A 144,179-nucleotide genomic window follows, 5' to 3' on the forward strand; every position below is an offset into this window, starting at 1 on the left:
AACCACGGCGCTGCAAGTTTGCTTCAGAGACTTTCCTTTCCTTCCCACTTCTCCGCCCTTAAACTGGCTCTCTTAACTACTACACGCAGAGACAAAGCAACAGCGCGAGCATTAGATCCTATATATGAGATGAATGTTTAAAATTATTATTAGGGTTATAATTATATTCGAGTGCTGATTGCCGTGTTATAGTTTGTTAACGAAGCTTCCCCTCAAGTCTAAATATTGTAAGGCAGTTTGCCGTGTGCGTATCATGGAGACGCATGCTTATATCGCCTTCCGTTTCTCTACCACGGTTGCGCTTTAAAACCACGGCACTGCAATATTGCTTTCCTCCCCTTCCTTCTTCTCCGCCCTTAAACTGGCTCTCTTAACTACTACACGCGGAGACAAAGCAACAGCGCGCGCATTAGATCCCATAGATGAGATGAATATTTACAATTATTATTAGGGTTATAATTATATTCGAGTGCTGATTGCCGTGCTATCGTTTGTTAACGAAGCTTTCCGTCAAGTCAAAATATTTTAAGGCAGTTTGTCGTGTGCGTATCATGGCCACGCACGCTTATATCGCCTTCCGTTTCTCTACCACGGGTGCGCTTTAAAACCACGGCGCTGCAATATTGGTTTCCTCTCCTTCCTTCTTCTCCGCCCTTAAACTGGCCCTCTTAACTACTACACGCAGAGACAAAGCAACAGCGCGCGCATGCGATCCCATAGATGAGATGAATACATATATATAGAAATGTATAAGTCATAGCTCTCGTAGTATAGCCTTCTGAGCCGTTTCCTTTTTTTTCTTTTCTTTTTTCCTTGAAAGAAGTCCTATTAGGGTTATTATAATTACAGGAAGGTATTTCGCCCTCGTCAGCAGCAGTCCTTGAGATAGTTATTCTGGCGGCTAGCTTCCCACGCTATGCGTGCCGCCATCGCACCTGGTTAAGCTTCTCCTAGACGCTAGAGTTATACTATGTCCGCGCAACCTTGAGCGATCGGAAAGCGCGTTTTCCTCCTCATGGCCGGCGGGGACGGGAGGCTTTGTTCCGGCCGCAAAGCCCTCCACGTCTCAGTAAGGTGCCTGGTGGTGGTCTCGTACGGACGATGCCCTCTCGGTGAGCGCAAGTTTCCCCTCATCTTTTAAGAGGTTCAATACTTACAAGCATTTGTCTCGCAAACCATATTTATTTCAAGGAAATTTTCCACGTCTCAATAATTTCTCTCGTCGTATTCGAGTGCTGATTGCCGTGTTATAGTTTGTTAACGAAGCTTTTCCTCAAGTGTAAATGTTTTGAGGCAGTTTTCCTAGTCTCTAAAGCCGCTCGAGTTCGCTCTTCTCCTCGGGCAGCCATTTTTCCAAGAAAGTATGCCTTCAAAACCGACTATCGCGGACAACATGAGTCCCTTTCCACGTAAGTGTGAGGCTCGGAGCAGGAGCTGTGGCGCTTGAAAGTAGCCTGGGGCCTGACGAACCAACCGACTGAGCTATCTTTCTTTTTTTTCTTTATTGCCGGTCGTTGGCCCGGATAAAAATTACACATTCACAAATAATCAAAAGGCACACTCACAATATATTGAAAACGACCGCAGAACTTGTGCGGCTGCGCTTGTGCTAAAATTCCCTTATCGCCAATAATAATTCCACTCGTGGCAACCACTCTGGGATGCACTCCAGCAACTTTTGTTGCTCTACAAAGTTCCGTATGCTTTCTTTGAAATACTGGCGAGCCGCTCTTGCATCGAGATCGGCATGCCTTACCGCAATTCTACATTTCCAAATGCTATGCAGGGCCATAAGCATGATCACATCGAATGGGGTACCATCATCACTTTCTATTGGCAAGTAGCGAATCCCATACGCATCTAGGGGGAAATCCTTTTTGATTGTGCGCTGGAGCACATCCCAGAGGAAAACGGCATCCCAACAATGCAGAAAAACATGTTCAATTGTCTCCTCCTGCCTGCAAATTGTACAATGAGTGCCCCAAGGAACAAAGAAACCTCTTTCAGCCAGCCACGGTTTGACAGTCAGCGTTCCGGAGTGCAATTCAAAAAAGAACGTCTTAGCGCCTGACGGTACTAGCATCACCTTAACGCGCGTCAGAACATTGTGCCCATGGCTAGCTCTGTAGAGAGACCGATATAAAGGCACGGGAAGAACAACATCACACAGGTCCCTGTACAGTTTTTTCCGGTTAACGTCACTCAAATATTGAAGTGAAAAACGCGCTGACAAAAACCTGCATGAAGCCACAACTTCACGTAGAAAACCATAAACACCCCCTGGCAAACTGCCCGCTGAGACAACCATTTCGGGCAAGTGTTTGCCCAGGCGAAGTTGGCAGACAGTGTATAAAAACGGGTTTTTTTGCGTCCCTGAAGAAAAAAAAAAACGATTGACTACCTGTCTCAAAAACAAATGTGACAATCCAAGTCCTCCATTTCGAACTCGAAGAAACAAATTGGTGCGACTTGATCTCTCCCAAGACGATGCCCACACAAACACTGCGAACACCCGGTGAATTTTTTGGATGTTTACCCTTGAGCAATGCAAGACTTGGAGGATGTACCAAAGTTTGCTCACTAAAAATATGTTGCAAATTGTGGCTCTGGAAAACATAGACCGATTCCAGCCATTCCATTTGTTTACTGTGTCCCGCAGCTTATCCACTTCACTCCTCCAGTACGACTCACTATCTTTGTAGCACTGAAGGGGAACACCCAAGTATTTCACCGGAGTCGTAACGAAACTCATGTTGGCAAAAGTGTCTGGGGCCGCCCGCCAATCCCCGTGCCAGAATCCCAGGCACTTACCCCAGTTTACCGCGCTGCCGCTCACAGCACAAAAACTTTTAACACATTTGACAGCCTGTGTTATACTGTCCAAATCAGTGCAAAACACAGCAATATCGTCTGCATAAGCCAACAGGCGGACTTCAACCTCGTGCAGTTTAAACCCGCGGACACAGTCATTTTCCATGACACTCAAACAAAACGACTCTATATACAAGCAAAATAACAGCGGCGAGAGAGGGCAGTCCTGACGCACCGACCGCTTAACTTGGATTCGCGCTCCCAACGCCTTGTCGACAATGAGCCGCGTCGAGCAGTCCCGGTACGCCATGGCAACCCCCTCTCTAATTTCTCTACCCAAATTCACATAATCTAGAATGCACAAAAGAATGTCATGAGGCACCCGGTCAAACGCTTTCTCGAAATCAATTTGGAGCATTGCCACTCGTGCACCCATGGCATCGCAACATTCGAGGATACTGCGTGCTACGTGTATATTTGAGAAGATAGTTCGGCCTTTAATGCCACACGTTTGATGCGGCCCCACAAGCTTCGCAATGACAGTCTGCAACCTCTTTGCTAAGATTTTCATCATTATCTTATAGTCTCCGTTAGTGAGACAAATTGGGCGGTAAGAAGTTACTCTTCGCAATGCAACGGGATCTTCTGACTTGGGTATAAGAATAGTGTGGGAAGATGAGAAGGACGGGGGTAGTACTTTGAGCTGGAATGCTTCGTTATATGCATCCGCTAAGGCTGGTGAGATCGCACTTTTGAAATATTTATAAAAGGCTGAGGTTAGACCATCAGGGCCAGGGGACTTCCCCGGATGCATACTTTCAATAGCACTTTTCACTTCCTCTTCCGAAATTGGTTCCTCCAATGTTTCTTTCGTACTTTCATCTAGCCTTGGCATCAACGACAAAAAGTCCTTTTTAAAACGATCAATGTCGACTGCGCAGTAAGTGAATAAACCACTGTAGTGCTCGAAAAAAGCATGCTCGATATCTTCTGCTGCGTCGCTAACTTTTCCGCAATATTCGATTTCCGCTATCTGATTGCGGCGCGCATGCCACTTTTCTGAGCCTAACGCTCTTTTCGACGGTACATCTCCCATTATCAGCCTTTCAGCCCTTGCCCGCACCAAAGCACCGCGGTATCTTTCGATATCGAACTGTTCTATTGTATGTTTCTGTGCGCGAATATCGTCCATGAACATGCCGGGTATCCTACATTCCTCACTGATCAATTTTTCTAAATTCCTGCGCATCTGTTTTTCTTCTGCTCCCTTTTCTCTGCATATAGCGCTCGCACGCTCTAAAGCCTTGATTTTAACCGCCTGCTTGAAGTTCTCCCATTTTTCACCAGATGTCGTGTTATCAACAGCATTCATTTCTTCAACTTGCTTCGTTACATCCGCTGTAAACATTTCGTCGCTTAGTAATTTCGAATTAAATTTCCATAGTTGCCACTCGAAGCCCTTTTTCTTTTCTTTCGTGCTTGCTACTAAAAAGCTTACCAAACAGTGATCACTGAATGAAAGTGCGCTCACGTGGTACTCCTTACAAAGGGGTATCAAATCAAGGCTCACATACACTCTGTCAAGACGGGCGTGGCTGGCTGCCTGAAAGTGGGTGTACTGCGTAGTCCTCCCACCACCGAGACACTCAGCAACGTCTTCCAAACCATCGTCCCTTATCATATCGCTTAGGGCAATGGTGCTTGCATCCTTGTACGGTCGGGCGCTGGTTTTATCACGGGCTGAAAGAACACAGTTAAAATCACCGGCAATAATGAGGAGCTTATTACACTGGGTATACTGTTTTAGCTGATCGAAAAATCTGCGTCTTTCCTCAGCGACAGTCGGCGCGTACAAACAAATAACACGCCATTCCAATGACGATAATAAAAAATCGCAGACAATAAGCCGACCTGACGGGCATGACGTCACAGCTTCTACTTTTGCTCCAAGACTATGTCGGATGAACAAAGCGCACCCGGAAGAAGTTCCCACAGCATGGCTCACTATAACACAGTATCGAGCTAAGAATTGACGCACCATGCCCCCGGTTTCGTCGTCGCCCTCAACTTTCGTCTCCTGTACTGCTAGAATGTCCAGGTCATGTTCGCTAACTAGTCGATAGAGTTGACTTTGCTTCCTCCTTGAGGCAAGCCCACGTACGTTTAAAGTGGCCACACGAAATGACCTATCCATAGACATCATTGCGAGGCGGTGAGAACCCGGGGGCATGACGCTCACCTCACTACTGCGCTTTTTTTCCTGGGTGTCTTGTCACGGTGCAGTCCTCAGGGAGGCAAAGGCGGCGTTGCCGCCGTCTTGCGCTCCGTCGAAGTGTTCGGCCGAAGCCGATGGGAAAGTCGCCGCACGGGAGTCGTTTTCGCAGGTGGCTCGTCCATTGCGAGGGCGCTGGGCCCCTTCTCCTTTTCGCCTGCTTCGTGGGGCCGCTTTGCGGTCGCACTGGCACTGTCGCTATCGATGCCTGTCATCGGCACTGCCTCGGGAGTAGTCTTTACAGCTCCGCCGGAAAAAGTGTGGCCGGTACTACTTGGAGCAGCTTTCCTACTCCGGTCCTCCACAGCTTCATGCAGAAGCCCGGCTTCGGGCTTCCCTGGAGCTTCAAGGAGGGCGTCCTGTGGAGTGTTCGGGGTACCCTCTCGAGTAGTCGGGTTTCGGCACACTCCTGCTGTTTCCTCGGAGTCTGCCTCATCCATAAGGTGGTCCAATGCATCGTTTGCCTGGACTGGTCCGGTCACGCTGGCGTACGTCTTTGGGCAATCCGCGTCCTCATGGCCGAAGCGGCGACAACGACTGCAGCGAGGTACTTTGCAGTCCCGACGTATGTGCCCGGTGCTCTTGCAGCGCAGACAGAGCGGAGCGCGGCCTGGAACAACGACGAGAGTCAGCTCTCCGGCTATCCTGAGCTGGTGTGGAATGTCGTCGACTTTGACGTCGCCATGCAATTGCAGTCCAACTGAGCGAGTCGTCGAGCCCTTTTCAGTGACGCCTTGCACACGCCACTTCTCCCGCGTCACCTCCAACACTTTCCCGTAGGGTGTCAGGGCCACACGAATGTCTTCGTCGGTCACGCCGTGCAGCAACCAGTGTAGCTTTAAGCGAACCTCTCGGTTGTTCGGATTGATGAGCAAACATGGGCAATGTTTTACCTTCACGTTGACAGCGGTGAGCAATTTCTGAGCGGCGTCGGCACTCGTCATTGTTACAGCCCACACGTGGTTCATCTGATACGCCCCCAACGCCAAAACGTCGGGGAGCGCACCTAGATTGGCCAAAGTGTCCCGGTAGTCTTCGACACGGTAGGGCCGAGCTCTTGGGTCGCCGTGCATGAAAACGGTGTTCGCGACGATGCGTCCGGATGGCAGATTGGGCAGAATAACCTGATAATCTTCGGCAGTAGAAGCAAAAAACCTGTTACCGCGGCCCGCCTGGGCCGCCGAAACCGCTCCATGGGAGCAAGCCATCCCGCGTCCGTATCGCTTGAAAGCCGGAGGTGGAATCACTGAGCTATCTTTCCGGGCAACATCGAAGGGTCACGAGTTCAAATCACCCATCACCTGTTATGTTCCTTTTTTTTTCGCCCCTTTTTCTTTCTTTTTTTTTCTTTCTTTTAATGTCTTTTCCTTTATTTTATCACTGTACGGGAACCCTCCTAAAATAAAAAAAAAGAAAGATATATATCTTCATATAGGTATGGCCTCACATGTGCAGGTCATAAATACCAGGTTCTCACGCCGAGTGCCATCCATGCGGTATAACCGAGCTCAGATTGGTCCACCTTGACTGATCAAATAGGGCACCACTGTAGGTTAAATGAGGCGTACAACTCCTGCGGGACCCGCCGTGGTTGCTCAGTGGTTATGGTGTTAGACTGCTGAGCACGAGGTCGCGGGATCGGACCCCGACCACGGCGGCCGCATTTCGATGGGGGCGAAATGCGAAAACACCCGTGTACTTAGAATTAGGTGCACGTTAAAGAACCCCAGGTGGTCGAAATTTTCGGAGTCCTCCACTACGGCGTGCATAATCAGAAAGTGGTTTTGTCACGTAAAACCCCATAAATTAATTGTTAATTTAACTCCTGCGGGGACGGTAGAGCATCCGTCTCCAGTGCAAGAGGACCGTGATTCAAATCCCGGTGCCGCGCAATTCTCCACCGGAAAATACAAAAAAAAACCGTGTGTTGAGAAAATTGCACAAACAGGCCTGGAGTGCGGCCTGATCCCGGTGACCAGAACCGGTAACGCACTCTCTCACCAGAGCAGGATTGGCCACCCTGGTGCAGTACTTGGCCACAACCTCCTATATGAATACAACAATCGAACCCCGGCCCTCAGTCCCCAGCAGCCGCGAAGCAACTGACCACGGCGGTGGTCGGATCTGTGACGCTGCAGAGGGTGCTAAGAATACCTGGCTCCGGACAGGCCGCCATGGGAATCTGAACTTGGCAACGTTTAACGTTAGAACGCTATCTAGTGAGGCGAGTCTAGCAGTGTTATTGGAGGAATTAGAGGGTAGTAAATGGGATATAATAGGGCTCAGTGAGGTTAGGAGGACAAAAGAAGCATATACAGTGCTAAAAAGCGGGCATGTACTGTGTTACCGGGGCTTAGCGGAGAGACGAGAACTAGGAGTCGGATTCCTGATTAATAAGGAAATAGCTGGTAACATACAGGAATTCTATAGCATTAACGAGAGGGTGGCAGGTCTTGTTGTGAAACTTAATAAGAGGTACAAATTGAAGGTGGTACAAGTCTACGCCCCTACATGCAGTCATGATGACCAGGAAGTCGAAAGCTTTTATGAAGACGTAGAATCGGCGATGGGTAAAGTCAAAACAAAATACACTATACTTATGGGCGACTTCAATGCCAGGGTAGGCAAGAAGCAGGCTGGAGACAAGTCAGTGCATGGGGGAATATGGCATAGGCTCTAGGAATAGCAGAGGAGAATTATTAGTAGAGTTTGCAGAACAGAATAATATGCGGATAATGAATACCTTTTTCCGCAAGCGGGTTAGTCGAAAGTGGACGTGGAGGAGCCCGAATGGTGAGACTAGAATTTAAATCGACTTCATACTCTGCGCGAACCCTGGCATCATTCAAGACGTAGACGTGCTCGGCAAGGTACGCTGCAGTGACCACAGGATGGTAAGAACTCGAATTAGCCTAAACTTGAGGAGGGAACGAAAGAAACTGGTACACAAGAAGCCAATCAATGAGTTAGCGGTAAGAGGGAAACTAGAGGAATTCCGGATCAAGCTACAGAACAGGTATTCGGCTTTAACTCAGGAAGAGGACCTTAGTGTTGAAGCAATGAACGACAATCTCATGGGCATCATTAAGGAGTGCGCAATAGAAGTCGGTGGTAACGCCGTTAGACAGGAAACCAGTAAGCTATCGCAGGAGACGAAAGATCTGATCAAGAAACGCCAATGTATGAAAGCCTCTAATCCTACAGCTAGAATAGAACTGGCAGAACTTTCTAAGTTAATCAACAAGCGTAAGACAGCGGACATCAGGAACTATAATATGGATAGAATTGAACAGGCTCTCAGGAATGGAGGAAGCCTAAAAACAGTGAAGAAGAAACTAGGAATAGGCAAGAATCAGATGTGTGCGTTAAGAGACAAAGCCGGCAATATCGTTACTAATATGGATGAGATTGTTCAAGTGGCTGAGGAGTTCTATAGAGATTTATACAGTACCAGTGGCACCCACGACGATAGTGGAAGAGAGAAGAGCCTAGAGGAATTCGAAATCCCACAGGTAACGCCAGAAGAAGTAAAGAAAGCCTTAGGAGCTATGCAAAGGGGGAAGGCAGCTGGGGAGGATCAGGTAACAGCAGATTTGTTGAAGGATGGTGGTCAGATTGTTCTAGAGAAACTGGCCACCCTGTATACGCAGTGCCTCATAACCTCGAGCGTACCGGAATCTTGGAAGAACGCTAACATAATCCTAATCCATAAGAAAGGGGACGCCAAAGACTTGAAAAATTATAGACCGATCAGCTTACTGTCCGTTGCCTACAAAGTATTTACTAAGGTAATCGCAAATAGGATCAGGAACACCTTAGACTTCTGTCAACCAAAGGACCAGGCAGGATTCCGTAAAGGCTACTCAACAGTAGACAATATCGACACTATCAATCAAGTGATAGAGAAATGTGCAGAATATAACCAACCCTTATATATAGCTTTCATTGATTACGAGAAAGCGTTTGATTCAGTCGAAACCTCAGCAGTCATGGAGGCATTACGGAATCAGGGTGTAGATGAGCCATATGTAAAAATACTGGAAGATATCTATAGCGGCTCCACAGCCACCGTAGTCCTCCACAAAGAAAGCAACAAAATCCCTATAAAGAAAGGCGTCAGACAGGGAGATACGATATCTCCAATGCTATTCACAGCATGTTTACAGGGGGTATTCAGAGGCCTGGAGTGGGAAGAATTGGGGATAAAAGTTGATGGAGAATACCTTAGCAACTTGCGATTCGCTGATGATATTGCCTTGCTTAGTAACTCAGGAGACCAATTGCAATGCATGCTCACTGACCTGGAGAGGCAAAGCAGAAGGGTGGGTCTGAAAATTAATCTGCAGAAAACTAAAGTATTGTTTAACAGTCTCGGAAGAGAACAGCAGTTTACGATAGGTAGCGAAGCACTGGAAGTGGTAAGGGAATACATCTACTTAGGGCAGGTAGTGACCACGGATCCGGATCATGAGACTGAAATAACCAGAAGAATAAGAATGGGTTGGGGTGCGTTTGGCAGGCATTCTCAAATCATGAACAGCAGGTTGCCACTATCCCTCAAGAGAAAAGTTTAAAACAGCTGTGTCTTACCAGTACTCACGTATGGGGCCGAAACCTGGAGGCTTACGAAAAGGGTTCTGCTGAAATTGAGGACGACGCAACGAGCTATGGAAAGAAGAATGATGAGTGTAACTTTAAGGGATAAGAAAAGAGCAGATTGGGTGAGGGAACAAACGCGGGCAAATGACATCTTAGTTGAAATCAAGAAAAAGAAATGGGCATGGGCCGGACATGTAATGAGGAGGGAAGATAAACGATGGTCATTAAGGGTTACGGACTGGATTCCAAGGGAAGGGAAGCGATGCAGGGGGCGGCAGAAAGTTAGGTGCGTGGATGAGATTAAGAAGTTTGCAGGGACAACATGGCCACAATTAGTACATGACCGGGGTAGCTGGAGAAGTATGGGAGAGGCTTTTGCCCTGCAGTGGGCTTAATTAGGCTGATGATGATGATGATGATGATGAACCAACCTATATTATGTAGCTCACACTTTTACAGAAGAATCTACATGTCTTTCTCATTCATTTCCTGCTCCCTCTGGTTGTAATATGTAATTATAATAAAGCTACATATGATATATAAATTGCTTTCATTTACGTAATTTATTGTAGACTTTGTTGAATATATTATTGAGTGTGAACACAAGATCACTGTCATCTTTGTCAATGAGAAGATGCAGCGGCAGGAATAGTAAAAATTTTAATGTGATGCTTATTTCTTATTTATACCCGCAGACCTTTTTCTCAAGTTTTTCTAGCCAGTAAAAATATCGAATTAGTGGTAAAGCTTATATATGCTTTGAAAACAACCCAAGGCTCGTATCTTACGAAGGTGATACTAGAGCTTTAGTTTAGCTTTAGCTTATTAGCGTGGTTAAAGGAGGCATGACACGGCAACCCAGCAATTTGCAGTTTTCCGCGAGAAAATTTAGTACAACGTCAATTATGCCTATAGACGTGTAAGAACTGGGCTGCCCGTATAGAAGCATATTTCTCTCCACAATATGAGCTAGAACTCGCCGGCTCTAAGTCGCGCTCTCTGGCGCCCACCGCCATATTGCCAAGTCATGTGTGACGTCATGTTGCTGCATGGAACAGAGCCATCCACTGCTACAAAATCAGCCACCGTACCACGCGAGGTCGTAGCTTAGCTGTCGTTTGTTGGCGCATTTGCGTATCGCGTGCCACGCCTTCGACACCGCCAACTTCGTGCGAAGCATGGAGGAAGGAAAGCGTAAGTATGGTGGCTAGAGTGGGAGGTGTCGGCATCGGAGCGCCCGAGAGGCAGCATTTGTTCAGGACGATGCGGCGGCGCTGCTGTCGGCTCCGAGATGCCTCCCGTACGCTGGCTACGGTCCGCAGCGGTTATTTATAGTTCCGCTGTGAAGTGCTGTCTCGCTCCGCGGCTTCTTGGGGCGCAATACGCGTATCGGAAAATCATTTTAAAGGCTAGGCGACTTTGTCATTGCAGCTGGCCTAACGTACTATGTACAAAATTTTGGTCATTTTATCGCCGTGCTTTAGCTTCGCGCTCAGTGGAACACTTGTGAAACTCATAATTGCACCGAACAGAGAAAGCTTCCGCAGTAGGCGGTTGTTTGCGGTTTGCCAGTGCCGCTTTTACATTTTAGGGGACTATTATGTGGTGTCGTATGCAGTTCTGTCTGTCGTGACTTTATTAGTGCCTTGAGCAACAGGCGCTTGTCCTAATCTTCTACTGGATGGTGCGCGCCTCAGCACTTGAATGAATCATGATTATTTCAAGTTTATTTAATTTTGCAATGAAAGGTAGAACTGTAGGCACCAATGGTCAAAACTCAGCGTAATGACAGCGCTAAGGGAAATTTGGTCGCCAATATTAGAAACCTGCAAAGAACTAAGTACGTGTATTTAGTACCGCCCAGATAATGCCAAAAATGCCTTACAAAAAAAAGAATATTTATTATTAATAAAATAATACACACAACTCTATATACATAATAATAATAATAATAATAATAATAATACTTTATTGATGACTTGAGAATCATTATAGTGGAAGAAATCGGGCCTGCCAAAGCCACAGTGGGCTTGAACGGCAGTGCCTGACAGACAGCGACAGAGCCATCAGAAACACATTAGACAACAGTGAGATAAAAAACACAAATGACAGGCTTCACATCACGCATTAAAGTGTCTAAGAGCCTTTCTAAGACCATATTTCGTTTTCACATCTTGTATGCTTTGAGGGAGTAAATTAAACATTGCTGGGACATAATAGTTACGGAGTCTTCGACCATATCTCGTCTTACAGCGGGGTGTAACGTAAGGATTCTTTGGTCTCAGGGAACGAACAGGCACATAAGGAATTTTATACTGACTTATCCAAAAATGCTTTAAGATAACAGTTTCTAGCAGCAAAGAATTGAAATCAGGTAAGGACAAAGTTTTGAACACATCAGATTTGGGGGAGACATCATAGGCAACATGCTTCAGAATGCCACGAAGGACGGAGTTGACCCGGTTTACCAAATGTTGAGCGCCATGACCATATGTAGATATCCCGTACCGGATCACACTGTAGCATAAGGCATGTGCTACAAGCTTTCGGACAGACAATGGCATGTAAAATTTTATATTATACAAAACACAAGACACTGCGCGAAGTTTTTGACAAATATATGCGAAATGAGAGTTCCAGGATAAATCACTGTCAAAAAACACGCCAAGGTATTTAATTGAACAAGCGTATTGCACTGGGGCACACGAACAGGGATTGCAATGTGATGTGTGCAAATATAATGGGGACGATAGGGTAACTTGCTTGACAGGGATGTGGAAACAGATTAGTTGAGTTTTGGACGCATTGATATGGACTACATTATTCTGAAACCAGTCCATCACTTTTGTTGTTGCCATTTGTAAAGAAGAGATGGCGTCAGTGTAACTTCGAGCGTGTGAAACAAGGACAGTGTCATCAGCATACTGATATATTTTGACGTTCACAACATTAGATAAATCGTTAAAATATAAATTAAATAATAGCGGACTTAAAATTGAACCTTGGGGGACGCCAGCTTTAATTTCGGTCAGGTTGCTACGAAATTTTCCAATAGACACAAGTTGGTGCCTATGAGATAAGAAGTTTTTCAGAAGCCGCAAAAACGCACCCCGAAAGCCTAGCAAAGAAAGTTTGGTTAGCAGTATACTATGGCAGACGCTGTCAAACGCTTTGCGGACGTCTAGAAACAATGCACAAGCAATCTGATTGTGTTCAAACGCAGAGTTTAGTGTATCGGAAAAATCTTCAAGCAGCAACTGCGTACCCCGATTCGGCACAAAACCATACTGGCTAGGAGATAACACACCATGATTGCTTAAAAAGCTGCTCATTGTCGTGAGCAGATGTTTTTCCAATATCTGCCCAATGCATGAAAGGATTGAAATAGGCCGGTAGTTTTCGATATTGTTACGTGGGCCACTTTTAAAAAGAGGAATGACCAGCGCATTTTTCAGATTATCGGGAATGATACCAGTGGTAATAATATTGTTTAAAATGAGTAGTAGCACATCTTTTATTGCTTCGAAAGTTCTGCGCAGCTCTAATATTGAAATACCATCAATTCCTGGAGACTTATTTGGTTTTAGACTGAAAAGGATTGATTTGAGGTCATGTTCCGAAAACATGGGAAGAAGGGCGGATTCTGAAATACTAGTCTGCAATGTGCAAATATCTGGATGAGGTCTCGCTACACCAGACACTTTTGAAAAAAATGAGTTAAAATCATTAGCGTGGCAGTACCATTTGAAGAAAAACGAGACATCAGATCAACATGGCGATTAGCGTTTACATCACCACCTCTAAGATTGTTAATTAGGGATCATGTTTTCCTGCTGTCACAACGAGCGTCCGTAAACTTCGCTCGTAAGTTATTACGTTTTGCAAGACGTACCATAGCATTGACCTTATATCGAAGCTCTTTGAACCGAAGCCGCAAAACAGTACAATTAGGACTTCTCTTTGAACCCATAACAAGTCTTTTGCCTGTATTGCCGCGAGTATTTCTGTCGACATCCATTTTTGGTCCAATTTACGTTGTTTTATTTTACAGAGCCGTGTAGCTGCAAGCCGGAAATCGGTGAACAGTGTTACAAAGTTGTGATAGGCGTCGCCTGGAGGAACAGTCATCAAAAAGTTATACCAGTCGTGATTCATTACAAATTTTTCGAAAGCCAAGGGGTCAACAATTGAGATTTGTTTGATTTCGTTTGGAGCGACCAAGTTGGTAGTGTCATCTGTTAGTGAGCAGCAGACCATGTAATGATCAGCGAGTTTCGTTGTAATAACGGCAGATTTGACACTTAAGTTATGTGCACGTATATTTATATGATCTATGCAAGATGTGACAAGATGACCAGCAAGGAATTCTTCGCGTGTAGGTTCACAGATCGTGTTTTGCAAGCCCCATTTGGAAATGACGTCCAAATAATTGCCAACTGTCGTTGCTGAAGGGCGTAGCGTATCTATGTTGACATCCCCAATTAGGCAAACATGGTCCATTAACAACATCGAGGCCAGGGCAACATCAAGTTCATCCAGGAATATACGACCGTTGCAACACGGTGGGCGATAAACCGCAAGCAGAATTAGTGACAAGGAAGGTGCGCAAAGACGCACTGCCACAATTTCAGCTTGGGAAAACGAGAAAGTCAGCTCAGTTGTCGCCCATGTGTCCCGGATGAAAACTGCCACGCCTCCTCCCCTTTTAATTGGCCTAGTGTATGAAAAAACTTGGTATCCAATAATCTGATACTGATTGATGCAGTCGGACGGAATGTTAATCTCGGTAAGCACGATCACATCGAAATAGGAGTTCAAAGGAGTAATTAAGGCCTGAAAATGGTCCCAATGTTTTCTAATACTGCGAATGTTGACGTGAACAGCACGGAAGGCTCAACAATTAGGATTTGGAAAGAAACTAAGAACCTCGTTTAGATTAGTACATGTCTTGAAGGCAACTTTGTTCATGCTCATGCAATACTCTCGAGATCAGATGCCTTATTGATATACAGAATAGGTGCATCTTCATCCCTCTTAGCCAGTATCCTGCCGTTTTTGGTCCAAACGAATTGGAATTTTGTGTCTTTGCCCTTCTGCCTTGCCAGCCGATACAGCTCCCGTTGGGCACGCGAAAGATTATCGTTGAAGTAAAGCCGCGGAAAGGTACTATCTTGAGCAAGTTCACGTAGAATTCCTCGTGCAGAGAGCCATTGCTGTTTGGCTGAAACAGTGTGCATTTGCACAAGGACTACAGGAATGGCATTGCTGCGTGCGGGAAGTCGGTGAAAGGCAGAAACATCGGTCAGTTTGAATTCAGAAATGTTTAGCTTCGCCGCCAATCCTGACAAGAAGGAAGGCAAATCCTCGTTGGGGTTATATTGCAGGCCATGAATCTCAAAATTGCAGCGCCGGCTGTATTGCTCTAATTCGCTAAGTTCAGAGCCAACCTTCTCAAGCAGCTCAGCCTGGGCAACAATCTTAGAGGAGAGTGTATCTACTTGCGTGACAAGCTCGCCGACTGCTATCTGGTTCGCAGTTACAGTGGATGACACCGATTCATATTTAACAGCAAGGGAATCAGCGACCCCTGTATCAGCAGAACAGTTTCTGCAGTTTTTTCTCCGATAGCTTTGAAGGTCAGTAGTTCTTCCACTCGACTAGCCAACATTTCGACTGTAGTCGTCAGCTGGTCCAGTTTATCGTTTACAGTCAAAAGTTGCTGTTCTAGTACTCCATCATCCGATTTATTGCCCATTGCAGGTTGCTTGACGGCTTGCGTCTTGCCTGCAAGGCATACCCAAGATCCCCGTTTTGCTGCCGACATTTTCGAAAAGGTTGATTCAGCGACCGTCGAGCAGTTTTTACCCAGGTGGAAAGCTTCATTACAAACAGAGCACGTCAGAAACTTATCGTCTCGCGGCAATGGCTCAGCACAAGCGGTACAATCAGGCATTGTGGTGCAGTCGGCGGCAGAGAGCAAAATAGAAAAACGAACGCGGGTAGGTGGTCGTTTGAACTCACCTGTCGACAGCAAAATAACAGTTCAATACATGGTACAGCCTTGCCGCCGACTGCGACGGGAGTCAGCGAGAGCAGTCCTTTTGAAGACGGTAGTCAGACTTGATTGGGCTGCCGAGATCAGGTGACCAAGGCGATGGGAGCGACGTAGGGCGACAGGGAACGAAGCCGATGTTGGTCCTTTGGTATCTTGATGCGAGAATCGGTGAACCAGGCAGCCAACACGCGTCGATGCGTGTTCCCTGATAGCCGGATCGGTAGCCTTGAGTGCGTGCGCAACCGGACAGCCTGTCGACAGCAAAATAACAGTTCAATACATGGTACAGCCTTGCCGCCGACTGCGACGGGACTCAGCGAGAGCAGTCCTTTTGTAGACGGTAGTCAGACTTGATTGGGCTGCCGAGATCAGGTGACCAAGGCGATGGGAGCGACGTAGGGCGACAGGGAACGAAGCCGATGTTGGTCCTTTGGTACCTTGATGCGAGAATCGGTGAACCAGGCAGCCAACACGCGTCGATGCGTGTTCCCTGATAGCCGGATCGGTAGCCTTGAGTGCGTGCGCAACCGGACAGCCTGTCGACAGCAAAATAACAGTTCAATACATGGTACAGCCTTGCCGCCGACTGCCAAAATGGTTGGCAGTCGGCGGGACTGCCATGGTTGTTAGCTCTTAAGCAAACAATATGACACGAAGTGAAGCGCAAATCCAATATATAATGGAGGTATATACCCAGAAACGGTGAAAAAAGTGCAGGTGCAAACAATAATAATTTGTCGGGTGGGAAGTTCTGTTCAGATATGCAGATATTTCTGGGCGTACAATGTGATGTGAACAATTCCTGCATTACATGCATATACAAATGCTTTATGTTGGTCCTGCTGATGTAAACTTTGCAGTTATGCAGTTATGTTGTGCACCTCAGCCTGAGGTACTTCATTTTTTCTCGCTTCCCTTGCTTCGATGCGTTCTCTCCTGCGACAAGGACGTGAAACCTCGTTATGACAAAAAGCCGTATCACTTGGTTGGTGATTTCTACGCTATGTTGCGCACAGCCAACCATATCCAGCTTATTTATTGACAGGCAGGAAATAAGGTCCATGACGCTGTCAGCCTTCAACTTGTTAAAGCTGACACAATGCATGAAGGCATCTTCCATCGCAGCAACCAATCTTTTAGTGCCTGAGATTGGTAAAGTAGGCCACCTCTATCCACGTGGTTGGTGAGGCACGACTCTTCCGGAAGCAAGCGCGAGTCTTTTGCTTGAAGCAACAGCTAGAGAACACTCATCGCACTTTGTTCTCATTAGCATTTTCCTGCTCACATACTCGCTAACGTAGTAGGTTATGCGAGAGTCGTAATTTGATTCCACCATTTCACGATGATCTGGCATCGCACCACAATGCTTTACCATATCGTGAACTTTATTTAGGTGGCCCACATCCAGGAGATCATCCAGCTTACTCTGCATACCGACCAAATTTTCGCAGTGGCGTGGGTCAAGTAGGCTACTCAGAACTCCTTGTGACAAGCAAACACAAGCGGGGCAGGCGAAGCTAACTTCACGACACGCGCTTAGAGCCGGAGAGATTGCTCAAACACAACCTCGCGCTAGGCATCTCGGAGACGACGAGCGCGCCACCTGTCGTTGTCATTAAAAAATGCCGCACCGCCATACGCGGCGCAGCCAAGCCGATGCTGACACCTCCCCCTCTAACCGCGTGCGTCTATTTGTCGTACAAAAATCCATCACGTGACCTAATCCTAGGTGCCTAAAGACAGCACCGTTTAGGGATTTTTAAGAAGGCGCGATGCTGGTGCCGAGCCGCCGAGCGGCGCCGTGGCGTGTTCGTCCTCGGCGTGATCGTTCTCTGCACCGCGCGTTGTTCAACATTGCTCATGTGATTGTACAGTACGTGCGTTGCTTGTGTGTTGGTTGTAGGTTCTGTGCTACTTGGCGGAAAGCCGTGAGTAGTGGCGGAGTGGCAGTGCGGCTTTGGCCTCGGTGAGCCCTGGCAGTACAGAATCTGCGTTGTGTGATCCGTGCTTTCTTGAGAACCCGGCGATGGTGACAATTGAAATACCGAAGTGGCCTAGCGCCTCGGCAGCGAAGTTTTGCGAACCGCGATGTGGCGTCGCCGTGTCCGACTTTGTTTAACGGACATCGATGGATGTGCTGCTTGCTGCAAGTCATGCAAATGCAACTGCGTCGACCGCCCACTGTTCAGCGCTGAATGTGTGTTTGGTGTGCTGTGCTTGAAACGAGTGGTGCAGCCGTGCAGCGGGGGTGGCGGAGGAGCAGAGTGGCTTAGGGGCTCCGTTTGCGCGTTCACAGACATGTGCTCCCGTCTTGGTCTCATTAGCGGCTGTCGCGGGATTGTGGTGTGCTAGCTCCTTGCCTAGTATGAAGTTTACGACGCTAACACACAGCATGTTCACGTTCTTCCGCGCTATATGTCATTTGCATGACGGCCGAGTTGAAAACGAGACGTGTCTGTGTTCTTTGCGTTTTGTAAATTACCTTCTATTGTGGAAGTTCTGGGAGTCTTATTACGCAAGGAGTGCGAACGTAAACATAAACACATATGTGTCTGAAATTTTGAATTACCCATAATACCTTTTACGACTGATAAGTGGGCTACACGGCCTGTGTGAATCAGCTACCGTATGTTGCGACGCTCTTCCGTGTGGCGGACTGATGCATGGTGCGCGTTTATTTCTGTACCGTTGTAAAAACCATTTATTTATTGACTCAATACAAATGTACGGCTTCTTCGCAGCAGTACATTTTAGTTAGGCCGTGAAGCATACTAAAAGTGGGAGGGGGCCGCTATCAGCCAGCATAGTATGTCCACTTAGGCGACCTGAGAGGCGGCGGGTGCGTGTATAATTAAAGAACTCTTATTATGTCCAGTGACAGTGGCCCCTTTTCACTTTTAGTATGCTTCACCGCAGTACATTGCTTAGGCTTCAGCGCGAAATATTAGTCTTTTACGAGAAAGATAATCGTAAAAAGCCTGATTATGCAACATTTCTTTTGTAGCTTGCTACACCGCAATACAGGGGTGTGAATAAGCATCGTGCAGTAAAGCATACTAAGAGTGGAAAGGGCACATAGGTTTACACTGTGCTCATTATTTTCAATTGTGACATAATTTGCAAGTGCATCTGTGCTCGTGGTAAGCTTCATAGACAATTCTTTGTACATTACAAATTCATATTGCAGGGAAGCTTACTAAAGCTCATTCGCCATTATGGTACATGTTATTCACCTTCAATGCAGAAGCACAATGCGGATTCTTGCCACTGCTTTTGGCTGGACTGCACATGCTATTTGAGAATTGATTCATTTCGTTGATTCATTCTTTGTTAAGCGCGAGACCTAGGAATTGGTAGCCCAAATATAGATTTGAGAAAACCAAAACGAATTCAGCAGTAAGAAGCTAAAGGGTTGTTTTGGTGTAGACCAGTGGCCAAGTCCGGATATGAAAGAGGAGGAAGAAAAGCCGAGTCTTTCCACTTCAACACTGGGAGGCACAACTCCTACAAATAATTACGACTCTTACTTATTCGACTTTTTTAAGGAGATTACCGACTTGCATTGGCAAGTGTTTACTTCAACAAACACTGCATGATGTAAGCTTCCTGCGCATATTTCACCAGCTACTGCATCATTGTTTCACATTATGAGTGAAACTGCAATTTTCCTTATGGCACAACTTGCCCAATTTTGTGTTTTGCAGTAGGATGTTAGCAGCGCTATTAAGGCACTTAAATACTTATGAATAGTAGTAGAGAGAAAAAAATAAAAGAAAGCAGTGGCTTTTTGTGCGTAGACTATGCATACACCTGGTGCTCTTAGTCATTTTTGCCCTATCCGCTAAACCATTCTAAACAAGAAAAGTTTATACATAATTAGTTTATACACAGACCACAACTAAACCACAGGTATCATTGGTAAGCAAAGTATATTTATTCGGTGACATTTTCTGCAGCCCTGCTATTGGGCTTTCCTTCCTTTTCAGCTGTGCAGGTTCATTAAGAAGTGATGAGACAGTTTGACAATTTTAATCGTTGAAAGACTTAGTGAAACCTTTTCCGGGTTGTTTTTTTCTTCTTTTCAGACTCTGCACATTGCATTTTAAGGCGTGTTTTCTCTGTTTGTTGCTTTTTCTTTATGGGTAGGGCATGTCAACATTTTTACACCATGTCAAGTATGTGGTGCTATAGATTGTTCTTAGATGGAGTCTTGCCCTTTCATTCTGTACAATATGATGTCGGTTTTTTGTGTCCAAGGCTGTTTTACATTTGAGTGTGATTGTAGCATTTTGCTGTTTTGCCTCTGTCACCCAAGCTTGAAAGATTGCTACCCACTTCTGGTGGCATGACACATATGACATATGCAATATAAGGCCACCATAAATGTAATAAATAGAAGTTAATTCAAGAATAGTGCCTTTGCATGGTGGTGCAGCCATAAATTGTGGCTATAAGGTACCAGCGGTGCAGGTAGCACTGCTTGTGCAGAATATAGTGCAACTCTACTACTTTCAAACATCATTGTTATTTGCATTTGTATAGCTCCAGTTCTTGTGAACAACACACACCTGGTGGAAGAGTAGCTTGAACCTGCAGTTGGGGCCAATGAATAGCCAAATTTCTGCCTGTTTTCATGTTATTAGCATGTTAGTAAAGGCAGTCATTTTTATAGTGACCTATTTGCCCAGTGTAGAAGCTGCTGCAAGGTGTCAGGATCTTGTACATATCTTCAGCTTTGCAGGGGACACAGCATGTGGCAGATAGTTTGTCACAGGCCATGTCTTTGGGGCAAGTTGAGTTGACCCACTTGCAGAGGGAGAACCAAGCTTGTTGGATATGATGTAAACCGCCTGTACACTCAGTGCCCTTCTTTTTGTGTGACATATGTGGTTATAGCGACCCTTGTTTTATGCACTTCTTGTCCGGCAGCAGTCTTTTCCATTTGAAACACTCACATAGCTTTCAGCAAATTGGACAGGAATAACACTGAAAAACCAGCAGATGTTAATCATTGCACTTATCATGCGAAGCTTCGTACAGTATGATGAGGGCGCAAATAAATGAGGGTGTTCCTCAAGGCCTTGTAGCATATGTCACGAGTTTGGAGCAACATGATGTATAGCACTTTTTTGATCGCATGCTATAGGTTTAGCAGGTGTGGCCATGGTTGAAGTTCAGTGCAAGGTCAAGAAAACAGATATCTATGAGCAGCACCCTGGTAAAGGAGACTCTGGGAAAACTAGTGGGAAGACTGTTGAACATATGGTTGACCCACTTGCTGGCTCCATCAGGCAAAGTATGATAAAGAGAAGGAAGTCATCAACACATCAGAAGGTTTTTACATATAAACACTGTGCTAAGGTCATAACATGCCAACAAGTCTTAGTGCGAAGCTGTGCACGACCAACTACATATGCCATCTGTTCGGACATTGCTTATTGCATTGCTTATTGTAACTAACCAGGATGGCGTGGACAAAAAAAGAACAGCAGCTCCATTAATTTGGTTTCACTGGTATCAACAGTGTTTTGCAAGTGTACATTGCCATACTCCCCAATGCCTTCTTGGGTGACATCAGCAAGGACCAGCTTGAGGCAAGGGGTAATAGACGTCTTTACAAGCTAAAAATGCATGCATGCATGGAGAGCACATTGTGTCCAAAAAGTAGGCACTTCACAGGGGCACGGGAGAAGGAACAGATTATTAACAGTGGGCAAAGACAAGCTACTAAACACCCAACACTGCTGCCATGAAATGACCTCTGAAACAATCCCTCTTAAAGAGGAAATCATCTTTGTGTATCCATAAAGAGGGCAGATGGGCAAAGCCCCTTCAGTAATGCTGCCAGCTTCAAAAGCCCACTTTGCACGTCCTGAAGACTTCCTTCTTACGACTTTGCTGGGTGCAAGCATTCTGCTGTCCAAAAGCTGTCATTGAGAGCACTGTTGGTTTGGTGGCAATACAGTTCAGAAGCAATTGCAACAAACCTCCCTTCCTAGTCGGCTTGGATGCTCATGGTGCTTATGAAGCAGCACCACGAGGCAAGCAAGGTGAACGGATGCGTCCAAGCCCTTGTTCCTTTATCGCACTGTTCTGTTAGTAACAACCATGAGACTTGAAACCAACAAGCTCAAGTTCGGCACTCGCGTGGTTACTGCGGAGGATCCATAAAAAGCACAAAAACAGAAAACTCAAGGGAAAGCATAAAGCACCATTTAACCCTTAGTATTGCAGCAGCCCACTCCCTTCTTTTATTTTGCCTGGTCGTGCTACACCCTTTTACTATAGATAGGCATGAACTTAGGTGATGTCCCCAATCAGTGTCCAATTTTTATATATACACTATGTGCTGGTTCAAAGAGGCTCGAAACACTGCAATAGAAGCTTCAAGTAGAAAAGGTGCCTGGAAGAAAAAAAGAAAGATGTGCTGCAACCATCTCGGTAACATCTTGTCCCCTAAATAAAAATTGTGCTTCCATATCAACTTGAGCCCTCCAGTTTACAGTAAAGTATCAGTGCACTTATGAACAACTAATCAATTCTCGAAGAGCATGTGCAGTCGAGCCAAATCATGCGCATGAATTCACATTGTGCTCCTTCATTGAAAGTGAATAAGATTACAAAATGGTGAATGTGCTTTAGTAAGCTTCCCTGCAATATGAATTTGTAATGTACAAAGGATTGTCAATGAAGCTTACCACGAGCACAGATGCACTTAAAAATTGTCACAATTAAAAATAATGAGCGCAGTGTAAACCTATATGCCCTTTCCACTCTGCGTATGCTTTACTGCACGATGCTTATTTACACCCCTGTATTGCGGTGTAGCAAGCTACGAAAGAAACGTTGCATAATCAGGCTTTTTACGATTATCTTTCTCGCAAAACACTAATATTTCGCGGTGAAGCGTACTAAAAGTGAAAAGGGGACACTGTCACTGGACATAATAAGAGTTCTTTAATTATACACTCGCGCACACGCCGCCTCTCAGGTCGCCTAAGTGGACATACTATGCTGGCTGATAGCGGTCCCCTCCCACTTTTAGTATGCTTCACCGCCTAACTAAAATGTATTGCGGCGAAGAAGCCGTACATTTGTATTGAGGGAATAAACAAATGGTTTTTACAACAGTACAGAAATAAACGCGCACCATGGATCAGTCTACCACACGGAAGAACGTCGTAACATACGGTAGCTAATTCACACAGGCCGTGTAGCCCACTTATCAGTCGTAAAAGGTATTATGGGTAATTCAAAATTTCAGACACATATGTGTTTATGTTTACGTTCGCACTCCTTGCGTAATAAGACTCCCAGAACTTCCACAATAGAACGTAATTTACAAAACGCAAAGAACACAGACACGTCTCGTTTTCAACTCGGCCGTCATGCAAATGACATATAGCGCGGAAGAACGTGAACATGCTGTGTGTTAGCGTCGTAAACTTCATACTAGGCAAGGAGCTAGCACACCACAATCCCGCGACAGCCGCTAATGAGACCAAGACGGGAGCACATGTCTGTGAACGCGCAAACGGAGCCCCTAAGCCGCTCTGCTCCTCCGCCACCCGCGCTGCACGGCTGCACCTTTCGTTTCAAGCACAGTACACCAAACACACATTCAGCGCTGAACAGTGGGCGGTCGACGCAGTTGCATTTACATGACTTGCAGCGAGCAGCACAGCACATCCCTCGATGTCCGTTAAGCAAGCGATGTCCGTTCGCAGAACTTTGCTGCCGAGGCGCTAGGCCACTTCGATATTTCAATTGTCGCCACCGCCGGGTTCTCAAGAAAGCACAGGTCACACAACGCTGATTCTGTACTGCCAGAGCTCACCGAGGCCAAATCCGCACTGCCGCACCGCCACAACTCACGGCTTTCCGCCAAGTAACACAGAACCTACAACCAACGCACAAGCAACGCACGTACAATCACATGAGCAATGCTGAACAACGCGCGGTGCAGAGACCGATCATGCCGAGGACGAACACGCCAACGCGTCGCTCGGCGCCAGCATCGCGTCTTCTCAAAAATCCCTAAACGATGCTGTCTCTAGGCGCCTAGGATCAGATCACGTGAGGGATTTTTGTACGACAAATAGACGCACGCCCTCTAACCACCATAGCGTAGGAGAGGCCCCGGCCAGCACGAGCACATTATAATTGAATTTATCCGCTCTTTCTGCGCATGCGCGAGGAGCAATGAATGCCAGAAAGAAATATGGGGACTTTTGGTCCTTCAGATTTCTCTTCGCCTAGGTACTACCGAGAAGAAAGTTGTTAGCTCCGTTCGTACCAGCGTTGCCATCTGGTGAAATCGGCCACCAGATTTCGGAAATCTGGTGAAAATGTAGAGCTCCTGGTGGCCAGGCCAACAAACTACTACACCAGACAAAATCTGGGGATATCTGGGGAAAACCACTCTACCGAAATTACCGTCTACCCGCGCTGCTCATCCGAACATTTAACACTAGGTAGCGCCTGCGGGCGCCACGATTCTAAGGCCTATATTTGTATTTGTTTATTCCTCATGAAATCCCTGTGTTGCTGTGCTACTGCTAGGGTACAGTGAACTATATAAAGCTTACTGTAGCTAAGGTTTGTGCTAGCGTGTGATGGGGCTAGCGCTAGGTTTCAAGGCACGTATAGTTATAAGTCGTTTCAATAGACTGCACCGGCTGTTCTAGTGGAGGAATGAATTTACCGTGGGAAGCACGGGAAGAGCAACGCCGGGCCACCGGCAATGCGTCAAGTGGCCAGCCGAAACACGTGCTGACGCTCCGCTCGTTTCGCTGTCACAAAAACCTGTTGCGCAGGCCGTCTTCGACGGGAAACTTCCTGAGGATTCTGCAACATTCTGGGCTAGAATTTTCAAGTTTAAAAATGCCATGGGGAAAAAACCCTACCAGGATTTTGCATTGTATGCACTGGCATGCCTTTCTTGCCCAGTGTCGAATGCAGTGGTGGAGCGAGTCTTCAGCCAGGTCATGTGTGTTAAGACGAAGTACAGGAACAAGATGTCGCTGAAAACTTTGGATTCCATTGCACGAATTCGCACAACGTTGGCCTCCAGAGAGGGGTGATGCGTGAAGTTCACTATCACAGACGATATGCTAAGCAGGTTTCGTTCAGGCGTCTACGATGCTCCAAGGGATAATTAAAGGCTTCTCATCGTGATTTTATATAAATAATAAGATGAGTGCTTGACGAATGTTAATTCTTGGTCATTTTTGTGCATTTAAAAGCAATTTTATTTTCTGGTGAAATCTGGGGAAATTTTAGCGAGTTTCTGGTGTCGTGCCGACTTTCCAATCTGGCAACGCTGGTTCGTACCTAGCCGAGCGGGCAACACGATCGACAGAATGCGTGGCCGGCAAGGCGAAGAAGCCGTGTCCAAGGTGAGTTTGTTGCTATTTTGTAGTGACGGTAGCATACTAAATTTTTAAATGTCGCAGGGGGATACGTTTGGAAGTGAGGTGTCTTCTCGGATGCCTTTAGTGGCAAAGCATTACTTCGTGCCGATGCATCGTTCATTAGTGTTGTTTAGCAAGGTGAGCGTACCGCACACTTCAGGAGATTCGCGGGAACGGAAACAGTTTGTGAATTCAACTGCCGTGCCAATGAATTAGTTCTTAATGTAACTGAGCATACAACGCACTTGGAGATTCGTGGGAATGGAACATTTTGTACTATGTATGTATGTATGTACTATGTATGTACTATGTAAAGTACTAAAGCTTGCGTCGCCGTGCAATCTGAGCCGTAAATCGTTGTGAAAACTGTACAGCCACGTGCACTGGCAAAACACTACGCCCTTCGAATGAATACGGAACAAATGTATGTTAAAGAAGAATGGTCGTCATGCGATTTCATAGCAGTAGACCCTTGTGAAAGCTGTACAGTATTAACACTGATATTGGCTACGTGGTGCAGATTCGATGCGATTCTGAGGTGCTTGTGCTTTTAAAGAAGGAGCGTGTATTACTAATATGATCAAGTAAAACTCATGCTTGCGCTAGTTGGTTCATGCTTGAATGAGAAGGCAAGGCGCAAAAGACAAGGACTGAAGAAGGACGCAAACGACAGGACCGGCGCCTTAATTAGTATGCGCCGGCCCTGTCGTTTGTGTCTTTCTTCAGTCCTTGTTTTTCGCGTCTTGTCTTAATTCATTCAAGTATTACTAATCCCGGCTGTTACGATATCTAGCTCATACACGGGGAGCTCTATGTGGGCGAAACAAGGGCTCAGATCGCTACAACCGCATGCGAAATAGCTCTGAATTAAGGCCTGCCAGTACACTTGTTCGGCGTATCCGTGCTTGTACTGCGACAGGAGACGTGACAGCAGGTGCGCACGTATCCAAACTATATGATTTATCAAATCAGGTTGCCGTCTTGTAGTTTTAGAAATTTTCCCCTGGTCTTAAGTCTTTTCTGAATCTTGAAGAGATGGCTGATTGCACAAACCACGTAGCCAATATCAGTGTTACTGTACAGCTTTCACAAGGATCTACTGCTATGAAATTGCATGACGACCATTTTCTTTGGCATACATTTCTTCCTTATTCATCCGCGCAGGGCACAGTGTTTTGCCAGTGTGGCTGTACAGCTCTCATAACGATCTACGGCTCAGAATGCATGCCGACGCAAGTTTTAGTAATTTCACATAAAGAGGAATCTCCAAGTGTGTTGTATGCTCAGTTACATTACGAACTAAAGCATCGGCACGGCAGTTGAACTCAAAAACTGTTTCCGTTCCCGCGATTCCCCTGAAGTGTGTGGTATGCTCAACGACACTGATGAACAATGTACCGGCGCGAAGTAATGCTTTGCCATTAAAGTCATCCGAGAAAACGCCTCACGTCCAAACGTATCCCCCTGCGACTATCAAAATTTAATATGCAACCGTCGCAAAAGAAAAAAAAGCAATAAAGCAACAAACTCGCATCGGCATGGCAGTCGAATTCATAAACTGTTTCCGTTCCCGCGAATCTCCTGAAGTGTGCGGTATGCTGACCTTGCTCAACGACACTAATGAACAATGCATCGGCACGATGTAATGCTTTGCCACTAAAGTCATCCGAGAAGGTACGTCACTTCCAAACGTATCCCCCTGCGACTATAAAAAATTTAGTATGCTACCGTCGCAACAAAATAGCAACAAATTCACCTTGGACACGGCTTCGCCTTGCCGGCCACGCATTCTGTCGATCGTGTTGCCAGCTCGGCTAGGGACGAACGGAGCTAACAACTTTCTTCTCTGTAGTACCTAGGCGAAGAGAAATATCAAGGGCCTGAATTCCCACATTTCTCTCTCGCGACCACTGCTCCTCCCGCATGCGCAGAAAGAGCGGAGAAATCCAATTATAATGTGCTCGTCCGGCCAGCGGGCTTCGATTTTCCACTTCTGGCTACTCGCGGGTTGCCAGAGCCAGCCAGAGCGTCTTCGTTTTTCTCGGGTTGCTCCGCCCACCGCGTCACGCACTTCCGCCAGGCGTTCGTTTTGCTCGGGCTGGATGGTTCTGGCTACCTGCCGGCTGCCAGAACCTGCCAGGACGATTTTGGTCTGGCTGCTCTCTGGACGTTCTCTGGCTAGGAGACGACAAAAAGAGGTGATGGGCGCTCGACGCTATCTTTGCGGGGACTTCACGGGATTGCAACGCGGGCGCTTGAGGACTTAAATTTACCTCGCTCAGCCAACTGTATACGGTCATCTTCGGATTTCCTTACTTGTAGCGTTATCGTTTTATGTGCTAACGCTCCGTTCCGCATTGCGAAGCGGTGTGATACGAGCAGTGGTGAACCGTTTGAAGCTTTTCTGTGTGTATGTGTCCCCTGAAGGCATCTTCGCGGCGGTGATCAGTGCGCCGCGCTCTCATGCGGGCATGTTATCTGCATCGTGTTCCACGCAAGTTGTAGACGCTCATTCACACATTGCGGTACGTTTTGGGTCTTTCTCTGGTGGAGTTCCTTTTTCACATATTTCGCGTATGAGATATCCCCCTTTTCTGCAGTTAGCGAAGGCTTTGCAGCTAACCCGTGTTCGCTCCGTCTCTCCGTCGTATGCTTGGGTGGCAGCTCAAAACCGATATGTGTTCGAACTGCAGGCCGTTGATCTAAGAATGCACTGATTGAGTAATAGGCACACGTACATTAGACACACGTACATTGACTTAGTGCTCTCATGATCATGACCAATGTTGTTTCTCGTGTGAAACGTTTCGCTGGTCACAGGCGGCGTGCATTTTCATGCGCCAGCCGCGTCCCCAGCTCCTTAGGGTCGAAATGAGAATCACCATCAGCCACAACAAACATTCTGAAATCGAAGCTAGCCCAAGCAGGACGGCACGAAATTTTATGCGTATGAGACGTACCCGATATCCTGCTATTTCATGTCTCGTGAAGTGATGATACAACGCCAACTCATCAATGTCGCCGGTGGGCGACGTGATCGCTGCGAGCAGGGATCCTCGAGCCATCGCTTTCGAGAATACAATCGCGCGATTTCGCGTCTTGTCATCGGACGCGTCGATCGGCGGCCATCTGTTGCGCTGCGAAAGGTGAGGTTGGCCCAGTCCACGTCCGGCGCCGAGTCGCGCGAGAGTGATCGTATCCTCGAATGCAACTATATATTTTCAAGCTGGCAACGCATAAATAGGCCGACTACGCAGAGCGCGCGTCAGCCTCGCCGGGCGCTGCCATGCTGGTGGCATGTTTACATTTGGCCAGCTGTACCGGCGTTCGATCTTGCAAACTTCGGGCAGGTTCGGGTTGTCTTGGCATCCCAGCCCACGTGACTTCCTATCAGAACCGGAATTAGCTGGCTGCCAGCGGGCTGCCAGAACTCCGGAAATCACGGAGGAAGGAAACTCAGGAGAGGCCCTGACGTCGTTCTTTATGAAGCTAAAGTGAAGCCGGAAGATGGCGTTGCTCATGGCGTTGCTCCGCCTATCGGGCCAGCTCTCCTCTCTTGTTTACATTTCTCGCGAAACCGCGCCGCGCTGCGCGCAACCGTGCTGCTCGGACGCGCGCGCTCCGCAGCAATACTAAACAATCGTTAGCACGTTAGCATGATTCCGCCAAAGAGGGCAATATTTCCCGCGGATATTCCTTCGTCTGTTGCCATTGCCGTGGTGCGGTACGGCAATGGCAACGCGCATGCAACGTACAGCGTTGCTTGCGCGCTCATTTCACCAACTTTAGTTCCTCGTGTCCCACCTGGCCACAGCAAAATCCGGGAGAGCACGGTCCAGCTAACGCAGCCGAACAAAACACGGAGACCAACGCGAACCTGCCCGCACAGCGCCTTTGCCACGGTACGAAACCTACGGAGGAACACGTGTAAGCGCACAGAACCAAAACAAAGCCGCCATTGTGGCCCGAAAGGCGTGGCCGCCACGGCAAAGAAATAAAAAATTAGCAAAAAGAGGAGAACCTACTACGTCATTTCCTCCACATTTTTCTCCTAGCGCGCGGAGGGGGTAAGGCCTCTGTTCAGTTTCCTTCCTCCATGCCGAAAATCGAAGAGGCCCACGGGATGTGTTGGAAAAAGTGGGGCAGAAGTCACGTGCTGTTTATCGCAAAGGAGCACTGGGATAGGTACCCCAAATGTCAACGTTGCCATAGCAACCGCGCTCCTGAGGCTCTCGCCGCCGCACTCGGCCTCTGAAAAGTGAGGCAAGATTTTCCAGCCCGTGTCTTTCTCGCAGCACATTTTCTTCGCGAGACAAGCTGACTGGAGCGTGGTGTGTAAGCTTGAAAGTTGTGCTTAGGGCTTATGAGTGTGAGTGTCAGCCAGCAGCAGAGACGCTCAAGTGATCGCGGTGTGGTTCTTCGTCGTCTTCTTCAACGCGCCACAGAAAAGCACAGGAGCGCGTCTGCCTCACTGAAACTATTACAGAAATCTCTTAGGCGTTCTGACGCGCGTCGGCAGCACACACTTCCGGCGCCTCGTAGCAATGAAAGTCCAAAGCTCGCGCCTAAATGCACCGGCGAGCTAATTGAAGGCGAAAAGGGAGACGGCACACCAACATGACTGCATTTCCGGCTTCAAAAACGTGGCGTCAGGGCCTCTCCTATTTTGTTTCTTTCCTCCATGGTGTGAAGCAAGCGACGTGTTTGAGCAGCAGAAGCCATTATGGCGTCGTACGCGCTGGGCCATGTTTACTTCCACCCCATCGCCACCAGTTTAAGTGACGAAGCCGGGGTAGAAAACGGTGTTCAACAGAGATGATGGCAATGGTGGTGCGCGAAACAGTGGTGATGCTCTTCCGCACTCGTGAGCACTATGGTTTCATTGCATAATATTTCACGTGGACAGCGCTGCCTAGCCATCCGTTCACGTGAGACGAAGTCTGGCGCTACATCGCACAATCTAAATGGTTATGCGCGTAGATTGTTTGCTGGCACGAATTCTGTGCATGCATATCTCTCGGAACCGGTCAATAAAACTAAAGCTTCCTTAAGTTGCCGTGCATTCTCGCCAATTTCTTTTTGCCGCCGTAGTTGCGTTGCCGCAAATGTAAACAAATGCCCGGGAGCATGCGTCCGCGCTACAAGGATTTTGCCTGATGTTCGCTTTGGCTGAACATTTATTTCAACTTGCTTTCTTGCCCCCGATATCAGTAAAAATATAGCAAGGCTTGGCTGGGGCAATGCCTGCTGGCAGCTTCAATGAATATTGCTGCGGAACAGCCGCCACAGTGTAGCTGCACTGAGGAGGACGAAAACGACGTGTGTGCCGGCTTGATATAGCGTCGCCATTTTGGCCTACGTGAGCTTCCCTGTAAATAAATTGTAAATAGTATTCGGCTTCAGCTTCACGTAACATTAATTTGGTGGAGTTGGACTTCCTCCGTACCCGTCATGGAGCTTCGCAGCGGTCGCAACGGCGACAATGCACCTTCGGCTCCTGCTGGCGGCACTTCATCTACGCAAGCGTCTCCACCTGCAGCTCCGAGCTACGTCGCCGTTTTCCCACCTCGGGATCCTGGTGTTTTCAACGGAGTCGGCAGTCCTGATGTTGACGACTGGCTCCGCTTATACGAACGTGTCAGCACCAGTCACAGGTGGGATACGACTATTATGCTTGCCAACGTACTTTTCTACCTCGACGGAGCTCCATTGGCGTGGTTCCAAACTCACGAAGAGGAGATCTCGAGCTGGGATCTCTTCAAAGACAAGCTACGCGACCTTTTTGGCAATCCGTTTGGTCGACAAGTCAATGCCAAGAAAGCCCTTGCCACACGTGTACAGACGTCGACCGAGTCCTACGTGTCGTACATTCTCGACGTCTTGGCACTTTGTGCCAAGGCTGACCCGAACATGACTGAGGACGATAAGGTTAATCACGTCCTCGAAGGCATTGCTGACGACGCCTTCAATTTGCTGGTGTTTACGAAAGTCACCAGCATCGATACCATCCTCAAGGAGTGCCGCCGTCTCGAGCATACTAAAAGCCGCCGGGTATCCCAGCACATCACGCGACTTCCCAACACAGCTGCTACGTCATCCTGTGACGACCTCTTTCACCAGCCGTCGCGATGTGACAGCTTGACCCGCATCATTCGTCGTGAGGTCGCAGCGGCACAACCGGCGGCCCCTTCATTCCCGTTACCTGATCATTACCAGATTAAGAAGTTTGCAGGGACGACATGGCCACAATTAGCACATGACCAGAGTTGTTGGAGAACTATGGGAGAGGCCTTTGCCCTGCAGTGGGCGTAACCAGGCTGATGATGATGATGATGATGATGATGATGATGATGATGATCATTCTCCGGTGACAATCTCCTTGATCCAGGCCGTCGTCCGTCAAGAGTTGTCCAACGTCGGCCTGTAATCCATTCGTTCCGTACGCTAGGAACCTTTGTTTCCACGCACGTCCCCACCGCGCTCTTTTTACTCCTCTTATGGACAGCGCAACCCTTCCGAATGGCGAACCGTGGACGACAAGCCGATCTGTTTTAACTGCCGACGCATTGGACATGTCGCTCGCCACTGCCGCAGCCGCTGGACTTCTCCGACGCGCTATTATCCTGATTACCCCCCTCGCCCCTCTAGCGCATCCTTTTCCTTCGCCCCTTCTATGCCCGCTCCATCATCTGACCCTGCGACACATTTGACACGACCCCGCTACTCCCGCTCGCTTCTCCCTCCCGCCGCCAATCTCGCTCGTCCCCGTCACGCCGTGCTCCTTCTCCGACCTACTCGCCGCACCCCCGACCGGAAAACTAGACAGTGCAGCTTCTGGAGGTGAAGTTGCATTGATGACATTGGCACGAAATCCTCGCTTCACCTTACCCACGAACAAGAATCTTTTGGACGTTCTCGTCGACAATGTTCCTCTGTGCGCGTTGATTGACACCGGGGCGCATGTGTCCATTATGAGTGCTGCTCTTCGCCGTCGGCTCAAAGTTCTGACGCCTGCCCCGAACCGAGTTGTACAAGTCGCCGACGGAGGGACTGTCGCTATTGTTGGCATGTGGTCTGCCCGACTCACCATTGCTGAGAGACACACCGTCGTTCTTTTCACCGTCATCGAGCATTGCCCTCACGAACTCATTCTCGGTGTGGATTTTATTGCCAATCATTCTGCCCTCATTGACTGTTAGGCCGGCTCACTTCGCCTTGACTTGCCTCTCCTTGCCGACTCTGTGGACCTGCCTCCAAGCCTACTCCAAGCCGAATTTTATTCGCCTACCGCCTCACTCTGTGGCACACGTCGATTTGTTGTCCTCACCAGCTGTACCTGACGGCAATTACGTGGCCGCACCAATTCCGGCTGTTATACTTACACATGGTGTTACCGTGCCGCGCACTGTGCTGAAAATTACTGGCAACCGCACCTACCTTCCACTTGTCAATTTCGCGCTAACAGCGCAAGTTCTGCCTCAGGGGATCTCCATGGCTATAATTAGCGCTTTGCAGGATGATGCGGTCGAGCCATTCACAGTGGAAGATCGTTACAGCTCAGCCCATACCGTTACGTCATCGCACGGTACTGACGTCGACATTAAGAAGATGGTTTCCTCTGACCTTACCCCTGCTCAAGCTGAAGCTCTTTGCTGCGTTCTTGAAGGCTATCGCGACATTTTTGACTTTGGCAATAGATCCTTAGGTCAAACGTCCGTCGTGACCCATCGCATAAACACTGGCGATGCGAACCCTATTCACCGACGTCCATATCGCGTTTCTGCGTCGGAACGAGCTGTTATCCAACAGGAAGTCAAAAAGATGCTTGCAAAGGACATTATCGAGCCTTCCTGTAGTGCCTGGGCATCTCCCGTCGTACTCGTCAAAAAGAAGGATGGAACGTGGCGCTTTTGTGTACATTATCGCCACCTGAACAAAATCACAAAAAAGGACGTGTACCCTTTGCCACGTATTGATGACGCTCTAGACTGCCTGTACGGTGCCACCTATTTTTCTTCTATCGACTTACGGGCCGGCTACTGGCAGATATCCGTCGATGACATGGACCGAGAGAAGACTGCATTTGTTACCCCTGACGGCCTTTATCAGTTCAAGGTGATGCCTTTCGGTCTCTGTAACGCGCCCGCCACCTTCGAACTAATGATGGACTCTTTGCTTCAGGGGTTCAAGTGGTCCACCTGTTTGTGCTATCTGGACGACGTCATCGTTTATTCGCCCACATTCGACACGCATCTAGACCATCTTTCAGCGATTCTTGACGTGTTCCGCCGCGCCGGTCTCCAGTTGAACTCGTCAAAACGTTATTTCGCTCGCCGCCAAATCGCCGTCCTTAGACACCTCGTAGACGCCAGAGGCGTGCGACCCGATCCGGGCAAAATTCGCGCCGTTACAAATTTTCCTGTTCCGAAGTCTACGAAGGACGTTCGTAGTTTCGTAGGGCTGTGCTCTTATTTCCGACGCTTTGTGAAGGATTTTGCGACCATTGCACGTCCCCTTACCGACCTCTTGAAGAAAGACGCCCCTTTTTCTTGCGGTCCTGACCATGCCGCATCTTTTTCGCAGCTGACTACTCTCCTTACCACGCCTGCAATTTTGGCCCACTTTGACCCGTCTGCCTGAACGGAAGTTCGAACTGATGCCAGTGGTCACGGCATAGGAGCAGTGTTAGCACAACGCCAGCGTGGACATGATCGCGTTATAGCCTATGCCAGCCGACTTCTATCAACTGCCAAGCGCAATTATTCAATCACAGAGCGCGAGTGCCTCGCTCTTGTGTGGGCTGTTGTGAAATTTCGTCCATACTTGTACGGACGCCCCTTCTGTGTCATCACTGATCACCACGCTCTCTGCTGGCTACCCTCGCTCAAGGACCCCACAGGACGACTCGCTCGCTGGGCGTTACGCCTGCAAGAATTTACCTTCTCTGTGGTATATAAGACGGGACGCTTGCACCAGGATGCCGATTGTTTGTCCCGCTACCCCGTCGACGAACCGGCTGATGCGGACGCCATCGCTTGCGTTTTCTCTGTGTCCCAGTTGCTTCAAATCGGCAGCGAGCAACGGCGCGATCCTTCATTACGAGCCCTCATCGACCGTCCGGAGTCAACTCCTGGCGAGGCCTCTCTCCGGATGTTTCTCCTTAAGGAGGGAGCATTATACCGCCGCAATTTTGATCCACACGGCCTTGACCTTCTGCTCGTTATTCCATCGCACCTGCGTTCGACTGTTATCCAGCAACTTCACGATGCTCCCTTGGCTGGACACTTGGGCGTCTAGCGCACATACGACCGTGTACGCCGTCGATTCTTTTGGCCGGGTCTCGCCCGCTCCGTGCGGCGCTACGTTGCCGCTTGTGAGCCCTGTCAGCGCCTCAAGAAGTCCTCCACACCTCCAGCAGGATGTCTCCAGCCGATCAACATCCCACCCGAACCCTTTTTCCGTGTTGGTCTAGACCTTCTTGGACCATTTCCTCTCTCCGGCTCCGGAAATAAATGGGCCGCCGTCGCTACCGATTATGCTACGCGGTACGCAATCACCAGAGCCCTCCCGACAAGTTGCGCTACTGACGTTGCGGACTTTCTGCTCTATGACATCATTTTAGTGCACGGTGCTCCGCGCCAATTACTCACTGACCATGGCCGCAGCTTTCTGTCGGCAGTCGTCGAAGACATCCTCCGCTCCTGCTCGACAAAGCACAAGTTCAGCACGTCCTACCACCCACAGACCAACGGCCTCACGGAGCGCCTCAACCGGACCATCACCGACATGCTTTCGAAGTACGTTGCGACCAGCCACAACGACTGGAATCTTCACTTACCATATGTGGCGTTCGCGTACAATTCATCGCGTCAGGACACCGCCGGCTATTCACCATTCTATCTCCTATATGGCCGAGAACCCGTGTTGCCCTTGGACACTTTGCTGCCCTCGGCCACACGTTCCGCCACTGAATACGCCCGCGACGCGATCGCACACGCCGACCACGCGCGCCAGCTCGCTCGCACCCGTCTCGAGGCCACACAGGAGCATCAGAGATGCTTCTATGATTGCCACTATCGTGACGTGCACTTTTCTCCGGGTTCTCTGCTGCTTCTATGGTCACCCGTTCGACGTGTGGGCCTTTCCGAAAAGCTGCTGTCGCGCTACACTGGCCCTTACCGTGTGGTAGAAGTGACCGATGTCACATATGAAATTATCCCCGCCGATCTCTCAGCGTCATCATCAGCTGCAAGTGACATCGTTCACGTGGCAAGACTAAAACCATACCACATACCTTTCACCGCGAATGTGTAGATTAAGCACCGGGACGGTGCTTCTACAGCCGGGGGTGATGCTATGGAACAGCTGCCACAGTGTGGCTGCACTGAGGAGGACGAAGATGACGTGCGTGCCGGCTTGATATAGCGTCGCCATTTTGGCCTCCGTGAGCTTCCCTGTAAATAAATTGTAAATAGTATTCGGCTTCAGCTTCACGTAACAATATCAATAGAACGTCTCCAAGAGCATACTCGCTGTAAAGCTCACTCGACCGAGTCACCATTTTTTGACCAGTGTAGACAGATCATCATCCCCCATTTTATGGCCACTGCAGGACGAATCCCTGCGATCTCCAATAACCCCTGTCCTGTGCCAACCGATTCCAACTAGCCCCCGCAAATTTCCTAATTTCATCGCCCCACCTAGTTTTCTGCCATCCTCGACTGCGCTTCCCTTCTCTTCGTATCGATTCTGTGACCCTAATGGCCCAACTGCTATCTCACGTGCGCATTACATGACCTGTCCAGCTCCTATTTTTTCTCCTAATGTCAATTGCATTATCGGCTATGCCCGTTTGCTCTCTCATCCAAACCGCTTTCTTTCTGTTTAAAGTTGCGCCTAGCATTCTTCATTCAGTCGCTCTTTGCGCGGTCGTTAACTTCTTCTCAAGCTTCTTTGTCAGTCTCCAAATCTCTGCCCCATATGTCAGCAGCGGTAAAATGCACTGATTGTATACCTTCCTCTTCAATGATAACGGTAAGCTTCCAATTAGGAGCTCACGATGTCTGCCGTATGCGATCCAACCCACTTTTATTCTTCTACAAATTTCTTTCTCATGACCAGGGTTTTCTGTGTTTAATTGACCTAGGTGAACGCACTCCTTCACAAACTCTAAGGGCTGACTTGCGATCCTGAACTCCTGTTCCCTTGCCCGCTTATTCATCATTATCTTTGTCTTCTGAATATTAATCTTAAATCTCTGTTAACGTCCTCAATCATTTGTTGTAACTTGTCTGAAGTAACTTGTCTGAAGAACAATATCCTCGGCAAACGGAAGGTTGCTGAGGTATTCGCCGTCGATCCTTATTTCTAAGCCTTCCCACTTTGATAGCTTGAATACTTCTTCGAAGCACGGAGTGAATAGCATTGGAGAAATTGTGTCTGCTTGTCTGGCTATTTTCTTTATAGGTATCTTCCTACTTTTCCTCTGTAGAATTAAGTTGGATGTGGAATCTCTGTAGATATTTTCCAAGGTATTTACGTAAGCGGCCTGTACTCCTTGATTACGCAATGCCTCTATGACTGCTGGTATTTCTGCTGAATCAAATGCCTTTTCGTAATCTATGAAAGCCATATAAAGAGGCTGATTGTACTCTGCAGATTTCTCGATTACCTGATTCATGACATGAATGCGATCCATTGTAGACTATTCCTTTCTGACACCTGCCTGTTCTCTTGGCTGACTAAAGTCCAGTGCTACCATTATTCTGTTGGAGAATATCTTGGTAAATATTCCTTTCTAGTCTCGCCATTCGAGTTCCTCCACGTCCACTTTCTTTTATCCCGCTTGCGGAAGTAGGTATTCATTATCCGCAAATTATTCAGTTTTGCAAAATCTACTAATAACCCTCCCCTGCTATTCTTAGAACCTATGCCATATTCCTCCACTGACTTGTCTCCAGCCTGCTTCTTGCCTACCTTTGCACTGAAGTTACCCATCAGTATGGTGTATTTTGTTTTGACTTTACCTATCGCCGATTCCACATCTTCATAGAAGCTTTCTACTTCCTGGTCATCATGACTGGATGTAGGGGCGTAGACCTGTACGACCTTCAATTTGTACCTCTTCTGAAGTTTCACAAGACACCCTCTCATTAATGCTATAGAATTCCTGTATGTTACCAGCTACATCCTTATTAATCAGTAATCCGACTCCTAGTTCTCGTCTCTCCGCTAAGCGCCGGTAGCACAGGACGTGCCCGCTTTTTAGCACTGTATATGCTTAATTTGCCCTCCTAACCTCACTTAGCCCTATTATATCCCACTTAATGCCCGCTGTTTCCTCCAATAGCACTGCTATACTCGCCTCACTAGATAACGTTCCAGCGTTCAACGTTGCCAGGTTCAGATTCAAATGGCGGTCTCTCCGGATCCAGAGATTCTTAGCACCCTCTGCTGCGTCACAGGTCTGACCGCCGCCGTGGTCAGTTGCTTCGCAGCTGCTGGGGACTGAGGGCCGGGGTTTGATTGTTGTATTCATATAGGAGGTGGTGGCCAAGTACTGCACCAGGGTGGTCAATCCTTCTCTGGTGAGGGACTGCATTACCGGTTCTAGTCACCGGGATCAGACCGCACTCCAGGCCTCTTTATGCAATTTTATCAACACGCGGGTGTTTTTTAAAGCTGGTGGAAAATGCCGCGGCACCGGGATTTGAACCACGGTTCTCTTGCACGCGATGTGGATGCTCTACCTCTACGCCATCGCTGCGGCTCTTGAGAATTGAGCGTGCTCTCAGGAAAGGAGGAAGCCTAAAAGCAGTGAAGAAACTAGGAATAGGCAAGAATCAGGTGTATTCGTTAAGAGAAAAAGCCGGCAATATCCTTACTAATATGGATAATATGGTTCAAGTGGCTATGGGCTTCTATAGAGATTTATACAGTACCAGTGGCACCCACGAGGATAATGGAAGAAGGAATAGTCTAGAGAAATTTGACATCCCACAAGTAACACCGGAAGAAGTAAAGGAAGCCTTGGGAGCTATGCAAAGGGTAAGGCAGCTGGGGAGGATCAGGTAACAGCAGATTTGTTGAAGGATGGTGGGCAGATTGTTCTAGAAAAACTAGCCACCCTGTATACGCAATGCCTCATGACCTCGAACGTACTGGAATCTTCGAAGAACGCCAACATAATCTTAATCCATAAGAAAGGGGATGCCAAAGACTCGACAAATTATAGACTGATCAGCTTACTGTCCGTTGCCTTCAAAGTATTTACTAAGGTAATCGCAAATAGAATGAGGAACACCTTAGAATTCTGTCAACCAAAGGACTAGGCAGGATTTCGTAAAGGCTACTCAACAATACACCATATTCACGCTATCAATCAGGTGCTAGAGAAATGTGTGGATTATAACCAACCCTTATATATAGCTTTCATTGATTACGAGAAAGCGTTTGATTCAGTCGAAACCTCAGCAGTCATGCAGGCATTACAGAATCAGGGTGTAGACAAGCCGTATGTAAATATACTGAAAGATATTTATAGCGGCTCCGCAGCCACCGTAGTTCTCCATAGCGAAAGCAACAATATCCCAATAAACAAGGGCGTCAGGCAGGGAGATACGATCTCTCCATTGCTATTCACAGCGTGTTGACAGGAGGTATTCAGAGACCTGGATTGGGAAGAAATGAATTAAGAGTTCATGGAGAATACCGTAGTAACTTGCGATTCGCTGATGATATTGCCTTGCTTAGTAATTCAGGAGACCAATTGCAATGCATGCTCACTGACCTGGAGAGGCAAAGCAGAAGGTTGGTTGTAAAAATTAATCTGCAGAAAACTAAAGTAATGTTTAACAGTCTCGGAAGAGAACAGCAGATTACGATAGGTAGCGAGGCACTGGAAGTGGTAAGGGAATACATCTACGTAGGGCAGGTAGTGACCGCGGATCCGGGTCATGAGACTGAAATAATCAGAAGAATAAGAATTGGCTGGGGTGCGTTTGGCAGGCATTCTCATCTCATGAACAGCAGCTTTCCACTATCCCTCAAGAGAAAAGTGTATAACAGCTGTGTCTTACCAGTACTCACGTAAGGGGCAGAAACCTGGAGGCTTACGAAAAGGGTTCTACTTAAATTGAGGACGACACAACGAACTATGGAAAGAAGAATGATGGGTGTAACGTTAAGGGATAAGAAAATAGTAGATTGGGTGAGAGAATAAACGCGAGTTAATGACATCTTAGTTGAAATCAAGCAAAAGAAATGGGCCTGGGCAGGACATGTTTTGAGGAGGGAAGATAATCTGGTGATTAAGGGTTACGGACTAGATTCCAAGGGAAGGGAAGCATAGCAGGAGGCGGCAGAAAGTTAGGTGGGCGGATGAGATTAAGTTTGCAGTGACGACATGGCCACAATTAATACATGACCGAGGTAGTTGGAGAAGTATGGGAGAGGCCTTAGCCTTGCAGCGGGCGTAACCAGGATGATGATGATGATGATGATGATGATGATGATGAACTTTACAGTCAATGGAATAATCCAGATTTTCTATCTGGATGATTATATTACAACGGTGGAAATCCAAGGAGGCTGGACAGCCCGCGCGACTTTTAACACTTCTGCACAGACCGAACCAACAGGTTTTACTGATGACAGAAGAAAGTCCTCTCCGACATGGTAGCCGCCTTTCCGATGACAGTATCTGCAAGGACTTCGCTGGGTTCAGGCTAAAAAAGAGAACTCCTGCTCCATGAAGCACATTCCCAGGAGCAAATGGTCCAATTTAGGGCTAATGTTTCAAATGAATTCATGCTGTTTGGGGCAGAGAGCCACAACTTTAAGTGCTGTGGCATTTACTTTAGTTGTGATGCTTGCATCTCTCAGGCACACATTGCACTTTGAGAATAGCTGCAATAATCTGCTCTCAAAAACAATACATATTAATTTATCCTGTGGGTGCGAGAGACTAAGCTAGGTCACATATAAAGCTCTTGAAAAGGCAAAAATAAAGTTTAAACATCAACTTTAGCCCAACAAATGCCATGCTAAACTAATCTTTAAAAGAAGCCTTCCGAGCACAGTCAGTTCCTTAAACATCAAATTATGTGCAGAAGAACCAACATAACACTTTCAACCCTTTATTCCCCTAATTCAAACATTGAACAATGTACTTCTTATGTCCATATGGTGGCACCCTCACTACTCACATTCATGTCTGACGAGTGTAAAGCATGATGGACTCGAATATTGCTATCGACTCTGCTCCATCCATCGAGACGGCCACAACGTGATCCTGCGGTCACAGGACTGTTTCTGTGGCCACTGATCATTCCTTTTTATCATTCCTCTGATAGCAAAAAGTAATTTAGGAGTGCCGCGTACACGTAGCTTTAGGATTATTAAAAACTCAGACAGCTTGGCAGGCAAGAGCAAAAGGCGCAAACAGGGCTTCAGAGACTGCTGGCTCAAAAAGAATAAGTCCAAGTGGCTCGTGCCGGTATCCGAGGATCCCTTCAGGGCTTTTTGACAATTTTGTAAATGTTCTGTCAAGACGAAGAAAGCGGGCATCGACAAGCACGCCACGTCACAAAACACCTGGCATGTGCGCCACACAATGGATTTCAGCAGCCTGCTATAACTGATGTCATGCCACGTGTAAAGCAGAGTCCTGTACAGCAACCAGAAACCACCCTTGCTCACTTTGCTGCTGAACAGTGCGCGATGAAAACCATGGAACACTTGGGAGAAGGTAGCAAGCGGATTTTTCAGGATAGCCAGGTCGCGTCTAAGATGAAGATTCACCGCACAAAGCGTGCTAATCTTATAAAAAAATGTCCTTGGACCGCATCTTTAAAAATCGTTGCGGGAACATATTTTTAAGCAAAAGTACAGCGTTCGACCGATATTATTGTCGTCAAGGTCATCGGCATCGTCATCAGGTATTTTTCCCAGTCAAACAGTGAGGTCATTTCGACTTTCATTACCCTGCAAGAACTCGAACATTGCAATTCTGAAGACATTGCCTCAGCACTTTTAGAAGGGCGGTGGTTTAAGGGTTCGAACCCTACAAACCTTGTTGGCATGGGAGTAGACAATGCAAGCCTCATGGCCGCCGTGAATAGGGGCGTGTACATTCGACTAAGAAACAAAATTATTTATCTTCTTATGGTGCCATGCGCTTGCCATTCTCTTCAGCTTGCAGTTCCACATGCGTTGGTTACATTGCTGCAAAACACGAACTTTCTGGGGAGGAAAACAAACCGATGGTTCGCTCACTCCTCAACAAAGGAACTCGAATACCAAAACTTATACTGCGAAATAAATGATGGAGTGACTTCGCTTACTATACCGCTAGACTGTGACACACGCTGGTTGTCAATACACACGACAGCAAATCGCACACTTGCCCAATGGACTGAACTGAAGGAAATGTTTGAAAAAACACAGAGAGAAATAAAATGCTGCACGGCAATGATGCCTAATTAAATGTACAGCGACCCCAAAAAACAAATGCTAAGTAGGGTTGCAAGACTGGGTTTTAGCGGAAGTTCAGCGTGTCAACAAAACCTTTTAAGCGGAAAAACAAGACCCGATGAAATTGTTCAAAGATCTCATCCTTATGAAGTCGACAGCTACAAAATATCTTTGCCAACTTCCCGATACGATGTGTTAACGCTGAATATCGACGAGCATCTCGACCCAAATCCGTACTTTGGTCACCGGTTTAAAACAGCACTCCGGCACGAATGCTTGCCGCGCGATGATTAAAAGGAGCTCCGCCTTCGCTCTTGACGTTTCATTACGGAACTGTTCAACCAGCTGCGCCAACAGCTCCCAGAAAACGTTTAGTGCTTGCAAAAGGCTTCTCTCTCTTTTTTAGAGCACGCACTGAAAGCAATGCAAGCGCCACTTATGGAATTGGCGTCACAGTTCCTCTCCGCGGAAGCCATGTCCGCTTGCAAAACGCTGTGGAGGAATTTGAGGCACTTAAAATGGTGCTCTATGAATACAACCGATGGTTTCTGGGCAGAAGTCGGTTCCTATAGGGACATGAAGGATAAAAAGCCCTTTGCCGAGCTGGCCACGCTCGCCATAACAGTGCTCTCGTTGCCTCAGTCAAACGCAGGATTAGAAAGATGCTTTAGCGATATGAGAATGGTCATGAGCAAGTGTCGTAATAGGTTGGACATTGACAGACTAAATCCGCTATTAGGTGTGCGGGACGGGCTTCGCGAGCACAAGAAATGCCACGAATATAGCTTGCTAGGTGACGTAGTGGCGAAATTCGCCCCCATGGCACCGCAATCAAAGCCAGAGGATGATGCTCTGCAAGCTGCAGATATTATGCAAGAGTTGTGTGTCCCACAGGACTGATTGCCTTTATGTACTACCCTATACTTCTACTGCCGGTGAGGCTGTATAATTAGGAATTTAGAGGCTGAGCGCTTCCTACGTTTCTTTAATATTATAATGATCTACATATAATGCTACTATAAGGATATTATAATGCCCTGCTTATGGTAAGTTTCCTGTTTATTGTGCTGCATATATTGTGCTCATGTGGAGTAATTGTTTAGCTCTTCTCAAGTTCGCAAACAGATTTTTGTTACTCGACCTTGGCATGTTATCGGTAAATTTTATGTAATAGAGTGCTTTTTTTATCGCCAATATATATTGTACTTTGTGTATCAAATGTTATTTTATATTGTTTCTTTCATTACAAATGTGCAATTTCTTTGGGATATGTCCGTCCGAACATCTGATGGAATGTTGCAATTTAGACGCATGGAAAAGCTTTGCAATCCTTACGAACCGCGTGGCCTTCGTCTACGTCATCGTTTTGTTTGCCTGGTGCGGGAGATGTCGCACTGCTTTGTTTTCTGTTGTATTCTATTTTGCTTATCAACACGTGAAGCAGAGAAATATGTATTTTTCGTGTTTTCTTCAGCAAGTGTGTTGTTAAGTTTTGTTTGAATCAGTGTTCTTAGCGATCGTATTCTGGTGAACCTCTTTTTCCGACGTTCACGGCTTTCGCATGTCTGCATGTATATAGTTTCATAGAAGGATTTTTATGAACTATATCGATACCCAAAAAGCTTTCAAGTGATTTTGTGATAATATTGTATTGATCAATCTGAACTTGGCGTTAGTTTATTAATGTCAGCCTTCTGGTTAGGGTGTCTTCTAGCACGGTAATTTTTGTATGGGATGAATCAACCAGACCACTTACCATCCTCCATGCTACTACCTGGTAATTAAATGTAGTTTCCAAACATGGCAGAAAAATACAATGTATAAATGCTTGGCATAGGGCTACATAATATGCACCAAAAATCCTATATTTTGTTAAAGTCCTCAGTGTCGACGAGTATATTTTTTGTTTCTTTTATTTTTAGCCGTTGCACGTCCAGCTAAGAATTTCAGTTTTGACTTCATACGCCTTTGGATACGCCCATGAAGTATACGTAGCTCATTTTTTACACGTTCACTGAGCACTGATGCATTCGCACATCGTCCTTTGTGAGCGTGCAAGCCTTGACACTTTCTGAAAACGACGTCTGCCCTAAATTATTGGGCAGACTCCCCCGGCGACTCGCACTTCCTTTGCTCTCCGCCGTCAAGCTTCTCACTTTACGGTACGATTCAAACGGTCGCAAGTGGTCGTTCGTCGTCCCTCGCCACCCATGCGCAGATGTGTGCTCCGCTTTCCATGAAGACCAACAATGCGCTCACGCTGGCCTCTTCAAAACGTGCACCAGGCTCCGCTTGCGCTTTAATTGACGTGGAATGTACAGTTTTCTGCAGAAGTACTTCTGCTCATGTTCAGAATGCCAACGCCGCAAGTCTCCTGCTCACCGTCTTTGAGGTACCTTGCAGCCAATCCCGTGCCCCTCTCGATCATTCAAAGGCGTCGGCATCGACCTCTACGGCCCTCTACACTACATACCTGCTGGGAATCGCTGGATTGTTGTTGCCGTAGATCACCTTACGCGTTGTGCAGAAACAGCTGCCATACAAACCACCACAGCCCGCGACGTTGCGTCCTTCCTCTTGCAACACTTCTTACTTCGCCACCGCCGCATTGTGCAGACCGGGAACTTCTCAGTGACACAGGACGTGTCTTGCTTCACGAGGTAGTTAACGCGCTCTTTACTGCATGCCGTACTGTCCACCGTACCACTACTGCCTATCACCCGCAGAATAACGGCGTGACTGAGCGATTCAATCGCACTTTGGGCGACATGCTATCCATGTACATTGCGTCCGACCACACCAACTGGGACCTAGTTTTACCATATGTGACCTGTACATACAATACCGCCTCACAGGCCACGACAGGCTTTTCCCCATTCTTCCTCGTATATGGCCGTGAACCGTCCAGCACCTTCGACACGATTCTCCCCTGACCCACCTGAGTGCAGGCAATTGTCTGAAACTTCCAGATACGCCGACAAATGCCGCCAACTATATATATATAGTCCGATCTTTTATGACTGAAGACCAACGGCAGCAAACGTTCCGTCACGATGACGACCGAGCCACCAGCTCATATCAGCCGGACTCTTTGGCTCTGGATACCTTCCACCACACCCACTCTATCCTCTAAACTCGTAGCCAAGTACCAAGGTCCCTACCACGTCGTGCAACAGACGTCTCCTATCAATTACCTTGTCGAGCCTCACACGCTGTCCGCTGACTTAAGCCGCCGTGGAAGTGAGACGCTGCGCGTGCAGTGACTGAAACATTTACCTCGGTCGTCCTCTCCTCCTCTCGATTCGCCAGGATGATGCCCTCTTCTCCGGGGGGGGGGGGGGGGGGGGGGGAGTTGTAGCGAAGAAGACAGGCGTGTGCTTCAGGCGCATCGTCAACGCCTCGCTCGAGAACAGAGCTCGCGCGCTCGGTGCCCGACGCTTGATCAACGGACCTGCCTGTGTATCGTGCAACGTTCTGGCTTGTTAATTAAACAGCCTTACAGTACAAATAGTTCAATATAGCGGTCAGTTTGGCATGTTGGTAAACGTTCATGATGGTATCCGTTTTTGGTAGCGCTTTTTCGATCGTTAATATCTCAAACGCTGTATGCAGTAATTGCCTAAGCGTTTCCATTTGAGAATATCCCACAAAGCGTTCTGGTCCACCTTGTCATGCACTCTTAAAATTTTCACACCCTTATGGGTGTAATGCGGGTGTATTTATCTTTTCACCTTTGTAAACACCCTTGAAACACCCTTTTTTAACGGAAAAGGGTGCTCAACAAGAAAACACCCTTGAAACACCCCAATCTTTCTAATTTACACCCTAATTTTAAGGGAGCAAGTGAACAAGCTTAATGTATATGATAAATCAACATTGCCAGTTGACGCGTTAATATTGGCTATACATGAAACGCGCGCTACCTGCGCTTGAATCAGGTAGCTGGAATGATTAGATCGGGGCGTCTAGGCAGCAGCGCACTGACTCCGAACAGCGGTCAAAAATGAAGTTTCCCACGAATGTTGATATCGAACGGATGACACTAACGCGCAGACTTTGCATAGCCAGATGTCTGCAAAAGGCTTCATATGATCAATGGCAGAATATTTACAATGCTATCACTGAATACTTAAAGGTGTGCAACCAGTTAGACTGGGAATGGTTAGGAGTGAGGGCTAACGGTAAATAGCTCACAAACTTACGGTTTGTAGATGACATTGGCATACTCAGCAACGCTGCAGACTATTTGCAACCAACGCTTGAGGACCTTGGCGAAGAAAGTGTAAGAGTCTGATTGAAAGTCAGAATGCAGAAGAGAAAAGTAATGTTCCGCAGCCTGGCGAGAGAACGAATGTCATGGTCGGCAGTCAGCCTCTAGAACATACGCAGAAATACGTTTATTGAGGTTAATTACTCGTAGGGGCCTCTGATCAAGGAAATTAACAAAAATAAAAAATAGCTGGAGAGCTTACGGCAGGAATTACTAAATCATGACAAAGGAGCTTACTGCTAATCATTGCTTTCTACCGCTACTAACGTATGGGGCCGAAACTTGGAAGTTACCAAAGAAGCTTGGGAAGACGTTGAGGACCACGCAACGAGCGATGGGATGAAAACTATTAGGCATGACGATAATAGACTGGAAGACAGCGATGTGGATTAGAGAGCGAACAGGGATAGCTGATATTCTGGTTGACATTAAGATGAAGAAGTCGTGCTGGGCAGACATTGCAATGCGTAAGAGAGAACTGCTGGTCTATTGGAGTTGCAGAATGGGTGCTAAGGGAAGGGAAGCACAGTCGAGGACGGCAGAGAATAATGTGGACGTGATGGAATTAGGAAACTCGAAGACACGTGGAACCAGTTAGCACAAGACAGGGGTATTGGAGATCGCTGGAGAAACTTTCGTCCTGCGATGGACATCAAAATAAGCTGATGATGATGATGATGTGACGACATCCATGCCAGCTTCGCGGCATGTCATTCTTGTTATGTCATGCCTGCGTGTCATGCACGTTCTGATAGCTCGATTTGCGTCGATTGCGGGGGGGGGGGGGGGCAATAGTGGCGTAGCCAAGTGGGGCACGCCGGGCACTTGTAACGCTCACTAACAGTAAATTTTTTGCTGCTATGCCAATGGCCCCGCTTCTTACCCCTCCACGGTCAATTGGGACCCCCCCCCCCCCCCCTCACACAAAATATTTTCTGGCTGCGCCACTGTGGGGAGGTGGGGGGTGTAAGATTGCTCTAGAACCCTCCCCCTTACCTGACAAGGGAAATGGGGGAGGGGAGGGCAGCTGCCGCCGGGCTGCATACCTTAGGCAGCCATTTCCTTTTGGACGGGAATGCTGCTCTAATGTCATTACACAGTAGGATTCATGGCGGTTCGAGGTCATGCGACAATAAAAAAAAAAAAAACACATACAGCCATCAGCAAGTCTCAGCTTGAGCAGATCTTTGGGAGCTGGGCAAGACTCTCATAAAAAGAAAAGCTTGGCACCCCTCTTACATGCATGGAAAACTCTGGGTCACCGCGGACTGCAGCATTTCCGATAAAAGAAATCACACAGGAACTCCTCTGGGATTTGTCTGAGTATGCGTAAGCATTGTGACTCTTCCTCATCTACACGCAGTCCATGTCGTTATCGATGTTATGAGACTTGATCCGACGAGTATATATATATATATATATATATATATATATATATATATATATATATATATATATATATATATATACAAGCGACAGCACTGCGGCGACACGAGCTGCTGTGGTCGGCGGCGCCAAGTGAATGGCGCAAGCAAAGTACTGCAGGTGGCGGGGCCAGGTGTGCTTGTGACGTTCCGTTCGTTTTGAGCCGTTATCGCTCTTTAGCGCTTCTCATCCGCGTCGAACCATTATCAACCGTTCTCCGGCAGCGGCTGCTTGTGGCACGGCCGCGCGAACCGTATCTTGAAAGCAAACTGCAATGTGGACAGAGTGTGCCCACTGCTGAAAACTTCACGCGCTGTGTTCTCACCGTTTACTTCGCTTTGAAAACAGACGCGCGTACACCTATCTTGAAAGCGATCTGCGAAAAGCGCATAGTGCGGTATGAGCTGAGAGCTTCGTGAGCGCTGTGTTCTCGCCGCATCGGTCGCGTTGAAGCGAGAGCTAGCACGACGGTGAATTCACTCGCTGCTGCGGGTTCTATTTTGAAAGATATCGTGCGGTACGGACTGACGGACGGATGGTTTTTCTTGTTGGGTAAGTATAGAAATGCTTACGTTATAAAAGAAATCGCAGGGTTCGCGAATTTCGCGATAACAACCAACACCAACCTACTCCCCCGCCCCCCGCTGAGCGATGCCGTCTTGCCAACAGACACGGTATCACTGATTTATTTCCATTTCTGCTGTACTTGATCAATCTAATCTGACAACTGTATTTGCTCTTTAATGTTCTCCATTTACTGTGTATTCAGCTTGGCTGCCAGAAAATGCTTGAATTTTTTTCAGTATCCAACTGACTAAATATTTCACTAACGGCCGTGTGTGAAACACGCAAGATGACAAAACTGATAGCAAAATGATGAGATGGTTTCTTTTACAGAGTTTGGAGTCGACTTTTGGTGAGGATGTCGATCGACCTTGGGTCTGGTGACAGCACACCCGACATGGCCAAAGTGCAGCCTATCAGTTGAGTGCCCTCGAATGGGCCATCAACATCGGAAAACGAAGCAGAGCCAGGTAGGGGAAATTTTTACTTTGGAACAGAATACTGACAGCTGCCTCTTCTTTAAAGAACTAAATAGCGTATTTACAAACCAATCCTTTCTCTTTGTGCAGCCTACATAGAATTGTTTTTTGCTTGTTATACAGATCTTCAAAAAGCAGTTCTTCTGAACCCTTTTTGCATGCACAAATAAATAAAGAAGAGTGCACTTTCTGAAAAAATTCATGCACTGAAATGTGCGTTCGACACACACAGAGATGCAAAATAACCAACAACCTTAAAGCTGTAAAAAAAAAAACAGGTTTGGAAGATGTTCTAACATCCTAACCCGCCTTGGCATACGGAACTAAATATAACAGCAACGGAGGTGCATGCAGAGAAGTGTTTGTAATTGTTTGTAAGATATGGACATTGCCTAACAAATTGGTTTTATTTACTCGGAGCTTCTTGGTGCAATGGCAGTGCAGTAAAAGCTCAAGATGATGTCCTGCTCCTAATAAAGCACCTTTAGATGTTAATATTAAATTAAGGGCTTTTACATTCCAAAGTCACAACCTGAAGTTTTGGGAACCTGGCCTTCTTTAATGTACACGTGAATCTAAGTGCCCATAAGCGTTATTGCATTTTACCCCCATTGGAGGGCAGCTGCAATGGCCTACATTGAAGCTGTGAAAAGCATGACTGAGCAGCATGGCATCATAGTAACTGGACTATAACACCAGGTCAGGATGAGAAATACTGCTTAGAACTACCAACTTCTTGGCTCACAAGCACTTTGCACTAAGTTAAAGGAGTATGGAGTACTGACAACGACCGTTTATGCACCAATTTATTTTTAGACTGTAAACTTTATTATTAGAGTGCGAAGCTTCAATTAGTCAAAACCAGCCTAAATTACAGAACCAGCTCAACACGCGCACCATCTTTAGCTGGATTTGGACATGAAAATGGAGTCAATTCTTGTCGCCGAAAATGGAGGTGGCAGTCACACTATTTCATGCATTTTGCCTAAAACATAGTCAATAATAATTAATCAAGTGCTAAAATATTATTTTCAAAAATTTTTTTCAAGCATGAAAGGAGGAGCCAAATGGTGTTCAGGTGCACGAGTGGTTAGTTGCACGGAACTTCTTGCATGCATTCACAGGCTTCTTTCAAGCTTGAAAAAAAATTGTATTGCACCTATTGAGCAGTAGAAAGCTGGATTGGGAATTTTTCAGGATGCTCTACAATTTTCGCACTGGCACTTTTGTTTTGAATATAATATTTCAGCAGTTATATAATCGGTAATAACTAATTACCTAATTAGGAAAAATGCAAAAATTGGTTTCACTTGCTCAAAATGATGGCAGACGACATTACTTTGGTTCTGTCCAGCTACGTGGCACTTGTACATATTTAAAGCTTGCACAAGTCACACAGACCACCTGGTACTTACAAGGCATATATAGAAGCGGCTAAGTCGTGTGAGCCAGCCATGTGTAGCGAATCATGAGAAAGCCATGTTTCTTTGACTTAAGGGCATGATAAGATTTACATGCTCGACACCTTGTATCAGTGTGTTCTAAGCCTGTTCGTAGTTTAGCTGCTACATAAACAATATTTCTCCACGTTAAGCTCATACGCATCTTTCAAGTATATTGCCTCGTGTGTCCAAAATAAACCATCCTCGCGCTTCCTTCATTATGTCTTCATCTGTTGCTGCGCTAAATTTTTAACATGCAACTGCAGAAATTTTCATCTAGTTTTCATATTTCCTCGTTGTTCGGTGGCTTTATTTCAGAACAAGTTGCTTTGTTTAAACCCTGTTGCACACAGCAGCACACAGCATTTCTGTCTAGAGTGGGATTTTTTTTCTTTCAGATTGACATTAATACACCTTGCCTGGGCAATGTGAGCCTTTCTACGTAACACGGCCCTGCAATAATGTCTTATATTGCATTCCAGCATCATAAAAAAGCTGATTACTTACCAGATGAGAATGTGTATAAGTGTTGGAAGTAAAAGAACTGGAAGAAGCCAGCAGGTAATGAGGCCAAGGAAAGCATACAGGAACATGTTTTCAGTTTTTTTATATGAAGTATAGAAATGATAAATTCAAGGGAAATGAAAGTGGATGAAAAGACATCCACCTGTGTGTGGGGAACGGACCCATAACGTTCACATTACGCATGTGATATACTAACCACTGTGGTACTACGGCCGCGTTCGAGCGTCGACTATCTCTGAGGGGCCATTGTGGACGGTTTAATGCTGCCCTGGTAGCACAGTGGTTAGTGCATCGCATGCCTAATGCAAAGGCTGTAGGTTCGGACGGACGGAAAAAACTTTAATGGAAAAAGGACCTGCGAGGTTGCCAGCCCGGGCTCAGGCCACCCGGGCATTGTGTGCGGTGAGGCATAGCCTTTCCACCGCTGCCCGGGCCCGCTGGATAGCCCATAATTGGTCGTGTAGTTCTGAACTAGTCAGAGCGCTTAGCCATCGCTCCTCGAGAAGGTCCGGTTCTATGTTGTCCTCTACGTATACTGAACTGATCTGTGTGCACTTCCACAAGATGTGTGCCATGTCTGCGTGTTCGTGTTTGCAGAGCTTGCAGCTTGCGTCTGGATATTGTGTTGAATTTATTCTGTTTAAGTGTACTGGGTTTCGGAACGTTCTGGTTTGCAATCTTCTCCAATCTGTTTCTTGAGACCTGTCGAGTTGTTTGTGGGGTTGTGGGTATGCTTCTCTTTGTTTCGTGTAGTGGCTGGTTGTTTTTTTTTTTTGACAATTTTGATTTCCCTTTATCATTTCTACATTTAAATAGAAAATTACAAAGAAGTTTCCACGTGCCTACCCTGGCATCTTCCAGCTGTGATTAAGAAAAATTTTGACCCTCAGCATCCTTTCTTCTCGTTTGGAAGGACAGGAGCTTCATCTTAAAAATAATGAATTCACCTTCTACAGCTTCTCAATGTGGTCTCAAATCTTATGACAGCATATGTATTACTAAGTGAAGTTTTTGTTAAGATGTTGATACAGCATGCGACCTAATTAGTAGCCTTTGTGTACAGAGATATGATTAGTCTAATAAATAGGAGGATATTAAGAAGCACTTCTAACATGGTCTGGTCATGTGTTTAAAAAAACTAATTTAGCATGATTTCAGGCATAACTGTTGCCCCTGAAAAATATTTGGATCATCTGCATTGACATTGTTTTTAGAGAGCACCAAAACTGCTTTGATTGAAGTAGCCTCGTGGAACATGAAGCATCGCTTCTTGCTGAGTCAAGGAAATATCTGCATATCTGAGGTGCAGGTGCATGTGAGGTGCAAAGGCTGCTAATAGGAAAATTACTTCACTAGCCTTCCAGAGATTGCTTCAGTAGTCTATGCTACTCGATCATAACCAATTTACCAGAGTGAACTTTCATCACAGTTGGCTTTGCAATGTTTATGCAAAATATCACAATTGCCTACTAGACATGTGACTGCATTAAACCTAGAAGTAATGACCAGTAAGATTCATGGGGCAGCAAAACTTAGTTTATTACTCCAGAACAATATGCCAGGCACTTCGGTTATTTCTGCCATAGAGTTTCTTACATTAATTACTAGAGGGAACTCTGGCGCTGCAGTCGTACCACCATGGGAATGATGGGAAGCACATGGATTTGTCTGATATTCGTGCTTGTGAATTAAGACGTTCTTGTGACTTCGTATATTATATGCTATATAAATCTTATTGTCGTAAACTTCAGCGCAGCCTGTACTCTTCGAAGTGCAGAAGACACCGCCAACACGCATAATTGATATTGATTGCAACGATTGAGCTTGTCCAGGTGACCAAATGAAACGAGCCAAGCGTCTCAAGGCACTGGTATGCCCGCGATAAATTCATCAGGGCGTTGCACTCGCTTGTCGTTACATCCCTCCGTGGCTTAATGGTTTCAATATCAGACTTCTGTTCTAGAGTTCCTGTGTTTGAATCCTGTCGTCGGATGATTTTAATGTTTATTTATTTATTACACAGTATATTGTTGAAAATGAGTGGTTTACAAAGTCACAAAGCCCTTTGAAGCGAAACAGACGAAGTTCAGGCAAATCTATGTACTTCCCATCATTCCCATGCTGGTACGACCGTTCTTGTTACATCTCCTGTAGACACTAGCGTCAGAGTTGCCTCTAGTAATTATTGTATGAAACTCTATGATTTCTGCACCTCGCTCGTGCAGAAGCCGCACCACACCTGCTGCGTAAACATGCACTACCTTTCCACCAAGGGCAGGGAATGCTGTGAACTCGCCCTCTACAAAGCCTGCACTAAGTAAAACAAATCACAACGTGCAGTTGCTGCCATGTTGAACTGGTGGAACGAGTAGTGAAATGCAGCACCTCCTGAACTAGTTCAGAAAGTGCAGGTTAATCGAGTGGAGATTATCAGTAACAGAAGTTGAGTGATTCTGCATTACATTCACAAAATATACTTCATGATACCTTTCCATTTATTTCTTCAGTTATTAAGAATCCCTTTTGCATTGTTGGACAAAACTACAGAATGCCAACATATTTTCCAGCATTCACTGGTAGCAAACATGTCAAAACTGGATTCTGGATTGCTGCTTTGCCCGTAAACCCCCAAGTTAATTCCGGAAAAATGTACCGAATTTTCCAAATTTTTTTATGTACTCATTTTTTCGGTGTCATTCTCATTCTAAACTATATTAGTTCATTGGTCTCTGGTTAGAAATAACAAAAAAATGAAAGCTGCTCTTGAGGGCAGCTTTCCCTCAATGCCGACTGTAACTCATCTTTGAAAGTCAGAGCAGCATAACATCGGGCAGAAAGAGTGCGACTCGTCATTGGCGATATTGGTACTACCTCCAGTCACTAGTACAGCTCGGGATGAAGGTTTAAAGGTTGCGACTTCGTTGTGGCTCAATTTTAATTCTGCAGCTGTTACACTTGGGTGTAGCGTGTGTATGTACGTGTACATGCATTAAAATGACTTCATGCTAGAGCAAAGCAACTGTAGTACAGAGAGGCATCAGTCATTGGTCGTCATTTCTGGTGGAATAATAATGCACCTGCCGCTCTGTCCAATGTAAATCTTCCCGCACTTGAGAGGAATCTGATAAACTATGCCAGCGTTACAAGGCACAAGAAGGGACACATGTCTATTAGATAACCGTTGGACCATTATATAACCGTTGGACCATTAGGGTCACGGAATCGGTTCCAAGAGGAGGGAAGCGCGCTAGAGGACGGCAGAAGACTAGGTGGTGCGACGAAATTAGGAAATTTGCGGGTGCTAGTTGTAACCGGTTGGTGCAGGGCAGGGGTAATTGGAGATCGCAGGGAGAGGCCTTCGTCCTGCAGTGGGCATAACATAAGCTGCTGCTGCTGATGATGATGATGATAAATAAACCAAATCAAATTTTATCGCAATTGGACTTTACATGGAACATCACGATGATGGAAACACCAACGTCGACAGCGCAAGCGTCGATATAATTGCTATCGCGGAATATAAAACGTTCTTCCACACGTACAGTCCACTGAATGAGTCGTCCACACAGCGTAGACATAGAGTGCATGTAGATGTTTAATCAAAAAAGAGCATTTATATTCTGTTGAAGCGTAAGGGTCAGGTGTGTCAGCAAATTACAAAAGAGAAATGTTAAAACATCATAGCAGGGCATGCGTTGAGGCTTTTTAGTTGTTCCCATTAGCGGTGACTGCTTGGAATACGGAACTCGAGCGCCAGGCCACCTGTTCGACCCAGAAGTCCCTGACGACGGACGGCAGCAGCTTGGTGAGCACCGCGGCCGCTATGCTGCCAGCATCCGAGGCACCGTGCAGCAACACGTATGTTCCCTCCAGCCAGGTGAGCCACACGTCCACCGGAACCAGCCCGTTTTCCGTCACCTCGAATAGGACGTTGAGTGTAACATAACTAGAGGTTGTCGACACCTCGCCCGAGTGACCAGAGCAGTACCTGCGTTGGCGTCGAAGATTTCCCAGTTTTATTAAATATTATTACTAGTTTCATTAAAATACTTATTTGGACAGCTTTTAACTCCTTTCACACTTGCCAAATAGAGACAGCCGTACAGTATACAGCTAACAGACTTTCAAGAAAACAAACATGCAGGAGAAGGGAAAAGGGACTGTACACTGTTACTATAAAAATTATTGTGTATGATAAGTAATTTTTTTTATCAACTTCATACGCTTAATGGAACAAAAGCGAAATAAAATCCTAGGACAACTTACTGCCACAGACATTGGAATACACATCCTCTGCTTGACGACTGTGATAAATTGAGCTGTAATTGTGCCTGCGTTTAGTTTCCCGGCTCTTTACGTGGACATGTTTCTGACATACTGCAGGGAGTGTCAGCGCCATTCGTGGACATGATAGAGCACGTGGAACGTCCACAAAATCGTACGCCTAGTGAAATACTTGATCATACAAACAGGCAATTGGCCAATGAACTCTCATAAAGTGTATAGTATATTCGCCTAAGGAACCAATTATTCAGGAGTCCAAACCCTCAATTTCTGTGTCAATACTAAGTCTACAAACTGTTAAATACATAATACACATGAAACTTGAATTTAGCAGATTTTCTTTTTAGACGTTGTGGTAGTTTAACTTGTGATAAGGTTTATATCTTCAATAGAGCGAAATAAAGGGAACGAGAAAGACTATTTGCCTTGGCAGGCGCCAAACGCGGTATGTGTCAGTGACATCTAGGCTCTGCATATACACAACCTTTTTAAGGTGCCTACGGTGTTCTACCAGATGAGCTAAGGCGATATCTCTGGCTCAAGCGGTAGAGCACAGTGCTCATCATGCGAAGGTTATGAGTTTGGTCCCCACTGCCGAAAATTCATGTCTTCATCTACTTTCATGTCCCTTAGCTTTATTATGACTGTAAATGTTATTTGAAATATTACCTTCGTCGAATTATCTCTTTATTTACCTCAATGCTCTTCGTTTCCATTCCTTCATGTATTCCGTGGCTTAATAAGTTGTTCGCTTCATAGAATTATTAAAAAATAGCAACCGTTGGCTTCCCCTGATCTTAATCGAAGCCAATTGTTTTTCATAAACAAGAAAGTAAATTGCATCGGCCGGTTCAAGGATTTTGATAAGCATAAATCTCAGCCCTCCTTTTCGCATATTGCTATGTTTCGCTCTTCCTGGACATGGCAGTGCAAGCCGGTAGTCTACGCTAGACCACGGGTAATACATCCGACAAGGAAGCGAAATAATTAAAGCATACTCGGGCATCAAAATAAGACAATCTTGGGTTTTACGAGCGGAAAAAAAAAAACAGAGTGTGGATAAGTTTTCACCGTCGGAGTTCTAGAACCGCGCACCGGAAATGTGGTTGCGCCTGCTTAGGCTTTGAAACGAATGGCAGTGGACCAATATAGAAAAAAACTTCCTTTCATGAACGGAGACATTGTGCCCAGCACTAATTGAGCGAATATGTTTTGGCCTTCCCACCAATATATACGGGAAATGGCACCTTGTCAGCTAGAACCCTCGATGCCCGAGTAACTCTGCTAGCTCACTGAATCAGTAGTTTCTATTCAAGGGCTGCCGCCACGGCACGCAAGTCGCCCGAGGTGCGAGTGCTTCAATAGCGACCTTCCCTGGACGAAGAAAAACATTGATGGAAGAGTTGCTGACCCTACCGCTGCAATAACGCCTCGTTGATCCTCATCGCATGGTGGAACTCGCTATGAAGTCTCGCTCCTGTTCACAAGCAGTGTCGTTGAACATTGATCCGGACAGAAGGCAATGTATCGGTTGAAAAAAAAATTATGAGCTCGTTAGAAGTTGTTTTGGGGACTAAATACGTGCGATGAAGCAATCTCAGCGAAAGCAAAATCAACGTGAATAGACGCTCTCCAGCGAGCTGCAACAAAGCGCCAGGCGTCAACTCGGCGGACATGCAAACAGTGGAAGCGACGGGCCAAGGTAGATACTAGCACGAGAGGCATCTCTCTTTTCCTATCGCCTAAGGTGTTGGCCATATGCTGGACAAAAGCCAACCGGATAAATGTTGCACACTGCCTCGCTGTTTCCAAAAGAACTGTCATTGTGTGCAGCAAGGTCACGTCTTGACGACGTACGTACCTCCACGGTGCCACGAAACGCAGCGCTCCCTGCGTGCTCACGGGGACTTCGAGCATCGGCTTGCCCTTTCGGCAAAAGGGCCGCGGGGCGCCACGCATCGCCAGTGTGGACAGTCCCAGCAGAGTGGTGTTGCCAATGTGAAGCCCCGGCAGCAGCTCGCCGCCTTCCGATTTCGGGATTTCGTAGGACATCGGCAGCCGCTGCAGGAACGCGTCCACCGCTTGCTCCAGGTCCACGCCGGGGAATGTGCACTCGCCTGGAAGGCAACGCGAGAATATTCCTCAGCCGGTTTTCACACGTGAGCGCGCGAGAAAGTTTGCATGCTGTGTTGTGATCTTCTGCACATTCTGTACAGTCTGGACCTCCACGGAGCCTTCAATAGTGTTTCACATTCCGCTATCCTCCGAGAGCTTAATCTCATTGGGGTTGGCGGAAAGACGTAGGACTACATATGTGCCTTCTTATCCAACCGTACCGCAACGATACACATAGGCTCAGAGCAACCCCTTTCGTATGCTTTAGGTAGCTACGGCACGCCCCAAGGCTCAATGCTGTCCCCTTTTCTTTTTAATCTTTCTATTATGCCGATGGCGCAAGCATTGCGGTCTATTCCCGATCTCAAGTTTTCACTCTACGCCGATGACATCACTCTTTGGACGACTGGTGGCTCCTATGGAGAGATTCAAGACACTATATACAGGCCGTAGCAGACGCCGTCGTGGCTCATGCCGGGGCTATGAATCTCACATGCTCCCCTCAAAAATCCGAGCTACTTCTTCGCCATCCCACCGGGGGGCCGGAAAACACCTGTCTAGTATACAGGTCATCCTAAACCACATCCCCGTTACTAGATTGGACAGGCTCCGGGTGCTCGGTTTACACATTCAAAGCAACCGGTTCAACACATATACCCTACATACACTCCACACCACAGTCGATCACACCCTGCGCCTTCTAGGGCGTTTCCAATAAACATGGCGGACTAAAGGAGGCCGAACTTCTCCGCTTGATCCAGGCCTTCGTTATCAGTAACATTACATTCGCAGCACCATATCTACATTTCCTTAAATCAGAATCAGATAAGATCAACTCTTTTACGCGGAGAGAGAGAAGAAACTTTATTAATGAATGGTCCGGCAGTTTCGTTGTGGTGGCCTCAGGTGGCGGCTCGAAGTCCTTGGACTCGGGCGGCATCTTTGGCTTGCCGGACGGCCCAGAGCTGGTCTGCCAACTCTGAACTTTTGAGAGCCGCCTCCCAGCGGCGGCGACGCCGATGGAGAAGGTCCCCGGCGGCCCCCGCAGCCGGGGCGGCGTCGCGAAGGAGCGAGCTTGAGGCTTCCCGTACTGTGGTAACGGCCGCGACTACGGACGCGTCGCGAACGGAGGTGCTCTCATTACCGTGGTTGCCGGCACATTCCGAGAGTATGTGTCGCAGCGTTGCTCTCTGTCCACAAGCTTTACAGGCATCGGTTGGATATAAACCCGGGTAGCAGTGATGTAGGGCGGCGGGGCTAGGGTAGGTGTGTTTCTGGAGCGAGCGTAAAGTTACGGCCTCATTCCTGTTTAACTTGTCGTGTGGTGGCGGGAATGTGCGTCTTTGAAGTCTGTAGTGTTGGGTGAGGTCTCTGAACGTGGTCAGGCGATCGCCCCACGCCCATTGTGATTCTTGTTGCCGCATTTCTGTTGTAGTGTCCCGATCAGGCAGATCCGATGCCCCGCTCTCGGGCGCGGGGGCGGCGATCACATAATCTGCGGCGGCTCGGCATGTGAGACCTCGAGCCGTGGCGTGGGCCGCCTCGTTGCCCGCGAGCGGGACATCGGTGTGTGCCGGGGTCCAGAGGAGGAAGACCGTAGAATTTTGGGGTTGCGAGAGCGATGACGAGTCGCCGCCGTCACAAATTTGGAGTATGCGGACCGCTTCCCGCGATACGCGGCCGCGCGCGAAGCCGCGGATTGCCGCCTGCGAGTCGCTGATCACGATCGCAGCGCTAGGCACCGTGGCCAGTGCTAGGGCTATTGCGGCTTCTTCGGCCGCCTCCGTGTGTCCCGTGGCGCTCGCGAGGCACTTACCCGTGCGGTCTACAACCGTGATCACGTGTGCGCTTCCCTCTCCTTCATATCGCGCAGCGTCTACGTACACTGCCTCGCTGCTGTTGCCAAACTTCTTCTGAAGGTCTCTTGCTCGTTTGTTGCGTCTCGCGGCGTGGTGCGTCGGGTGCATGTTTTTGGGAAGCGGCGGGATGATCAAGCGGTCGTGGACCGAGGCCTGAACCGCCATTTTTTCTCAATGCTGAGTGTGGTACGCGATGTCGAGTGACTCGAGGATGCATCGACCTGCCTTTGAATTAGATAATCGTTCGTATTGCGCCATGTCGTGCGCCTCGATTAACTCGTCAAGTGAGTTGTGAAGCCCGAGCTCCAGAAACTTCTCGGTGCTCGCGTTGAGTGGAACGCCGACCGCCCTCTTAAAAGCCTTTCGTATCATGCATTTGACCTTGTTTTTTTCGCACCTTATCCACTTAAGGTAGGGTGCAACATACGTTATGCGGCTTATCGCGTACGCCTGCACGAGACGGATCGCGCAGTCTTCACGCATACCATTGCGTCTATTCGTGATGCGACGCAAGAGTCGGATCGTGTCATCTACCGAACGACGAAGTCTTCGCACCGTCTCTCCGTTATGGCCATTTGCCTGCAGGTGTAACCCCAGGATTCTAATTTTGTCTACGTGCGGTACGGGAGTACCATCTGCCAATATAATACGTATTTTGGAGTATTCCCGTTCTTCGTCGCGCATGGTTTTACGACCTCTCCTTGTGGGTTTGTAGATTAACAGTTCGGACTTGGTAGCGGAGCACTCCAGGCCCGTTCCACGCAAGTAATTCTGGACCGCATCTACTCCTGCCTGTAGCGTTCGCTCGACGTGACCGTCACATCCTCCCCCAGGAACCCAGAGGGTGATGTCATCCGCGTATGGACTGTGATGCAATCCTTCTACTTCTGTTAATTTCTCGGGTAGCCCGAGTAGAACTAAATTGAAGAGTAAGGGTGATATGACGAATCCTAGCGGCGCGCCGGACGGACCCGTCTCAAATTCCGGCGATTCCTCGTCGCTAACGATGATGCATGCACGCCTGCACGCGAGGAAATCTCTAACGTAATTATACGTTCTTTGGCCTAGTCCTAATGTTCTAATTGTTTTTAAGATTGCTTCGTGTTTAACGTTGTCAAAGGCCTTTTTAATATCTAGGCCGAGGATTGCCTTAGTGGAGCTGGTAGTGTCGTCTACGATCTGGTGTTTAAGCTGAAGCAATACGTCCTGTGAGGAGAGGTTGCGGCGGAATACTAGCATGGTGTGCGGGAATGCGTCACGGTCTTCGAGAAAGTCGGTCACGCGGGTGAGAACTGCGTGTATCATGACTTTGCCGACACAAGACGTAAGCGAAATCGGTCTTAGATTATCGAGCGTAACTTTCTTCCCGGGTTTTGGAATCATGATAACGCGGGCCCGCTTCCACGCTTCGGGAAGGGAGCCCCCTCGCCAGCACTCGACGTAGGTCGCGAGGCGGGAGATCGACTCGCCGTCTAGGTTACGGAGAGTCTTATTGGTAACCTGGTCCGGGCCGGGCGCCGATTGGGTGTTTAGTTCGAACAGGACTATACGAATTTCTGCTTCGCTAAATTCCGCGTCCAATTTATCGTTTGCGGCGCCGTCGTATTCGGCATTTTGGATGCGGCCTTAACGATCACGTATCACGATCACGATCAAGTAACGATCACGTATTGCGTCGAAGAAGTTATCACAAAATACATAAATTCGCTCTGGGGGTCCGCATACGTACCTCCACTGAAAGGCTAATGCTTACTGGAACTTTCAACACACTTACTGAACTCATAGAAGCCCACCTCACATCCCAATATAGCAGACTTTCTAACACCGCAACAGGTCGCCACATTCTACAAACTCTTTCTGTCACTCCGGCACCCATCTTCAAGACTAAATACACCATTCCACATCACATACACGAAAACCTCTGCATCCACCCACTTCCTAAAAACATGCATCCTGTGCACCACAAACAGCGCAGGAGGCAGCGAGCAAAGGCTCTCCAAAAACAATTCTCCACCTTAAAAGACGTGCTCTATGTTGATGCCGCCGAATATGGGAACAGAAATCATTACGCAATATCAGTCATCAACTCTCACGGCCAGGTCGCTGCGGCCGCCTCCATTCCTGACTCTTCCTCGGAGGAGGCGGAGGAAGCGGCCATAGTCCTGGCCCTCACAATACCAAATTGATCAGTTATCGTTAGCGACTCCAAAGCAGCCATACATAACTTCTGAGCGGGTAGGGTCTCTAAGCCAGCCCTTTCTCTCCTCTTGGCCCATCCTTTCCATCAAACTGTGGCACTAATCTGGACTCCCGCGCATGCGGGCCTTGCCAGAAACGAGGCGGCTCATGCCAGTGCCCGAGGATTTACAGTCCGGGCTCAGGCATCATATATGTCGGACCTCGCCACGGAGGAGGCGCCGTTTACAGCGCGGGATCGACTTATTACCTACCACGACATCTGCAAGCACTACCGATTAGACCGTTTAACCTTTCCGCCACTCATGGGCAAATCCCCGCGTAGGTGTGAAGTTTTGTGGCGACAGCTGCAGACTCGCACCTTTCCGTCCCCTTACCTCCTCCACCACATTTACCTTTCTCCCTCTTGTAAATTCTGTGCCTCTCCCAAAGCAAACTTAAACCACATCATATGGCAGTGCCCTAAACACCCCCTTCCCCCTTTCCTCAAGCCATTACTATCTAGTGAGGAGCACTAGGAGGCTGCCTTGCGCAGCTCCAGGCCCGATTTTCAGGAGGCCATCCTGAAGTGGGCCGAGAGGATAAAGGAGGCCTACTTCAAGTAGTTCCTCTCCCCACCCTCTATTACATTGCCCCCTTCCCTTTAAAGAGGGATAAATAAAGTTTTTCATCATCATCATCATCTATACATTACACCCTCCGGCTTCGTGTGCTTTAAAAAATATTACCCTTGCTTAGACAAAGGGCAGTGTTACAAATATGAATGCACTAATTGAACGCACTCGGACTTTGATATACTCGTATGCTGTGGCCCTTCCTTGCTTTTTCTACAGCGGCAGCGACAACGAATCAAGCTTCAATGTTTATCGGCAGTCTCTTTTAATCGAGTGCACTGCTACTGATGAGGCGACTCGGCAACGATGTAGGCGTGAGTCGTCGCCTTCCTGGCACTTTTACAGCGAAAAGCTCTTTGCCTGACGTACCTGTATATATATGCGTGCTCTCGTGGGGGGGGGGGGGGGGGTGTACCTGGGCTGGCTAGGGCTGGCTAACGTCCGTAAAGTGAACGAAAAAGATAACGAACGGTAGTACGGTGCACCCGAGATTTCCCCGCGCGCCGCACCTGCGCAGTGGGGGAGTGCACCCTGTCAGGATTGGGGGCTCAATCCCATCGCTCGAGATCCGTTGCCAAGATTGGAGTTCGGCATGAATTCGAAGGTAGCTGGCCCATGCCGTCGTCCAACTTATCCACGCTGAGGACGTTGATGAAGGGAAGAACTGCTTCTCATCGAGAACGAGGAATATGGGTTTATTTGCAGTATTTAAACCAGTCTAACATGACTGCTTGAGAAAAAGAGTGTCAGTCCAACATGACTGCTCAAGAGAAGTGTGTCGAGCATCCGCACAACAGCCGTTTAAACACTCGGTCCGCCGGCGATACAAGGTGACGCGAACGTTCGTTTACTCATTGTAAATTCGCCGCCGCCCCGCAGAACAGTTTACGCACACAAAGGCACGCACACACATTCCGAGGTCTGGAGCCGACGTCAGAGGGGCGCCGTTCCGCAGAACAGTTTACGCACACATAGGCACACACCTTCCGATGTCCGGCGCCGATGTCAGAGGGGCGCCGTTCCGGGTACCTCGGAGACATTCTGGGTAGCTCGTTGTCCTGCGTGCCGGCCGACGCATGGCAAGCGACATAAAACGGCTTTCCCGCGTCAGCTTGCTCACGCGTAGCAAATCAGGTCCGCGCTGGGGACCTCGGGCACAATAGTTCGTCCGTCGAACCCGTTTCGTCACAACGGCGATGGGGCTGGTGGATAGAGGCGGTTTTCAGCACAAAGCCCGCTTCTTCGAACTCAGCCTAGCTGCAGCGACGGAGAGTGGGGGATGCGCGTCTTGTCCCCCAGTCGTAATTGGGTGGCAATTTTGCCTTGCAGCTCGCCATTCTTAACAACCCGCGCTGTCCTCCGTTGCTGCCGGCTGCGTCTGCTGTCGTTTGCCCTCATTACAACGGCGCTACATTGGTGGCGGGAAAGCACGGGGATGTGCGCTGGATAGCCGCCGCGGTGGGTAAGAACGGGATTGTGCATCGCAGTAATGGGCCACTGCAGCATTTGCAAGTACAACAAAATGGGAAAATTGACAAGACCCCGCACTGGCGCTACGACCGAGGAACAAGCCGATTAGGAGGAGAGGCGTCGATAGCAGAGACTCGACTACAACCAACGACAACGTGCACGTGATAAAGCGCGAAATGCGGCCAGTGACTTTGCCTCCGAAGAACGTCAGCCAGAGCAGATGCGAGAGTCTAATCATCGACGTCGAGCCCAAGCTACCGATGAAGATGGCGCATTGGAGGCCGCTCGTGAGCGTCAAGCTAGGCGTTCGAGTCTGCGTCCGCCCGTACAAAAATGACTGTTGATTAGCCATTGATATATCGTTGGGGAATTGTTGAAACAACGGACTTCAACAAATTTTCAAAAGCAATTGAGTTCGCTCAACACTTGCACAACAATATTACCGTTGAGTGTTCTCAATAAACAATTTATCGGGTAATTGGTGTTGATTTTTGTAGTTCTTTTGTTGCGTTGCAGTTGAGTCCAGTATCAATAATTAGGACTCGCATATGAAGACATTCCAAAAATTTAATGCGAAGCGTTCCAACCTCATTGCTGTCGCTTTGCGGCAGGTAGGTTCTTCTTTCGCCTCGTTTTCATGAAAAGAAAATAATGTGTGACCGATGGGGTGGCATTGAACGTCGGCCGTCGAGCCCGGTGCTCTAACCATTAGGCCACAAACGCGCGCATGCTCCTCTCGTTCGAAAGCCACTAAGTTCTGAAATGCTTGGCGCGTGCGCAGCGTGCCACTTGCTCGTGCTGTCGCTAAAGCTGGCGCTTTCTAGCGCCTATCTCCGGGACCGCCCCACTTTCGTAGCCGTTTTCTCTCTGTAAAAACTGCAGCGTTAGACTAGCTTTATGACCGCCCAAGTTCATAACGATTTATTTCTTCGCCGGTGTACAAATGCCACCGTCGTTTTAACATACACTAGATGACATAGCAATTGGTACGATCCAAAATGAGCACGTTTCGGGGAGCAGAAGAATGCGAAGTTCACTCGCAAACACGGTGACTACGCGCATGTGGAGTTTCCCAAAAGTAGACACGGCGGCAGCGCGCGCGGCCGGCGATAAGACAGGCGCCGACACGCGACGACGCTGCCTTCGAGCATCCGACGCGCTGTGGGAACCGTAGGATGCAAGCGGCGCACACGCTGCAAACATACACGTGAGAGATCTTCGAATTTCCTGCGACGCACCCTCTGTCCGGAAAGTAAATATAGCTTTTTTTATCCAACGGCCGTGGTACTAGAGATCAAACAACGAACACGCTTTGAGATCGCAGCGCGCATCCGCTATAACCATTGACTTCAAATAGCTTCTGATTCAGAAACAGCCGCAACAGTATCGCAGCTAATCGCTGTATCTGCGGCTGCTCCCGACTCTCGCCTTGCAAGAAGCATGCGATTTATTTGAGCCTCGCCGAACTGTCGTCATCTCGTATCCCAAGCCTGCAGGACACGTCTCGTATGTTCAGTTTAATAGAAGAACACCAAAGGGAAATCAAAGAAATACAGGTAACGGACTCTTATCACACCTTACTTGTCACCTCGTCATCTGCAAAGGTGCTATAAACTATTCTGGTAGCGTTACTTTTGTAAAAATAATAATATTAGTAGTAATTTTTCTTTCTAGGTGGCGCTACCAACGTCAAGGTAGTGTTCGGGTGTGTGTGTGTGTCTGCGCACGCCATGTGGCGCACGCGGTTGCAACCGTTGTAGCTTCGTTTTGAGCCCACGTTTGCAACAGTACAAATTGTTACCGCTAGTTTCTTAGCCGCATATTTTGGTCGTAGTATTTGTTGTTTACGCTACAAATTCGGTTGTTCTTAAAACTTTGTGAAGGTTAGTGGATGAAAAATTATTACTAATTATTTAGTCGTTTTTCCGTGCGGTTATTTTGTGTTTGAAATGTTTTTATAACTCCATACGATAGTGAAGCTGTGAACGGCTTTCGGACTCAGTTAGTTGGTTGCCTTGTGTGGTGGTTCACGCCTCGTGCTTTTTGATGAAAGTATTTTTTCTTTTCGGATATCATGACGCACATTTTAGTGAAATGCTTTAACGACGATAAGCGGGACGTTTATCCGTTGAAGTCGTTGGCTGACTCAGCTACTAGTCTTCGACTGATGTGCGAGCCTGGCTGTTTTGATGAGTTGCCCGGCAGAGGTCATGATGCCTGTTGTAGAGAAGGCACCCTGAAACAGTCGCAGCCGAACTTCTGCAGATAGGTAAGTAATCTCGTTTTCTTGGGCACGTAGCCTTTTTTCTATTTTGACATTGACAAGCGTGAGATGTTAAGCACACCGTTCACTTTCTTCAAGCAAACCGTATGCCCCGGAGCGAAAGCGCGCGATACTAACGCTCGCTGCCGCCGTCACTTCGTTTGAAGCAATAGTAGGCGAAGAGGCAGCGGCGCGCCACGTGCGTAAAATTGCATTGCTTCATTTGTTCCTGTCTAATGACCTTTCCTTAATTTGTATGAGAGAACACAATTGGAACATAAGAATCAGCTTCTCTGAGCAGTGATAATTTTATACAGTGGCCACGCCATCTTTCATAGGGGCTCACGTAGGCCGTCTAAGCGCTTGTTATCGCGTTCCGATACGCGAGAGGCGCGCTGCCTTTCAAGGTATTTAGGCAGACACTACGAGCTTAGGAGAACCGCGCCAAATAATTGTGCAGCAGGTGTGCAGCTGTGCTACTTTTGTACCACACTCGTACCGGAAGGCGGTGTTGCACGTCACGCTTGCGCATTTCGTAACTATAGGCAGGTTGCGAACGTAATTCCGCGCCTACTAAGGCGCCCCTCGCGGCGGCGAGCGCGGAACCGGCAGGATACGACCGGCCCGCTTGCGTTCGGAAAGCCTGTCTGTGCACTGTTTCGCGCGTAGCTGTTGCCTTTTCTGAGCAATGCCGAAGTTCAACCCGAGCTGTTGCGTAGTGGGCTGCAAGAGCACGTACACCAACTCACGAGGAACAAAGTTTTACAGGTTTCCAAGCCGACCGTATGAAGCAGAACGGCGTCAACATAGATAGCGCTCGTCCGACGGCATAAGCTGTTTTATGTTCCGGCGTTATGCCAAGTGCGTTAACGCTGAATTCTTTGCTTTTACAGCAATGATGGCAGCAACGGGACACCTGCAGTGCGTACCAGGATATGCAGCAAACAAAGTAGTTTGTTCCCACACTTTACTGCAATAAAGCTGTGGAACTCTTTCCCAATCCTCTCTCATTCAAACAGCGCTAGGGCTTGCTAAGAGATTTGAGGAGGGGTTGCAGCTGTTTGAGCTGGCATACACCCTTCTGCGCCCAGCATATCAACTAAGGGGAAGTTGAGATCACCAAAATTTTTTGACGACGTGGTTTATTGGAACCTCCTTTGCACGCACTGAAAAATCGCAACACGAAAGTATCGCACTTCCAGTAACTTGGGCGAAAATATTTTCCCAGCGCAGTCTAACACAACTGGTAAGTTCCTCCATTTTTTTTTTGTGTTTGGGGAGAGTAACGTTAGAATACCTCGGGTAGGTCTTACGAATCGTTCGTACGCCCCGCGTTCTTGGATGAGATGTTTTGGATTCGTGTTTGCCGTCCTGTATGTACAGGTAAACTACCGCGGCGTCCTTGCACTTCCCTGCGATGCCAGCACGGCAACCGCAGCTCCCCGCTAGGATTTGTCTGCTGTCGCCAATCTTCAAGACGTTGGAGAGTACCGAGGCTGTGGCGCAATAAGCGGGCTGTCGTGAAAGAGGGTTCTTTTGATATTTCCTTATTATCTGTCCAGGTTCCTTGGTGACGCGGAAAAAAAAGCATTGCATATCAGCACGAATGCAAATGCTGCTGAAACATGTGTCTTCAATAACACTGTGCAACGTCCTGACAGCTAGTTTTTTTTTACAATATTTAATTTCTGACGCGTTAGCTTCACTAACTATTCAAAACAGCAGGTTCGGAACGATGTACGCCAGTCTCATCAACTGATACCTGTGACATACAGTGATGCTATATAAGCGAGTTCTCGCCGGAAGAACTAGTACTGAAGTACTATTTGCGGGCACTTTTTGGGGATTTTTCATAACCCTAGGCTATGCGGACAGTAAGGGGCTGCCACGCAAACTGCGCTGCTGGCATCATATTTCACCGCCGGTGCCGTGCCAGATTGCCTCCTACGTGGAGACGCAAGAACGCCACGTGAGAAACAATAATTGCAGGCTGCCGGCTCAAAACCCGCTAAAAAAAAAAAAAACACGTTGCCGCGCGCAAGGTACCCTTTCTTATAGTCTATAACTAAATTTGAAAGCGATAATTCTGGACTGAAACACACGTTGCGTTGTGGCTGTTGAACGACGTTTGATACCGACCACGGCGCCACACGCATTAGCCCCACGAAGCCAGATGTGGAATTTCCCCCGAACAGCAGCGCTCTAAAATTAAATTACTCTCCGCAAAGAGTTGCCGACCAGACGATTTTACTACGTCTTCCAATAGCGCGTCAGAATATTTTGAAATGTTGTTTATTTATTTATTTATTTACTTATACTGTGATCTTTTACAAGCTTTTAGCAGGGTGGGAACATACAAGTACATTCATACAAACATACAGTTAAAGTACTCATGCCGACGCTTGAATTGAACATGGCAAAATGACAGATTGCCTGAAAAAAGGAGCAAATAAACTATGTACGGTTGAGTCATGAATGCAGGTGCGCCTGAAAACGAGATAAAGAATGTAGTGTAAAGACTTCATCAGGAAGTTTATTCCAATCAACTATTCTTGTAAAATAAGAGTATTTGAAGCAGTTGTTACGCGGTGTTAACACCCGGGGTTACTGCTAGGGAGTGTTTATGACGAGTAGCATAACAAGTTATAGGTGTTCAGATGTGCGAAGTATCAATATGGTAGTGGCCATTGATTAGGTGAAAAAAAGCTTTAATCGGGAAGCATGCTATTGTTCTGTAATTGAAGAGAAGCCACTACGTTTAAGGAGATCTGTTATAGAAGGTCGGCCATAACAACTGTAGATAAATCGGGCAGCTTCCTTTTGAATTCTTTCTAATATTTCAATATTTGTTAATGTGTATGGGTCCCAAATGATTATTTCATATGCTAAAGTACGACGAACTATCCTATTATATGCCAGGAGGCGGACAGCTGGTGTGGAGAATTTTAGCGACCGTCTGAGGGTGAACAATCTGCGAAGACAATTAGCCATTACAGTGTCAGTATGTTTTGACCAGGAAAGATTGTGACATATGTGTATACCGAGATATTTATAGTGAGATACTTCGGAGATATAAGTGTTCTGGGCAAAATAGTGAAAGAGAAGGGGCTTTTTCCTCAGTGTTATTCTTATAAAGAAGGTTTTTCATAGTTAATAGCCATTTGCCATTGATGGCACCATGCAACTATTTTGCCAACGTCACTTTTTAGCCTGATTTGAACTTGGGGTGAATCAATTTCATCATATAGTATACAGTCATCCACGCAAAGTTTAATTTTGATAGATAGACTATTGCCAATGTCATTTATATAAAGCAAGAATAAAAGAGGACTCAGCAACGTTGGCTAAAGTTAGCTGGTACACCTCGTATGTCGGTGACGGCTTCTACCGAGGCGCGCTGCGTTAGGCTTGCGCACATCGGCACATTTCAGAGCAGAACTAACTTCCGTTCTGCAGCGACTGTTAAGCGATATGGTCAGGGAAAAGAATGGATCCAGCACTGGACATTCGTAGCGCAAAAGTTACAAGGTGGAGCTTAACCGCCAACCAACGACGAAATGTTAGAAAAGAATATTTAGACTGTTTGATAGTATAGCTTACGTGTGACTGATTATCGAAATTCAAGCGTGCAGAATACTATGGTTCATCGCTACAACGTCGAAACAAGAAGGCGCCTATGTGCGCAGTATTCTACAAACGTGGTAGACTTAGTGCAGGAAACGTAAGCTAGGCGAGGATCTCACCGAATTTTGCGGCCTCCTGTGTAGAAACCAGCGTTGAAAGCAGCAACAGTGCTCCGACAGTCTTCATCGAGACACAGATGTTCATTCTATGCGGTGGAGAGAAAAGTCAGGATACGTCTGCAAAGAAAATCGCAGAAATGCAGGTATTCCTCTAGATAGAATGTGTTCGAATAAAGTTTATCCTTACAATGAACATTGATTGAATGTTTTAATGTAGAGTGTAAGAAAAACTAAACACATTAACTCAAGGTGCCGATAGAAGAAAAAGATCAAGACAAAGTGCGCTACATCTATAGTTCTCCTATTGTTTTGCCCTTCACTAGACGTCTCGATCACCAGATATTTTAATGCGATGTGCGACGTCACATGAAGGCTATCAACGTGGCCACTTTCTTGGTAGCAACCAACAGAGAGAAGCTTCAACGGCATTCCAGTTTCCGAGCGCTATAAGCAAAAAGTTGCATATTTGTGCCTCTGCGTGTTAAAATGATACGAAGGTGAGGCCGTGTCATTTAAATAAGCTCTCGAATGACACAGGAAGTCCGAAACACAGGAAGCGGAAGAAAATGAGAGGCAGGGTAGTTAATCAGAGGCGTTTCTGGTCAGCTACCCTACAGAGGGGTGAAGGAAAAAGATTAAAATACGGATATAAAGAAAGAGATAAAACAGAATATACAGAAAAAACATGGATTTAAGGTGCTTTTAGACAGGCCAGTTCCTGAACTGGGGTGCTAACCGAATCATCTCGCTCCTGCCAGGCTGACAGCGCGACAATGCCGGACTCATCACATCACTTTAGTTCCTTAAAATTTGGACAACAGAACTTGATCTAAACATTATTTGGCAAACCGGGAATGTCGATCCTTCCAAAGTGAAAAATGTGCTAATTGCTAGCATCTGGTACAAGGAAATAGCAGTGTGAACATTTATATTCTTTCGCGAGTCAGTGCTGCGTTCGTGTGCCTCTAGTCGCTTGTGCGCCCTCAATTCCACAAGAGCATGAATCAACACCAACTCGTGCAACTTTCAGGAATATGAAATCAAACTCTGGCCAACGGAAACTCTGGCGCATGACCAGAAGGGGCTCTGGTGATAATGTGTGCATGTCCTTTGAGACGATGTGGTGACACATGTCACCACTATGCTTCTTCAGTTAACATTTCTTGCGTATATTAATATCGCAATGATTTTTTGCGTTAAACTACCGTATTCCATATAGGTTTTCTTCAATGCATGTCTCGTCTTTCTTTTCGAAATCAGTCTTCCAGTCGCTTCTTGCTAGTGTCCACCACAGATTCGTTCGCGCTCCTCCGACTATGTTGAAAAGTGCGTGCCTCAGGCAGGCTGAATACTTCCACTGTTATCACTGGGTAGATAGTGTGCCATTATACAAGGACATGCTAATGTTTACTTCCACATTTTCATACGCTATGCCCGAATCATTATTTCAAAACGTTCTGCTTTTAAACCGGACTCTCAGACACCCTCATATGAGGTCGAACAGTACAACACATCCAATAATGTGATTTATTAAGTCGGTTGGTTGCGTGATATGATGTACCCCTGTGCCACATACACTATTTTTCGTCGCCGACAATGAACAGTCTGTGCACTTCCAGTGCTTCTATTGTCTTAGCTCTTTGCGTCCATGGCCAAAACGGTGCTTCGTAGCGCAGTGTTTCGTCATGTTAGTAGAGCAAGGCTTTTTTAATTACTGCAGAATTTTTTTCATTCTGTATTGCTTCTACACTGTTCGATATAGTTCCATAGCTAGTTTATTCTTCATTGCGCCCGTTTGTATCTTCATCTCTGACTTTACGTTAAACCCGCTTTTCTCTCTACTACCTACCACGACTAACCACATACTTAGTAGTTAAATGAATGGCCTCTTTAGTGCGATTAGCATTGTTTGGGAACATTCACCCAGTTTGTAGTGCGTATCTAACCTCATCACATACCCAGTGACCCAAGTTGTTCACTAGCTTGGCCACTAGGTGTGCGCAGGCGGCTGTCCTACCGATAAGGCCACTGGAGATGTGTACACGAATCGACATCTTGCTGGTGTCTGCTGTCCTGCACTCACCTTGGGTCACCGGATGTGCGTCACTGCGAATGTGCACCAGCAGACAACTTTGGCAATGCGTCTGCTAAGTTCTCACGTGCCCATTGTTGGCCACTTTTTTTCCTTTTTTATTAAAATGCGCAAGCAATCGCTCTTACCAGACTACTTGTGTTACCTTGAGCTCGTAAAAGGTTCGTTTGTGCCCCATTGAACCAGTTCACGGCAGGGAAGGAGAAGTTCAGAAATTGTGCAGCTCAGTTTCAGGCGTGCAGGCACGACGCGACACTTGAAACGAATGCCAAGGTGCAGACACGGCGCAGGCGTTTCGTTTTGTCCCCCTAAAATGCACTGTCCGTCTTACATTTAGAGATTCCGAACCGCAAGTATGGTGAGCTTCTGAAGTGCGAAACCACTCCGCGTTGCCCAGATTAAGTTATAATGACTGTTGCAACCGAAACTCTCATTTAGGCCTGAATTTTACAAAAGCTTGCCGAAAATCACTAAGTTTTAAAATATAGAAGCACAAAGTTTACAAATCCGTAACTGTATATAAAAGACAGATATCGCAGTTCTGTCAATTACGTCCTTTGGAACATCCTGAGCCCACAAATTTGATGTATTAATTCGTATGTGCCGCAAACTATTTACAATGTTTACAAGGGTTGTGCAAAGTCTCACTCACAGATTAGTGGTATGATTGAGAACCATGTTTGTCACGTCATTTCTGTCCGCTTCAGATGTACTATTAGTGCAATTGAGTGATGTCATTTTTTCATTGTTGAGTTAATAGTTGTAATCTTCATCGTTTAGTTTCTTTCTTACTTTTGCGATTTTAAACAAGCTTTGTTAAAAAATCGACAGCCTAAATAAAATATTCGCTGCTTTCAACTTTTTTTTTAGATATATCGACCTTTGGTTTAGACCTTATCAAGTTCAGTGCGATGGTTGCTTCGAAAAACAATTTCTCCTCCCCCATATATCTATATGGCAACCTCTGAGCGGAAGCTTCCTCTTAAGGCTTTAATACCCGCAGTAGAAACGCGTGTAATAATTCCGACTGACTGGGGCGCACCGCAATATCCGACGCGATAGTTTGACACTGATAAGCATTAAAGTTTATTCCGTGCAGTGTTCGTGCCGTCTGTCGCAGGGATAATCATGTTCACTTGCCACAAGAAGTCGCCACGCATGAACACTGGTATTTCTTCCTGTCAAGAACTCGACTCTTACACCTTAAGTAAGATCTTATGGTACATGTTAGCCATGGGACAAGCGAGTTACCCTTAAGGGTACAATAATGTTTACGGTGTGCTTGCCTCATACTTTTTTTTTCAATTTCTGGAAATAGCAATAGAAATCATGTAGCATGCGTAAAATAGTAATACATGATTCACGGATTATTTCAGATATATTGGAATGTGTTATCGTAATCATTATAAGTTGTGACGGGCTCTCAGCCTTACGTACGCAGTTGGGCTGCACTCCGCGTCAGAATTGAGTTGTGGAACAGCTAGATAGGCTAGCTACTAAGGGAAGGCAGCTGTAAAGGCAAGAATGCATTCAGGCAGCCTACCTGAAGTGGGTGTGGACGCGTCGTCGTTGCTCAGCTGAAGAAGGCGGCATCGTAGCGGCGGTACCCTTAAGGCATACGTGATCACCGTCACATCCGGCCACAGGCCGTACTCTTCTGTCCTTGAGAGTGTCATGGAACTCACGTTCTTTCTACGGTTAATCTCGTTCCAATTTAAAACACAGGAAGGGGCGTAACGGGAAGTTTGCGAAGCGGGGCCCGTATCTTGCCCAGGCACTCTATGCCAAGGCCGGGCCAAGATGTGGCCTGCTTGCCGCATGCTGCCATATGACTGCCTTCGACAACTCGTGAAATTACGCCGCATAACGCACCACCTCACGCCCTTACCCAGAGTGTTTCTCCGCTCGGTATTCTATCTCAAGACACTGGGTGGCAGTGCCACCTTTGACCTGAACTTTGCTGCAATGAAACACCCAGGTGCTCCTGGGCAAAGGCTTAGTAACCAAATGCTCCTGGCCCAAACTCAAGTACGCTGGAGCGAGGGCGTGTTTGGACAGCAACTGCCCATTGTATGCGAATTGCCGGTAAGCTAAGCGCCATTGAAGCGCAGTGTCCTAGTCAGTCGAGGGGCGGCGCACTGCACTTCTCATCGGGGCCTCGCCCCTCCCCCATACCCATAGCCAAGCAGTATAAAAGTCTATGTGTAGATAGAACCGAAGGAAACACTTACTTGTACAACCACTGAGATAATCTGAGGGTGAAAGGGAAGTGTGACGTAGCAATAATGAAACATCAATTAGTGGCCAAAATACATATGATGGGGTGCGATGAAATTGTAAAGGGATTGAAGGTGCTAGTGCTAATGTTACCAAATGTTATTTTGTGCTTAATGTTAGAGACAATGCCGGGGTTCGAAGAGTTAAGCAAGTGTCAGAGGCCCGATCGGCAAGGGGGGGGGGGGGGGGGCACACGGTGAACTACAAGCGAGGCAGTGCAGGGCGACGTGTGTTAGAGGCTGTTTTAAGAAGGAGAAGCGCTGAGCAAGATAAGCTTTGAAGGAGTATACGAGAACATGAATAACAAAAACGGACGACTAAAGTACACATATACCTGTACCGCGAATGCATGGGGACGGAATGGAGAAAGAGGACATGGAAGTTGGCAATGAAGTACAGGTTAACTGAAAGCGCAAATAGGCATCCAGTACTAATCACAAAGAAACAGAAATGAAGTAGGTATATATTATGCAAAAAAATAAATGGAAACAAGAAAGATTTACAGGTATGGCACAACATTATTGAGGAGCGAAAATGTGTACCAAAAAACAAAAAGTTCAGTGCCTCGCTATTTTAGCTTCTAGCTGGCTACCCGAGGACAAAATCGTTCCGACGCTAACATCTGCAACATGATGGAGCATATGTCTGCTGCAGACAAAATCTGGGAAAGACTGAACACATCGTAAACGAATGCCGCGATATTCAACCAGCAAGACCCGCAGGGAACGTCCACTTTTCAAAAACGCTCTGATCCAAAAGGGATGGAAGTATTAGACAGTTTTAGCACAGAACACCTATACAAGCTTAGAGAAGGGAAACTGTACCTTGCACAGTGCTACGGAAATAAACGTAGCGGTGGCGTCGTGAACTAAAGTATGCGACCACAGGTGGCGCTGTACAACAGGAAACGGAAACGGGGTTTTGCACACGCTTTACCAGGTGTTCTGTGGCTTTACTGGGTTTCTGGCTGCTGCGCAAATATGTAGGCGCTACGTTTGCTACACAGCAACCAAACTGGCGGGAGCACGATCGAGGCGCAGCAGAATACATGTAGCGCTGAGTCATATCGAGTTAAGGCACACTCTTAACTGACTTTTAAGGGCATCCCGAGCGGTTTTTCGTTTATTACGCCGCCGTTACCCTGAGTTAAATTGTGCCGCCGCGCTCCAGCTGTTGCATTTCGTGTAGGGCTACTGACAGAATGCGGTTTCCAGGTGGCACGATGGCCTCGACTGGAATAAACGCACACGACACCAAAGATTGAGTAAGCCTGAAAATATTTTATTTGCATTTTACAAGTACAACAAAAAGCACACGTCTACGCATCCACACAAACGCGGTTACATAGTCAAGAACATAGTCAAGAAATGGCTCATTAATAAGGGTAGCACAAACGCACAAGAAAGAAGACCTAAGCTACAAAACGTACGGTCGGCTGCTAAGTATAATAATTTCCCTGTCACCGCGTGTCACTTTTATACGTCATCTTTACAGCACTACCAGGCCGGGTAGTTTGGCGGAAAGAACGCAACAGCTCATACGGCCGTCAGCTGCCTGTTCCTTACGGGTGTCATAATTATCCTAATCTCCGCATCAACGTCGTGCAAGTTCGCATACAGGTATCTGTATCTGAACCATATGTGCCAGCTTAATACACGTGTAGTGAAATTATGATAACCACTGCGTCTTATCAAACGTATTGGTTTTGCAAATGCGCATTACAGCTGACGGAACGACATAACACAAGAGAACAAGGACAAAAGGAGGATACAACACTTGAAGAAATGAAGAATTAGTAGGCATACAGCAAACAAGCGATGACGGAGAACACACAATGATGCATCGGGTGTTCTGTGACATCGGTTTGCGTACTTACGTTGTTGTGGAGATCAACGGCATAAAAACGTACCTTCAAGCGTACTCCCTCAACCTCCGCCGCATTCATTATGATAATCAACGCCTAAACAAAATGAGGCACTATTCTTTGCCAAGAGTAGACCTTTTTACAGCAAGTCTATGTAATGACTCGCAGACGAAACCAGCATGCTTTCGAAAATGTTTTACCGCCGTAGTATTCGAATGCCAACGGCCAGGAAACACATCGATACCAATAGGCTGTCGGTGGTTAATCGAGCACAAAAACCTTGACGCTATGACTAAAAAGCAGCTTCAACAATCAAATTAAAAAAATATCAACTGCTTATTTGCCTGAGGTAAAAAAGCATCCTTAGACACCTCGATTGTTCATGTCAATGGTTTGTGTAAATTAAAAAATTCAGCATGTTCAGCGCCCCTAGCAGAGAAAGCACAAATTAAAGTATTCGACCAAATTACAGTAGCTCCACTTGCGCGCTTACGCTGAAACGCGCCTCGATTGATTTTTCGCCCTCTGTGGCCATTTGTTGAACTTGAGAGTGTGCGGGGCCTGGTTTTAGCGCGTGCGTCTATTTGTCGTACAAAAATCCCTCACGTGACCTGATCCTAGGTGCATAGGGACAGCATTGTTTAGGGATTTTTGAGAAGGCGCGATGCTGGCGCCGAGCGACGCCGTGGCGTGTTCGTCCTCGGCGTGATCGTTCTCTGGACCGCGCGTTCTTCAACATTGCTCATGTGATGGTGCGTGCGTTGCTTGTGTGTTGGTTTGGTTGGTTGTAGGTTCTGTGTTACTTGGCGGAAAGCCGTGAGTAGTGGCGGTGCGGCAGTGCGGCTTTGGCCTCGGTGAGCTCTGGCAGTACAGAATCTGCGTTGTGTGACCCGTGCTTTCTTGAGAACCCGGCGGTGCATGGTGACAATTGAAATGTCGAAGTGGCCTAGCGCCTCGGCAGCGAAGTTCTGCGAACCGCGATGTGGCGTCGCCGTGTCCGACTTTGCTTAACTGACATCGAGGGATGTTCTGCTCGCTGCAAGCCATGTAAATGCAACTGCGTCGACCGCCCACTGTTCAGCGCTGAATGCGTGTTTGGTGTGCTGTGCTTGAAACGAGTGATGCAGCCGTGCAGCGGGGGTGGCGGAGGAGCAGAGTGGCTTACGGGCTCCGTTTGCGCGTCCACAGACATGTACTCCCGTCTTGGTCTCATTAGCGGCTGTCGCGGGATTGTGGTGTGCTAGCTCCTTGCCTAGTATGAAGTTTACGACGCTAACACACAGCATGTTAACGCTTTTCCGCGCTATATGTCATTTGCATGACGGCCGAGTTGAAAACGAGACATATAGTGTTCTTTGCGTTTGTGTGTTGTAAATTGCTTTCTATTGTGGAAGTTCTGGGAGTCTTATTACGCAAGGAGTGCGAACGTAAGCATAAACACATATGTGTGCCTGAAATTTTGAATTACCCATAATATCCTTTACGACTGATAAGTAGGCTACACGGCCTGTGTGAATCAGCTACCGTATGTTGCGACGCTCTTTCGTGTGGTCGAATGATGCATGGTGCGCGTTTATTTCTGTACTGTTGTAAAAACCATGTTTATTCACTCAATACAAATGTGCGGCTTCTTCGCCGCAGTACAGCTTAGTTACGCGGTGAAGCATACTTGAAGTGGGAGGTGGCCGCTGTCAGCCAGCATAGTATGTCCACTTAGGTGACCTAAGAGGCGGCGGGTGCGCGAGTGTATAATTTAAGAACTCTTATTATGTCCAGTGACAGTGGAGATCATTAACTGTAGCACCAAAGTAGTGGACCACTACCAGAGCAAAGGCATGTAATATGCCCATTTCAATTCTTGTGCTTATGCCAGTCTTATTTTTTTACAGCAATAGCTGCTATGGGCTAACTCCCCTGGTTGTTCTGATGTCTAATGGTGTTGTCACTGGAATTCCCCAATTTCTTGCTAGAATATTGCAAATAACGTTCTCACTGTGCTGCGAGGATTCAAACATACAATCAAAAGAGTGGCAGTCCACAATTCTACATTTCAGCCACTCTGCTGAAAGTACAGTCGTGGTGAATACTGATCCCGGAGAGCGTCATCTAGCCAACAGGTGCCTAGATTGGCTAACACCTGCTCAATGTCTGCATACTGTATATAGAGCTGGCATCCACACCTTCAAGTTCTTACACATCACCTTCCCACTTGTGTAGGCAGTCCTATGTCAAGTTTTCTTCTTGCATGTGATGACAATGATTGGGTGCATCTGCTTCATTAATCTTCTAGTGCTTGGCTTCTCAGATTTACTGGATGGAGCTGTTGGTGCCTTCTTTTCCTCAAGCAAAGCGCGAGACATAGCAATGCGTAGCCCAATAGAGATTTGAGAAAACCAAAACGAATTCAGCAGTAAGAAGCTAAAGGGCTGTTTTGGTGTAGATCAGTGGCTAAGTCCGGATATGAAAGAGGAGGAGGAAAAGCCGAGTCTTTCCACTTCAACACTGAAGCACAACTCCCACAAATAAATAGGACTCTTACTTATTTTACTTTTTTGAGATTACCGACTTGCATTGGCAAGTGTTCACTTCAGCAAACACTGCATGAAGTAAGCTTCCTGTGCATATTTCACCAGCTACTGCATCACTGTTTCACATTATGAGTGAAACTGCAATTTTCTTTATGCCACAACTTGCCCAATTTTGTGTTTTGCAGTGGGATGTTAGCAGTGCTAATAAGGCACCTAAATACTCATGAATATTAGTACAGAGAAAAAAAAGTAAGAAAGCAGTGGCTTTTTGTGCGTAGACTATGCATACACCTAGTGCTCTTATGGTCATTTTTTCCCTATCCGCTCAGCCATTCTAAACAAGAAAAGTTTGTACACAATTAGTTTATACACAGACCACAACTAAAGCAAAGGTATCGTTGGTAAGCAAAGTTTATTTATTCGGTGACATTTTCTGCAGCCCTGCTATTGAGCTTTCCTTCCTTCCTTTTCAGCTGTGCAGGTTCATTAAGAAGTGATGATACAGTTTGACAATTTTAATCGCTGAAAGACTTAGCGAAACCTTTTTCGGGTTGTTTTTTCTTGGTTTCAGACTCTGCACATTGCATTTTAAGGCGTGTTTTCTGTGTTTGTTGCTTTTTCTTTACGGGTAGGGCATGTCAACATTTTTTACACCATTTCAAGTATGTGGTGCCATAGACTGTTCTTAGATGGAGTCTTGCCCTTTCATTCTGTACAATATGATGTAGGTTTTTCTGTGTCCAAGGCCGTTTTACAGCGTGATTGTAGCATTTTGCTAAGTTTTGCCTCTGTCACCGAACCTTGAAAGATTGCTACCCACTGGTGGTGGTATGACACATGTCACGTTTCTTTTTCAATAAAAGGAAGTCTGTCACTTATCCTGTGCACTAGTTGCCTTTTGTCTCTTTGAATTGCAATTTGTTGCCTATATTTGCTCTTTTGTTGCATCTGAGATTAGGAATGGCTATCATAATTGACATTTAACCATATTGCACACAATGTGGATGATATGTAATTGCAATATATGGCCACCATAAATATAATAGAAGTTAATAATTCAAGAATAGTGCCTTTGCATGGTGGTGCAGCCATGCATTGTGGCTATAAGGTACCAGTGCTGCAGATAGCACTGCTTGTGCAGAATGTAGTTCAACTCTACTACTTTCAAACATTGTTTTTATCTGCATTTGTATCGCTCCAGTTTCTGTGAACAACAGACATCTGGTGGAAGGGTGGCTTGCACCTGCAGTTGGGTCCAATGAATAGCCAAATTTCTGCCCGTTTTCATGTTATTAGCATATTAGTAAAGGCAGTCGTTTTTATAGTAGCCTGTTTGCCCAGTGTAGAAGCCGCTGCAGGGTGTCAGGATCTCATACACATCTTCAGCTTTGCAGGGGACACAGCATCTGGCACATAGTTTGTCACATGCCATGTATTTGGGGCAAGTTGAGTTCACTCACTAGCAAAGGGAGAACCAAGCCTGTCGGATATGAAGTAAACCGCCTGTATACTCAGTGGCCTTCATTTCGTGTGACATATGCGGTTATAGCGACCCTTGTTTTAAGCACTTCTTGTCCAGCAGCGGTCGTTTGCTTTTGAAACACTCAGGATAGCTTTCAGCAAGCTGGACAGGAATAACACTGAAAAACCAGCAGATGTTAATTGTCACACTTATCATGCGAAGCTTCGTACAGTATGATGAGGGTGTTCCTCAAGGCCTTGTAGCACATGTTACGAGTTTGGAGCAACATGATGTATAGCACTTTTTTGATCGCATGCTATAGGTTTAGCAGGTGTGGCCATGGTTGAAGTGCAGTGCAAGGTCAAGAAAACAGATATCTATGAGCAGCACCCTGGTAAGGAGACTCTGGGAAAACTAGTGGGAATCCTGTTGAACATCTGGTTGACCCACTTGCTGGCTGCACCAGGCAAAGTATGATAAAGAGAAGGAAGTCATCAACACATCAGAAGGTTTTTACATATAAACACTGTGCTAAGGTCATAACATGCCAACAAGTCTTAGTGCGCAGGCTATGCACGACCAACTACATATGCCTTCTGTTCGGACATTGCTCATTGTAACTAACAAGGATGGAGTGGACAAAAAAAGAACAGCAGCTCCATTAATTTAGTTTCACTGGTATCGACAGTGTTTTGTAAGCGTACATTGCCATACTCCCCAATGCCTTCTTGGGTGACATCAGCAAAGACCAGCTTGAGGCAAGGGGTAATAGACGTCCTTACAAGCTAAAAATGCATGAATGCATGGAGAGCACATTGTGTCCAAAAAGTAGGCACTTCACAGGGGCACTGGAGAAGGAACAGATTATTAACAGTGGGCAAAGACAAGCTACTAAACACCCAACACTGTTGCCATGTAACGACCTCTGAAACAATCCCTCTTAAAGAGGAGAACATCTTTGTGTATCCATAAAGAGGGCAGATGGGCAAAGCCCCTTCAGTAATGCTGCCAGCTTCAAAAGCCCACTTTGCACGTCCTGAATACTTCCTTCTTACGACTTTGCTGGGTGCAAGCATTCTACTGTCCAAAAGCTGTCATTGAGAGCCCTGTTGGTTTGGTGGCAATAAAGTTCAGAAGCAATTGCAACAAACCTCGCTTCCTAGTTGGCCTGGATGCTCACGGTGCTTATGAAGCAGCACCATGAGGCAAGCAAGGTGAACGGATGCCTCCAAGCCCTTGTTCGTTTATCACAAACAAGGGCTGTTCTGTTATTAACAACTGTTACGTTTCGCCTACAACGCGCGGTATAGCCGGCGCGGATGCAACGGACGCCGAGCCTTCGTTCCAAGCGGCGGACATTTTGGCCCGTTCAGCGCCGCCGATACGCCTCCCCGCCAAGCGCGTCCAGGCGTGTTTCAGTGCCACGTGTCTTCGTGTGTGCGTGTGTGTGTGTGTGCCACGCTTGTCAAAGCGCGGCAGCCGGGGAGAGGAGCTCCCCAAGTGTGAAGCGAGGAGGTCTGTCCGGCGCCCGGCCGGCGGTTGAGTCACTACACTCGTCTCAACATGTATCTCAGCTCGTCCGTACCCGCCGTCACGTGGTCTCGTCACGAGGTCTTCCTTCTTGCCCTCAACTGCGAAAGTATAAGAGCAGCTGCCCCCGGACGCCGAGAGAGAGGCTCCGATTTCTTCTGTCGAGTTACGTGCTCTCCCGTCTCTCACTTCGGTCGACCTGACCGCCCGCTCTTTTGCGATGTTAGAATAAACCAGTTGTTCTGTTACCAGTCGACTCATGCTTTGCCGGGACCTTCGGATGCTTCCAGTGCCCCAGGCCGCCAGGCCAACGCTACCCTTGGGGCTTGCGACCCATTTCCAACAACTCGTGCCAGCGGTGAGATTCCAACACAACCATGAGACTTGAAACCAACAAGCTCAAGTTTGGCACTCGCATGGTTACTGCGGAGGATCCATAAAAACAGAAAACTCAAGGGAAAGGATAAAGCACCATTTAACACTTAGTATTGCTACAGCCCACCCCCTTCTTTTATTTTGTCTGGTCGTGCTACATCTTTTTACTATATATAGGCATGAACTTAGGTGATGTTCCCAATCAGTGTCCAATATTTATATACACTATGTGCTGGTTCAATGAGGTTCGAAACACTGCAATGGAAGCTTCAAGTAGAAAAGGTGCCTGGAAGAAAAAAAAAGGCTGTGCTGCAACCATCTTGGCAACATCTTGTCCCCTTACTAAAAATTGTGCTTTCATATCAACTTGAGCCCTCCAGTTTAGAGTAAAGTACCAGTGCACTTATGAACAATGAATCAATTCTCAAAGAGCATGTGCAGTCCAGCCAAAAGCAGGGGCAAGAATCCGCATTGTGCTCCTGCATTCAAGGTGAATAACACGTACCATAATGGCGAATGTGCTTTAGTAAGCTTCATTGCAATATTAATTTGTAATGTACTAAGAATTGTCAGTGAAGCTTACCACGAGTACAGATGCACTTGCAAATTATGTCACAATTGAAAGTAATGAACACAGTGTAAACCTATATGCCCTTTCCACTCTTAGTATGCTTTACTGCACGATGCTTATTTACACCCCTGTATTTCGGTGTAGCAAGCTACAAAAGAAATGTTGCATAATTAGGCTTTTTACAATTATCTTTCTCGCAACACACTATTATTTCGCGGTGAAGCCTAAGCAATGTACTGCGGTGAAGCATACTAAAAGTGAAAAGAGGCCACTGTCACTGGACACAATAAAAGTTCTTTAATCATACACTCACAAACCCGCCGCCTCTCAGGTCGCCTAAGTGGACATACTATTCTGGCTGATAGTGGCCCCCTCCCACTTTTAGTATGCTTCACCGCGTAACTAAAACGTACTGCGATGAAGAAGGCGTACATTTGCATTGAGTGAATAAACAAATGGTTTTCACAACAGTACAGAAATAAACGCGCACCATGCATCAGTCTACCACACGGAAGAGCGTCGCAACATACGGTAGCTGATTCACACAGGCCGTGTAGCCCACTTATCAGTCGTAAAGGGTATTATGGGTAATTCAAAATTTCAGACACACATATGTGTTTATGCTTACGTTCGCACTCCTTGCGTAATAAGACTCCCAGAACTTTCACAATAGAAAGCAATTTACAACACACAAACGCAAAGAACACTATATGTCTCGTTTTCAACTCGGCCGTCATGCAAATGACATATAGCGCGGAAAGACGTGAACATGCTGTGTGTTAGCGTCGTAAACTTCATACTAGGCGAGGAGCTAGCACACCACAGTCCCGCGACAGCCGCTAATGAGACCAAGACGGGAGCCCATGTCTGTGGACGCGCAAACGGAGCCCGTAAGCCACTCTGCTCCTCCGCCACCCCCGCTGCACGGCTGCATCACTCGTTTCAAGCACAGCACACCAAACACACATTCAGCGCTGAACAGTGGGCGGTCGACGCAGTTGCATTTACATGGCTTGCAGCGAGCAGCACATCCCTCGATGTCCGTTAAGCAAAGTCGGACACGGCGACGCCACATCGCGGTACGCAGAACTTCGCTGCCGAGGCGCTAGGCCACTTCGATATTTCAATTGTCAGCACCGCCGGGTTCTCAAGAAAGCACGGATCACACAACGCAGATTCTGTAGTGCCAGAGCTCACCGAGGCCAAAGCCGCACTGCCGCACCGCCACTACTCACGGCTTTCCGCCAAGTAACACAGAACCTACAACCAACACACAAGCAACGTGCGCACGATTACATGAGCAATGTTGAACAACGCGCGGTCCAGAGAACGAACACGCCACGGCGTCGCTCGGCGCCAGCATCGCGCCTTCTCAAAAATCCCTAAATGATGCTGTCCCTAGGCACCTAGGATCAGGTCACGTGAGGGATTTTTGTACGACAAATAGACGCACGCGGTTTTAGCGCGTCCAGTTTCCCATTATAGACAAGAACGGCACCGAGAGCGGCGCTGCTGCGCCGGCGTTGAGAGCGCCGCATGCGAAGCAAAATTCTATTAGCGGGTGGTACCCCTCTCCCATCTCTCGTTCGCGCCGCCTTGATTGCCTCCTGCACTGCGCGTGTTTGGGCACGTTTCGCGCCGCGCGCGGAGTGTGCCTACGTGTGTGCGCGTGAAGGGCGGTGTACAGTCTGTTTCACATTTAGGGGAAAACTCGGAGCGCATTGCATCGCGATGCGGCGAGCGCTTGAGTCAGGCGGCGGCAGCAGCTCGCGCAGGTGCTCAAGGGGCGGGATCTTGAACGGCGTCGTCTGCAACGGCGGCGCGCGCTGGCCGCATTGTCGCTAAACGTTCTACTATCAGTTGCAGGGCGCCGATCTCATCGTTACGGCGTGAAATGAGCCGGTATTCTTTACTATCCGTTGTGCGACGCCAACTGATATGCCTCAAAGGTAAGTTCATCGCTGCAGGGCAGTCATAGACGACGTACTGATTCCATGCATTCTTGACGGCCCGTTTCTGGAAGGCGACTATATATTCTAACGCGATAGGTCGCCGATCCACACTGCTCGTGTGGTGCAACAACTGCTAGAAGAGCGCACAGTCACTCTCTTGGAGTGGCCGCCTCAATCCCCGGGCGCCAACATCATTTAAAATGTCTGGGGCTCGTTGAAAGTATCGCTGGCGCACCATCCCCTCTATCAGTCGCCCGAGGATAGGCTTCGATCCACCATCGTCAGCGACTGAGACGTGCTGCGAATGAACACATCCCCGATCAAGTCATTCTGCACTTCACTGCCTTCCAGGATGAGCGCTGTCATCGCTGCCGCTGGGGACATGACGAGATACTAACTGAAGTTCCGTGCGTGACGTGTCCAATTCCCCGCCGGCGGGCAGAGTCTGTCTGGTGTAGCGAATGATTGTCGAGAAAAATCATTTCCAGCTCATTGTCTGAACCTAAAACATTCATTTAATCGTATCCGTTTGTTTCATCGTGTTCGACTCCCATAGTTATCATTGTTGAGTGCTTTGTTTTCCTTTCGAGTCAAACAAAGACTGAACACGTTGCGCGCACATCTTAGTGCGTCTTGTCGCTGCTTATTACGGTAGCACACACAGTGAAGAAATATACGTGCACTGCCCCTGACAGTAGCACGCTTCCCGACAATGCGGCCAGCGCGCGCCGCCGTAGCAGACGACGCAGATCACGACTGCGCCCCTCGAGCGTCTGCGCCTGCTCGAGCTGCTGCCACCGCACGACTCCATTGCTTGCCGCATCGCGATGCAATACGTTCCGAGTTTTCCCCTAAGTGTGAAACAGACTGTACACGCTTCTATCGGTACGCTTGACGATTATTTTTATGGCTGCAATGCGGCGAAAGGGCAGCGTCTGCTTAACCATGTAAGTGACGCTGAGCAGGTGATTGGAAACGACATCGTATGTACCGCCGGAAAAATCGTCAGCACATACGATGCGGCACATACATACGGCACATACGAGCTAAAGTCATTTTTGAAGTTTTTCACAATATGTTTGCTACAAATCCGTGTTGTCTCTGATGGCGACAACGGTCTTCCATCGACACTGTGCGGAAATAAACAAAATATATCGATGACTTAAATGATATTGCGCGACAAAAAACGACACGGACGTGAGAGACGACACACGAAGCGCATGTCGTCGACACACCAAGCGCTTGGTGTGTCGTCTCTCACGTCCGTGTCGTTTTTTGTCGCGCAATATCATTTAAGTAATGGATTACCAACTTGCCCGGAATGCTGCTCTCAAAAATATATCGCTGCATAGCACAAGTACGACATGCAAACACAACTTCAACTAGGGCGTCCCCTACAATATGGAATAGAAGCAGCAGTGTAGACAGCTTGGCCATTTTTTAACAGTGCTCAAGAGACGGAAGTTGAAAGTATTAGTAATCATTCCTGCTTCAGCAATGCCGGCGCGACCAAGACGTGGGCGTGTATCGTCCAGCAACTCGATCGATCGGTGCAGTGGTGAAGCGGGAATGAACTCTGGTCATGCTCAATGCATCGTGCACATATTCAATTTCTCGGCACGCGTGAACTTCGGCCACTGCTAGCGCATACAACAGAAGTGGTTTCCATTCTTGGGCAGCGCACACATAAACGAAACACGAGAAAGAAGACAGGACAAGCGCTCGTCGAACAACTTAAAGTTTTTATATGAATAAAAGGATTATGTACCGAGTAATTATTAAATTCATGTGGGTTACATATAGAAACCGTCATACACTCAGGAGTGATCAATTAACGAGCTCGCTTCGTTTTCTAGTTGTTTACTTCGCTCGGCGGACCCGCCGTGGTTGCTCAGTGGCTATGGTGTTGGGCTGCTGAGCACGAGGTCGCGGGATCGAATCCCGGCCACGGCGGCCGCATTTCGATGGGGGCGAAATGCGAAAACACCCGTGTACTTAGATTTAGGTGCACGCTAAAGAACCCCAGGTGGTCGAAATTTCCGGAGTCCTCCACTACGGCGTGCCTCATAATCAGAAAGTGGTTTTGGCACGTAAAACCCCATAATTTAATTTTTTTTTTTACTTCGCTCGGCGCACCGCAGTAATCCATGTGTGTCGTCTGCTTATTTCGTACCATTTTCTTGTGAATCGGCAGAATTTCACTGGTGGCATCAACCCTTTCGTGTTTACATTGCTGTCGTGACAGTTAACAACACAATAATAATTTCCGGTCATCCGAAGAGGCGCCGTCGCAAACAAGAGACGTTTCGCGCGCAGCGCGAACTGAACGCGGGCGCGACCGCTAAGGGAAGCGGCGGCGGAAACCTACACCCGTTGGAGATGAAATCGTTCCGCCAGGGGAGAAACGAGCGCTGGCGTCTAGGATGAAATAAAACCCCTTGATAATTTGAAAGTAGCGACACTCTCCTCCTCACGGCGCTTTCCTCCTCGATCCTCCTCGCCCGCCGGCTGCGCACGGCGCGCTTTTCCTCCTGGGCTCCCGCGGACGGGCCGCAGGATTCTATGGAGGCGTGTTATTTTGGGCCAGTTGCGCGCCCCGGTGGGCTTGAAAATTTTGAGAAATGCGAATAACAGCATCAACAATGCTGGAGGCAACGTTTACGAGGAGGTTGCTTTTTTCTTAAAGCCGTATGAACGGAGTATACCGATGTAAAGGGAGCTTTGAGACTAGTTCTATACTCCAGACGATTTTTCTGTCACATGGTCAGATCCCTTACTTCGTGCGCCTGATCTAGTATTGCTTGTGACACACCGCTTTGTTTCTGGCTTATTAAGCGAAAGCCTTAGACCTCTGTTTCAAGGTCCCGTTGTGAGCTACAGAAAATATCACGTGACCGAAGGAAGGCGGGAAGCGAACCAAAGCATGTGCAGCAGCGTATAAGAGATGGTTAATGATTAGCAAATGAATGTTTGATTAGTGATTGGATTAAAATTACTTCGGGTGTATTAAGGAGGATTAAGGTGGATTAAAGTCGATGAAGGTGCATAAGGGTGAATGAAGGTGATTAAGGTGCATAAAGGAGGACTAGGTTGGATTAAGGTCGCAGAATGTAGATTAGGGCGGATGAAGGTGCGTTGAGGTGCATTAAGGATAATTATAGTGGATTAGGGTGGATTTAAGTGCATGAAGAAGGATAAGGGTGGATTAATGTGCATTAAGGAGGATTATGGTGGGCTAGCGTGAATTAAAGTGAATGAAGGAGGATTAGGGTGGAATGAGGTAGATGAATGTGGATTCGGGTGGATTAATGGGAATGAGGAAGCATTAGGGTTGATTAAGTAGGATTAAAGTGCATTAAGGAGGGTTCGAGTAGATTAAGGTCGATGAGGGCGGATTAGGGTGCTATAACGAGGACTATCGTGGATTATGGTGGATTAAAGTGAATGAAGGAGGATTAAGGTCGATGAATGTGGATTCGGTGGATTAATGTGCATTAGGAGGATTAGAGTAGACTAATCTGCTTTAATACTCAATGAACCCTAATTCACCTTAATCCACTTTAATGCGCCTTCATCCACCCTAATATTACCAACCCACCTGAATACAACCTAATCAACCTACATCGCCCCTAATGCACCTTAGCCTACACTATACGGTCTTATTCCTCCTTTATCAACCCTAATCCACATAATCCTCCTTTATCTGCCTTAATCCTTATTCATGCACTTTAATCCAACTTAATCCTGCTTAATAGTCCTAATCTACCTTAATACACCCTAATCCACCTCTATCAAACTTAATCCAGCTCCATGGTCCTTAATCCACCTTAATCTATCCTAATCGCTCTTAAGCCTCCTTTATCAACCCCAATTAACCTTAATCCATATTAATCGACCTTAATCACCCTTTATCCACCTTAATCCTCCCTAATCCTTGTTCGTGCCCCCTAATCCACCCTAACCGGTCTTAATACCCTTTCATCAACCCTTCACCTTAATGCACTCTAATCCACCTTAATCTTATTTATTACACTCTAATCAAACTTAATCCTCCCTAATCCACCTTATGTCAATCACTAATGATTCATAAATTAACTTGGGTAATCATTCTCTTATACAGGGTTGGACATGCTTTGGGTCACCTCTGGCATTCCTTGGGTCACGTGATACTTCCAGTTTAGAACGCGACCTTGCAACATAGAGATCTAAAGGCTTTCGCCTTAAAACTTAAAAAAAAACACTAAATGTTGACTAGCTAACGCTCATCGCCTGCAATACCACGGGTATACTTGCCACTAATTTTTTTCAGGGCGCAAAGTAGAATTTATAATGCTGCACTTCCGACTGAATAACAATAGTTAGCGACGTGCGAGGTGATGGAGCCGCCCCAGAATATTAAGCATACTGAGGACAACCACAGCAAAAACGCTGGTGAAAAAAAGAATGAAAAAAAAAAGGCAGCATTACGGGATGCTTTGCTACGAGCTATAAGACGCCTCAGCTCGCAAACAACGCTGTTCTTTGTCGGAACAAAGTTATTTCGGCCAATGTCATGCAGCCACTGCTTCCTGCGCAAGCCGTCACGCTTTCCTTGTGGTATCATAAAAACGGCATAACCATCTTCAGGCTTCTTGCAGCAGTTATATGCGCAACAGCCCGGCATAGCGCTAGCACATAGCGCAGGAAACACAGCGTACAACGTTCACTACGCCGAACTAAATCGCCGAGCAAGCCGTGCTCAGGAGGAAAATGGCGCGAACGAAAAAGAAAAACACAAGCAAAACTCAAGATCCCCGCGTTTCCAAGGGCAACGGCAGGGAGACCAATCGTCGTGCAGAAAAACGGGGGCAAAACTGGTTGCCGCGGGGGGGAGGCGCAAAGGGCGAGGAGGAGGCGAGGAGGTCGCGCGGCGGCGGCAGAGTTCAAAGAGTGTCGTTACTTTCAAATTATCAAGGGATTTTAGGATGAAACTTGGCGTGCGGTCGTCTATACGTGAGCGGATTGCGGGGTTAGCGGAGGCGTAAATTTGAGCCACACGTATTGGTGCCGCCACCTGGTGGCCCACAGCTAAGCCAAGCAAACGCAGAGGAAATATTGCAGTATCCAAGTGTATTCTACTTCCCCGTTGATCGCAAGTTTCGGCAGTGATGTAATCATGAACACGCTGCCTTTCTAAATGTTTTTTTTTCTTCGACAAGAACACTTATAGAAAGCAAGAAGTTTTATATAGGGCATTTTCGCTAGATGGAACTTCACAGTATGTCACTACCAGCGTCCGATTATCTGTTATTATGCAAACGCCCTTACGTATAGCGGAATACTGGACGCGCAAAACCTTTTAAATAGTCACTGTAATATAAAGTTTCTAAGCAGGGATAAGGTGCCTCAATTTCTAACACAGTGTGCTATTCCATCTGTCAGCCCCTTTCTTGATATTAGTCAGGCAGTCGAAATAAGCAAAAGATGCTTCGAGTGTTGTTGGGAAAAAGCAGGGGAGAGATTGATAGACCCGGAGACGTTACAAGCATATCTAAATGTAGAGATAAAGGTTTCGATAAAGAAAGAAAACATCAAGGAAAGATAGGCGAGACACCTTACTGGCAACATATATATATATATATATATATGACAGCAAGGACAGCTGCTAGGGCAAACTACAGGTTTTCCCGCTCAATTTAATCCAAGCGCCAGTCAATTTAATCCGAGCGCCAGTCAATTTAATCCAAGTGCCAGTGATTTTAATCCGAGCGCCACTCAATTTAATCCAAACGCCACTCAATTTAATCCAAACGCCAGCCGAAATAATCCAAACGCCAGTGAATTTAATCCGGGCACAACGGAATTCAAGAACCTTTGGATTTCAAAACTTCTGAAGATTTGCGAACATATTATGAGTTAACACCTTGAACATGAAAGAGCGGGGAGGTAGACCAGTAGCTATCCTGCCACGGGACTAACGACAACTTTTGGAGGTATTGAAGCAAAAAATTGGAGGCTTATCAAGGTTAAGCCCAGTGGATGCGAAGCATCCACTGAGCTTAACCTTAGCGTATCCTTAGCGTTTGTAGGCATCTTGACCGCATACACGCCCGGCGCAAAGACGCTGGCGCGGTTGCGGGCACAGAGACTGACGCGACGGCGGGCGCGCGCCGCTTCATCCCTGGCGTGACGTCACATATCACGTGATGCAGCGATGGTGGCGCCGCCGCCGCGTCGCGCGCGACGGCGCGAACCGAAGCGTGGAGGCCTCCGCCGGGCGACGTCCGACGGCACAATATGAGGCCCCATCTGCAGCCGGTGTGACGTCATCACGTGACGCCATGTCACGTGACCTACTTGAAGGTCACTTGAAGGTCAATGGTGGCCACCGCCGGGCGTCGCGCGAAGGCCCGAAACCTACGTTAATATGCTTCGCATAAAATTTTCGCTACGCTAGTCAACACCGTGCATCGAGCGAGCCGGCGTATGTCGGAATTGGCTCCGTAAGCATGTTCGGAGGTGAATTGGCTCCGTGAGCGTGTTCGGAGTCGAATTGGCTCCGTGAGCGTGTTCGGAGTCGGCGCAGGTGGCCACTGCCGCGCGCTATGCGTCATCGTTTCAGTTCGCCGCAAGCGCGTGTTTATCGCAGAGGCCGACTATATGACCGCTTGCCAGAGAATATGCGTGCGCATTCAACATGGAAGGAGAAGAGTGTGATACTACCGATACAGAGAGCTGTGTTTATGGCTGTACAGAAATCGCAAGAGACTGTGCCCAACAATGATGAATAAAGAAGTTTAATAATCCTGCATAACTTATGGTATATATAATTGATAAGCAATTTGCATAACTACACAAGGCACACGTGTAACATAACCATAAGCTAACCAAAGCATATCCATGGGCCGTATTCTGTAGCGGTTCCTTTGGGAACCGGTTCCTTTGGGCTGTTGCCATTGGTCGGCGTTTCGTTGTCGTCATCCCTGGTGGGCGGGACCACAAATTTTGATGACGTCACACAGGTTGCCAATCTTCTGGAAAGGAACCGGTTCCCTGCTAGGAGAGGAACCGCGGAGAAGTGGTTCTCTCGAGGGTCGCGCGCGGGGGCGAGCATGATGTCGAGGGTTGCTAGGGCAACCGTGGCTGCCGGCTAACCTCGCGCCAGCTGACGAGCCGGCACCTAGACGAGACGAGACAGAGACGGCAATGGCGGCTCCTTTGGTTGTGTTGCTGGGGAGTGCCGAAAGACAACGACGCGACGAGAGGCAACGACGCGACGCGTTCGGCATGGCCGAAGAAGAGTTTCGAAGGCATTTTAGGCTCTCCAAAGACATAGTGTGACGTCTTTGCGATGAGCTGGAAGGACATCTCGGACCTCAAAGATTTCGTGGTGTCGACACTACGATGAAAGTGCTGTGCGCGCTGCGGTTTTTTGCCACCGGGAGCTTTCAACAGTGCGTCGGGAATGAAGAAGCGATTGCACTGTCGCAGCCTTCGGTCAGCCGGATCATTACAGCCGTCGCCAAGGCCATTACGGTTGTGGGCAAAGAAAAAGGATGGGTTAGATTCCCATCCACGGCGCAACAGAAAGCCGCCGTCAAGGAAGGCTTTCTTAGCCGTGGAAAAATTCCAGAGTTCTAGGATGTGTGGACGGGAGTCTGATAGCCATCGTTCGCCCTAAGAAGCTCGGCCCCGGCGAAACGGAATCGTACTGGAGCCGTAAAGGGTATTACGCCCTCAACTGCATGGTCGTGAGTATTGTTCATTGACAAATATTTTCGATATGTGATTGCGCGAGTGCACGTTGTAAAAAACTTCGTTTCGTTATTTTTCATCAATTGCCGGTAATACTTGCGTTCCTATTTGAGAAAGTAGCGTTTGTGTTGTATGTGTAATGACGACTTTGATCTTGGCAATAGAACCCGGCCGCACTTTTTCAGTGCTCTCTAATCACAGTTGAATAGCCTTTTCGATGCTACAATGTAAACACATTACCGCCGACTTAAACCGGAATAGACGCCGTAGCAGTGAAGGGAGTCTTCGTCTGCGAGCGATCCTAACAGAAGACGAGCCCTTGTGATTCTTATTCGACGTAAAACTAAAGCATTGTGGCCAACAGACTGTAAACTTGAAAAGGAGCATCCCATCAATGAAAATGGTGTGAGGGAGAATGAGAATGTGTGGACACCCATTTGCTCTAGCTGTTAATACGGCACATGCTGCCACTTCCGCGTTCTTTCGCTTGTAATAGGCACTTTGTCTGGAAAAACAAGAAAAAAATACAGGTGGCACTCTCTAGCAGAATCTTGTACAATATGGACGGAAGAAACCAAAGGAATTATTTTGCACATTGTGTTGTGACCGCACGCCATACATGAGCACATTTACACATGCCAACATTGCATTTGTAGGTTAAGATGACATTGTTATCATGCTGATGATTAGTTCAACTGCCTACTGCGTATGTTGATATCTCCTTTTCTGTAATTGTGTTGGCTGACTGAACAGTAACTGATTGGCAAGTAGTGTTGTAAGCAAAAGTTTGTGCCAGATATTTGTTGCAGTGGCATTGACACCTTCTCTTTGCTTTCTCTTACGAGGTGTGTGATGCAAAGCTGAATATCCTGGCAATTGTCCCACGGTTTCCGGGATCGTGCCACGATTATTTCGTTTGGAGGCATTCTGCATTTCGCCGCCGCCTCACTCGTGGCCTGTTACTTCATGGAGAAGTCTTGCTTGGTAAGTGCACCTAAAGTAGCAGTGCTTCTTCCACATGTAAAACATACACAGTCAAATAGTTTTGCATCCTAGCAAGCTTTAAGAAAGCGTGATTTGCTAGAAATGTGTTGTGAATGCAGCAGTACCTAATGAACCTGCAGCGACTATCGAGAGAAACATGTCTCTCTCTTAGAAGGCAGATATTTTTACCAGCATGTATACAACAGCTGACATGTTATTCTGTTTATTTACTTATTAATTTCAATACACTGAATGCCACGTGGAGCGTTACCGGCAGGGGTGTAATTCTACAGAACACGTCGAAATGGCAGTTTTCAAGTATGATGGAAAAGGGTTGGTGACAATGGACTCGGGTAGCTGGTTCCTGGCCACTGTCCATGGAACGAAGGAATAAGCGTGTGCGTGAAACTTTCGGCATCGACGTTAGTGATCGCTGTAGTATATATTGTAGAATAGTGCAAGTTGCGCTATTTTTCTTTGTGTCACAATGTCTGCAATTTTTTTTGTTGCAGCGACATGTGGTGCTGGAGTGATTAGAAAGGATCAAACGGGTAGCTCGAGTTCGGGTACCTTCGCGAGAAGAGGTACGAAAAGTAGAGTAAGGATCCCAGATACTGGCAGCATATTCGAGAGTAGACCTTAGAAGTGTTTTATAAAATAACACTTCTGAAGAGAGAAGAGCTAATTAGTTTTAGTGGAGGATGTACATTTAGGGAGAAGCAAATGGGATGAGCGGAGCAGAAAACCACGAGTATGAAATAAATATTACATGTCCAACTTAACCCGAGAATGAGATTTGCAGCCGAGACAACAGGTGAAATTGGGCTTTTCTTTAAAATGAGTCGAACTTTCTTTACAACTTTCTGGGAAGGTCAATGTTCAATAGATATTGCAACAATAAATCCAAGACCCGCTGCTGTTGTAAAAGGGCCCTGGCGTAGACTGTGTTCTTGCATTGTGCCTTAATGTATCCACGTTCGTTCACTGACGTGCAACACTTTACAGGGGACTCTGGGTACCCGCTAGAGCCATGGATCATGACTCCTGTGCCTGGTCACCCAAATCGCCTCACGGCAGAGGGGCGCTATAATGAGGCACACGCATCAATGCGAAATGCCGTTGAGCGGTGCATAGGAGTCGTCAAGAGCCGCTTCCGATGCCTGCAGAGGTATCGGGTGCTCCACTACTCGCCTCAGAAAGCAGCCACTATTGTTGCAGCTTGTGCAGCGCTGCATAACCTCTGCCTTGCAGCAGGCGTGCCTCTGCCAGACGACCCAGGTGACGACGGTGCACATGACGACAGCGCACAGGAGCCAGCCCAGGCACAAGTGCCGCTTCAAGTACAGGTGCCACCGCAGGCGCACCCTGTGCAGCCTTCTCGAGCTTTGTTTCAAAGAGGCCGTGCGGTGCGTGAATCCATAGTTGGTGTGTTTCGGCTGCCCAGAAATTTGCGCATTGCCTACCTGCAAAGTGTGCGCCGGCGCATTCGCTGGCAAATGAGGTGGAGACATGTGCTGGTGTAACATGTTTTATTTTTATTTTCATAAAAGTAAATAGGCCGTGCACTTCAACATAACACATTGCGTGTGCTCACATGTGGCTAATCATAGTATGCTGCATACTGCAGTAGTGAAAAGCACATGATTTGTCTATGTTGAGCATGACAGATACACATGCAGTGACAAATAACCATGTGCCATTATGTTACTCCTTTGCTTTGTTCACTGTGCTTTTGAATATTGTCTCGCCAGGGAATTTTCTTTAAATAAAGGTTATTTCCAAGATGAATGGCAACCAATCTTGCATTGTTGAATATTGCTTTGCAATGCCTATTTTACTGTGCAGTATGCATTGTTCCAAAGCTGAAGATGTCTGTTCATGTGTGACACGCAAGAGCAGCATGAGTTACACAGCAACTGAAATGTCGTCAGCAATCTGTATAGCACATATTGAAACGTATAGCAACAAACGAGACATGTCAAGCACTTATTGGAGCAGGATTTCTTTAAATAGCAGACACTCATGCTTACTACTGCTTTGTTTAAACTCGAGTTGCTTCAACATTGCATTTCTTGCACACATGATTTCACATAATGCTCGTAATTGCTGCTTAACAAGGTGCAACAATATAAACAAAATCATGACAATGAAACATTTCTTTATTTATTCATTTTATTCATTGGGTACCTGCTTCGCCATTCAGGCATTACAGCAGGGAGGGTACAACTCATATAAATGAACACTCAGAATTACACTCATAAAGCATGGAAGAAATCATCATTTGAACAAATACAGACAGTGTCAGGTGGTAGAGTATTCCAGTCTCTTATAGTACGAACATAGAAAGAGTAGCGGAAAGCGTCGCTTTTAACCCTCTATTGCATGGCGTCCCATATTTGGCACATACCGGTTACCATTCTTTTTCGCGTGTGTGAGATTCCCAGTTGAGAATGTGATACCGTCAGAGTAAATCTCGTAGTTATGCGCACTTATTATGGGCAAGTGCTGCCATCTCTTGAGTGATACGCAAAACAGAGGTGAAGTAGATTTTGGGATGCGACGTGAAACTCGGAGGGGGCAAACACGAGCAATTGGTTTTTTTTTTCTCTGAAAAGTTCGACCGCAGAAACGTAGAAAAATTATTTTGGCATATTTTTTGGCCTCGCCAATTCAAGGCAGTTACTAGTTTTCTCAATTTTGCCTGCAACTACAGCAGAGAAACCGAAATCGGTGTGTGCCATATTTGGCACAGTATGAACTTGAAATACAAAATATGGTAACGTGCTGCCATCTGTTCAATAGCCCGAAGCTGCAGGTCACTCTATCACAAGATGTAATTTTGACGATCGGTACGGTGAGGGCGAATTGTCTACCAAACAGCCGCCTGAAAAGTGAAAAGGAACCGAAATGTAAAGGAAGTGGTGCTTCAGAGGCACTCACAAGCGTGATAGATGACTTAGAGTTATCGTGTGTGCGTTGATACGACAACCGCGCCGTGACATTTCTGTCGAGCTTTGTTGGGAGAGATCCAGTCCAAAAGACTCAGCGCTGGTTTACCTCCGCCAAGGTGTTTCGCGAAATTGATTGCCCCAGCGTAGTAAATGTCCATAACAGGCACATGGGTGGTGTCGACCTGCTGGACTCTCTGTTTGGACTTTACTGCATACATATCAGATGTCGAAGAAATGGCACTTTCGAATTTTTACGCCTATGCTAGACTTATCGGTACTAACAGCATGGGTATTGTACAGGAGGGTGCAGGAGCAGCTTAGGAGGAGACAAGTACTACCGCTGGCTCAATTAAAAGCAGAAATTGCAGAATGCCTTACCTCGCATAACAAGTGCCTACCCAACTAGCGACCAGGAAGGACTTCTAGTCAGGACATCGAATTCCATGTTCAAGTCAAAAAAGCACAGGGACCAGCGGCCGCAATGCCACCCAAAGACGACCGATCTGACCAAGTCAGCCACTGGCCAGAATTTGACGAGAAGAAACAAAGATGTAAGCGGCCACCTTGCACAAACAAGTCGTTGGTAAGATAGAAGAAGTGAAACATTCATCTGTGCCTGAACGCAGCAAACAACTGTTTCATTTCATTCCCCACATCACATTAAAAGGCCACCATCCGTGAAGCTTTGTTTTCCGCCCATGGCAGCAAGAGCGCTCAGCCATCTTCATGGTGTGCCATATTTGGCACAAAGCTTTATCTTTATTATTACAGTTATGTTTGTTCATTCAATCAATAATGAAAGCTGAAAAAATGACTTTCATAATTCATGCAATAGAGGGTCAAAAGGAATCTCACATATTTTTAATTTGTGATCTCGCCTTTTAGAAACATATGTGGGCGGCTGAAAATACAATTACCTGGCTATCCCCGTATTAGAGTGGTATATGTTATGAAGAAATTTTAATCTGAGATTTCGGCGACGGTGTTCAAGAAGATGCCAATTTAATGCTTTTTTGCTTTCTGTCATGCTAAGCATCCTGTCATAATTGCCAAGGACAAACCGAACTGCCCTGTTCTGCACTTTTTCTAGTTTATCTACAAGTTCTGTAGCATATGGATCCCAGCAAACACACGCATACTCCAGTGTACTGCGCACATGTGTGAAATACAGTTGCTCCCTAAGTTTCTGTGGCAAGCTACTAAAGTTACGTTTCAAAAAATCTAATGCTCCGACAGCCTTGTTCCTAACATGAGTAACGTGTCTGTTCCACCTTAGATCAGCAGAAAAAAATACATCTAAGTATTTATTTTCTGACACTTGTTCAAGAGTAGCATTATTTATAGTGTTACGATTGCTGTCGTATGAGCTCTTCCAGGTAAAGGTGACGTGGACACTCTTTTTCTCATTCAGTGACATTTTCCATTTTTCACACCATATGGCAATCAAATCCAAATCGTGTTGTAGTGCTTGTTGGTCAGATTCGCTGTTGATGACCCTATATACTATACAGTCATCTGCAAACATTGTAAATATTTATTTATTTATTTACACGTACCTTACAGGCCTTCGAGAAGGTATAGTGTAAATGGGGAAATACGGTAACATATTAGTATGGAATCGGGAAAGAAATAAACTGCAGCATAATGAAAGGAGTACGCACAGAACATGGAAAATTATTACATTAGCAAATACAATATGTAGAGCAATAACAATAAATGGTAAACAACAACATAATAGCATAATAACATTGTAAACATTTTTGCATGTTATACAGTAGTAAGTATTGTAAAGAAATTGGGACCACTGAAATTCTTTAACTTGTAGAAAAAATGCAAGAAAATTACAAAGGACATGACGTGTTTAGACGGTTGAAACGGCATATTGATCGTTTAGCAGATTGCGAAATGCAGTGTGTTTATATTGGCATGCAATGGTATCTGGTAGTGCGTTCCATAAACGGACCGCACGGGGCAAAGTTGAAAAATTAAAAGCGTGTGTGTTGCCATAAATCGCGACAGCGCGTCGACTTGGCGTTGACCTATTGAAACCCATGCGCTGATGTTCACCTCTTCGTCGGGCTCGAAGAACGGCGGGCAGACTCCGATGGCGCTCGCCCTTCCAACTAAAGAGAGGACGCGCCCTCGCGGTCCGGGCAGGCTGCCTCCTCCGGTTCCTCTGTGATTAACACGTTTGTTAGAATATGGTGCGCAAAAGCTCCGTCAACGAGTGTGCTTACCTGCTTTCGGCGTGCAAGGCGGCTGCATCACGGCGGGCGTTATACACATCTTTCTTCCACACGCCGCGCCATTGGGCTGCAGTTTTCACTGCCGGGCCCTCAGCATTCAGCAAGGCAGTCACTGGCTGCCAGAGCTCCTTGCGCGCCGCCGTCAGCTGTTGACCCAGCACACACGACGCCTTCGCAAGGTAGGGGTGCTCTTCAACAAATGACACGAGTATATCGCGCGGCCTCGCTCAAACATGAGGACCCAGTTTCGGATTCGGCGCGCAAACTGGCAAGTCCAAAACGTAAACAAAGCGAGGCAACTTGTTTGCATAACGTATGGCACACCACCTAGCGACTAAATAAGAAAACAACACAAATAAAATTACAACTCCCAGTAGCGGTCTGCGCCGCAAGCTCACATTTATTACTGAAAATATATTTGCAAGTGTTCTATACAAACCAATGTTTTTTTATCAAACCAGCAACATCCTTCAATTGCTATACCGTCCCCTAAGTACAAACAAAAATGATGACGTGATCTTCCGGCAGACCGCCGCTCGTTGATTGGTTCCCCTCACGCCGCCCCGTTCCACTCTTTCTCCGAGTGACGTAATCCAGACGTAACAGCCAAAGGGAACCGGTTCCCAAAGGAACCGCTACAGAATACGGCCCCATAAGTGAAACCGTAAGCATATCCATAGGCTAAATCATAAAGCATAACCATAAGCTAAATCTTAAAGCATAACCATAAGCTAAACCATAAGCATCACCGAACCTTTTCGATTCGAGATATCCAGGCTTAACGTTAGCTAAGCCCCAGCCAATTTTCTTATTTTCTACTTCGTTATGAGAGCGACACAGAAGATGAACATTGTCCAAATTGAGAGGAAACGTCAGCACGAGTACGTCGAGTTAACGGTACGTATGCGATTTGGTCATGGCTATCATACGAAAGAATAAAGGTTGATTTGATGATAATCACTGGGCCCTCGCCGGGAGGCTTCGGTCGCTAGCGAATACTATTCACTATTCTACTGCGATATCCGCAGCCTCCACTCAAACACCTTGTCATCGGTACCGCTAAAACAGTCATGGATACCATTTAATTGCATAACTGATATGGTCGAGTCACTAGTGATCACAAGTGAAATACAATGCGCAGTTCGGGGTTCTTGGTGTTTTGCGCAACATAACGTCATATGCATTCAATGAAATACTATGAAACGAGTGGCCCATTATGCCTACTATAAACTCGTATACTTAAGTCATTGGCGAATATTATTCACCTATTTTACTATCCCTGAGGCAGCTTTCCTTCGTGAGTGCCGTCAGTAGTATCAATGAAGTTGTAGCACGATGGAGCACTTTTGCGTTACCACTGCCAACTGATACCGCCGAGTTTTTAGTCATCACTAGTGGTACGCTCACTGCGATGTTCTCGAATTTTCATGCAGAATAGCGTCATAGATATGAAATTAAATATAATTCAGACGGCTATTCACTAACTATAATTTGATAACTATAGGAAATACCAAGATTGATTCACTCTAGTGATGAAGAATCACTTTGTGTAGTTTGATGGTCACAGCCATCATTCATGCACGCCGTCAATGGTATAAATGAAAGTGTCAAGAAATGAGTTTTAATCAATCAACATTGCTAATTGACATCGCAGAGCCATTAATGGTCACTAGCGATAAGCTCTGTTCGGTGTTCTTGCACTTTTATGCTGCATAGCGTCAGGCATGTCAAATGGTAAGTAATTCAAACGATGATTCAAGATTAATAACCTGGAGAGGATAAGAATTAGCCACTAGTAATCACGAATCACTTTGTTGTGACAGCGGTAGCAACCATTCGTTCATTTTGCCACAGGTATTGAATGTGTTTCCCTAATTACTTTCCTCTGAGATTGCTGATGTGATCGAATTACTGGGGGTCATTGGTGACTACGTTCACTTTAATTTTCTCGACTACTCACCAATCACAGCTTCATGGACATAAAATGAAAAGTAGCTCAAAGGGTGATTAAGTTATGACAATTATGAAATGAGAAGATTGAGCCAGTAGTAAATATCAATAATTCTTTACCATTACAGCGTCTACTTGTACGCGCTGCAATTGAGTAAAGTTTCAATAAACCAGCAATATTTTGAAGAATAGAAAGAACATCAGCGAGTCATTAGCAATAAATAGTGATTTTGCACAGTTCTGTTTGCCGGGTATGTACAATTCTTCACTGTAACGGCATCTCATGAAAAGTCGTTAGCAGCGTAATTAGACTATGCTGTGTAGGATCGCATATGGTTTAGTCCCTGGAGATGACAGATCACATCACATTTCCCGTACTTCGCATATATGTAAACTTCGGTAATACGCTATGAAGTGAACAGGGCGTTCACGGTGCTTTAGAATGGGTATGGTAGCTGTGATGCGTACAGAACGTTTTCGCAGGTCTGATAGACCTGCGAAAGGCGGCTTATTTGACGGTTAGAAAGCCGGCTTATTTGACGGTTTGCTGTTCTAACAAATTTCTTGAAAAGGCGAATGATGTGAATGAGTAAAAAGGGCGGCAACAAACAACAAAACGCCCAGAAGGACTGAAATGGACACATAATTGCTCAAAATGCAATCTGCAAGAACGGCTTTACAATAATTAAAAAAAAAAGCATCAAGCCTCTTGAGAAGCAAGCGTACCTGCGTGCACTACAATTTGTGTTTTGTTTTCCTTCACTTAAAGAGGGCCGTACTAATAACAGGGTAAATGATAAATGCCTAGAACGGTTGCATTTGTTTTGCTTTGACGTGTTTCAGTGTACATTATTCCTTTCAGGGAGAGCTTAATTTGTATATATGGCCTTGCTTATCGTCATCACTCTCAGTCATTGCTTGTGGACATTAGTCAGGTCCATCGTAGGGGATGCTTTCTTCTTGCCAGTATTCCTGTATAATTCTGTTCACTGTGTGCGTCCGCTGGATGCGCGCTTGTGAAGCAAAGGCCAGGCGTTCCTTAGCTTCATCGATGGCTGACAAAAGTGGCGAATCTTGAACTGCGGGAAAGCTTACTTTCGCGACCGCCATAAGCCTGCCACTTTCGTGTTTCGACTTTAAGAAGCCCTTCGAATGGCCACAATGAATTTTCCCGTTTGAGTATCACAGTTTCGCTCCCGGTCTTTGCCATATACTACTGGCTAGACAAAAGTAAGACCATGCCTATATACTATGGGCTCGCAAGAAGCTAGGAGGGTTTTGGAAAAGCTAGACTTCCGAGCATCAGAGTGCTTTGATGTCGTAGTGAAAAAGTTCAAAGTAATTTTTATTCATCAGCCTAATAATTTGTGCTAACGCGTCAAGTGATTCTCATCGAATCAGCCTTTATTGCTTCGTTTGATAGTCATGACCAAATCGCATGTGTACCATTAACTCGACGTACTCATGCTGACGTTTCCTCTCAATTAATTTGGAGAATGTTCATCTTCTGTGCGCTCTCATAACGAAGCAGAAAATAAGAAAATTGGCTGGGGCTTAGCTAAGGTTAAGCCTTGATATCTCGAATCGAAAAGGTTCGGTGATGCTTATGGTTTAGCTTATGGTTATGCTTTAAGATTTAGGTTATGGTTATGCTTTATGATTTAGCCTATGGATATGCTTACGGTTTTACTTATGGATATGTTTATGGTTTAAGTTATAGATATGCTTGGGGTTCAGCTTATGGTTATGCTTTATGATTTAGCCTATGGATATGCTTACGGTTTCACTTATGGATATGCTTTGGTTAGCTTATGGTTATGCTACACGTGTGCCTTGTGTAGTTATGCAAATTGCTTATCAATTATATATACCATAAGTTATGCAGGATGCAGGAGGGAAGATAACCGATGGTCATTAAGGGTTACGGACTGGATTCCGAGGGAAGGGAAGCGTAGCAGGGGGCGACAGAAAGTTAGGTGGGCAGATGAGATTAGGACGTTTGGAGGGTCAACATGGCCACAATTAGTACATGACCGGGGCAGTTGGAGAAGTATGGGAGAGGCCTTTGCCCTGCAGTGGGCGTAACCAGGCTGATGATGATGATGATGATGATGATGATGATTATGCAGGATTATTAAGAGGAAGCTTTAGCTCCAGTGCTCCTATCTAAATACATGTAAAAGGAGAATTCGTTTTTCTCGGCAACCACTGCACCAAATTTGACGAGGTTTGTTGCATTTAAAAGAAAAGCTTAAAATCTAGTGACTGTTGGTTTCGAATTTTTGAGTTAGGTCGTCAATTTTTTATTAAAAATTGGCAAAAATCGAAAATTTTCAGAAAACGAAACTATCAAGTTTACAACCCTGTAACTCAACCACTAAAAATGATAATACAATTCTGTGAATTGCATCTAATAGTACATCTAAAGCGGACAAAATTGATATGTTACACATGAATATAAAAAAATTTAATCACAGGGAAATACAACTTTTGCAAAACCGTTGTAACCAACGTAACAAATTCACGTAAGATGTAAAATGACATATTGAATTTGTCCGCTTTGAATGATCTAATGGATGCCGTTTACAGAACCGCGATATCAGTTCTTGATGCAGAGCTATGAATTTGTAAACTTCGTGCTTCTATTTTTTTCAAACGGTCACATATTTGAAAATCGTTTTAAGAAAATTCAAGCCCTAAATCGAAATTCCGCTTCCAACAGTCACTAGAATTTAACTTTCTCTCTCAAATGCAACAAATTTCATCAAAATCGGTCCAGGGGTTATCTCATAAAAGCGTTTTTGCGTTTTACATGTATTTGAATAGGCCGCGTCGGAGTTGGGCCCGAGCTAAAGCTTCCTCTTAAACTTCTTTATTCATCATTGTTGGGCAAAGTCTCTTGCGATTTCTGTACAGCCATAAACACAGCTCTCTGTATCGGTAGTATCACACTCTTCTCCTTCCATGTTGAATGCGCACGCCTATTCTCTGGCAAGCGGTTATATAGTCGGCCTCTGCGATAAACACGTGCTTGTGGCGAACTGAAACGATGACGCATAGCGCGCGGCAGTGGCCACCTGCGCCGACTCCGAACACGCTCACGGAGCCAATTCGACTCCGAACACGCTCACGGAGCCAATTCGACTCCGAACACGCTCACGGAGCCAATTCGACTCCCAACATGCTTACGGAGCCAATTCTGACATACGCCGGCTCGCTCGATGCACGGTGTTGACTAGCGTAGTGAAACTTTTCGCTTCAAGATCTCCAAAAGTTGTCGTTAGTCCCGTGGCAGGAGAGTTACTGGTTTACCTCGACGCTCTTTCATGTTCAAGGTGTTAACTCATAATCTGTTCGCGAATTTTCAGAAGTCTTGAAATCCAATGGATCTTGAATTCCGTTGTGCCGGGATTAAATTCACTGGCGTTTGGATTATTTCGGCTGGCGTTTGGATTAAATTGAGTGGCGTTCGGATTAAAATCACTGGCACTTGGATTAAATTGACTGGCGCTTAGATTAAATTGACTGGCGCTCGGATTAAATTGACTGGCGCTTGGATTAAATTGAGCGGGAAAACCTGTAGTGTAATCTAAGGCAAACTGCCTTCTGTCTGCAAGCGACTGCAATAAAGAGCCATTTATTTAGAGAAAATTGACGGCTACCATAGCGTGCCTTCCTTACAGTGTAATTCCACAACTTGGAAGTCGTGCGACTGAGCTAGTAACCAGCCTAAGCGACGCCATAGCAAAGTGTGAACTTTGCAATGACCTTCGTCACCCGTCATAGTCAAGGCTTCCTTGGAAAAATAAGAGCCTTGTTGGTCAGCATTCGTGCGTGTCTTTTTCGCTCCTTCAAGAATGTCCTTGACCGCGCTCCCTGTTGAGAGCGTTGGACAATAATTTTGCACTTCTCGAGCCACAATTTCTTCTTGAGACGTGAAAGCAGACTTGATCGAATGAAAAGGCAAATCACCTGGGTTTTGTGGTCATGAGGACTCCCGTATAATGAAGGACTCGGAATTACTTTTCATCGACGGTAGTTTCTTGAAGTACACCCATGTCACGGTGCAAGAGTGTTCTTTGAGATCCGCGCCCTTGGGAATGCAGCCGCCGCGACCGGCAATCGAAAAAACTGCAGTTCGGCATATTTAACACACCTGACGCAGCTGTCGATGAGGCAGCAGCGCTGGTGACAGAATTGATGTAGTGAATTGAATTCAAATGCACCGACTCCTTGTGCGTGAGATACAAAACGTCTTAAAAGGCTCTTACGAGAAAAAATTGCAGTCATTTGGAACAGTAGCAATGGCACCCACGTGCCGTCACCATAGGCAAATATTAGGCCAAACTAAAGCGATAGATTAGCGTGCGTGAACGTCTTAGGCGTCAATATTGTAGGCAACAGAGCTTTATTAAGCGAGAAATCGATTGAAATCCAGAGCAAGGTTAGGGACTTCCCCGGGACATTCAAGTACTAGCCCGATGACGAAGGCACTGAGCATTACAATTCTGCCTCTATTACTCAACCACTGCTAATAAAAAAAATATTATCGCAGTTTATTGTAAGACGGAAGAGAATGCTACTTGTCCAGTCCTATTCGATGTTTAGAAAAAAAGAACTGAGTAACGCAACCCTCGACAACGATGTGGGCGGTCGAAAAGTTTCGTTTTCTCCCCTTTGCGTAGCACGCGCTTTGGAATTTCAGTCGTTTCATTATTGCGTAGTGCTGCATTGGTTTTGCTGGCTCTAGAAACTCACACAAGCTGCAACTAGCAGAGGATACCACGTGTGATGTCGCGGGAGGCTCAGAGTGCACGCCACACAACCAAGAACAGCTGCAGCGGAGACGCTCTCTCTTGGCTCGGTTTCTCCATGGCCGCGCGTTGGCGTTTTGCGCAGAAAAGTGTAGCGCCGCCTGTCGCGTACCGTTCTACTCACGCGGCGACGGCGTATGCAACGTGACCATCCCCGCTCAGGGATGGCCGATTCGAATTGCGCTAAACGTACGAGTACCCCTCAGGCGCAATTTTCTCGTAAACCAAGTCTTTCCTTGCATGGAACAAGCGCTGCGAAGTTACTGGAATGTTATATTAACAGTTCAACGTCGACTTAGCACCTGCCTGTAGTGTCCCTTTAAAGGAGCACGCCGAGGAGCTGGTCACATTTACAGAGGCTCATATATATATGCAGCATTGCAGGGACAGTATATAAGGCGATTTTACTTTTTCGGAAGGATCAAGTTTCTGCGTGTATTAGTGTGCATTGTTTTTCAGTAGCATTAGGGAGAATGTACGTCGACATTCCCAGTTTTGACTTGAACATTAATCGCACGGTGTTTGGAGCCGATATCACAGCAATTCTCTTCGGAATCTTTTGTGTCTTAACCAGTTGACGATTCACTGCCAGATGAATTCATCAGTGCCAAGGACGTTAGACGAAACTCGCACAACATATTGCTGCAATTTGGCAACCATGGCAGTCTGTTCTTTCGACCGTCTGCGTTTGTGTTTGCCGCTGAATTTTCCCTACCGCGATTCTTATTCGTGTCTCTGAGATGGGAAGTTTCCACATATTAGGCGAGATGAAAAGAAAGCGTTGGTTTGCACAGCGCCCGTTTGCACACGTGAATGAATATTCTAATAAATATGTATACGAATTTTTTTCCTTGTTCATGACTCCGGTGCATTTTAACAGCCAAGAGTCCCTCGTATGGGTCGGCCTGAAAGGCCCGTAGTATCCGTAAATAAACAAAAAAGAACAAAATTCGATACGCAAAACTTCTCATTGATGATGTGTGAACTGGTCTCCTTATGTCTCCCAATCGCGCTACTTTTGGAAGTAGTGGCCTATAAAAGGTTTGTTCTACAGCAAAAACAAAGACGCGACGGGTAAGCAGCATATGAGACAGAAAAGCTGTGTACCGCTATTAATGCAACAGCAATTAAGAGGGCTTCCACGTCAATTCCGTCCACTGCGTTACGCTGCAAAAGACGGTGCTGACGCTGTCGTGTCCATCTCCTTAATCATCACACTCACCATTGGGCTAGAAAGCTTTACCCGCTTCCACCCCGATTTGCACCCATGCATCTTCGGCAATGTGCAATTAAGAGCAATACACGCTAACCGCTGCCTTGTGGGGTAGCTTTGCTGCTCAGTAATTTTCGCGGCGATAAGGTATTGATCAATGAGGTAAATGTTGCAGTAAATCAGGTAGCGCAGGACATGGGTAAATAGAGATAGCTAGGCTTGGCTTGGCTTTGCTGCTGCTGCTTTGCTGCCGCCGCCGCTGCCACTGCTGCCGCTTCTGCCACTGCTGCTGCCGCCGCCGCCGCTGCTGCTGCCGCCACTGCTCCTACTGCTGCTGCTGCCACTGCTGCCGCCGCTGTTGCCGCCGCTGCTGCCGCCACTGCTGCTGCCGCTGCTGCCGCCGCCGCAGCCGCCACTGCTTGCTGCTGCTACTGCTGCTGCTGCTGCGCCGCCGCGGCTCCTGCCGCCGCGGCTCTTGCCGCCGCTGCTGCTGTTGCTGCCGCTGCTGCCACTACTGCTGCCACTGCCAATGCTGCTGCCGCTGCTGCTGCTGCCGCTACGCTGCTGCTGCCGCTACCGCTGCTGCTGCCGCTGCCGCTGTTGCTGCCGCTGCTGCTGCTGCTGCTGCTGCTGCTGCCGCTGCTGCTGCCGCTGCCGCTGCCGCTGCTGCTGCCGCTGCCGCTGCCGCTGCTGCTGCCGCTATTGCTGCCGCTGCTGCTGCTGCTGCCGCAGCCGCCGCCGCTGCCGCTGCTGCTGCCGCTGCCGCTGCCGCTGCTGCTGCCGCTGCCGCTGCTGCTGCCGCTGCTGCTGCTGCTGCTGCGGCCGCTGCCGCTGCCGCCGCTGCTGCTGCCGCTGCTGCTGCCGCTGTTGCCGTGGCTGCTACTGCTGCCGCTGCTGCTGCTGCTACTGCTGCCGCTGCTGCGGCTGCTGCTGCTACTGCTGCCGCTGCTGCTGCTGCTGCCGCTGCCGCTGCCGCTGCTGCAGCCGCTGCTGCTGCTACTGCTGCTGCTGCTGCGTAATATTGACGCCTAAGACGTTCACGCACGCTAATCTATCGCTTTAGTTTGGCCTAATATTTGCCTATGGTGACGGCACGTGGGTGCCATTGCTACTGTTCCAAATGACTGCAATTTTTTCTCGTAAGAGCCTTTTAAGACGTTTTGTATCTCACGCACAAGGAGTCGGTGCATTTGAATTCACTATATCAATTCTGTCACCAGCGCTGCTGCCTCATCGACAGCTGCGTCAGGTGTGTTAAATATGCCGAACTGCAGTTTTTTCGATTGCCGGTCGCGGCGCCTGCATTCCCAAGGGCGCGGATCTCAAAGAACACTCTTGCACCGTGACATGGGTGTACTTCAAGAAACTACCGTCGATGAAAAGTAATTCCGAGTCCTTCATTATACGGGAGTCCTCATGACCACAAAACCCAGGTGATTTGCCTTTTCATTCGATCAAGTCTGCTTTCACGTCTCAAGAAGAAATTGTGGCTCGAGAAGTGCAAAATTATTGTCCAACGCTCTCAACAGGGAGCGCGGTCAAGGACATTCTTGAAGGAGCGAAAAAGACACGCACGAATGCTGACCAACAAGGCTCTTATTTTTCCAAGGAAGCCTTGACTATGACGGGTGACGAAGGTCATTACAAAGTTCACACTTTGCTATGGCGTCGCTTGGGCTGGTTACTAGCTCAGTCGCACGACTCCCAAGTTGTGGAATCACACTGTAAGGAAGGCATGCTATGGTAGCCGTCAATTTTCTCTAAATAAATGGCTCTTCATTGCAGTCGCTTGCAGACAGACGGCAGTTTGCCTATAGCCCTAGTTTGCCCTAGCAGCTGCCCTTGCTCTCATATATATATATATATATATATATATATATATATGTGTGTGTGTGTGTGTGTGTGTGTGTGTGTGTGTGTGTGGCCGGTAAGGTATCTTGCCTGTCTTTCCTTGCTGATTTCTTTCTTTATCGAAACGTTTATCTATTCATATAGATAAGCTTGTAACGACTCCGGGTTTATCAATCTCTCCCCTGCTTTTTCTCAAAAACAGTCGAAGCATCGTTTGCTTATTTCGACTGCCTGACTATTTAATATCAAGAAAGGGGCTGACAGATGGAATAGCACACTGTGGTATAAAGTGAGGCACCTTATCCCTGTTTACAAACTTTATATCACAGTGACTATTTAATAGGGTTTTGAGCGCCCAGTATTCCGCTATACGTAAGGGCGTTTGCGTAATAACAGATAATCGGACGCTGGTAGTGCCATACTGTGAAGTTCCATCTAGCGACAATGCACTATATAAAATTGCTTGCCTTCTATAAATGTTCTTGTCGAAAAAAAAACATTTAGAAAGGCAGCGTGTTCATGATTACGTCACTGCCGAAACTTGAGATCAACGGGGAAGTAGAATACACTTGGATACTGCAACATTTCCTCTGCGTTTGCTTGGCTTAGCTGTGCGCCACCAGGTGGCGGCACCAATACGGGAACACCAATTTACGCCTCCGCTAACCCCGCACTCCGCTCACGTATAATGGGAAACTGGACACGCTAAAACTGTCTAATACTTCAATCTCTTTTGGATCAGAGCGTTTTTGAAAAGTGGACGTTCCCTGCGGGTCTTGCTGGGTGAATATCGCGGCATTCGTTTACGATGTATTCAATCTTTCCCAGATTTTGTCTGCAACAGACATATGCTCCATCATGTTGCAAATGTTAGCGTCGGAACTATTTTGTCCTCGGGCAGCCAGCTAGAAGCTAAAATATCGAGGCATCATCGGGCGGTGTTGCAATTTTAATTCAAAAAACCATAGCGTGTCAACGTTTACAGCTACGAACGGCCCTTGAGGCAGTGGCGGTTCGAGTTGTTCTGCTAAACAAACTTATCACTATTTGCTCGCTTTATATACCCCCACATTACAAACTAAGCAAACATGAATTTCAGTCCTTTATAGATGAATTGCCAGAACCTTATGTAGTTCTTGGCGATTTCAATGCACATAACTTCCTGTGGGGCGGCCCTCGTATAGATGCGCGAGGACGTCTTGTTGAACAGTTCCTTTTTTCTTCTGGTGCGTGCCTGTTGAATAAGAAGGAACACAGATATTACTCTCTTGCAAACAGAACCTATTCTTCAATAGATCTTAGCATAGTCTCTCCGTCTGTACTGCCTGAACTTGAATGGGAAGTTACGGACAACCCTTACGGCAGCGACCACTTCCCAATACTGCTAAGATCACCTAAAGAAAACGAATATCCACCACAGGCTCCTAGGTGGAAGATTGACAGAGCTGACTGGGAGAAATTCCGAACCCTAACTAGTATATCACGGGATGGCATGTCCTCGTTAGGAATTGATGCTGCTGTTGAGTATTTTACAGCCTTTATAATAGATGCCGCATCAAAATGCATATCAGAAGTAAATGGCGTGGCATGCAAACGGCGTGTCGCGTGGTGGAACGACGACTGGAGGATCGCTCGTAAAAAACAGAACAAAGCGTGGGGGTTGCTATGCGCCTCTCCCACTGCGGAGAATCTTTTTTATCTTTAAGAAAGTAAAGTCCCAAGGCAGGAGAACCCGCCGACAGGCTAGAAGAGAAAGTTGGGAGAAGTTTTTATCGAGTATCAACTCCTATACAGATGAGGCCAAAATCTGGAACAAGGTTAATAGGATAAGAGGGCGACAAACATATTCACTCCCTCTAGTAAACACACAGGGCGATACACTGAAAGACCAGGCAGACTCACTTGGGGAGCACTTTGAGCGAGTGTCGAGCTCAACGCACTATTCCCAATCCTTTCTTAAGCATAAAGAAATAGAAGAACGTAAGCCATTAACAAGAAAAAGTCGAGAGAAAGAGCTTTACAACCGTCCCTTTAGCATTGCCGAGCTGAGAGCTGCCTTGATCACATGCAAGAACTCTGCACCAGGACCTGATAGAATTATGTACGACATAATTAAGAACGTACACACTCATACACAACTGACTTTACTTGCACTTTTCAACACTATTTGGGCTGCTGGATATATTCCACTTGCATGGCGAGAAGCGATTGTGATTCCCATTCTGAAGCAAGGTAAAGATCCTTCGTTGGCGTCAAGTTACCGCCCGATAGCCCTCACAAGTTGCATTTGTAAGCTGTTTGAGAAAATGATTAATCGGCGACTCATACATTTCCTGGAATTAAACCAAATGATTGATCCCTTTCAGTGTGGCTTCAGAGAAGGGCGGTCCACAATCGATCACCTTGTGCGCATTGAGGGAAATATTCGCGACGCCTTTCTACATAAACAATATTTCCTATCCGTATTCCTCGATATGGAGAAGGCGTACGACACAACGTGGCGCTACGGAATCTTGAGAGACTTGTCGGGAATGGGCATCCGTGGCAATATGCTCGCCCTAATAGAAAGCTATTTGTCCAACCGTACATTCCGCGTGAAAGTCGGGAGTGTACTTTCACGTCCATTTATACAGGAAACTGGTGTACCCCAAGGAGGTGTGCTCAGCTGCACCCTCTTTATAGTTTAGATGAAAACACTGCGCGCTTCATTACCACCAGCTATTTTTTATTCCGTCTACGTAGATGACATACAAATAGGTTTTAAATCCTGTAACCTTGCAGTGTGCGAAAGACAAGTACAGCAGGGATTGAACAAGATATCTAAGTGGGCAGACGAAAACGGGTTTAAAATTAATCCCCACAAAAGTTCTTGTGTTCTTTTTACTAGAAAGAGAGGCCTGCTTCCAGATCCTTGTGTTCAACTGTGTGGACATCAAATGCCTATCAACAAGGAACACAAATTTTTAGGTATTATACTTGACTCCAAGCTTACTTTTATACAGCACATTAAATATCTTAAAGAAAGATGTCTAAGGACAATGAACTTGCTTAAAATCCTATCCCACTCAACATGGGGTAGCGACAGGAAGTGTCTGATGAATGTTATAAGAGCCTAATTCGATCACGATTGGAGTATGGTGCCGTCGTATATAACTCTGCCACTCCGAGCGCACTAAAGATCCTAGATCCTGTCCACCATCTAGGTATCCGTTTAGCCACTGGCGCTTTCAGAACAAGCCCGATTGAAAGCTTATACGCGGAATCAAATGAATGGTCCCTCCATCTACAGAGAAGTTACATCAGCCTTACATATTTCCTAAAAATACACTCCAATCATCAACATCCATGTTTTAACACTGCTAACGGTATGACCTGCACTACACTTCTCCATAATCGTACCTCTGTAAGAAAGCCTTTCTCGCTTCGAGTGAGGGAGCTTAGTGATGAGATACATGTCCCACTCCTCGAGCTTCGCCTAATGCATCCAACCAAGTTGTTACCGCCTTGGGAGTGGCAGGTCATAGAATGTGACATATCCTTTTTAGAAGTAACAAAACACGCGCCAGAGATCGAAATACGAAGTCATTTCCTAGAACTCCAGCACAAGCACTCCTGCGCAGAGTTCTACACAGACATTTCGAAGTCTAATGCCGGGGTTTCGTATGCTGCCGTCGGCCCATCCTTATCAGAATCCGATGTACTACATCCCGAAACAAGTATATTTACGGCCGAGGCCTACGCATTACTGTCTGCTGTGAAGCATATAAGAAAATCAAAACTTCAAAAGTCAGCGATGTATACAGACTCTCTAAGTGTCGTGAAGGCCCTGATGTCACTCTATACACACAAAAATCCAGTACTTAATGAACTATATTCGGTCTTGTGTAAAGCGTACAGATCTAACCAGCATATCATTATATGCTGGGTGCCTGGCCATAGAAGCATCGAGGGTAACGTTCTGGCGGACGACATGGCCACGACAATCGCATCGCAAGCTGTTAACCCTACCGCTGCGGTGCCTGTCACAGATCTGAGACCTTTCTTGTGAAGGAGATTGCGAGACCACTGGCAACGCATGTGGGACGCGGAAACGGATAATAAGCTCCACCTGATAAAACCACAGTTAGGATTCTGGCCCTCTACTACAAAATCGCTCCGAATAGATGTCCCATTCTGTCGTCTCAGAATAGGACACACGTTTGGCACCCATAATTTTCTACTCACCGGAAGTGGGCCTCCAACCTGTGGTAGATGCGGGGAGAGGCTGACCGTACTCCACGTCCTCCTGGAGTGTCGGGAAGCCTAATCTGAGAGAAAGACATTTTTCATTAGCATACCGACAGCACATTCCTCTTCATCCTGCAATGCTTCTTGGTCCAGAACCGTTTTTTAATACAGACACAGTCCTAGGTTTCCTCAGAGATGTGGTCTTACATGTGATTAGTCCCATGCATTCGTAGCGCCTCCTCTCTCCAGAGGATGCCACTGCGATAATTGTTTTGCATAGCACATGCCTCCAGGCCCTTGTGTTTCAAGGGCTCTAAGGAGGCAGCAGTGCTCTAGCATTTCTTATGATCTGATATATTTTACCTATCGTATCATTCTTTTTAAATGCACCTAAATGTTCATAGTACAAGTCATACGTCATCGCCATAATTTTGTGGCGACACACTCCGCGCATATTTCTGCGCACCCTCCGTCTTGTTATCATCTGGCCTAGCATAACACAGCTGCACGCTGGACTGCATGGTCGATAAAACATAGCGCCACCGCCACGTCACCCGAGGTATGCGTCACCGACGGTGGCTATAAAAACAGGCTGCCTGGCTGAGAAAGGCCGCCTTCTACCTTCCGCTACTGGGACGAACGTAGCGTTGGTATGCCCGTCCGCTGCCATCGTTAGTCGAATAAAGAAGCGTTACGTTTTTATGTTGGGATTCGTCCTTCGGCAGACACGACATCCCACAATATTATTATACAGATTTTACGCACTTTAGAGCGTATATTTTAAGGCCCCTTTACAGCCACGTCACACCAACTTCATAGTAATCATAATTACACTGCAAACTGATTAGCACAGACATGGCGCTCTTTGGCCATACCCGGCCCTTGCGCCAAACCCCCATACATCATCATTTTCAGAGAACGTACATCAGCTTCACCTATTTTCTCAATGTGTGCTCCAATAAAGAACATCCGTGTTTCAAAACCGTTAACGACTTCACGTGTGAAACACTTTTTCATAATAAACCCTCTATGAGACTTCCTTTCTCACTGCGTGCAAGAGCACTTAGCATGGAAATGGTTGTCCCTGTTCTCGAACATCGCCTAATGTCTCCAGTTAAGCTATTACCGTCCTGGGAGTGGCAGGTGATAGACTGTGACGTAACGTTTGTAGAGGTCACAAAGCACGCACCTGACCTCGAAATCGCTATGCATTTCCGTGAACTTCAATTGAAGTAGAGCTGCTCCGAATTCTACACAGACGCGTCAAAATCACATGCTGGTGTATCTTATGCTGCTGTTGGTCCATCTCTTTCTAAATCTGACTTATTGAACCCGCAAACAAGTATCTTTACTGCAGAAACCTATGCAGTACAGTCTGCAGTAAAACATATACAGAAATTAAAACTCGACATAGCAATTGCATACACAGACTCGCTAAGTCTCGTAAAAGCTATAATTTCATTACAAAAGCATAAAAATCCTGTTTTCATTGAACTTTACTCCCTCTTATGGAGTATTTATCTATCACATATACATGTAGTGATATGCTGGGTACCTGGCCATCGAGGTATCGAGGCTAATGTACTGGCTGATAAAATGGCCATATCACTCACATCGTTAAACACTTTTCCTACAGCTGCTGTTCCTCTCACAGGTCTGAAGCCTTTCTTGCGCAAGAAACTGCGACAACACTGGCAACGCATGTGGAACGCAGAAATAAACAATAAACTACACGTTATAAAGCCACAGTAAGGTGTTTGGCCCTCCCCAACAAAATCACGGCGAACAGATGCCCTTTCCGCCGCCTCAGAATAGGGCACACATTTGGTAATCACAATTTTCTGCTTACATGAGATGAACCGCCAAACTGGTCGATGTGGTGAGAGGCTGACCGTCCTCCACGTCCTCTTGGAGTGTCGCAAAGCCGAATCTGAAAGAAAGAAACATTTTGCTCTTACATATCGTTATTGCATACCTCTTCACCCGGCTATGTTTCTTGCTAAGGAACCATTTTTTAACACCAATGTAGTCCTCAATTTTTTAAATGAGGTTGTCCTACATGTTATGAGCCCAAAAAATTCGTAGCGCATCCTCTTTCCAGAGGATGCTGCTGTGATAGTTGTTTTATATAGCACATAACTCCAGGCCCTTGTGTCGCAAGGGCTCTGAAGAGACCATGGTGCCCTAGTAAATTTTAGAAACTTATGCAATTTTTATTATCGTATCATTATTTTGAAATGCACCTCAATGCTCATTGTACGCGTCATTTGTCATCGCCATAATTTTATTACACGTACATTTTACGCACTTTACAGCGACTATATTTTAGGCCCCTTTACAGCCACGTCACATCAACTCCATAGAACCCATCACTCCACTGCGAAATCATTAACACTTGCATGGCGCTCTTTGGCCATACCTGGCCCTAGCGCCAATAAAAACCTCACATTCATTCATTTCTTCGAGCGCAGCCTTTCACGCCGTATTTATTGAAGCGGTAAACTTGTTTGCATGGACATCTTACAGACGCAGATCGTTGAGCGTCAGATATTCTGGAAAAGGTGCGTCGGTGATATGAAATAATGTCCGAACGTAGCAAAACATACATATCTGCGCACATGTGCCGCGTTGTTCCGCCCCGAGACGCGACAATATGAGCGGCCGAACCACTTCAACAATTGCAACTGTGATCCAGATAACATATTACGGGCTGTTAATTTATTTATGATTCTCGCTTTCCTTGAACTCCATTATATTTAAGAGTTTGCGCGTACCAGGAAACATTATTAGAGAAAACTGTGCTCGCATAAATTAAGTGCTCATTTACAGACCGTGTAGTTCTCTCGCGTAAAGTGGGATGCCATCGCTGACACAGATGGTACAACTGAGAGAGCCAGTTGTTTCTTCTGCTGTATATACCAAATGCACCGTCTCTTGTTTCTCGCTTGACGCAGCGACAAACAGTGCATCTCTGGAATTGACAAATGTGTCGGCATAACTACAAATATAGGCCCAACGATCTACGTAGCGAATGCGACCGCAAACATACGGGAACGGTGGCGTACAGATAGATGTTGGCGCAACGCTGTGTCGCCGCTTGCAGGGTAGGCGCCTTTCAAAGTGGAGTGTAGTCAATTTCAACTCGCGAAGGACAGGACTGAGCTATATAAGCTGTTTCATTCGTTCTAACTGCTTCCATTTTAGTTCAAGTCTACCAAAAGTGGGTGCACGAGCACGACGGCATTAGGCTTAACATTCGCTGAACAGCATCAGCATTGACTCAAACTTCATGTGCACGGACGGCATGGGAGGGTTGAATCTACTGCATTTCAACTTTGTAGGCATCTTTTGACACACTTTGACGGCGATTAATTATTTGTACAAGCGAAGGCGCTGTCGCCATTTCGCGTCCACAGTTCGATAGCTGATCGCTTACGGTTCGGTCGAACGATGGTCGGAGCACTGATTTTCTCGGTGCTGATGACAAGAAAGCCCGTCGCAGTGCGGCAACTCGCGCTCGTCGGTTGCGTCGTTGTCGGCCTGATATGATATTGTGCTTTCAGTGACGCATTGTACTGAACAGTCGGTCAATCGTTGACGTGACCCTCTTGTCGCTTTCCTATCGACCCAGTGTTACCGCGCCTTGAACGAGTACGTGAAGCCACACACGCGCTGCCACCACCGAGCATATGAGGGCCGACCTCCTTGCAACAAGACTTCGTCATCAACGTCATGTTTTTAAGCGTTGCCCAAGTGTAACACAAGGGCTTTTCATTAATTAATATTCCAGCCATCAATGAAGGGCGGCAACAACGCAGGCTCACGGCGCAGTCCAGACGACAACCTAGTCGCTTTCTGTTTAAAAGTTGAGTTGCAGTCTTAAGCTACACATGTTTTCGGCTCAGCGCTGACGTCGAGCTACCAGTGGAGATGACACGAGCGTTTGTAGCGGCGTGCGTCCGAGCTCTTGCTTATTATTTTTCTTTTACAAGGGAGTTCCCGGCACGCGGGATTGCGCTCGACCCTTAGAAGACGTTTCGCGACTAATCCGCTAGGCCTTAAGCGCATGCGCCGTCGCACCATGAAAAGGGCAGATTTGCCTCAGGCGAACAGAAGGGAACAAAAGGATTCCAGAATAGGTAAGAAGGAGAAAGCGTTCCCGCACACAAAACACAATGTTAACCTTCGAAATGTCACCGAAGTCGTGGCGCAGTGGTTAGGGCGCCGGCCTGGGCTTCGGGAGATGGCGGGTTCGAATCCCACTACCGGCGGAGACCCACCGCACAAACGGGTACAAGTGTCTCCCCTGCCCGGAGCATAGCTCCAATTCGTGGGATGTGCACTTGGGAGGCGCTGCTAACTCCGCTGCGTCATTCTTCAAACCAGCTTAAAGTGGCTAGAAGCTTGACGCTCTGTGGCTGCTGACATAACTCATTCGGTCGTAGACCTGAGTGGTATCTCTGGCAATTCACGCATAAATTAAACCCCACCAAAAAATACCGGTGTTGCCGTAACAGTAGCGGAGGTTGCGGCAAGAAATCGCCACCGGTGGCTTTTTTTTTTTTTTCTTACCCCCCAAAACATGTCCTTCTTTTAGCCGTGCAGCTACGCTATATGTACACGATACCCAGAACAAGACGTTATATTTCATATAGCTTCAGTGTCTATATATTGCGGACAACTGTCGTTATATGTAAACATGGGGAGTATGTGGGTGCCGCGAAGAAAACCTTTCGTTGAAATCTTTTTGTACTTCAGACGCTTAGAAAAAAAAAAGTCCACTGCCAGCCGGTGTCGGAACATTGTAAGTTGATAAATGCTACCCTACGTATCAGTGAAAAAAATGCTACACAAAATGACTATACTATAGTTTAGGCGTCCCATGCCGCAATCCATTGACTGTTTTCTTTCGCAGCTGATGTCAGTGATGACTGGCTAAGACCAAAGTCAAACTCTGAAACGATAGCCCGGTGTACATTCGGTGATGAAATGTAGGCTTTATTTACCCATTTCGCTTAGCTTCACGGATCGTGAGCCTACCGATCACAATCTAGCTTCAATGATCGTCAGCCTACCAATATCAAACTGGAGGCGATTCAACTTTGACCATTGGGTATCTATCTGCTGGTTGTGGTATCGACGACAAGAGAGCACAAGCCTCTTGGTATGGTCCCAAATTGTCAATTTTCTGCCTGTTGCAATATCGATACGTGGAGGACTTGAGGAACTGGGAACGTGTTCGAACTACAACATAAGCGTTCCGTATGCGATATGGGAATGACCGAATTCATGACCAGTCGTCGATAAATAATGTGCCGCGTTATATGTACTCCTAACAAGCTGATTGAGCCAACCTTAACGCGATAGCTTTAAAGGCCCGCTGTCCCACAATATCTGGTGTCGGAACCCGAGTCGGACGTCGTTTCGGCAAAAGGATTTTCAAACCAGACGTACCAAGGTCCTCCATTTGGTGCAAGAAATCGACTGAAATGAATGCCTCAATCTGAAATACGCCGAAAAATCCTAACGTACGACATACACACAAACCTACAGACATGATAGTGACGGATTGTAATTTTACAATACGGGAAATATAACTGTTTTACGCGAAAACTCAAAGAAACGCCTTTCCCAGCGCTTCACCATTGATGGACCGCCAACGGAGTCCGCCATTTGCAGGCGCCGGCTCGTGAGTATCTCGGGGCGACGGAGTGGTGCGCCCAGTTCCTTCCGATGCCTCCAGATGGCGCTCGCCTACGCCGCATCGGGCCCCACGCTAGAAGCCCCATTTCTTCCAGAAAGCCCCGCTTCATGCCTAGCGTTCGCAGCCGACGTTTCCCGGTAAACATTACAGTTACATATGCTCCAGTTGCCGGGAAGTGTGAGAAGCAGTCAGAGATGTTTGAATGCTGTCACGTGCCACTCTTAAACGCGAAGGATAAGCTTGCTCCGTACTTTTAGTAGATGTATTTGATATATTGCTGAATAAAATGCAGGGGTAGAATAAACAACACAGGTCCAAAGGGGAGAAGGAAGAAAGCGAGCTGCCTGATCAAATGTGGCATGGACGCAGGATGACGTCATGCCTTTGTGGAGGAGGGCTAAAAGTGCGCGATAGCCAGTTATCAGGGGCCGATCCACCGCATACATCTTCCGGTCGAGCACGGGCGCATGATGGATATAGCATTGCCGCAAAACGCAGCCAGCATACTTTGGATACGCATGTTTCAACAAGTATTTCAACAGTGGTTCTGTGATTAAACACAATATACTTTCACGTGTTTTCATGTAGAAGTGTTCTTGGCCCTTATATCGCGTCTACTTGTATCCGCTGATATACGCATGAATTTTCGAGAGCATGGCCATATAAGCAAAAGTAGGCTACTCAACAGAGCTAGGACTGATATTATTGGTTATGTTAAATGGTTTCTTCCAAACTTGTTCAGTGTTTGCCTATTGCACTTGTTTCTTGCGCTAATGAAATGATGTTGCGCAAGACTAATGCATTAACACGCCTTCAGCAAAGCCACATAAAAAAGACGTAGCGGTTAAGAGATATAAATAAATAAGCATTAGAGTAGTGCTCGTCGTCTTATATTCGGTATGCGGATAGTGTGTCATTAAATAATTTGAAAATAGTTTCGTAATTACTAGCAAGTTACGTGCCTTTGCCTGTGCGTTGCTTTTATGGGATCCATTGTGCCCGGAAATGGTCAACTGCGCAGTAATTTGAGGAGCGATTCTTACCGCCTTGTACATCAACAGTCGAAACATGTATTAAGAGTATGTACATCAGGGATATTAGAAAATTCACACATCGATCAACTTTGATGAGATTGGGAAGCTATCCAAGCATATTTGTGCCGATGTAAATAACGTAACAACAGTTGGAATGTTTCAACACAGATTTTCATCAAGCAAAGAAAAGAATAGAAAAGAAAGAAAAGGTCGTAGTTTGCGTCCATTTATTTCATCTACATTTGCACTTATATTCATTTTCGCGTGTTTCGATTTGTACTCCTGTGGATGACGAGCATGTATTCACAGTTGTGAAAGGCCGTCGGTACGCCTGTAGGGTTTGCCTACCCGAATTCACGGTCGCCTGCGAACATGTGATTTCAGAACTACCGGGCCAGAAGCGTTTACAAATCGTTGTATATTAGTTACCTATAGCGTTACATTTTCCTGTGCTGCCCACTGCCGCAAACAGCTGGAAACATTTTAGAAGGGCGTCGGGCCTTTCGCAGGTTGATATGTGTTCCTGCGCCCACGGTGAGTGCGCTTCATGTGTGCGTTTCGCGGATCGGAAATCATTAATGATGTCTTCTCCGGGGCAGAATGTTCGTGGAAGTCATGAAGCAGTCAATGACTACTGGGTGAGCAGGCCTGTGTGTGCTGTTGTGCAAACGGTGCGACCGATAAAGGCACGTCGAGTTCCGTTTGCCGACAGGGCTGCCTTGGTGTTTGCGGTCGCAGATTTCTGCACTTGCATGTCGCATTTGGTATTTTTGTTAAACATTGTTACGACATTTCGAATATTCAAGAAGTCTTCGAGCGCAGCCTTTCACGCCGTATTTATCGAAGCGGTGAACTAGTTTGCATGGACATCTTAAAGACGCAGGTCGTTGAGCGTCAGATATTCTGAAAAAGGTGCGTCGGTGATATGAAATAATGTCCGAACGTAGCAAAACATACATATCTGCGCACATGTGCCGCGTTGTTCCGCCCCGAGACGCGACAATATGAGCGGCCGAACCACTTCAACAATTGCAACTGTGATCCAGATAACATATTACGGGCTGTTAATTTATTTCTGATTCTCGCTTTCCTTGAACTCCATTATAATTAAGAGTTTGCGCGTACCAGGAAACATTATTAGAGAAAACTGTGCTCACATAAATTAAGTGCTCATTTACAGACCGTGTTGTTCTCTCGCGTAAAGTTGGATGCCATCGCTGACACAGATGGTACAACTGAGAGAGGCAGTTGTTTCTTCTGCTGTATATACCAAATGCACCGTCTCTTGTTTCTCGCTTGACGCAGCGACAAACAGTGCATCTCTGGAATGGACAAATGTGTCGGCATAACTACAAATATAGGCCCAACGATCTACGTAGCGAATGCGACCGCAAACATACGGGAACGGTGGCGTACAGCTAGATGTTGGCATAACGCTGTGTCGCCGCTTGCCGCTTATGGGGTACGCGCCTTGCAAAGTGGAGTGTAGTCGATTTCAACTCGCGAAGGACAGGACTGAGCTATATAAGCTGTTTCATTCGTTCTAACTGCTTCCATTTCAGTTCAAGTCTACCAAAAGTGGGTGCACGAGCACGACGGCATTAGGCTTAACGTTCGCTGAACAGCATCAGCATTGACTCAAACTTCATGTGCACGGACGGCATGGGAGGGTTGAATCTACTGCATTTCAACTTTGTAGGCATCTTTTGACACACTTTGACGGCGATTAATTATTTGTACAAGCGAAGGCGCTGTCGCCATTTCGCGTCCACAGTTCGATAGCCGATCGCTTACGGTTCGGTCGAACGATGGTCGGAGCACTGATTTTCTCGGTGCTGTTTTCAAGAAAGCCCGTCGCAGTGCGGCAACTCGCGCTCGTCGGTTGCGTCGTTGTCGGCCTGATATGATATTGTGCTTTCAGTGACGCATTGTACTGAACAGTCGGTCAATCGTTGACGTAAGCGTCTTGTCGCTTTCCTATCGACCCAGTGTTACCGCGCCTTGAACGAGTACGTGAAGCCACACACGCGCTGCCACCACCCAGCATATGAGGGCCGACCTCCTTGCAACAAGACTTCGTCATCAACGTCATGTTTTTAAGCGTTGCCCAAGTGTAACACAAGGGCTTTTCATTAATTAATATTCCAGCCATCAATGAAGGGCGGCAACAACGCAGGCTCACGGCGCAGTCCAGACGACAACCTAGTCGCTTTCTGTTTAAAAGTTGAGTTGCAGTCTTAAGCTACACATGTTTTCGGCACAGGGCTGACGTCGAACTACCAGTGGAGATGGCACGAGCGTTTGTAGCGGCGTGCGTCCGAGCTCTTGCTTATTATTTTTCTTTTACAGGGGAGTTCCCGGCACGCGGGGTTGCGCTCGACCCTTACAAGACGTTTCGAGACTAATCCGCTAGGCCTTAAGCGCATGCGCCGTCGCACCATGAAAAGGGCAGGGGTGCGATTTTGTAGGAATTCTATTACTTTTTCTATGCCTTTTGCCGCCATCACTGAGCAGCCACTGGTCGAAATTGACCGGGCCGTGCCCATTTTGTCTAACAATCACGCGACGTCAGGAACCCGCAAAAACTGTAATCGTCATCGTGACGTTGACGCACTCACTATGCGGAGCAAAAGGCACGGATTTTTGGCACGGCCAGAGGCAGGGTCGTTTCCGAAGGCATAAAAAAAATGGCCGCCCCTCTGATCGCTATGGCCGTGGCTCTTCGCCGTCGCCGACGTGAACAGGGACAGCCAGACGACGCGTTTGACATGCCGGATGACTATTTTCGACGGCGTTTTCGCCTCTCGAAGGGAACGGTGCGGTTGTTGTGCGAGGAACTGGCGGGGGAACTAGAAGCTGAGCGAGCGACGGGACTGTCGGTGGAGCGGAAAGTGTTGTGTGCGCTGCGCTTCTTTGCTACCGGGAGCTTCCAAGCGTCCGTTGGGAGCGAGGAGACGATCCGTGTGTCGCAGTCGACGGTGAGCGAGTGCGTGCGACGTGTGGCAGAGGCTGTCGTGAACGCAGGGGCCCGCAACAAGTGGGTCCATTTTCCAAAGACAGCCGAGGAAAAGGCAGCCGTGAAGGAGGGTTTCCTTCGGCGCGGCGTTATCCCCGGCGGCATCGGATGCGTAGACGGCAGCCTCATAGCCATTATCGCACCCAAGGGTGAGCGCAAGGCTGTGTTCATGTGCCGCAAGGGATACTACGCCCTCAACTGCATGTTCGTAAGTAAAACTCACGTTTTCTGCCATCCTTTTTGAAAGTTGCGTTGCTCTCGCCAACGGGCACTTTCTCTGGTTTACGTTTTACCTCAGATCTGCGACGCGGACATGAAAATCTTGGCCTTGGACCCTCTGCGACCGGGGTCGGACCACGCCGCTTTCGTCTGGCGGACGACATGGTTGCGCCGGCGGTTCCAAGCGGGGCGCATCGTGAATGCCGGGGAATACCTCGTCGGTGAGAAAAAAACATTTTTTTTTTTTGGCGCAGTCACGCTTCAGCAGCGCAGAACGCCGTGTCCGCTCCAACCCAAACTTTTAACCAAACCACAAGAAAATGAGTAAGTCCGGAGTAAAAAAAGAAAATTAAGACATTGACTGCCACCATTGGCAATGTTATAAGTGTTAAGTTACAAGCACATTATGTGTCTGCGAGGAGCTGACGAAAGCAACACGTATTAGTGCTTACTGCACCCAGTGACTGCCAGAAGCAGAAGAAATGAACACACATTACTGCTACTACTGTCATTGATATCACCAACGAGTGTTGATTTCTTGTTTGTGGCAGGCACCGAGTAGTGCACTTGTAAATTGGTTAAGAGATTGTGTCGGGTATGGACATGCTCAACTCATGCTTTTACTTGGGACTTGCAACCCTGAAGTCTACCTTTGTTGAATGATGCTGTAGCTTTCCTCAGTTGACAACTTGCCTCTCGTCAGCGGAGTACTCAATGTACTATTTCTATCTTTGTGCAGGTGACAGTGGCTACCCCTTGGAGCCGTGGCTCCTGACCCCGGTTCCTGGCCATCCTCCAGTGCACGCAGCCGAGGGGTAGTACAACACAGCACATGCCGCCATGCGTTCCGTAGTGGAGAGGTGCATTGGGCTCTTAAAGAGCCGTTTCCGCTGTCTTCAGCGATATCGCACCCTCCTCTACGAGCCGGAACGTGCAGCCAACATTGTCGCGGCATGTGCTGTGTTGCACAACCTTCGCCTTTCTGAAGGCGACGAATCAGGCGATGACGACAGCAGCAACGGCAGTAGTAGTGAGCTTGACAATAACGGCGACCCCATGCCACACAGTCTGCCCCGAAACACGGGCTCTAGAATGCACTACTTGAGAGGGCGGGCTGTTCGCGACAATGTCATTGGCATGTTTGGCACAACCCGTGCGCAGCACATGCGTTATCTGAGGAGTGTGCGGCGGCAGCTGCGACGTCAACAGCAGCGTCAGCATTGCTAGGTGCATGCACACAGTTTTAAGTAATTGCATTGTGCATTTCATGCTGTGAAATTGCAGATACATTTCCCGTGCTAAGTTGTAGTTGATGTCTGCGTAATGCAAAGCATTCATGACTTGTTGAGAAATGTAAAAGTTGTTAAAAAAATTAAATTATGGGGTTTTACGTGCCAAAACCACTTTCTGATTATGAGGCACGCCGTAGTGGAGGGCTCCGGAAATTTCGACCACCTGGGGTTCTTTGACGTGCACCTAAATCTAAGTACACTGGTGTTTTCGCAATTTGCCCCCATCGAAATGCGGCCGCCGTGGCCGGGATTCGATCCCTCGTGCTCAGCAGCCTAACACCATAGCCACTGAGCAACCACGGTGGGTACATAAAAGTTGTGTAGTGAAGGGTTATGTGAAGCCTGCATTTATAGTAAGTAAAACAGTATCATTAGTGGTGACATACGAGATTGAAAGCAAGCTAAAGATAAGTGCATATTCAAAGTGTCTGCCACAATTTGCTTGTTGCTGCTGTCGTCATCTAGATGCATGTAGCCTGATTCTTACTCGTATCCCCTTACGCATTGATGGACATAAGCGCCTGTCTCCTCACTTTCTACTAGCACAGAGAAGCTCACAGAAGCCAAGATGTACAGTGCACGTCACACCTTCCGCTCCATGGAACGTGCTGTTGCACGCGCAGCTTCTAGGTCCTCCACCATTTTGTCTCGCAACAACGGCAAAGTTCCTTTCGAGTGACGAAAATGCCGTCCAACTGGTCATCCGACATGTCAAACGCTGTGGCTCCCGCGAAGTGTGTCCACGCACGAGCAGTTGATAGATTTCATCAAAGTGACCTCACTTGTATATAGCAGAACTCAGCAATATTATACAGTAATATTTGTACAGTGCAAGCTAGCACTAGAAATGTGGTTGCGATGTGTAAATAAAAGCACTAGAGGAAAACTGCACCTTTCTGTATTTCAGCCTTCAACATACACTTGTTTATATACACATCACATGCGACAGTCTCTACATTGAAGAAGTGTGAGAATCATGAGTACTCAGTAGTAGAGACATTATGCAACATATCACAGACACGTTGGAATAAATATTGGATCACATTGTTCTTGCATCATAATATATCACAGGTAACGGCATGCATCGTTTAAGAAAACTGTTGTACACTGCACAAGTACACAGTAATAATAACTGGCTTAAACTGCACCAGAAACAGAAATGAGCAGGTGCTTAAATCACACGCCAACCGAATATTTATCACAGCGAAATGTATAGGTACATCACTACATGTGAAAGGAACATGCTGTTGTGGCGCTCTGAAACTGAAAGAGCCATAGCACCATACTTTGATATTCAGTAAGACAAACTGCATAAATATTACACACAAATTGCACCACAAGGGCTAAAATACAATGTATCACAACCTGAAAGATTACTGAATGACAACAAAATGTTTGATAATAAGACAGATGTGCAAGAAAAGACATTCCAGCTCAGTAGGTAGTGACACAAACAAATATGCAACAAACAAAAAATAAACATTACAAATGAAAAGAAGGAGCATAGGCAAGGAATTTTCATAACTTTTTTTTTCTTTTTTGCTGTGTATATTGACAGGTTGCTTTCGACATTATAGTAAGGCCTGAGACTTTCACCATTCGATGACAAGGATTAAATTGTAGAACACCTGCAGTGTGGCGTCGTGCTTAAATTGACATGACAATAACTAGGCACCTCAAGATTGCAGTGCCACAGTCGGAATGCCCGCACACACCAGGCCTACAGGCACTTTTGCAGGTGAGCCTGATGGTGTGCACGCTCTTATGGCTGAAGTAAACCTTGAAGAAAAAATTCATGCTGCAATGGCTATGCTACTTATGGTTGCATTAAAGGGTGACTTCAGCAATTATTTATTTGCAAACAAGCAATATTTGCCCTTCATATCATTAATACATCAGTAAATTTTAAGATAAGTTACCAATTCCTTGTCTATGCTACCTTTGCATCCTTTAATTATGTGGGGCCTGAGAGGGGGGAGGGGCTTGGCTGCCACCATGCCCCAGTGCAGCCAGCAGCAGCTCAAGCAGGCGTTCGTTGGTCTCGTGCGACCGACGCGCCACTTCGAGGCGCTGCCGCTGCACTTCGAGGCGCTGCGACTGCACTTCCCGCATTCCCGCCACCTCCTCCCCGAGGTGCCGCAGGCTCTCCATGTGGGCCTCGTGGTGCTGCCGCAGGCTCTGCATGTGGGCCTCGTGGTGCTGTTAGCAAAGATGTGTAATTAGTTTAATTACAGAAGCTCAGTAACAAGGCCTTCGTGTGTTGCATTCATCCGCATTTGCAGGCTATTGTCTTGTCATTGTATATTCAAACACTGGAAATATCTTTCTGGCCCATCAAACTTGTGCCGTCGCATTCCATTAAGATGTGTTACATTGCTATACCTGCTTCCTTGAACTCAACGCCACTTTTTTCTTTTTGCCACATAATTGCGTAGATTACAGACTACATTTAGCAACACATGTTATAACACGCGAATGTGTACAAGATTCACCACAGGACTACACGTATACGTTATGCTTGTTCACTGATTAATATAATTTTTAGAGAGGTCATATGCTCATCAATTTCATACTCAGAAAAATATACATCTGTGGCCTTACACATACCTGCCGGTTTTGCTCCAGCAGTTGTTGGCGGAAGCGGGTGTCCTCTTGAACTCTGGCTTCCTCCAACTGGCTCTGGCGAACGTATGCGGCAGTAGCCGTCACCACAGCACCATCGAGTTCCTGCTGCCTGGGCTGTCTACGGGGTGCCCGTGGCTCTCGAGGGGTAGGCTGGGGGGTAGGCTGCGGCACCTGCGGGGTTGGCTGCGACACCTGTTGGGTTGGCTGCGGCACCTGCGGGGTTGGCTGCGGCACCTGCGGGGTTGGCTTAGGCACCTGGGTGGTAGGCCGAGGCACCTGGGGGGTAGGCCGCAGCACCTGGGGGGTAGCCGGTGGCTCTTCATGCAAGGCAAAAGCAAAGACTGCTCATTCACTGTTATCCGACCTACACAGATTGATTGTCCTAACCAGTCACTTTGAAATGTCATTATAGCTGCATAGCTACAATAATGATACACAAAACAGGTAGTTAGAGCAAAAGATGCCACAGAAAGTTGCTGGTAGCAGTAACCCATAAGAAGCACAAGGAATCTCTATTACAACATCATGTCATTTGTAGTCTTGCATTTCTCCTCCATGAATAAGAGCTGGATGTTGGACACAAAGGTAATAACAGCACAGTGACGTACTTTACTTCATAGCAAGATCATACAGCAACTGCAAACAACAATGCTACTACAAAAGCTAGGTCACTGCCTTACGTGTAAGGCCACTTGGCCCAGCAACAGCTGCAGGGCCCGACACCACGAAAGCAGTTGTCGCTGGTGGATGTCTGCGGGAACCGCTGGGCCCTGCAGCTTCCTCTGAACTTGCGTCGTCCTGCAATCAGAGTAGTGTTCAGACATTGCGAGCAGTGTGTGCAATGCGCATCATGTACACAAGTTGCTGCTCAGAGTACATAACCTATATTGTCACTTGCACAAAAAAAGGGCTTAAAAATTTTGCAATATTGTGTTACAATGTAATGCTGAAAATTTGTGAGGTCACAGCAGGTCACACAAACAACACTTTTTTAAATCCAATGTACGCACCTCGCTGTCGGCGAAGTACTCAGGGGGGGAAACAAGGTCCCCTCCTGTCCTCATAAGGACGTCGAGGACGCGGACGTCGACGCCACCCACTTTGCCACCTCCAGTAGCCCTGCAAACACGGCAGCAACGACAACGTGAAACGATGTTACTGTCAGCATCATTAGAAGCTCACCTCTTCTCGCTCGCTGCCCTGGCCGCTTATTTTTTCGCTTTATGGGCCATCTTGGCCCAATGGTTGCGCCAATGGCTGGTGGTCTTTACGGCTGGCCTCTGCGCGTTAAGGACCGCTGCCACGTCCTCCCACAGTTCGCTTTTTCGAGCAGCAGTCATACGTGGCGAGAACTCTGTAGAAGCTCTCGCCAGGTATGGGTGCTGCTCGATGAACTGCACGAGAATAGCCGCCTGCTCTTTCGACACCCGCGGCCCTTTTGCTGCCATTTTCTCTTTGTCAACTTGGGAATTTCAGCCGGCCCGCAGCACAGTAAGAAATTTAGAGGCAAACATTCTGTCTAAGCTAAGCGCCTGCATAAAGTGCTCACTACGACTTATTTCTGCCTTTTTACACCACTAATGTAAAAAAAGGTGAAGTCACTGCTCACATTTAATGCTGTAGCCGCTTCTTTCTCGGAGCGTATCAGTGCAGGAAGTATTACCGATGCAGCGATAACTTTGACGAAGCTATCGTTATGTCATGGCGGTGCCCTATGGAAAATGCCTTGACAGTTCTCGATCCACTATGTTGCAAAGTTTCACCTCGGGGGCTACGGATAATTCTTCTTGGCCCTCCCTAAAGAAGAAATTATCACACGTCAGACATGCAGCGAAAACCACACGACAATGCAAGCACTACACGAGCAATAGTTACTCACCTCAATCAGCATCTGACGGGGGCGGGGCCGCAATTACGGGTACGCAAGGGGCTGTCAGCTGTTCAGACAGACACGCTAGGGGCTGTCAGCTGTTCACAGGTAAACAAAGGCTGCCATCTTGCGTGCGCTCAACGGCATGGATTGGATGCACATCCGACTACTATGTGGCTACGGCTTCAAAAATAGAGCACTTGCGTTTGCATTTCTTTGGACTGCGGCAGCTTTTGCGTTGTAATGTAACAAAATGAATTTGCTTTACGCAGCATGGAAGTCCGCTTTTATTAAGTGCCGTTTTACAAAACAAATTTGCTATACAGTCCCGGAAGAAGAGAAGAGAATACGAAAGAAACATCCGGCCAATGAAGGGAGCTTCTGATTGGACGATCCAAGAAAACGTCGTGCCTACGTATACACAATTTCCGAAATCGGTGACGTCACGCGAAAAGGCATTGGCATGAAAAAAGTCATTTCTACAAAATCGCACCCCAGATTTGCCTCAGGCGAACAGAAGGGAACAAAAGGATTCCAGAGTAGGTAAGAGGGAGAAAGCGTTCCCGCGCACAAAACACGATGTTAACCTTCGAAATGTCACCGAAGTCGTGGCGCACTGGTTAGGGCGCCGGCCTCGGCTTCGGGAGGTGGCGGGTTCGAATCCCACCGCCGGCGGAGACCCACCGCACAAACGGGTACAAGTGTCTCCCCTGCCCGGAGCATAGCTCCAATTGGTGGGATGTGCACTTAGGAGGCGCTGCTAACTCCGCTGCGTCATTCTTCAAACCAGCTTAAAGTGGCCAGAAGCTTGACGCTCTGTGGTTGCTGACATAACTCATTCGGTCGTAGACCTGATGGTATCTCTGGCAATTCACGCATAAATTACAGCCCACCAAAAAATACCGACGTTGCCGTAACAGTAGCGGAGGTTGCGGCAAGAAATCGCCACCGGTGCCTCTTTTTTTTTTTTCTTACCCCCCAAAACATGTCCTTCTTTTAGCCGTGCAGCTACGCTATATGTACACGATACCCAGAACAAGACGTGATATTTTATGTCATGTCTTGCAAACCTTACAAGTCTATATTGCGGACAAATGTCGTTATATGTAAACATGGGGAGTATGTGGGTGCCGCGAAGAAAACCTTTCGCTGAAATCTTTTTGTACTGCAGAAAAAACGCTTTTGTACGCTTAGAAAAAAAAAGTCCACTACCAGCCGGTGTAGGAACATTGTAAGTTGAATAATGCCACCCTACGTATCAGTGAAAAAAATTCTACACAAAATGACTATACTATAGTTTAGGCGTCCCATGCCGCAATCCATTGACTGTTTTCTTTCGCAGCTGATGTCAGTGATTACTGGCTAAGACCAAAGTCAAACTCTGAAACGATAGCCCGGTGTACATTCGGTGCTGAAATGTAGGCTTTATTTACCAATTTCGCCTAGCTTCACTGATCGTCAGCCTACCGATCACAATCTAGCTTCAATGATCGTCGGCCTACCAATATCGAACTGGAGGCCATTCAACTTTGACCATTGGGTATCTATCTTCTGGTTGTGGTATGGACGACAAGAGAGCACAAGCCTCTTGGTATGGGCCCAAATTGTCAATTTTCTGCCTGTTGCAATATCGATAGGTGGACGACTTGAGGAACTGGGAACGTGTTCGAACTACAACATAAGCGTTCCGTATGCGATATGGAAATGACCGAATTCATGACCAGTCGTCGATAAATAATGTGCCACGTTATATGTACTCCAAACTAGCTGCTTGAGCCAACCTTAACGCGGGAGCGTTAGCGGCCCGCTGTCCCACAATATCTGGTGGGCGTCGGACGTCGATTCGGCAAAAGGATTTTCAAACCAGCCATAAGAACGTCCTCCATTTGGTGCAAGAAATCGACTGAAATGAATGCCTCAATCTGAAATACGCTGAAAAATCCTAACGTACGCCATACACACAAACCTACAGACATGATAGTGACGGATTGTAATTTTACCATACGGGGAAATATAACTATGTTACGCGAAAACTAAAAGAAACGCCTTTCCCAGCGCTTCACCATTGATGGACCGCCAACGGAGTCCGCCATTTGCAGGCGCCGGCTCGTATCTCGGGGGCGACGGAGTGGTGCGCCCAGTTCCTTGCAATGCCTCCAGATGGCGCTCGCCTACGCCGCATCGGGCCCCACGCTGGAAGCCCCATTTCTTCCAGAAAGCCCCGCTTCATGCCTAGCGTTCGCAGCCGACGTTTCCTGGTAAACATTACAGTTACATATGCTCCAGTTGCCGGGAAGTGTGAGAAGCAGTCAGAGATGTTTGAATGCTGTCACGTGCCACTCTTAAACGCGAAGCATAAGCTTGCTCCGTACTTTTAGTAGATGTATTTGATATATTGCCGAATAAAATGCAGGCGTAGAATAAACAACACAGGTCCAAAGGGGAGAAGGAAGAAAGCGAGCTGCCTGATCAAATGTGGCATGGACGCAGGATGACGTCATGCCTTTGTGGAGGAGGGCTAAAAGTGCACGATGGCCAGTTATCAGGGGCTGATCCACCGCATACATCTTCAGGTCGAGCACGGGCGCATGATGGATATAGCATTGCCGCAAAACGCAGCCAGCATACTTTGGATACGCATGTTTCAATAAGTATTTCAACAGTGGTTCTGTGATTGAACACAATATACTTTCACGTGTTTTCATGTAGAAGTGTTCTTGGCCCTTATATCGCGTCTACTTGTATCCGCTGATATGCGCATGAATTTTCAAGAGCATGGGCATATAAGCAAAAGTAGGCTGCTCAACAGAGCTAGAACTGACATTAATGGTTATGTTAAATGGTTTCTTCCAAACTTGTTCAGTGTTTGCCTATTGCACTTGTTTCTTGCGCTGATGAAATAATGTTGCGCAAGACTAGTGCATTAACACGCCTTCAGCAAAGGCGCATAAAAAAGACGTAGCGGTTAAGAGATATAAATAAATAAGCATTAGAGCAGTGCTCGTCGTCTTACATTCGGTGCGCGGATAGTGTGCCATTAAGTAATTTGAATATAGTTTCGTAATTACTAGCAAGTTACGTGCCTTTGCCTGTGCGTTGCTTTTATGTGATCGATTGTGCCCGGAAATGGTCAACTACGCAATAATTTGAGGAGCGATTCTTGCCGCCTTGTACATCAACAGTCCAAACATGTATTAAGAGTATGTACATCTGGCTTATGTAAGCAATCAGACTTTAACGGTAATCACGGTTTAACTGTCTATACATATACCCGCTTCGTAATTTAATAGGAAAAAGAAACATTGCGTTGAGAGTGAGTCATTTGTAGACACAGGAAACGAAGGGTAATGACGGCGCATACAACAGATTGATGGAAAATTGCTTCTGCGCAGAGTTAGCTATGTGATTATCCCAGGAAAATGTTTCTCAGCAATCATCTCCTAAAGACCCCGAAAAACTGCAAATTCTACTTGTTATTCGCTAATGCTATCCAGCACATATTCCACAACTTTTTTACAGCTTCAAAGAAAAGTATCGGCAATATTGCTGTCATTTCTACATATAGCATACTTTTAGGACTGGTAGTTTAACTTTAAGCTATCCATTGCAGATTTACGAAATATGAGCGCATCTAAAGGACCACCTTGAGAATGTCAGGTCGCTCGTATAGTTATTTTTGCTTGGGAGAAACTTTTCACGAGTTCACAGTAAAATGCATGAGAATATTTACCATTTGACGGGGCTTGCAACTGTGGCGCTTACTCAATGTCTCAAGATGGGGTAATCTCCTCTGCAAGCACAACCTTAAACTTGAGTCACAGTAAACTGGTTGCTCCTTGTTAATCAGCCTCAGCTTCATAAAGCAGGGACCAAAAAAGCGGCGACACTGTGCATGTATGCCTTCATATGGCATTTAGTTTCTACAAGCGCACAACAATATGCATGGCAACATTTACCAAATAATGGAACCTCCAACGGTGATGCTTCTTCAGCGTTTGCAAATGTGAGACTGTCCTATGCAAGTACAATGTACTTCAGTCACAGTAAAACGGTCGCTCTTTGTTGATGAGCCTCAGCTTCGTATAGCGGGAACCGAAAAAATCAGCGGCGCTCTGCCTGTTCGACTGCCCATGGCTGAGCTTTTTTTTTCCGTTATACTCGCCTGCACCACTTGAACCAGTTAAAAAGGTCTTGTAGCCTGCTTTTTTTTTCAGCGGTGCAGCAATGGCAACCTCTGAGGCTTGCCTTTAATTTCGAAAGATGCAGGAGTGGCTCAGGATTTTGCTAAACTCCTGCCTACGGACGGTGCCAGCCTGGTGCAGACGTGCAGGTGTGAAGCAGCAGCGCAGCTACTGAAACCCTGCTTACGTATGTCTACTGCGTCTGGGCAACGCTGAGTGTGTTCGCACCTCAGAAGCTCAGCATACTTGCGGTTCGGAATCTCTAAATGTAAGACGGACAGTGCATTTTAGGCGGACAAAACGAAACGCCTGCACCGTGTCTGCACCTTGGCATTCGTTTCAAGTGTCGCGTCGTGCCTGCACGCATGAAACTGAGCTGCACAATTTCTGAACTCCTCGTTCCCAGCCGTGAACTGGTTCAATGGGGCACAAACGAACCTTTTATGAGCTCAAGGTAGCACAAGTAGTCTGGTAACAGCGATTGCTTGCGCATTTTAACAAAAAAGGAACCTCTGGTAAAGGACCCCTCCACCACATGCCATTGCCATTCATTTTTATACCGGATGGATGGATGGATGGATGGATGGATGGATGGATGGATGGATGGATGGATGGATGGATGGATGGATGGACGGACGGACGGACGGACGGACGGACGGACGGACGGATGGACGGATGGACGGACGGACGGACGGACGGATGGACGGTACGGACGGACGGACGGACGGACGGACGGACGGACGGACGGTTCAGCACGCTGTACCCCATTATTTCAAAAGCATCGAATCTTGACTGTCACAAACATTCGTTGTAAAAAAATAGCGTCAGTTATATAAAGTCAAATGAAGCAGAATTCATCATTGTTCTTAGCAAAATACGTCCATAAAAAACACCCGTACAACCTCCGGCATACCATTCATAACAAAGAAGAGATTCGCACTAACTGCGGTTATTAGACTGCGTTATATTAGACTAAAGTGCGTTAATATTAGACTAAAAGAACACAAATATTCACTTTACAGCCCTAATGCTTCGCATATAGCGTCACATTGTTTCAATCGCGCTCGTAAACCTTTGTTTGAAGACACAAAAATTCTTTCGATACACAAATGCCAAACCACACAGGAAATAATCGAGGCATTCCACAATAAAAGATTAGGGGACACTTGCGTTAGCCATGCATCTTCGTCTCTGTTAGACTGCGAATATCAATACCTTCACAACACGTGTGTTAATCTGAAGTAGTGTCTTTTTGTTGTTTCCTTTTTTGACTTCCCTACTTCCTGATATATTCAACTGATGGCTTCATACCTTGTCATGTTCTTATGCTGCGGTTTTTTGCAATCACCTATATATATATATATATATATATATATATATATATATATATATATATATATATATATATATATATATATATATATATATATATATATATATATATATATATATAATGTTATTCGTTTCAATAAAAATTTAGTTGAGAGTTAGCGCTCGTCCTGTCTGCTTGTAGTCAGTGTCCCTGTCACTTCGCGCAACAATCCAAGAGCATATGTGAACAAAACATGGCTAGTAATAACCAGTCAGCACTACAAAAGTTGAACATGAAAACTAGTAATAGTAAAGACATATACTTCGGTCAGCTGAACTGCAAAATATTGCAAATATCACAAAGGCAGCATAAAACTAAGCAGGACAGAGCACTGACTGTTAGTTATAGTTGGAATATGCACACCAAATCTAGACATAATAAGTGAAAACTAAACTGCCGGAAATGGTCATCTCTCGAAGAGACAACTGAGGAACAAAAGGTATACTTTTTATAATTTCATCTCATAGATTACTGATCTAATTAAATTTTACACATGACCCCTTGTGTGTCACAAATGCCCTGTTCTCATTACCTATGCATGATTACCAGCCTTGGTGAAAGAATGACCTGCACTAATGTTTTGAACACCGGTAAAAATGCTGCTTGTTCTCAACTTTCTGTTGTGACAGCACACTTGTGGGCAGTTGTGAACGCAGTTGCCTATAGGGCTCAAACACCACGTTTTGGCTGCACAGGTACTGTCTACCGAACACCTGGTTCAATAAAGCTTGCATCTCGGAGTGTGCAGCCATACTGGTGGCACAGCATTCTTTTTTACCTTGCTTGTTGATAAAGCCTCAGCAGCTGCAATCACTTGCGACTGCTCGTAAAGGTGCCATAAAGTCAGGCAGCAAACACAGATACCACGTAGCATACCTTTCAGAGTGCACTGTGTGAGTCGAGGTGTGTAATTTGTGCTTTAGTTCGGCAGCACTGCCACATTCACAACTATTCATTTCAGCTCCTAAATTTCAACCACATCAACAAAATAAATTAGGACAGTTCCTTCAGTACGGTGGCAGATGCTCAGCTGCAGGCTTTCTAGAACCATGAATTATCTTCAGACAGGGCCAGTACAGCCCGTAGCACATCTTTCAAGCACTCCAGACAAGTACACCGATTGCACTGTACACAGAGCATCTGGTGTCCATTTACCTATAGAGGCAAGGTAGCCCCTAGAACGCGTTTTGTGGCAGGCATGCTGGGCCCTTTGTCCCCTGAAATGCAAGCGCCATCTGATACTTCAGTGCCTGTAGTGTCATTTACATCTAAATGAATATTGAATACATAGTAGTAACATAAAGACGACAAAAAAAGCCATCAGCCATCAACTGTGTGGCAAATCTAGGTGCAAGCTATTCTCTTATCAGATATACCTGTAGGCATTGCGACCAATGTGCTCCCAAGATGTATGAGGCATTAGTCATTGGAGAGCTGTAAGGACATGACAATCCTAGGATGATTATGTTCTTGAGGCTTTTCCCCCCATTTTCCATCTTTTGCAACGTGTATACTGTTGTCATGAAAACAAAAATGCTACAACCAGCGTGTGATATGTTTTGCGTGTTATTTCCTAGCAGCTCACTGAAACGAGCCACGATGACAAATTCAAATGCTGTTAGCTCCTCAGACATTCAAATTTATTAAACACTAACAAAACCAGATAGGCATTATAGTGTGCATCACCTAAATACATTACACTGATATAAAGTTATTGCACCACTTTGTGCCAGGTAGAAATGTTAGAAACATCAAGAATGTTCAGATTCTACGGCCAACCGTGAAAAGTAAATAAAAACATCATTAGGCTTTCTTAAAGGGGTTCAGAATCTTTACAACTGGCAGTCTTGGTGATGGACACGCTGATAGATGAGCAGCCATTCCACTGAGACGAGAATGTTGAGGGCTTCCCATGGAAGTCTGCGAGACACTGTAGAGTAGTTCTTGGTCCACATGAAGGAGGTTGCTTGCATACACGTCTGGGCCACCATACTGAATGCATGGTGTTACCGGAACTTTTTCTCCCTGCATTGTGGTAAAAAAAGCATGGTTAAGTTTAGACGATGTTTAATATGCAAAAAAGAGGTGAGGCGTGCAGACAGGACACAAGAGTGGAGAAGTGAACACGAACGCAAAAAACACTAAACATTTCATGAAATTCTTTTAACACATAAAATTTTGTACTATGTGTCATTAATTTTGAGGGTTCATAACCGCAACATATTTCACATATAAGCAGGTAGAATTATCAGCTTGGTCAGTTTGTACAAGCTCGCTTGAGGCAAGAAATCGAGTTTCACAAAGACAACCTCAACATTCTTGATTGAAAAAGGAACACCTCAGATGACATGCAGTCGTGTGAGAGGGAATTGCACAGTTTAAGAAAAACAAATTAAAACTGGCACACCGATCCTGAAAAAAGAATAAGCACCTGCTACTGCAAGAAGCTAATTAATAGGTTTTAGTAGCACAAGGGCATCTTTGGCCAAAGAGCGCCAAGTCTATACTGCAAAAGATAAACTTAGCGCATCTTAACAAAGCAAATATATAAAGATGACTGATGCCTCTCTGCACTACACTTGCTTTGCTCTAGCATGAAGTCATTTAAATGCATGTACACGTACATACACACTCTACACCCAAGTGTAACAGCTGCAGAAATAAAATTTGGCCGCAACGAAGTCGCAAGCTCTAACCCTTGATCCCGAGCTGTACTAGTGACTGGAGGTAGTACCAATATCGCCAATAACGAGTCGCACTCTTTCTTCCCGATGTTATGCTGCTCTGACTGTCAAAGATGAGTTACAGTCCGCATTGAGGGAAACCTGCCCTCAAGAGCAGCTTTTATTTTTGTGTTATTTCTAACCAGACACCAATGAAGTAATATATTTTTAGAATGAGAATGACACTGAAAAAATGAGTACATAAAAATTTGGTGCATTTTACAGGAATTAACTTGGGGGTTCACGGGTAAAGCGGCAATCCAGAAAGTAGAAGACGTTTTGACATGTTTGCTACCAGTGAATGCTAGAAAATATGTTGGCATTCTGTAGTTTTGTCCAAGAATGCAAAAGGTATTCTTAATAACTAAAGAAATAAATGGAAAGGTATCATGAAGTATATTTCGTGAATGCAATGCAGAATCACTCAACTTCTGTTACTATATTATCTCCACTCGATTAACCTGCACTTTCTGAACTAGTTCAGGAGGTGCTGCATTTCACTACTGATTCCACCAGTTCAACATGGCAGTAACTGCATGTTGTGGTTCGTTTTACTTAGTGCAGGCTTTGTAGAGGGCGAGTTCACAACATTTCCTGCACTTGGCCGAAATGTAGGGCATGTTTAGGCAGCAGGTGTGGTGCCGCTTCTGCACGAGCGAGGCGCAGAAATCATCGAGTTTCATACAATAATTACTAGAGGGAACTCTGACGCTAGTGTCTACAGGAGATGAAACGAGAATGGTTGTACCAGCATGGGAATTATGGGAAGTACATGGATTTGCCTGAACTTCGTCTGTTTCGCTTCAAACGGCTTTGATACTTTGTAAACTACTCATTTTCAGCGATATACTGTGCAATAAATAAATAAACATTAATATCGTCCGACGACAGGATTCAAACACAGGAACTCTAGAACAGAAGTCTGATATTGAAACCATTAAGCCACGGAGGCATGTAACGACAACCGAGTGCAACGCCCTGATGAATTTATCGCCGGCATACCAGTGCCTTGAGACGCTTGGCGCGTTTCATTTGGCCACTTGGACAAGCTCAATCGTTGCAATTAATAGCAATTGTGCGTGTTGGCGGCGTCTTCTGCACTTCGAAGAGTACAGACTGCGCTGAAATTTACGACAATAAGATTTATATGGCATATAATATACGAAGCCACAAGAACATTTTAATTCACAAGCACGAATATCAGACAAATCCAAAAGCTTCCCATCATTCCCATGGGGGGACGACTGCAGTGCCAGAGTTCCCTCTAGTAATTACTGTAAGAAACTCTATGACAGAAATAACCGAAGTGCCTGGCATTTTGTTCTGAAGTAATAAACTAAGTTTTGCTGTCCCATAAATCTTACTGATCAATAATTCCAAGTTTTAGTGCAGTCACATGCCTAGTAGGCAATTGCGGTATTTTGCATAAACATTGCAAAGCCAACTGTGATGAAAGTTCACTCTAGTAAATTGGTTATGATCGAGTCGCATAGACTACTGAAGCAATCTCTGGAAGGCTAGTGAAGTAATTTTCTTACTTGCAGCTTTTAAACAGCATTCGAGCATATGACACATGCACCTCAGATATGCAGATATTTCCTTGACTCAGCAAGAAGCGATGCTTCATGTTCCATGAGGCTACTTCAATCAAAGCAGTATTGGTGCTCTCTAAAAACAATGTCAATGCAGATGATCCAAATATTTTTCAGGGGCAACAGTTATGCCTGAAATCATGCTAAATTAGTTTCTTTAAACACATGATCAGACCATGTTAGAAGTGCTTCTTAATATCCTCCTATTTATTAGACTAATCATATCTCTGTACACAAAGGCTACTAATTAGGTCCCATGCTATATCATCATCTTAACAAAAACTTCACTTAGTAATACACATGCTGTGATAAGATTTGAGACCACATTGAAATGCTGTACTATTATGAGCAATATGAAAGGGAACACAGGAACGCGTAGAAAACACCCTCAGACCCAGCTATGTGGGTGATACGCAGCGGCCGCCGTCGGAAACAAAGTGGAAAGGGGGACGCTCTTCTAACAACTGTTCGCACTCGCGCCGTGCCTCTGCAAAGTGCGGAATTTCGCATCGCCAGCAGGCGGTGATAACACTGTTAGATATTGCGTCACTGATAATTTTTTGCGCCAAATCGTTAGAAAAGGTAGCACTGTTCCTGACTTCGATATTGATTTATGGTAGATCTTGTAAATCAGGAAAAAAATTGTCTTTAAGGGTGAGTTCACAATAAGTTTATTGGCGCTTGCCGAATATTAAAAAGATATTGAAGCAAATGAAATAAGGCAATAGCGTCATCGCAGCTTACGCTCGTCCTTTGTTTTGTTCGTTGGTGGCCTATACTAATAACGACCCGCCGTGGTTGCTCAGTGGCTATGGTGTTGGGCTGCTGAGCACGAGGTTGCGGGATCGAATCCCGGCCACGGCGGCCGCATTTCGATGGGGGCGAAATGCGAAAACACCCGTGTGCTTAGATTTAGGTGCACGTTAAAGAACCCCAGGTGGTCGAAATTTCCGGAGTCCTCCACTACGGCGTGCCTTATAATCCGAAAGTGGTTTTGGCACGTAAAACCCCATAATTTAATTTTAATACTAATAACGCGTCATGCCACCGTCGACTTGAACGACGGCCTCCATTCTTTGGGGCAGAGACGCGTAGAGAGCCTCGATGAATGCGGTATCACGCTGAAGGCGCTTCCACTCATGTTCTATTGCTTCCCATAGTTGGTCGGAGTTCGCCCATTCTAGTGACCTCTTCGAAAGGTTCACTTTCATACGGCCCCAAACGTGCTCTATAATGTTCATATCGGCACCCTTCGCGCACCACTGAAGTTGCATTACACCTCGCTCTTCCAAAAGGCGCGCCACGTCCTTCGATGTGTGAACGGGAGACAAGTCCTGCTGGAAAAAATAACACCCATCCGGGTGCGGCCCATTCAACACATAGGGGATCATCTGGTGCTCGAGGAGAGTGCAATACGCAGCACAGGTGAACTTCCCATCAATTCTCACCAGTGGGCCTAGGCCTTCGTGGGAGAACGCCCCCCAGACGTTCACAGACACGCGTCCGCTGGCGGCCACCTCCTGGATATTCTGGGGACTAAAGCATGTGTTTGCGGTCCGCCACACTCTCTTTCGTTGGTCTCAGCGGCTCGAGAACGTGGACCCATCAGAGAAAACTACATACTTCCACTCGCTCTCGCTCCAGCTGTGGTGTTCAGTAGCGAACCTCAGGTGAGCTGCTTTGTTGGCTGCGGTGAGCAGAGGTTTCTGTGCGGCGATGCGACTTCGCAGTCCTGCTTCTCTAAGCCTTCGTCGCACCGTGCTGTCGCTCAAGTTGTCCAGGCCAAGAGCACCTCGAACGTCCTTTGCACTTAGAAATGGTTTGTCGCTGACGGCAGCCACGATGCAAAGGCCTTGGTCGTTCATTGTTGATCGGGGTCGTCTGCAGTGCGGCGCATCGTTTATGCGTCCTTCGTCTCGGTAAGCCTGGATAATCCGGTTGACCATTTTCATTGGGCGGCCTGTCACGAGGGCAATATTGCGCTGCGTATAACCTCTTTAGACATTTCTATTATATCTTCCCGCTGTTTAAGAGGCAGTCGAGGCATCTTGAGGCTGCAAAATCAGAGTTGACTGCTCTGCGTGGGCCACTACAGTGTGCTACATGAATTTTTCTGAACGAACATCGTGCAACGAAGTACCGCGAGTAGCATGTTCTTTTTAAAAATGTTTCTTTATTTTATTCCTCTGTCGTCATTGGTTCGAGCGCCGCCGCTGTTCGAGGTGCCACTGACAACCGGGTGCGTCGATTCAAATAAAGAATCGGTTTGAAATACAGGGCAAACTTGGTCTAAGAGAACTATCAAGCGGTTGCGCGAATAAAAAAAAAGGAATGATACAAAAGAAAATGAATCGGTGTAAGTCACTGGTGACGATTACCGTCTGATCGGCTGTCGGACGATCCATGGCGTAAGCTGCTCCTTTGTAGAAGGAGCAGCATTTATACATCTGGGCCATATTTCAAGGATACGTTTGTAGAAATAGTAACGGCGTCATTTGGGATCCCAAGAAACCAGCGCGCAGCTGCTGCAAACAGGAAAACTTGACGCATCGAGAAAGTTTGTTCTGGTTAGTTGAATTATATTTGACACTAACTTTTAAAGGACGCAACAAAATTAAAATGAAGTTATGGGGTTTTACGTGCCAAGACCACGATCTGATTATGAGGCACGCCGTAGTGGGCGACTCCGGAAATTTTGGCCACCTGGGGTTGTTTAACGCGCACCTAAATCTAAGTACACGGGTGTTCTCGCATTTCGCCCCCATCGAAATGAGGCCGCCGTGGCCGCGATTCAATCCCACGACCTCGTGCTTAGCAGCCCAGCACTAAAATGGCGCAAGGAATGAGGACGCTGTAGAGGCATACAAAATAAACAAATAGGTGGTGCCGAACATTCAACTGCTCCATTTGATGGCTAGTCTGCTAATTATGCGCATTGAAGTTCACATGACAAAACAACACAAAAAGCGCAACCAGAAGACATCAATCACAAAAGTACAATGCAGCGTTTAAACTTAATGAGTATGACATCGCGTCACAGTTTATCACTCTAAGAATGCTATGTGTAATTGAGTTAGTGTCTACGCACTCTGACAGTACCTCGCTTCATCCAGTTATCGAGTAATATGTAGGTCATGGATCTGTCTAAAAATCGCCACATTTGGTTTTGAACAAACATCTCGTTTGTTATATTAGCGAAATCTCTCATTGCAAATTCGTTCTATGAAGATACTCTCAATTTGCCTCCTTGTCGCACCATCGTATTGTTTTCAGAAAGTTACAGGTAAAGATCTCTTCGTACTTTCACAAAATAATCCACTATATGAGTGCCACATTATCGCCGAAATGTCATCTAGAACTAACGACAAGCTTGGTCAAAATTTTCACGACCTGGTTATGCACTGAAAATTGTCTTGCAGAATGATTTATTTGCGAACGTAAATTTATTTGCTCTAAAGAAATATGCGGCTAGAGCACAAACCAGCTGAACCACAAGGGGCAAGGTACGAAACAATTTCAGTGTGTTACTTTAACGAGGTCATGCAAATGGTAGAAAAAATTGTTTACTATAGCCAATCACATTTCCATGACAATTCAACAACTACGGCGTCAGATCTACCATTTCTAATCTCGCTTTTGTGTCGGCCTGCGGCCAACACACAAGCGCGCTTAAATGAACAGCACTGACGCTCTAAAGAAAGCAAAATGGTACGTACCCAGCAGGCTGGAAGCCAATGAGCAGGTCAGGTGCGATCGAGCTCCACTAATGGATAGCTGATGACTGATGCAGTACATAGAAAAACTACAAAGAAGAATAAAATCGAATAAGATAAAATAAACAAAGTGTCTTATCAAAACCAGTATTAGGGTTTAGAGAAAAGGTAGACGAAACCCGGGACACTACGCCACCCAAAGTAAAATTTGAAAGAAAAGAAGACGTTTCGGCTGGAGCCTTGTTCACATGTAAAATTTACGTGATTTACGTTTACCTGTGAGCCAGGCTCCCGTGTGGCAGCCGAAACGTCTTCTTTTCTTTTAAATTTTACTTTGGTCGACGTAGTGCCCCTGGCTTTCGTCTACCTTTTCACCATGTCCCATCCCGGCCTGACGGGCTTCCGTCAAACACTGAACTTCGTTTAGGGAAAACCAAGACCCATTAAACTTCAATATAATTCAGCCCCATAAAATACAGAAAAAGACCAAGGTTTGATGTGTCTGAGCCTCTTTCTTGCAGGCGATACACAGATTTCTTGTTTGCCTTTCGTCTTTGTATTTTGCTGGCTCACTTTCCCTGTTCTGTATGACTCTCCATAAGATATATCAGGCTTCGAAGTGTGAACGAATGACTGAATCTGTTCTGCAATGGCGTGACGAGTATCCCATCACGAAAGAGAGAGAAAACGACAAATAAAAGGCTTGGAGGTTAACCAGGATTGAGCCCGGTTGGCTACTAAGCACTGAGGGACAGGAAAAAAAGCGGGGAAAGATTGAGAAAAGAAGAGAAAGTCCGCTGTAGGTATCGCCGCAGTAGAACGGTTTTCTGCTTTACATCTCAGACGGTCACTCAATCAGGTAGCCTTCAAAAATTGCAACAGCGCTTTAGTGACCTTTTGTAGCTGCGATATGCGAGCCCATGATCCCAAAGTCTTCTTCGGGGCGAATGGCTTTCTATCCGACTGATTTACTACTGTGCAGAGGTCATGCTTTTCAGTTTCAAATGACGAAACTTCTGTTTCACCGGAGGTGTCCTGTAGTCTCCTCGACACCACAGGCGTTGCACTGCAGAAGATTCCAATCGAAAAATTCACCTACGATTACGATACTCCCTAATGCAAAATTTGAGCGCAGCTGTATACGTGTTTTCATTTCGCAATATATTGGCTGGCGCGGACAATCTGTCTCGTGCGACCCGCCGCGGTTGCTCAGTGGCTATGGTCTTGGGCTGCTGCGCACGAGGTCGCGGGATCGAATCCCGGCCATGGCGGCCGCATTTCGATGGGGGCGAAATGCGGCCAATTTCAGTGCATGTTCCTGTGCATTTGGGTGCACAGATTTAGGTGCTCGTTAAAGATCCCCAGGTGGTCTAAATTTCCGGAGTCCTCCACTACGGCATAAAACATAACTCCACTACGGCGTGCCTCATAATCAGAAAGCGGTTTTGCACGTAAAACCCCATAATTTAATTATTTTTTTGTCTCGTGCGGCATGTTGCGAACGGAGTGAGATGCGGCACCCCTGCGTCACGAATCGCGAGAGGCGGCGCGTGGGTGACGCGTGGGCGCGATCGGCAGCAGCCGCCGCAGCTCCGCCCATGCACCGCTTTTTTTTTATACAGACGACGCGCGCTACTCTGGCGCCATCTTGCACGGCATTACGCTTTTGGTTTAACGCTTTTGCCATACCCTCCTCCTTCGCTTTCCTCCTCGCGCTCTCTTCGCTATCGTCGTCTTCATCCTCCCCGGCGCACTGTGTTGGCTTTCATCCTTCGCTGTATTCCTTCTCTAGGTCGCGAAGGACAACGCCGACGCTCGCCGACGTAACGGGCGCCTAAATGCTGCGCGCTCGGAAATGAATATGCAATGGTCAATGCAATGCCCAGGCGTCAGCGATAAAACATTGTTTGCTCAGTTTGAGGAAGCTCAGGTAACAGCCGCAGTTGCATAGGTTAGTCGAAAGAATGTTATAGACGGTGAGTGAATTCAGAGCCGAGCCATTTCTTCAATGTCATACGGTACGCTAGCTTGCTTAAACGTTAGGCTGCGCCAGTCCTCGGTAAAGGTACAGAAACAAGGTTTGTTCCTTCGCGCGCCTTCCTAGCAGATTCGTCGGCGAGGTCGTTGTCAGAGTTACCGCAGTGGCCTGGCAGCCACTGAAACACGACGTCGTCACGAAAGAGGATACGGTATTTTAAAGTTATCTCAAGACTCTGTCAGTTGAAGAAGGGCCTCTTCAATTGCAATTTCCTTGGCATCATGTCTAGGAAAAAAATGAAACACATTATACTAAGGAGACTTACTACACACACTGAAAGCAATGAGCAACTGTCACATACTTTGATAGGATTTAAGGCAAAACTCTCAACGCAAGTCATCATGCTGCAATTTTACCAAAAAGTCATAGATCCACATCAAGCTCCTAAGCTGGGTACAAGATCCACATCAGACTGGATCTCAAAAAAGCTTTGACAACGTAAGCCACAATGCAATACTAGAACTGTCTAACTTAAACGTAGGGCACAAGACATACCGATATATTGCGGATTTCTTTACCAGTACTGCTACCTTGGATATTGGAGGACTAAAGTCAAATACTGTGAACATGGGTGACAAATGCACGCCTCAAGGAACGGCGCTGTCACCCATGTTATTCAACATCGCACTCATTGGGCTCCCGAGAAGACTCGATAACATCCTGCGCTAACACCACAGTTTATATGTCGATAATATAACGTTATGGGTGACGGGTGGAAGTGATGGCGAAATCTAGGAGTCCCTGCAGGAAGCAATAAATACAGTCCCAACATCCGTAGAACGATAGGACTCTCAAGTTCCCCGGGGAAATCTGAGCTCCTACTGATCAAGCCAAAATACCAAAGAAAGTCGCAACCCTTTAACCAAAAAAGAATTGCCTTGGAAATCAAAGGTGTTTCTATATCCCAGGTCACATGCCTAAGGGTACAGGGATTGTACCTACGAAGTGACCAAAAAACACCGCAACAATCTAACGCTTAAAGACATACAGAGCACAGGTTGGCCGGAACATTTTGAGAATTGCTACCACACACCAGCATGAAAGAGAATATCATTCGACTGGTACAAGCCTTTATCATCTCCCGTATAATGTATAGCATGCCATGCTTAAATTTCACGCATACTGAGAAACACACGAAATGATAAGGAAAGCGTTAAAATAAGCATTACACCTTCCTCCAAGCACTGCAAACGAAAAGTTATTAGCCTTAAGATTACAGACTACACTGGACGAAATTATAGAAGCATAGAGAGCATCACTATGAACGCCTAACATGCACGAAGACTGGACGGACGACAATAGTAAAC

At 46.6% G+C, this 144,179-nt stretch overlaps 2 protein-coding genes and 1 long non-coding RNA gene across 5 annotated transcripts; 1 reads left to right on the plus strand and 2 right to left on the minus strand.

The window, feature by feature from the left end:
- Positions 1 to 53,905: 53,905 nt before the first annotated feature.
- On the minus strand, positions 53,906 to 111,573 carry LOC126540245 (uncharacterized). Of its 2 annotated transcripts, none has more exons than XM_055075912.2 (4): positions 111,491 to 111,573; positions 68,873 to 68,989; positions 56,474 to 56,729; positions 53,906 to 54,316 (listed from the first exon to the last, which is right to left on the minus strand). In XM_055075912.2, the coding sequence occupies exons 2-4, from the start codon at positions 68,955 to 68,957 to the stop codon at positions 54,034 to 54,036; spliced, it is 624 nt and encodes a 207-aa protein (XP_054931887.1). In that variant the 5' UTR covers positions 68,958 to 68,989; positions 111,491 to 111,573; the 3' UTR covers positions 53,906 to 54,033. The 2 variants fall into 2 exon arrangements, with proteins under 2 accessions (XP_054931887.1, XP_054931886.1); XM_055075911.1 differs by lacking the exon at positions 111,491 to 111,573 and adding an exon at positions 72,508 to 72,614.
- LOC129387175 (uncharacterized) lies at positions 90,508 to 94,035 on the plus strand. The gene is made up of 3 exons (XR_008614462.2): positions 90,508 to 91,253; positions 92,103 to 92,241; positions 93,247 to 94,035. It is a non-coding gene; the product is annotated as an uncharacterized lncRNA (long non-coding RNA).
- Positions 111,574 to 123,639: 12,066 nt separating the features above from the next.
- LOC129387173 (uncharacterized) lies at positions 123,640 to 128,100 on the minus strand. Of its 2 annotated transcripts, none has more exons than XM_055075910.2 (5): positions 126,993 to 128,100; positions 126,394 to 126,502; positions 126,064 to 126,181; positions 125,366 to 125,700; positions 123,640 to 124,924 (listed from the first exon to the last, which is right to left on the minus strand). In XM_055075910.2, coding segments are annotated over exons 1-5 (780 nt in total). In that variant the 5' UTR covers positions 126,995 to 128,100; the 3' UTR covers positions 123,640 to 124,708. The 2 variants fall into 2 exon arrangements, with proteins under 2 accessions (XP_054931885.1, XP_054931884.1); XM_055075909.2 differs by having other exon boundaries at positions 123,640 to 124,957.
- Between the last annotated feature and the right edge of the window lie 16,079 nt (positions 128,101 to 144,179).

This window comes from Dermacentor andersoni, chromosome 2, assembly GCF_023375885.2.
Source record: "Dermacentor andersoni chromosome 2, qqDerAnde1_hic_scaffold, whole genome shotgun sequence".
In the NCBI taxonomy this organism is placed as follows: Eukaryota; Metazoa; Arthropoda; class Arachnida; order Ixodida; family Ixodidae; genus Dermacentor; species Dermacentor andersoni.

What these genes read in the sequence shown, in the direction of transcription:
- LOC126540245 (XM_055075912.2), bottom strand. Translation starts at nt 68,957, where the DNA reads ATGAACATCTGTGTCTCGATGAAGACTGTCGGAGCACTGTTGCTGCTT. An exon ending in ACAGGAGGCCGCAAAATTCG is followed by an intron (nt 56,730 to 68,872) that starts GTGAGATCCTCG and finishes GTTGCCTTCCAG; the next exon opens with GCGAGTGCACATTCCCCGGC. An exon ending in CGTTTCGTGGCACCGTGGAG is followed by an intron (nt 54,317 to 56,473) that starts GTACGTACGTCG and finishes ACGCCAACGCAG; the next exon opens with GTACTGCTCTGGTCACTCGG.
- LOC129387173 (XM_055075909.2), bottom strand. An exon ending in AGTACTTCGCCGACAGCGAG is followed by an intron (nt 126,182 to 126,393) that starts GTGCGTACATTG and finishes CTCTGATTGCAG; the next exon opens with GACGACGCAAGTTCAGAGGA. An exon ending in TGGGCCAAGTGGCCTTACAC is followed by an intron (nt 125,701 to 126,063) that starts GTAAGGCAGTGA and finishes CCTTGCATGAAG; the next exon opens with AGCCACCGGCTACCCCCCAG.